Raw genomic sequence first — 121,539 nt, forward strand, 5'->3', positions numbered from 1 at the left:
CACATATATCCAGTTTAGGTCACAAAGGGGTATTATTGTTACACACCAGATTACACCATCATGCAAGTATATCCATAAGCAGTGTGAGTCAGCTCCCATAAAAGTAAGACACTCGGGTCATTCACGGAAGAAACTATTACCACATGGTATGTACAGAAGATCTGCATTTGTAATGGGCACAAGTCTGATATTTAGAGGTAGGTTAACCTGGTTTACGTAGTTGGGATGGGGAAGATTTGAATATAATAAAGCATAACCTCTAACCCTGAACTAACTGTTCGTCTACAACACTAGAGACAGATAATTAAATACTTAATATATTAACTGGATGGATTAAGAATTAGCTTGGCAATCAAAGATGAAGGGTGGTAATAAATATAAAATGGTCAGTCCAGGGAAAAGCAACTACTGAAGTTCCAGATGCCTGTGAAATGTACCACCCTTTGTGTAAAAAAGTTGCTCCTTGGGATCCCATTAATTCTTTCCCCTCTTAGCTTAAACCTATGCTCTCTAGTTCTTGATTCTCCAGCCCTGGATGAAAGACGGAGTGCATTCACCCTATCCTTGCCTCCTATGATATTATGCACTTCTATTGATCTTATGATCTAATGCACCTCTGTATCCCAATTTCTTAGGGCAATGTTTGATTATCATTTTACAGGGACAAAGGAGCAATTAATGCCTTTAGTGACAATAAATTCAATCTATTCTGGTATGCCTCAGGGGGGTCAATGCTGAATCCATTGCTCTTTATTATCTATATCAATGATTTGGATGAGAATGTACATGGCATGATAAATAAGTTTGCAGATGACACTAAAACAGGTAATATTATAGGCAGGTTATCAAAAATTGCAGCTGAATCTTGATCAGCCAAAGTGGGCCAAGAAATGGCAAATGGAGTTCAATAAAGAGATGTTGCATTTGGAAAGTCAAATCAAGGTAGGATTTTCACAGTGAATCCTAGGATCTTAGTGAGTGTCATGGAACAAAGGGACCTTGGAGTTCAGGTCCATGGTTCTCTAAAGATAGGGCAGTGAAAAAAGGCTTTTGGCATGCTGGCCCTCATCAGTCAGGGTACTGAGTATAAAAGTTGGGAAGTTATGTTGCAGTTGTACACGACATTGGTGAGGCCACACCTGGAGTAATGTATTCAGTCTTGGTTGCCCTGCTGTATGAAAAATGTTATTAATCTGGAGAGAGTGCAGAAGAGATTTACAAGGATGATGCCAGGACTCAAGGGGCAGAGTTATAAAGAGAGACTGGATAGGCTAGGACTTTTTTCTTTGGAGCGTAGGAGACAGGGGGGTGATCTTATAGAGGTGCATAAGATCATGGGAAATATGGATCAGGTGAATGCACTCAGTCTTTATCCCAGGGTTGTGGAATTGAGAACTAGAGACCACAGGTTTAAGTTAAGAGGGGAAAGAATTAATGGGAACCTGAGGAGCAACTTTTTTACAGCGAGGGTGAATCATATGTGGAATGAGCTGCTGAAAGAAACGGTTGAGGCAGGGACATTGACAACATTTAAAAGGCATTTGGACAGGCACATGGAAAGGAAAGGTTTAGGGGGATATGGGTCAAATGCAGGCAAATGGGGTTAGCTTAGATGGGCATTTTGCTTGGCATGGACCAGCTTGGGCCAAAGGACCTGTTTCCATGCCATAGGTTCTATGATTCTATGATATGATTCTATGATACTGAAGTCCATTAGATCTCTCCCTCTATCTCCTTCATCAAACAGATTACGTGCATGTTGGGAATTGTGAGAAAGTGAGTATTGAATATTATTGCTCCATAATTTGAAGGAATATCATGCTGAAAATGTGATAAGGTATATGCAAAAGCCAAAACAGAAGAGGATTTAGAAAACATTATTGAGCATAGCTTAAAAGTGTCTATATAAGCTTCTTATTAATTAAGCAAATCAGTTATGGCAATATGCCTATACAACATTGGATGCAACCAAATGTATGGCAATTCTGGAGTATTGCATGCTGTTTGCCTTCTTTGCCTCAAAGTGATATAAATGCATTAGAAAGCATTTAAAAAAATACCCAACATAAATCCAGCTCATGGGGTAAATGGGACGACTAAACTTATCTTCACTGGAGGAAAGAAAACTGAAGGAGAAACTGGTACAAATATCAAAATACTGAAAGGTATATATGCAGTAAAAGCAAGCAAGTCATTTGTCCAGAGCAATGAGCATAAGGCCGGAGAACGCAAGTATAAAACTCACAAGCCTTAAATAAGATTAAAGATTTTAAGAATCAATCTACTTTCATGATGGAGGAGATGTGGAATTGACAGTTAAAGAAATAGATGATTTGGAATAAGTTTGTTATTTTTTAGAAGTTGTTGCTTTATTTATCTATTAAGAGTTTATGGGATCTTTGTGATTACTTGATTTTTTTTCAGAGTAAAAAAAACTGATGTTGTCTCAGTCGCTCAGGGGTTAACAGGTATATAATGACAACCAATGGATCAGACATTAGGTCTTCAGTCTTACCACATCCAGCAGATTTCGGGTGGTTGATGCATCTCACCCTCCTTCTGAGCTACCCAGCATCACAGTTGCCAATCTTTAGCCAATTTGATTCACTCTATATGATATCAAGAGAGGGCTGAATGCACTGATACTGCAAAGGCTGTGGGTCCTGACAGCATTCTGACAATAGTACTGAAGACATTTGCTCCAGAACTAGCTGCAGCAAGCCATTCCAGTTCAGCTATAACACTGGCAACTTACCAGCTATGTGGAAGATTGTCCAGTAAGAAGTCTCACAAGACCAGTTAAAGAACTCTCCATTCACCTGACGAAGGGCAAACCCCGAAGGCTTGTGAGTTTACTATCAAATAAATTGGTTGGACTTAAACCTGGTCTTGTGAGACTTCTTACTGTGTTTACCCTAGTCCAACGCCAGCATCTCCACATCATAAAAATTGCCCAGGCAGATCCTATCCACAAAAATGCAACCCAGTCACGTATCGCACTTCAGTCCATTCTCAATCATCAGCAAAATGACGGAAGATGATGTTGTCGGTGCTATAAAGCAACTCAGCAATAACCTGCTCACTGACAGTTTGAGTTTTACCAGGGCCACTCAGCACCTAACCTCATTACTGCCTTGGTCAAAACAGGGACAAAAGGGCTGAATTTAAAAGGTGAGATAATAGTGACTGCCCTTAACATCAAAACAACACTTCACCCAATGTGGCATCAAGGAGCCTGCACAAACTAGTCAATGGGGATCAGTAGAAAACTCTCTGCTAGTTGGAGCCATACCTAGCACAAAGGAAGATGGCTGTGGTTGTTGGAGGTCAATCATCTCAGTCCTAGACATCACTGCAACAATTTCTCAGAGTCGTGTTCTGGGCCCAACTGTATGGAACAGATATCCATACAAAATTGACACCTCTGCAACAAGGACACCACATGAGTTTTGACAAGATTTGGAATACAGCTAACCATGGTGTCAGGCAGTATCAAACTAGTTGATGTATGTATGCTTGGCCGGTCCAATGAATGGGTTATTGTTGATATTTGCTTACAAAGTCGGTTACAGATGTACATATGCTGTGGAGAGGGATTGGCACTCATCCCCTAAAGGAGAAAGACACAGTGGGGAACTGCTGGGGAGAACCAGTTGTCAGTTGCCAAAATTGTTTGCCAGTAACATTGCTATAGGAACACACTCACAACGCAATGCCAGAGAAATGCCGCTCTACTGTACTAGCCCACATTGATTTGTACCATATGTCAACATCTGTCGTCCATTGATCATTTACTACAATCACTCATGAACTGCTTTGACAAGATGCCGGAGCCTGGAAGGGAGGTGGCTAGTCACCATATCTCAGTCAAAGGTCTGTAATATGGTGAAAGTAGCAGCACTATGGGGCAATTTATTGTTGACTAGAGAGCAACTATATTGTCTTGCATATTACAGATCAGAACTGAGAGCTGACCACTTGTTTGCTTTGGATCAGATTCTCTCTGGCCTGCCATCATCAGTAATTTTCAGAATTTGTTTGGTATTATAACACAATAAAAATGTTGTGTTTATCTGCAGAAATAATGTCATGTATTACAGCAGTTAAGGTTGATTTTGTAGTGGCTGTTCTAATGTTATTGCTGGCATTTACCTTAACTGATTCCGACGTGAATCACATAGAGGCTGAAGCCTAATATATGCATTGGAGTTGGATTTCAGGTTTACAGATCTGTTTTATTTATATACAGCCAGAGAAAATAGGAAGTGTTTTATTTGGAAAGACACCAAGGAAATCGGTGAGCTCAAAGTGTAGCTGGGTCTCATGTCACGCATCATCACTTTCCAGCTGTAGTCAGGCTCCCAAATATTCAAACAGCAGAAATGATGTGATGGTGAAAACATTCAGCAACACCTTCTGGCTTTGAACATGAGTTTGAACCCAGTGGAGAGCTCTGAGTTGAAAACAGAAAGCACTGGAAATACTCAGCATGTTGGGCAGCGTCTGCGGAGAAAGAGAGTTCAAGTTTCAGGTCGATGACCTTGTGTCAGGCATGGAGGCTGCATCATCATAGAAAACATCAGGAAGACAATGCCCAATGACTGGAGCAATGGTCTGGAGACAATGCGGATAAAACTGTGGATGGAAAAGTACATAAACCACTCTGCTGGATTCTGACTATCTCTCCAATTGAACTACTGGGGCGATTCTCTGAAAAAAAATTCTAAAAATTACAAATTTGCATAAAAACTGGAGTAAATCCCGCCTTTTTTTTCAATGGGAGTTTAAAAAAGAATCTTTCACACCCTGTGCATTGCAGAGTGCACTAGTGTGAATCACACTAAAATATTGGGGGCAGGACCTATTCCTGCTGGAGAATCCAGTGAGGTGGAACAGCAGGTTAGGTGTAAAGATTCGCATTCTAATCAGCAATCTGTAAACTGTTGTGCTTTATATGCTCTGTCCGAGGCCAGAACTCTCCATTCACCTGATGAAGAGGGAAACCCCGCGAAAGCTAGTGAGTTTACTATCAAATAAATCGGTTGGACTAAAACCTGGTGTTGTCAGACTTTTTACGGAGAATCCAGTAGCATGGCGCTGAGCGGGCCGTTGTGCATGTGCTACCTGTCAGTGCTGAGGTTCACGTATATGCAGAGGCCCCTATCTGCCAGCCTCCCGAATGCTGACCAGCCCCGTGACCCCCTACTGCTGCCACCCCCATGCTCCCCATGGCCCAATCATTGGCCTCCCCAAACATGACCCGACAGACCCCCTGCACAGCCCCAATCTCCCGATTCCCTCCCCTCTGTTGTTGTGATGCCTCTCCTCGCAATCCTGTCCCCCCAAGCAGGCTGCGTCCTACCCCAATGGCCAGCCCCAATCACTGGCCTCCCTCCCTCCGTCACTCAGCCCAAAATGCAGACTGGCAGGGGGACCCACCACTTCCACTGACTTTTGGCCAGAAGCTCCGCTCCCCCCCACCCCCCCAGCGGCCCTGCCCTCATCAGGCCCAGCCCCACTGGGCATTGGCGCTTATCCCTTGGGCAGTGCCAAGAAACCCAGGCTGGCACTGCCAAGCTGGCAATGCCCAGAGGGCTCCTCTGCCTGGCAGCCGACTCCCGGGGGGGAGGGAGAGCCTCGATTGCCCCCTTTACACCAGTGGGGTTGGGCTGCCAGCTCCTCACAAGTAGGCAGTAAACCCCGCAGGAGTGAGCCACTCTTGGCAGGGGGGCAAGGTGGGTGGGGAGGAGGAAAGGCTATAGCAGGCTCTGAGATTTCAGTCCCGGGCCCGCTAATGCTATTTAAAATATATTTAAATTACCTTTGGAATTCATTATGCAGCTCCACACTGGTTTCTGGCACTGGAAAATGCACAGAGGCTCAGACACCTAGAGCCTCCCAGCCCGCTGCGCTGAAAGATCAGAGCAGCGGGATGGGAGAATCGCCCCCTACATCTTTGTAAATTCCTGGAGCCTCACAAATTGTAAGAACAAGTGAGAAAGATCAAGAAGATTGGAGATTGCATCACTAATTTAAAGCGACTGACAGCTCGGGGAGAATGGTTTTGGAAAGTACCTTTTCAACATGCCCTGAGGAAAAGGACTAAGCTGACTACAGGGGTGAAGCCCAAAGTATTTAATAACCTTTTTTAAATAGTCTTGTGTGACTTGCTACAGAGAGATGAAAGATCTGGGCGTAAGATGTGACATATAATATTAACGAACTGCAAATAAACTGTTCAACATTGAAATCAATTCTGATGAAAGGCCATTGACCTAAAATGTTAAGTCAATTTACTTTTCCACAGATGGTGCTTGCCTTGCTGAGTATTTCCAGCATTTTCTGTTTATGTTTTGGATTTTCAGCATCCTCAGTACTTTGCTTTCATATGGGAGATCTTTCAGTTAGCTGTGACTGCTCTGGTGTATCTGATTCACACTTGCAGTAAGTCAATGAGGTTGGATGTTAAAACCCAGGTTGGGATATTATTAGCAGCGGCCAATTAAGAAGCTGCTGCTGGAACTGCAGTCCCAATACTCAGGGACCCAACAGTTTAAATTGTTCCCTTCTGGGTCTGAGAGATTAAATGGCATTGCAGATTGTGTTAAAAGGATATTTGCAGCATTAGTTATGAGTCCTGGCATTTTGTCATGAGTTTAGTGGGCAATGATGTGCAAATTCAGAAAGTGTGATTAAAAATAATGGGGAGGTTAAGGATGAGATGTTATTTGTGAATCAAAGGACCAAACTGTGTAAATTGACCAGCAAGTCTTGATAAATCACTCCTTCCCCTGAAATTGCTGGTCAATTTGCACATTAAAAACTGCATTATTTGGACTGCCATCTTGCATTTTTATTTCTTATTTTATGAGAAAGATTTGAATAGTTCATTGCATTTAGTAATAAATACCAAAACATGCAGGTATTTGTTTATATAGGGGTTGGCAAGGCAATACAGTTGTTAGCGCTGCTGACTCACAGTGCCAGGGACCTGAGTTGTGTTCTGGCCTTGGGTGACTATCTGTGTGAAGTTTGAACGTTCTCCTCATGTCTGTGTGAGTTTCTTTTGGGTGCTCTGGTTTCCTCCCACACTCTAAAGATGTACAGGTTAGATGCATTTGCCACACTAAATTGAATCTTAGTGCCCAATGGTGTGTAGTTTAGGCGGATTAGCCACAGGATGCTCTTTTGTAGAGTCAATGTGCACCCGACAGGCCAAATGGCTTCTTTCTGCGCTGTAGGAGTTCTATAGTTCTATATGGCAACTTGAGGAATTTAGGTGCTAATTTACCAATTTGTAGGGGAATGGGGAAATTGAGGGATGTGGAGAATTGACCAGACTTTGTCAATATATTTTTTTAATAGCTATTTACGATGGGGCTATCTATGTGACCACCAATTTCCTCTTAAGCCTGACAATGTTGCAATTCATTCTATCACAATTTTCAATTAATGTTCACTATTGTTCTCGCATTTCAGCTTCCCTGTTCAGTTTTAGTGGTGCTGACTCAATTGTCCTCGCAGAACCTCTAGGTAATGATTTGGTATGTTACATTTACTTGTCATTGGTTTTGGTTCTATGTGACTCAACTCCATCATACTAGACGTCTTTCTTTCTTTCTCTCTTTTTTTTCTCTCTTTCTCTCTCTCTTTCCTTTTTTCTTTCTCTCTCTTTTCTCTCTCTCTTGCTTTATCTCTCTCTTTCTTTCTCTCTCTCTTTTAAGTTCTTTCTCCCTTCTTCCATGACTCTGTTGTACTCCTAATCTTGCCAGCAGTGCTCATGCTAGAGTTCAAAGTGAAAATGAAATCATTGAATGGTATGTCTTGGCAGTAAAGCAGCTGGCAGAATCGTGTGAATTTGGACAGCTGGAAGATAATCTGATTAAAGATAGATCTGGGAGTGAGAGACCCTAGGGTGAGAGCAAGTCTACAGAAAGATGGGAAACTGACACTAAAGAAAGCAACAGACGTGTATTGAAATGCAGAAATTGTGAAATGTTAGCTTGAGCATATGTATGGCAGAGCAGATCAGGTGATATATTATGCTGAGAGACAGTGTAGGCCAAAAGATCTGAGCAATCACAGACAAAGGGTAGAATACAAATACCATAGTGGACAACATGTACAGAAGAGAGATTGTCCAGCATGGCGAAAGCTGTGTTCTAACCACAAGAAGCAACATCATTTTGCGCACCTGTGCTCGGCCAGAATAATGCAAACAAAAGCCTATACAGCTGGCCACTGGAGAAATTTCAGCAGACAACTCTGATGAAGGACTATACATGAATTCAACAGGTTGGTTCAATCAAGTGTATAAATGATTTGTGACCGTTACCCTATGACTGCAGATAAAGAATATCAAGCGCACGAGAACTTCAGACAGACAGTGATGTGTGAGACAAACAGTGCTGTGTGAGACAGACAGTGCTGCATCAGACAGACAGTAGTGTATCAGACAGACAACAGTGTGTAATGCATCCTGATACTTGAAATATAAATCACTTAAGTATTTTAATGAAGCCTAATTTCCAGCTCAATTTTGGGAGAAAATAATTTCCATCTTTTTAAGTGACAATTTTGGAGTGAGGGCACGAGGCAGTGAATTGGAGGAAAGCTTAACAGAAGGGTATGTGAGGGATAATGGTGTGGAAAGGCCGTGAGGGAACATAAAGTAATGGATTATTGTAGAGCAAATACTTGATCTCCTATGCCAGTACTCAAGGTGAGCAGGAGGATCTGGTAATACAAATGATGCCCAAATCTTGTCTAACATTACTCCATTGAAATAGTGCAATAGAAGAAGAGTAAGGCTTTAATATAAATTCAGTGTGCTCAATTTGAGTAAGTTTGCAAAGGATCTTGCATTACTATGAAAACAGAACTTTGTCATTGGATAAATAACTGATTACATTGGGCAAACATCTAAGACTGATCTATAGAAGAAAATGTCTTCTTAAATAATTCAGCCATGCATGCTGTGAGCACTTTTTGAGTGGTTAAAACTTGTATACCTTATTCAAATCCAGCAATGGGTCCTTTTTATGTGTTAATAAAACATGTTTTGTTTTAGTTTGATAGGGATTTTGTATAGTGAACAGCACCCCACTGGTTGAATTTAAAAGGAATGCAGCAAGATTTATTTATTCATTCAAGCTGGCATAAGAATGACTGATCTGAACTCAAGAATCTTGGCAGTAGTTCATCGTCATTAACAGGTTTTAAACACTATCATACTCGCTGGTGTTGTGAACTCGGGCTTTAATTCGTAAATGGCAATTAACTTTCCCACGAGAAAGTAAAATATAATTGTGAGTTCCATGGTGAGGGAGATTCTAACCTTTCCTTACTGACAGGTTAGAAACAATACAGTTTATTAGAGAGAATGATTTTTTTATATATATCATTTCTACTCCATGGCAGAAAGATTGCCCTTGATATTGTATTTATTTCAACCAGAGTTTGTTCCAAACCTTGTTGCTCAGACTTGCCCTTTTGCTAAGCTGCTACGTGGGAATGAATATTTCACATCAGTTGCTGCTCTTTCTGACTAATCCTGGAGTGCCATCGACAGCAGCAGCGGATAACAACATTGCCTGGACTGTTCAGCTCACTTGAAGAACATTTTCAATTTCACTCAGCCAGGCAACAGGACAGCGCGTGAAATAATAAAGGGGAATAAAAATCAGATCTAGAATGGCAGCATTATTTATCAGAGCTTTGATAAAAATGGGCTTATGAGGAATTTGGTACCTGTCTCCACCCAACCTCCCTGAGGTGACTTTGGACGTGAGATTACTGTTTAGTTGGGCAGGAACATCAGAGTAGAGACCCCTGTTAGCGCGAGTGGGCGAAACGACCACTACGGACTCAGGGTGAAGTTCAATAACGGCACAGCTTTATTTTCTTTTTACGTCGACGGAGAAACAAAGTCAGGATATACAATCAGACTGTCCCGAAACTGCTCTAAAGACTCCCCCACAATGGGCTACAGTTATACCTGAACTTCGCAATTCAAATGCTAATCCTTTATTTACAGTATTTGACTTCAGCCATCCTGTTTCAATGTTTCTCAGTGTTGGAGCAATTGTTTTAAGTGTGTGTTAATCGTTTTTGTCTGGTTGGTTATCAATGGCCTGGAATCTCTGGGGTTTGAACCATAGGTGTGTTATTGATCTCAAAAGAGTTTTGAGGGGCCAGGGCTCTGAGGATAACTTTAGTTTGCTTCCATTTTGTGTGCCCAATTTCATAAAATTTGTTGTCTGATAACACCCCCGTCAGCCTTCCTGACTCCTCCCAGTCATGCTTTGAGTTGGGGAGGATGAAGGGTGGTCTTCCCATATGAAGATCAAGTGAAGTCCTTCTGTTACTACTGGTATTCTGGCTACTGGTATACTGGTTTGCCTGAGGCCTAATGGGGGGATTGTGTGTGTGTGTGTGTGTGTGTGTGTGTGTGCATTACACGGCGGGTGGTCTTCATTCTCAGATACTCTGTGCCCAATCAAGAGACCAACGATTGTGAGCAGGGAGCCTGCAGAAAGCTAAGCCCTTATCCTCACCTTCATTCCTTCTCCCCGTCGCCAACGCACCCGCCTTCGTCAATGCTACTCCCATCTCATGCAAATAATCTCTCTCCACTGATCCAGTAATAATCCCTGGGTAAAACCTGGGTGTGGTACCAGCATAATTCACCACTCCTGCAGCCTGACCTCTCATGGGCCTCACCCAAAAACATCACAGTTGCCTCCAGCTCTGACCCAATGGATCCACCTGCTCCCACCTCCTTTCCTGTCACCCTGAAAGGGCAATTCCTGAGTATTCATATCACCATAAGCCAAACAAGGAGGTCACGAGAAGTGCTTGCTGCAAACAAGCCGCCAGGCCTCTTTAAACTGAGAGGCTTACAGCCATGAAGGGTGGGTAGATCTGCGAGTGACTCCACGCCCAAAGAAGCTGATACTGAGCCTCCTTCTCAGCCCCAAGTTGGACTTATCTGGACTCCCTGCATCCTCTCCATTGCCCCCTCTGTGATTGGCACCCTGAAAGGTAATGACCACCTGAGTACTCACCTCCAGCATCCTCTTCAGAGGTGAACTCGCTAGATTCTCACTTCTGACGAACTGTTGTAAATCGCCACCAGTGAATATTTAGTGGGAGTGGGGGGAGGGGGGGAATCTTATTGAGAGCGCTTACTAATGACATTATAAAGTATTAAATTCACGGGCTTCCGGGGTGGATTTCTCATTGAGCCACCGGCTGAGGGACCTGGAAAACTGGAAATCGCCGGAAAGAATTGCATTTTCTGAATCTCGATGGATCTTCCCCCAGTGTCGCCATTTCCAATGACAGCTATCGCAGGCTCAAAGTTGCTCCCTAATTCTGCTTTTCTGTACAGTAAGGAAATTTTGCGTCTTGCAAAATAACCATCCTAATCAAAAATGTAATTGTATGACCGCTATCAAAAAATTCAATGGCAGTTTGCACAATATCCTGCTACTTTTGCCATGTTTTCACCAAAGTTTTTGGCTATAAGCATCTTAAAGAATTTCTTTAAAGTAAAGTTTGTTTATTAGTGTCATAAGCAGGCTTACATTCACACTGTAATGAATTTACTGTGAAAATCCTCCAGCTGCCATACACCCGGCTCCTGTTTGGGAGAATTCAGCATGGCCAATGCGCCTATCCAGCACATGGGAGGAAACTAGAGCACCAGGAGAAAACCCATGTAAACACAAAGAGAATGTGCAGTCTCCACATAGAGAGTGACCCAAGCTGGGAATCGAACCCATGTCCCTGGCACTGTGAGGCAGCAGTGCTAACCACTGTGCCAAAGTGCCATCCTGGTGGCTACTCTTCTGCCTTGGATCTGCTGATAGGACACATCCTTGACTGCTGTTTTGGAGGGAAAGAAAATTCATTTCCTATAAGTCAAGAGAGCAAACACTTTTTTAAAACTGAAAATTGATTTAATATACTGTCAGCCAGAAGTCTGCCCTTATAAGTTTACCATGAATTGGTTATGGATTATGCTTTCTCTGCTTATTCAATTCCAGGTGCAGCTGCTTCCAGATACATCTCAAATGAAGGATATAAAATCCTCCTTAAAACAATTCATTTCTTCAGCTCGAGCTGGTCGTAGAGATGCCGTGCCTGACATAAAGGAGACAGGCGACACTTCAAAAGAGGCCGGCAGTACAAGCAAAGAAACCACGGGAAATGACGAGAACGTAATCAAGCCAAAAGGTTTTTATTTCCAGACTTAATGGGTAGAATCTTACTGGCTTTTCCCATTCACCGATGGCGGAGCGAGCCAGTAAAATCGCATGAGAGTCGAGAAATCAGGATGACGTCCAATTTCTCGGCTCTCCCAATTTTACGAGAGCCGGATTTTCGGCAATGTCAGCCTCTCACCAGAAATGAGTAAGAGGCTGAATAATTTATTTCAGTATATTGTAATGTTCACTTGCATGTCTTCAGCAAGCTCAGTCGTCCGGGCTCACTCGCCTTTATTGTCTCACCGGGAGAGGTTCCGTCTGGCGAGGAAAGCACCTGCTCCCGTCAAACTGGAAACAGTCATATTGGCCTCGCCGGTGGAACCGGAGATCATTGAGACCCCCTGGGGAAGCTGAGGGCAAGAGGTTATACCCAGTGGGCACCTGAAAACTGGCCCAAAAAAAGGTTCAGGCACTTTCCCATTTGCACACTAGCTGGACACTTAGAATCAATCTCATAAAATTCCGCCCAATGTGTTAATCTCTTTCAAGAGACTAAGCAGAAGAGTCGCTCTTTGACAGAGAATTATTTTTGGAAATTTGTATGGCCAATTTTCTTCAAATGAGCTTTATCTGCCAAAACTACCTAATGCAACTGTTTTAACAAAAAACATTGAGTGTTTCTGTGTTGAACCTTCATTAATAGGCAAGTCAAAAGCAGGGTGCGTAAATACATCTGTATGTATGTAAATTCAAGAAGAATTGGTATGGGAAAAGACCATTGGTTCAATCATCACATTCTTCTCCCTCCTTCTTTTATTCCCCCAAACCCACCCTTACACCCTTCCCTAATACGTCAACGCAGGACATTTTAGACTTGCCAACATGACTACAGGCACCATGAACATTGCCTTGGTTCTGTTGCTAGGGTGCATTTTGACTGTTGGTCGGAAAGAAAGAAAATGCTACTCCTCACAGTTTAAACTGAAAAAAACCAAGAACATATTTTTACAATAAGAAGTTGAATTAATGTTTCTTTTTGCAGCTGGTCTGTTTAAATTTAGAACCCATTTTAGTTTCATCTTACTTTAAAAATAGGGCCATTTTTAATATTTCAGTTTTGAATACACTGTTTGGTGTTCAATTCCTAGTGGCTTTTCGTATCACTAACACATCCTGCCAAAGGCCTGTGGCTTGTTCCAAAACATGGTGTTTGTTTTTCAGTAACTGCTCATTTCTGAAGGTGCTTTGCCCATTCTATTGGTATTTTATTTTAAATCCTTTAAGAGAGAAGTACAATTCCGTGCAAGAAGTTACGGAATCTATCAATGTTGTATTCATCCTTGTGCCTTGAAAAAAGTGACAACTGAGACAGTGGACGGGCTATTCCATGTGCAGCCCACCATTTGCCGGAAGTGGGATCTTCTTGCCTCTGTCAATGGGGTCTCCTGTTGTTTGCACCCCCTGCTTTTTTATTCATTCATGGGACATAGGCATGGCAGGCTGGCCAACATTTATTACCCATCCCTTGTTGCCCGAGGGTAGTTGAGAGTCAACCACATTGCTGTGGCGTCTGGAGGACGGCAGATTTCCTTCCCTAAAGAACATTAGTGAATCAGATGGGCTTTTCCGACAATCGACAATGGGTTTCATGTTCATCAGTAGATTCTTAGTTCAAGAAATTTTTTATTAAATGCAAATTCCACCATCTGATGTGGCAGGATTCAAGCACAGGTCTCAGTCGAGTTTCGGGATTAATAGACTCATGATAAAACCATTAGGCCATTGCCTCCCCTGCTGCTGGGGAAGATGCAGTGAGACGTTTCCCTTTAACAGGACCAAAAAATCCCACTGGTGGGGACAGCTGGGAAATTCTGTCCAGTGAAGCACTGGTTGTTATCTGACAAAATTCTTGAGGTTCTGGAATGGACTCAGTGGATCGTAAAACTTTATCTGCCAAACATTTCAGTTCAAGCATTTAGCCAAGCTGTTCATAAGATGGGGATATTCACAGGTGATCGCATGATGTTTAGCACAATTTATGACTCCACACATACAAGGCCATCCATATCCACATGCAGCAAGACGTGGATGAGATTCAAGTTTGGGCTGACAAGTGACAATCAACACTCTGATCTGTCACTCACACCTCATCACTTGAGTTCTGCTCTTTTGTCTGTATTTGGAGTAAGACTAGAATGAAGTATGGAGCTGAGTGACCCTTGCGGAACCCAAACTGAACACCAACGAACAGGTTATTACTGAGTGCCACTTGATAGTAGTGTCAGTGACATGTTCCATCACTTTGCTGATAATTGAGAATGGACTGATGGGGCTATACTTGGTTGGGTTAGATTTATCCTGCTTTTTGTGTACAGGACATACCTGGGCATTGCCAAGTAGATACCAGTGTTTTAACTGTACTGGAACAGCTTGGCTAAATGATTGCTTACACAATACGATTACTGGAATGTTGTCAGAGCCCATGGCCTTTAAGTATCCAGTGTCTTCCGCAGTTTCTTGATGTCATGTGGAGTGAATCAATTTGGCCAAAAACTGGCAACTGGAAACCTCAGGAGAAGGCTGAGATGGATCATTCTCTTGGTACTTCTGGTTAAAGATTGCCCTGTGAACTTTAGCCATATATTTTGCACTGATGTGCTGGGCTCCTCCATCTTTGAGGATAGGGATCTTTGTGGTGACTCCTCCCCCCCAAACATCCCGTTCACCACCATTCACGACTGGATGTGCAGAACTTAGGTCTGATCTGTTGGTTGTAGGATCACTTAGCTCTGAATATTTTTGATTTGATTTATTGTTGTCACATGTATTAGTATACATTGTTTCTTGCACGCTATACTGACAGTGTACTTCGCATAAGGAAGGAGAGAGTGCAGAATGTAGTGTTGCAGTCACAGCTAGAGTAAAGAGAAGGATCAACTTGAAATGAGGTAGGTAGAGAGTTTAAAAGAGTTAGAATGAAGTTTTAGAAGCATAGAATGAGAGTAAAAGATAGAATTAGTGGGTAGGTTGGGCACAGCTTGCAATAAGTCATCACAATCCAGTGCCACCTTGGCAGTGGGCCAAGGAATATGCATGCTGCTTCTGTTGTTTGGCATGCAAGTAGTCCTGTGTTGTTCCTTCACCAGGTAGACATTTCATTTTCAAGTATGCTTTATGCTGCTCCTGCATGTTTTCATTGAACCGCAATTGATTGCCTGAGTTGATGGTAATGTTAGAGTTGTGGGTTTTCTGCACCATGAGGTTGAGTACAATTCTACTGCTGCTAATGATGGCCCACCATGTCTCATTGGTGCTAGGTTCTGAGTCACTAAATCTATTTAAAATCTATTACATTTTGCATGGTGGTGGTGCCACACAACACGATAGATGGTATCCTCAGTGTGAAGATGGGACTTCATTTCCACAGGGACTGCGTGGTAGTCACTCCTACCATCATGGACAGTTGCATCTGTGATAGGTAGTTTGGGGAGGAAAAGCTCAAATAGGTTTTTTTTCTCTATTGTTGGTTGCCTCACCACCTGACAAAGACCAAGTCTAGCAGTTATGTCCTTTAGGACTTGGTCAGCTGAGTCAGTAGTAGTATTACCCAGCCACTCACATTGATGGACATTGATATTTCAGCGAACATTCTGTGCCACCCTCAGTGCTTTCTCCAGGTAGCGTTCAATATGGAAGAGTACCAATTCATCAGTAGAAGTGGGGCAGTGAGTGGTGACTAGCAGGAGGTTTCCTTGCCCATGTTTGACATAATGCCATGAAACTCCGCGAAGTTCAGAGTCAATATTAAGGACTGCCAGGTCAACAGCCTGCCAACTGTACACCACTGTGCTGCCATCTCTGATGGGTATGCCCTGTCCAGGTTGTCCAGGGTTGGTGATAGTGGGACCTGGGGCATTGTTGTAAGTTATGATTCCATGATTATAACCCCTTTAATCACATTTTAGTTTGATGTTTTAAGTTTCCTTTCTACTTTGTCCTTTGCCTTGGGCCCTTTCTTTCTTTCTGGGGACTGCTCCTTTTGATTTGTCCCTCAGTTAATTTGATTTAGTTTATTTGTTTTGCCAAAAAAAAATTGTCTATGCAAGGCTGTTGCTTGACACACGGAACAGCTCTCCCAATTTTAGCATAAGTTCCCAGATATTATGGAGAACTTTGCAGAGTCAATGTCGCTGGGTGTGCCATAGCCATTTCTGGTGCCTATATCGATTCTGGGTGGTCTGTCCAAATTCATTCTTTTTATTAGACTTCATAGCATATTGATACAACTGAGTGGCTTGCTTGGCCATTTCAGAAGGCATTTAAGAGTCAGCCACATTGCTGTGGATCTGCACGCACATGCAGGCCTGATCAGGTAAGGTCTGCAGATTTCCTTCTCTAAAGGAACCAGATGAGATTTTAAGAAAATTGTTTAATGGTCTCCACTACTTTTTAATTCCACTTTTATTAAATGACTTTAAGTTCCACCTCAGCTAACCTGGTGGGAATTGAATCCATGTCATTGCATTAGGTTGGACCTCTGCATTACTAGTCTGGTAACGTTATTGCTACATCACCAGCTCCTCCAAAAGTAAGGATTGGAACAAGGGTCTCCCACTTAAATCAGAAATAAGGAAGAATTTCTTCTTACAAAAGTCATTGATCTTTGAAATTCACTGCCTCAGAGAGCAATGGAGGCTGGGTCATTGATTGTTGAAGGCTGAGTTAGACAGATTTTTGATCAAGATGGGACTTAAATATTAGGGGGACAGGCAAGAAAGTGGAGTTAAAGTCGCAATCAGATCTGCCCATGATCTTATTGAATGGTGGTGAAGGCTTAAGGGACCAAATGTCCTCCTCCTGCTTATATTCATAATGGTCTAATGTTTTAAAAAGTAGGCAAGCCCAAAGGTCTGAAATTGCAGCTGTTGTTTATATTTCAAGATTTTTTTTTCCACAGAAGCATCCACAGAAGAACAAAATGCTTCAGAAAGTCAGGCTGATACTAGTCAACAGAAAAACAGTGAAGGAAAGTGAACACAGACTCTTCATAGATGGGTGAATGGATACCGAGAGCACATATGATAATATGAGTTTGATCATGTCCTGAGTAATACCTCTGATAATATGGCTCATTCCATTACTGAAGGAATATAAAGAACTATGTAACTGACAAATAACTGTGTACTGGATGGATTTAAGCTATCTGCGCCAATTACCGTTGTTGGTTTGTTTTGTTCTAAACGTCACAAAATAATTGATAGTAACTCACTATTAAAGTTCAGGTATTTGATGACTGGTATCTGGAGAACGTTAATAAAGTTAAAGTTTTGCACTAAATTTCTATAGGATAACATTTAATGCTTATAGTTTATCCACTGCCACTTGGATCTCTTGATACATTACAAGCAAATTATAGCAATGTGGTACGAAGAAGTGGGCCAAAGAAACTTCAAACCTTTGTCAATTGGACATTAAAACTTCAGCAACATATTGACTGCATATACTTCATTACAATTTAATTCCTTGCAATTTGGCCAGGTTTTATGATCAATTATGAAAGAGTGGCTTCAGTCATTCATTACATGTGCACTTGCCCACAGATTTTCTTGAAGCCATTTAGTTCATTCAATATTGAACCATGATTAAAGATCTCAAAAGAAAAAAGTGTTTTATTTTGCTGTCTCCAACAATAATTATAATCTGAAGAAGTGAGACTCCACACTTTTAAAAATTAATTTTCAGTGGTCAGGGCTGGGGAGTTGTTTGGCAGCCATTAAAGTTTACCATTCTGTAAAGTGTTCTGAGGCTGGAATGGACAAATTCTAATATTTTCTAGTGAGTTAAGTGGATACCAGTGGGTAAGCACAGTAACATCCCATTGTTCCATGTGCTTTAGTACTGAGTTTTGCAACAAGATGCTGTTAATTTGCTCCTGGAGAAACAGGGCAACTCAGACAACAGCTATCTGATTTCTGTATTAATTTGTGCCATGTGCACTCAATGGATGTTGTTGCCTGATTTAGACATTGATGACAATGAATCCTGAATGCCTCACTGCTATTCCTACAATACTATCTGAGTCATTCAAACTCTATCAGAGAACATGTAACCTAAAGCAAATGGGAAGCAATATTTACAGACATTTTAGTTGCTTACACAAAACATTTATGTTATGGATGCTGGAAAGATGGCAGACTCAACTTTGTACAGCTGTATGAAAATCAATAAATTGAATTTTCAATCACAAGATTTCCTCCAGTCTTAGTGACGCAAATGGTGTTTAATATTTCACTGAATCTAAATATATTCTACTGCACTACAAACTGAATATTAATGTAACATTTGTCTACTCAATTCAAGTCCACTCTTGAACAAAGTAACATGGGATATCTGAACCTTCCAAACCTAGCCAATTAATTGATTCTTCCGACTAAAGTCACATTTCAAATCTTATATTTCAGATTTAGAGGATAGAGTCATAAAAATCTTTGACCTTTAGTATGCCTCAGTGTGTTTCAATACATTAAGGGTGCTATAAATACAAGCGGTTGCTATATAAATAGGATTGTTGGATGAATTGCCCAGAGTATGAATCTTTGCCTAAATCTGCATTCGTTCAATAATTCAGGACTGGATTTTCATCTGTGAGTCGGGAGGGCAAGACTCTTAAACAAGGGTTTTGGTATCAATGACATGTAACAAACTAGGGATACAATTTCCACATCACATGGAAAATCATAGAATGGGTGAAATTTTCCTGTCCTGCCCTGTAGAGGGCGGGACACAGACCATGCAAAGGTCCATTGACCTTGAGTGAGATTTTCCAGTCGTGGGGTGAGCACGGCCAGAAACCCCCACCCTGTATATTTACAATCCCAGTTGCTTATTAAGGCGTTTGTGCAGGAGCTCATTCCTGGGTGGTCGGACCACTGAACAAATTATTCCACGTGACTGACCAAGTTCCACTTCCTAGCTGCAGTAGTAAGAGAGCTGTAGCTTTATACCCTTCCTGAACCTAGTCTGGCAGCATACAAAATACGTTTTAAATCAAGTCATCCAATTAGATTATCAGTTCCTCCCTGGCTATGCAAAGACAATGTAAATGTGGTCATTTCTTGCTCTAAGCAGATGGCATCTTCATGAACCTGCCTGCGATGGATGTGATTCGAAGTTAAGGCAGGGTGAGCCTGGAAGTAGCAAGAAGGATGCCAGTTGTAGACGTGGGCTGGGTAAAAGGCCTGCCTCAGGACTCTGGCACTGCGCCCAAATTTTAAAAATATGAAATATCCCTCCCCCTCACCCCTCACACCTGCCACACACACAGACACACACACACAACCCAGGTCCATCTTGTCTTGATTTTGACAGGTCTGTTTACAGTAGCAGTAAGCTTGATGGTTAGTGAGGTTATGCAAGTTTTAAGAATATTCATTCTTCCTTTCAACAATTCCAAAGGGCACGTGACCTCTCCAAAAAGATACTTTCTTACCACCCTGCCCGCCATGGGTATCGGAGCAGGCGAGGAGGGGACAATGAGAAGGTCCGTTATCCTCAAGTGGTATTTTATGGTTTCAGGAAGAGCAAGGCCATAAAATTTCACCCAATATCGCTTCCAAAAGGGCATCTGACTTCCCCCAAAGATGTCCTGGTACCTGATCCAAAGGGCTACTTAACCTTTCCAAAGAGGCAATCTGGCCATCCAAAGAAATGTTTTTATGGGCCCAGCCGATGTTAACACTGGAGAAGTCAGATCGGAAAATAAGAACATAAGAACATAAGAAATAGGAGCAGGAGTAGGCCATCTGGCCCTTCGAGCCTGCCCCGCCATTCAATAAGATCATGGCTGATCTGTCGTGGCTCAGTTCCACCTTCCGGCCCTCTCCCCATAACCCTTAATCTCCTCTCTTATCAAAAACCCATCAACCCGCTTCTTGAAAATATTTAGCGAGGCAGCCTCCACCACTTCAACGGGTAGAGAATTCCAGAGATTCACCACCCTTTGAGTGAAGAAGTCCCTCCTCAACTCCGTTCTAAAACGCCCCCCCTTTATCTTGAGGCTCTGCCCCCTAGTCCTACTGTCTTTTTTGAGCGGGAAGAGTCTCTCCACCTCTATCCTATCCATCCCATTCATCATCTTATACGTCTCAATGAGATCTCCCCTCATTCTTCTAAACTCCAACGAGTACAAGCCTAGTTTATTCAGCCTCTCCTCATAGCTCAACCCCCTCAACTCCGGTATCAGCCTAGTAAACCTCCTCTGCACTCCCTCCAAGGCCAAAATATCTTTGTGCAGGTGCGGCGCCCAAAACTGCACACAGTACTCCAGCTGCGGCCTCACCAATGCCCTATACAGCTGCAGCAAGACCTCCCTACTTTTATATTCAATCCCCTTCGCTATGAAGGCCAGCATCCCATTCGCCTTCCTGACCACCTGCTGCACCTGCAAGCTGGGTTTTTGCGACTCATGCACAAGGACCCCGAGGTCCCTCTGCACCGTCGCATGCTGCAGTTTTTCGCCAAGTAAGTAATAATCCTTCCTACCATTCTTCCTACCAAAGTGGACCACCTCACACGTGCCAACATTAAATTCCATTTGCCATTTCCTGGCCCATTCGCCCAGCCTATCTAGATCCTTCTGCAGACTCTCCACACCCTCCGCCCAATTTGCCGTTCCCCCAATCTTGGTGTCATCCGCAAATTTCGACACCCTACACTCGGTTCCCTCCTCCAGATCATCTATATAAATGGTAAAAAGCTGAGGCCCCAGCACCGACCCCTGGGGCACTCCACTAGTCACCATCCGCCAATCCGAATAGCACTCGTTGACCCCCACTCTCTGCCTCCTATTTGACAACCAATCCTCTATCCACGCTAACACCTTACCCCCAACTCCAAGTCCCCTGACCTTCTGCAATAACCTCTTATGAGGTACTTTGTCAAACGCCTTCTGAAAATCCAGAAAGACCACATCCACCGGCTCTCCTCTATCCACCGCCCTAGACACATCCTCATAGAACTCCAGTAAATTTGTCAGACACGGCTTCCCTTTAATGAAATCGTGCTGCGTCTGCTCTATCAAGCAATTCCCTTCAAGATGCCTTGCAATTTCCTCCTTAATGACGGATTCTAACATTTTACCTACCACAGACGTTAAACTAACCGGCCTATAATTCCCTGCCTTTTGCCTGGCACCCTTCTTAAACAACGGCGTAACATTAGCCATTTTCCAATCTTCCGGCACTTCCCCGGAATCCAGCGACGTCTGGAAAATAACCACCAAGGCATCCACTATAACCTCCGCCATTTCTTTCAGAACCCTCGGATGCATTCCATCCGGTCCTGGGGACTTGTCCACAATCAGCCCCTCCAGTCTGTCGAGCACCACCTCTCTAGTAACAGTAATGTCATTAAGACCCTCCAGTCCTACCACCTTTCCATCGCTAACACCCAGACTGAAAAATGAAACCTGGACTGATAGATCCTAACTTTGTTCCTGTTTTAGAAACCGTGGAGTGAAGTTAGTGAATAAATTCATAAGTGTTTACTTTTTTAATACTAAGAATAGAATGTTTATTAAACAAGAAAAAATGAATGATATTTCATCAGAGAAAAAGATTGAAAAGATCTCAGTATAAACACAATGAAATGATTCAAATTCACACTCTTCCTTTTATCCCAGCAATGCCCTTGTGGACCCAGAAACCCAGTGATGATTTGTCACTATCTTAACACAAACGCTGCTTGCTTGGATCGGCCCTGTTGCGAATGGTTTTCTTCCAGTAGATTTCTGAGCATTCATGAGATGTTTTTTCCCCAACTGGTACCTCTCGCTGAGACACCCAAAATTACACTCTAAACTCACTATACTTCAACCGCAGAGCAAACACTAGTTCCTTATACTAATTCTCCAGCAGTCTTGCTGTATTTCTTACTAGAGAGTTTAGATGTTCTGTCTTCACTCTCTGAAATATACATTCTGAGCTTCTTTTCTGTCTTTCCCTGTGTGCCTGAGCATCACTGGATCCCTGTCGCCAGGCAGCGAAACAGATTTTTTCTACTTTGGGTGGGATTCTCTGATCATGCATGTCCCAAGAGTGGAAATTCCCACCCAAGCTTAATGTACCTTTAAATCGTCCACCAAATTTTCTGTCACACTCTCTACAGCTTCCAGGTTAGGCAAGATGGGAGAATTTTGGCCCTTGTGCTTTCTTCCTCAAAATCACTAAATTACTGATCTCTTTGTAACTCATCTCTTCACTGTAGGAGTTGTAAAATCTCATTAAAAATGCATACAAATCTCGAAAACCTGAACATTTTATGCAGAGGCCATCCGGATTTCCCAACATCACAAAAAGGAATGAATTGAAACTGAAACCATGTCCCAACTTTCTTAACACACAAACATAAATATAAATTAAAGTCCTACACTGTTCCTAATAATGCATAAAGTTCAGACCGTCTCATGCAAGGTCGATTCTGTGACTCCCCACAGCAGGTTCCCTGGGGCTCGTTGGCCCCGCAAAACGCCGTCAACATCAGTGGGACTGGAAGATCCCACTGCCAGCTAATGATGAGTTGGCTCCACCTTCAGAAAACATGCCAAAGAGGGGTTGGAAATTCCAGCCACGGGCCTTTGGTTCATGGAGCACTGCAGGTCATGGATGATGTATTAGAAGTATTTAAAAATACAAAATGATGGGGCAGGTGTCAAGGTGCTGACCTTTTCCATTGAACGGTTCAGATTAATTGTTCATGGTTGCACAAGTATACAAGAGGTTTAGAACAGAGAGCAAGAGGAACTTCTTTACATAGACAGTTGTGAGGTTTTCCAATGTTAATGGATGAAATTAATTTCCTGTGTTAAGGCAGTAATTATTGGCAGGCACCTCCAAAGAGCTGATCCTCCTCCGCAGAGGCCACTTCAACAGAGACCTCACTTACACATATCACATATTCTTCCATCTCAGCAAAGTTAAGGGCAGCAGAGAAGGAAAAAGTCTGAGGAAGTTCCAGACCAAAGGCAGCATTTGAGACGAGACTGGAAGGGTAGATAAAAGACAAGGAATGAGGAGATGTGGGAAGATTGGGCTGTGGGGGGGGAGGGATGATGGTCTAGTAGTATTATCGCTAGACTATTAATCTAGAAACTCAGCTAATGCTCTGTGTCCTGGGTTCAAATCCAGCCAGGGCAGATGGTGGAATTTGAATTCAGTAAAAAATATCTGCAATTAAGAATCTACCCATGATGATGAAACCATTGTCAGAAAAACCCATTTTGTTCACTAATCCCTTTAGGGAAGGAAATCGGCCGTCCTTAACTGGTCTGGCCTACATGTGACTCCAGACCCACAGCAATGTGGTTGACTCTCAGTTGCCCTAGGTATGGGCAATAAATGCTGACCAGCCAGTGATGCCCATGTCTCACGAAGGAATCAAAAAAATGTAATTATGAACATTTTGTCGTGTAACGAGTAAACACCAACTTGCACTTAGTTGGGGCAAATGGACTGTGTCCATGTTGTAGGGATTTAGCAATTCTATAATGTTTGATGAATACTACAACAAAAAACGTATGCTCTCCATAATGCACAAACTCACCAATTTAACCCCATCTGCTGACATTTTGTTTCACTGATCTAAGAGGACAAATACCGCAAATATTGTTGTGCATCAGAATGTTGAAATGTTTTACTGGTGCTTGATATTGATATTGATATTGATAGTGTAAGCATTATTTTATTTTGCTGCAATGAAGTTACTGTATAAGTCGCACAATAGATTATTTTGCATGCTTTTTTTTAATGCAGAGATCCTGTATGCTTATTGATATTAAGCACATCTACAGAGGACTGCATGTCAGTGTACAAATTATCACCATTATTTTGCTGGTCTGAAGTGATTACTATAAATTTGTTTGCACTTTTTAATCCCCACTGCCTTGGAGACCTGCCAATCTTATGTACAGAGAAGGGCAATGTAGAATGTGCAGAACATTCTGTTCTAATCTGCTACAAAAATCGAGGTCAATCTTTTATTCACCACTCCATCAGTAGGTTAATTTATTACAATCTGAATGATAAAGCAAATATCAATTTTTTTTGTTTTTATTCCAATTCAATCCAATCAAGTCCAATTCAGAGTCTCAACAAGTTGAGACATTCCCGGTCCAAGCTGACAAGACAGGGTTCTCACCTCCTGTCCCGGGCTTGATCTACATGATCCAAGCTGATTGGAGCAAGCATAGCTCCTCCTCCAAGGTTTGGTCTCATTTGCATCTTAGCCAAAAGGCTGAGATGCCACTTTTAAAAATTGCTTCAAATGAAGCTGAAATGTAACCTAATGACTTCAACCAAGCGCAGCATGTCAATACTACACTTGATCTTAGCCAAAAGGCCAAGAAGCAATAGCTTTGATAAGAACAGAAGCGATATCAATATACTAAAATTTCATGTCATATAGTGTACAAAAAAATTCTATTGCTGTGTTAATCGGTTTTGCTTTGGCATATTAATCAATGCCTGTTTCAGTGTAGGTGCCCTTAAACTGAAAGACCAAATCCAGCTACAAAAATTACACTGATGCTCATTATCAATCCAAAGTCTTTGCATGCGGCACGGTAGCACAGCTGCTTCACAGCTCCAGGGACCTGAGTTCAATTCCCAGCTTGGGTCACTGTCTGTGTGGAGTTTACACATTCTCCTCGTATCTCTGCGTGTTTCCTTCTGGTGCTCCAGTTTCCTCTCACAGTCTAAAGATGTGCAGGTTAGGTTGATTGGTAATGCTAACAACTGCCCTTAGTGTCCTGAGATGAGTAGGTTAGAGGGATTAGTGGGTAAAATATGTAGGGATATGGGGGTAGGACTTGGGTGGGATTGTGATTGGTGCAGACTCGATGGACCAAATGGCCTCTTTCTGTACTGTAGGGATTCTATGGTTAAAATTATATCATAATGAGGAGAATAATTCTCCTGTGTATTCAAACCTCTTTGTAAGTGCAGTATAACAAATTGTAGAACCATTCAAGTACTGTAGTAATGATATAGAGAATGAAACATAAGAACATAAGAAAAAGGAACAGCAGGAGGCCTTTTCGTGGATAAAGAGGCCCGGGAGCGATGGCCTCCACAGACACTACCCCACCCTGACAACGTAACTTTTGCCTTTATTCACCCATTCCCCCCGCTATCCAGACCAATCATGACTCTCTGCCCCCTTTCTCCCCCCCACTGATTGCCTGCAGGGTGGCAGTGGACCTCCCAACTTGGCATTTCCAAGTTTAGAAGGTAATTTGGGAAATAGTAGTAAGATCATTTCTACTTCTTCTGGACTTGCTGGTGTAAGGGGGAGAAAACAAATTAAATATAGTCTAAGTAGCATTTCTAACAGGAATGATCAGAATTAAAAATGTGATGGGATAGAATTAATTCCCCCTCCCTCCACCAGACAATGTTCGGGCCTCCTCTTCCTCCTCCCCCCCACCCCCCAGCAAAAGATCAGTCCTCCTTTCTCCTGCCCCCCCCCCCCCTCCCCCCACCAGAGATATATCTGCTCCACCTCCTCTTCTCTCCCCTCCCCAACCAGAGAATGATTGGGCCTGCCTCCACTCTCCCACCCCTCCACCCCACCAGACAACAACTTGGCCTCTCTCTGCCCACCCTCCTCCACCAGAGAACGATCTGTCCTCCCTCCCCGCTGTCCCACCAGAGATACATCTGACCTGCCTCCACCTCCCCATCCCACGAGAAAATGATCGGGCCTCCCTTCTCCTGCCCCCCCACCACCCCCCCTGCCACATTCCCCCCCCCCCCGCACCAGAGAATGATCTGCCCTCCTTCCAATCCTCCCCGAACCATCACTACTGATCTGAGTCAGAGAGCCGTTGGAAGCTCTTCAGAAGCTGGAGCGCCCGAAACAGACTTTTTGCTGAGATATCTGTTTTGCATCGAATCTGGACGCGCGAACATGATGGTAAAGAGGGAAATGTTAATAAAGTTGGGCGGGCCGTTTCGGGTGCGACTCGGATCATGGCCAATCCCGGGCCTCAGTAAAGTGGCCATCTGTGCTGACGTGGGCACAGATCATGCTAATGGCCTCACACCAGATTTTACCACATTTTCACGCCCAAAAATGGGCACAACGCAATGGTAAAATCAGGCCCTCTGTTTTCAATTCCCCAGACAGGGAGAACCATTTCTTAGCATTTACCCCATTAATCTCATTCATGTTGTTGCATGTTTCAAATAGGTCACCTCTCTGTTATCTGAATTCTGGGAAATAAAGGCCTCGTCCATTCAGTCTCCCCTCATTGAACTATTCCTTCAACCCAGGAACTCCTCAAGCTAGGGCATGTTTGTTCTTAAATAAGGAGGACAACACTTCACAAAAAAGGTAGAATCTTTGACCTTTGAAAATAATCAAGGAGCAAAACCATTTCCAATGCTCGATTGTCAATAATGCCAATCACAATCTTCTGGGACTTTGCCTCCAAACTGATTCCCTTTGGATTCGCTGTTCAATTAAAGATGATGGGCACGTTCCTCAGGCCTTGGAAGGACAATAACCCTGCTGGCAGAGGTGGGTGTTGCCATGGCAAGATGGACACTGCGTGGGCACCACTATCTTGTAGCACCCCCGGAAGAGGTTGGATTAAAAAAAAATAAACTCAGGTCGCAGCTGCTGTGATCAGCGACCGCAGCTATAATCCGCTAATCAGTACAGCTACAGTGGAGGGCGGAATGGTGAGGGCAGGAGACCTTGATATCCTCCCCCATTCCAGCCAGCTGCCAGCACGCAACTTTCAGGTGGATTCTAGGCTTTGGCATCAGTGTGGGTCCCCTCTGCTGGAGGAGCATTCCCAGCAACATCTGCAATCAGCCCACACATGGGCAGTTAATTATTTCACAGCATCACAGAATACTACGGTGCAGAAGAGGCCCTTCGGCCCATCGATTCTGCACCGATGCATATTTAAATTCGATAACCGTCACTCCCAGTCTTGTATTAGCTGCTGGTGTTGATCTACCTCCGGCAAGAATGCTTAGAGGCAGGAACATGTCAATCTATCGACTTAATGCCCAGATATATGAATTTCCTCTCTGTCCTGCCCTGCTCTTAAGTTCACCTTTATGGGCCTGGAATATTCTGCTCAGTACTCCAGATGTAACTTCGCCAATACCCTTTATACTCTAGAATCTCTACAGTGCAGAAGGAGCCATTTGGCCCATTGAGTCTGCACCAATCACAATTCCTCACAGGCCCTATTCCCGTAACCCCACATATTTAACCTGCTAATCCCCCTGACACTAAGGTTAATATAGCATGGCCAATCAACCTTACCCGTGCATCTCTGGACTGAGGGAGGAAATCCATGCAGACACAGGGAGATTGCACAATCTCCAAACAGTGACCCAAGGCTGGAATTGAACCCAGGTCCATTGTGCTAACTACTCTGCCACCGTGCCAACCTGGCTTTACTTACTTTAGTCTCACTTTAGTAAGACTAAGTTCCTCTCATGCTTCAATCTCTTAGTAACAAGAGCTTACATCAGCCTTCCTAATGGTACGTGCAAGCCAACATGATGTGCAAGGATGTCCAGGTCCACCTGAATGTAATCATTGCTCAGTCTCTAAAATACTTCCAACCCTCGACCTCACTATTAAAAATTATTCTCTGAAACATCATAAACTACTTATTTTAATCTACTACTATCCTTAAACTCTTTAGCAAACCACAAATTGATCTTTCTTGTGGTTTTTGTGTCTAATGGAATGTATTCTTGTTGAAAATATATTTCTTTAATTTTTTTTCCAGCTGCTTATTTCCTGCTATATCTTTTAAGTCTGTTTCTCCCAATCAACTGTAGGTAGCCCTCCCCTCATTACAATGTAATTGCCTTTAAATTTAAAGAGTCTTGTTTGTAATTGGAGTATGTCTTTTTCAAAATTGTGAAATGCAGTTGTATTATGATCACTATTTCCCAGTGAATCCTTTATTATGGCATTGCTAATTAACTCTGCCTGATGTCACAATATTACTTCTAAAACAGTTTCGTACCTAATTGGTTCCATGACATTGCTCCAGGAAACTGTTATAAAAATATTCAATAATCTCATTTTACAGACAGCCTTTGTTAATTTGATTGCTCCAGGCTATTTGGGGCAGCACAGTGGCACTGCTGCCTCATAGCACCAGGGACTGAGGTTCAATTCTGGCCTAGGGTCCCTGTCTGTGTGGAACTTGTATATTCTCCTTGTGTCTGCATGGGTTTCCTTCAGGTGCTCTGGTTTTTTTCCCCATATTCCAGAGATATGCAGGTCAGGTTGATTGGCTATGCTAAATTGCCTGGGTGGGATTGTTGTCAATGCAGGCTTGATGGGCCAAATGGCCTCCATCTACTCTGTTGGATTCTATGATTCTATGACTATAAAAGACCACCACAAATATTATATTGCCTTTATTACAGGCTCCAATAATGTCTTGTTAAATGATCTGTACAATTGAATAAATAGTCTACAAACTACTTCCACCAGTGTTTTCTCACCTTTGCTATTCCTAATCTCCACCCATGTAAATTATCTTTCCTGGTTTTCTGAATCAAGATCCTTTCTCATTAATGTCCATCTGGCATCCTTTATTATTACCCCCTTGTCCATTCTGCTGGTCTTTTCAAAATGGTGTGTACCTAGGAATATACATTTGTCAATATCAGTCACAATATAATTAAATCTCTGGAGGTTAATGGAGAGTAAATCTAAACCATACCTCTATTTGTGCTAGTAGTTCATCAATCATATTGTGGATACTGCTCCATGCGCTCAGGGAGAGTGACTTCAATTTTTAGTTTTGTTTTCATTAATATAGAATGTAAACGAATGAGGCTCAAGTACTGATCCCTTTGGTATCCACTAGTAACAGGTTGCCCACCCAAAAATGACTTGGTTACTCCCATTGTATGTTTTCTGTCCTTTAACCAATCCTCTACCCAAGCTAACATATTACCCCTAAGTTTGAGGGAGGTGGGGGTATGGACATGGCTGGGATGGAGGGGGGGTGGGGGTGGGGGTGGGGGCAGTGGAGGAGGTCGGACATCGGGGGGAGGGGTCGGACATCAAGGGTGGTAAGTTGAAAACGAGGGGTGTTGAATATTCAGGGGCTGGGAGTTCAGACGTCCAAGGGGATCAGGTCAGGTCAGGTCAGGTCAGGTAGAAGTAGGGAGGCTGGGAGTCATGTCAGATTGTGTCGGATCGGCAGTGAGTCTCATCGGATCATGTTGAGAGGGGGGGAGTGGATGGGGGTTGAATTGGGTCACATCAAGACTTTAGCCACTGCTATTGTAACAGAACTTCTAAAAGCTCTATTTGACTGTGACAAAGGTAAATTATCCCCTCTTGTCCACCTTAACCTCATTGCAGCCTTAGTTAACCACACCATTCTCCTTCAGCATCTCTCCACCATTGTCCAGCTGGATGGAACTGTTCTTGCCTAGTGCCATTCTGATCTATCTAATTGGAAGCAGAGAATCACTTGCAATCATTCTCTTCTTGCATCATCACCTGCGGTTCCCCCAAGGATCTCAACATGACAACCCTGCCAACACCCCTCACTATTTCTCATCCACACCCTGCTTCTTTTTGACGTTATCTCAGACAGAGCATCAGTTTCCACCTATATGCAGATGGCATCAGCTGTACCACGCCACTATCTCTCTTGGCTCTAGCATCACCCAATTATGAGATTGCTAATCCGATCAACAGTATTAGAGGAGCAGACATTTCCTTCTCCTGAATTGCTTCATTGGGAAGACTGAAGCCATTGATTTCAGCCCCTGCTCCAAACTCTGTTCCTTAGCTACAGAATCCATTCCTCTGCCCACTAAAAGTCTGACACTAAACTTGTCTGCTTGCAACCTTAATATCACATTTGAACCTGAGGTGATCTTTCAACCACATATTTGAGGCTTCACTAAAACTGTATATTTTGCCTTGGTAACATCACCCAGCTTTACCCTGTTTTAGCTCATCTGCTGCTTGAACTCTCATTCATGTCTTTATTACTTCGGGACTTGAATATTCCAAAGCTTTCCTGCCCATGTTTAAACTTGCAACATATTTTGTCCTTTGTTCACTGACCTACCCTGACATTCAGCATAAGTAAGGACCCCACACAGCCCAGACGCTTTCTCTTCCACCTTCTTCTGTCGGGAAAAAGATACAAAAGTCTGAGGTCACATACCAAACAACTCAAGAACAGCTTTTTCCCTGCTGCTGTCAGACTTTTGAATGGATTTACCTGGCATTAAGTTGATCTTTTTCTACATCCTAGTTATGACTGCAACACTGCATTCTGCACTCTCATTTCCTTCTCTATGAATGGTATGTTTTGTCTGTGTAGCACACAAGAAACAATATTTTTCACTGTATTTTAATAGATGTGACAATAATAAATCAAAATCAAATAAGTTAAATCAAAACCCATTTAAAATTCTCTATCCTTATTTTCAAATCCCTCCACAGCCTCTCCCTATCTCAGTAATCTCCTCCAACTCCTGTTAGATATCTGCTCTCTTCTAATTCTGGACTCTTGAGAATCCCCAATTTGAATTGCTTCATCATTGCTGGATGCCTTCAGTTGCCCAGACCCTAGGCTCTCAAATTCTCTCACTACACTTCTCCACCTCTCAATATCATTTGTCTCCTTTAAGATATTCAATTGCTTTGTCGTTCTTCGCTGTGTCTAAAACTCTCCCAATCACTGGGTTTTCTAATCTTCTTGGAGATAATCATAAGCCTCTTTTATTATTAGAGGACGTTTGACCTCTTTACTTAGCTGCGCATGGATCTTTTGCTGTGCAACTTATTTCTCAATGAAATATAGATTCATCAAGAATTATGACACATTTCTTGACTGTTTGCTATTGCTCATCTACTCTTATATGTTTTAATCAAATTTTCCAACCTACCCTTGTTGACTCATCATACATATACAACTACCTTTTATTTAAATTTAAATAACCTAGATCAGACTTGCATCATTCTTAAATGCAAATGAAATTTTATTATAGTAGGAACACCCATCCCTAGAGGATCCCATATTAAGTGGCTACTAATTCAGTTACATTACACAATAGTGTGGAATGGGAGCTCTGCTCAAATGTAGGCTTTTGGTTCATTTTCTGTTAAAGATTCAACCTGAGCTGTTTTCTAGGTAGTTTCTGTCAGTGATGGTTTGCCAATGTTTTCCACTCTCAGTGGCAGGGTGAGAAGGCAGGTCCTAACTCTATCTCAACCGGAACGGAAATCAACCCAGTGCTGTTGCCATTACTCTGAACAACATACTAGACATCTGATCAACTGAATTAACCAGCCCCCTGGTCATGCAAAATTGGCCTTTGGTGTCAGAGGGATTAGTAGAGTAAATATTTGTGGTTATGGGGATAGGGCCTCAGTGAAGGCTCAATGGGCTGAATGGCTTCCTTCTGCACTAAAATGTATGGATATATGAAAGCTCATACGAAACCTCAGTTCCTTACACAATACAAGATCCAAATTAACTTATTTCCCATATTGGTTCTATAATGTGCTGTTCCATGAATTCATAATTCTACCTACTTTCTAGTCTACAGGAAGATTAAAATCTCCCACAATTATTGCATTACTTTGATACAAGCTCCTCTTATTTCTTCATTCTCTGTCCAAAATATAAATATAGGGAGACTATAAATTACTCCCACCAGTGCTTTTTGCCTCTTAATATTTCGCAAATGCAAACATACAAGGGGGCGATTCTCCCATCCTGCTGCACTCATTTATTAACGCAGTGGGTCAGGAGATTTCAGCAGGGCCGGATTAGCGCAATCTGCACTGGGTGTTCAGCCCCGAGCGTCTCTCCCAGCGCTGTCAGCTTCATGCTGGAAATAGGGACAGAGCTGCATTAGGTATGTGGGGGGGGGGAATTTTAATATACTTTAAATATGATTCAGGGGCCCAGGACAGAAGAGTCTCCATGCCTGCTAGCCACCTCTCCCCTGAACCAGGAGTGGTTCAATTCAGTAGGGTTTAAAGTAGCCCCTCATTTTCAGAGAGCTAGTGGCCAGATCCTGCTGGAGTGAAGGGGGGTGGGGGTTGTCTATCAGGGTCCCCCAGAGGATCATGCACCAGGGCGTGCCCCCTGGGCACTGTCACCTTGGCAGTGATAACTATATCCCCAGTGCAATCCAAGGGGCAAAGTGCCAATGCCCAGGGGGCATCTTGGCACTGCCAAGGATTTGATGAACATATTGGAAGCAAAAAGCACCATCTCAAACTTCCTCTACACTAAATTCCCAACTCCTATGCTTGGTTAGTAAGATTAGTCAATTTGCAGTTTCTTTTAATTTTTAAACTTGAATTTTTAAAGTTGAATTCTAATGAACTAAATCTCCGTTTGATGATAATTAACATTACTTAATATACAGTCCTACGCGCACCTAATTCCCAATATTTATACTCTGCTTGCAACACTGCCTTTTTGTATCAACCACACTCAATGCCTGAATTGTCATTCTGTGGATGAAGGGACTTTTGTTGAAAACTTTCCCATTCCCATTCTAATTAGCTCATTTGCACAAATATAAAATGCACTTTCAAAACAGATTGAGAGGTACATTAGCTGCACAGTACACTGCAAGCATGTTACCTGCAGTAAGGCCACGTATATAATGTTTTCCTTCCAGGTGTCCTAAGCTGTATTAAGGGACTGCTGCATTGTCCGAGCTAGAGATGCCCTCACTCCATGAATGAATAAAAATTAGGACCCAAGTAATCTTAATTTTCATTCCTCCTCCATTTTCAATCACCTCACAAACAGAAATAATGCACGTATTCATTAGAGAAACTATGTAAACTACACTCCCAAATGATACTTCATCTTTAAACAAGCCATTTCTAGCCTCTTCCTAAACATTTATAAAATTGTGTGACAGACTAAAATTTTCTCTTTCACTTTGAATAATCCAGTGACAGTAAGTAGACAAATGACACAGCATTCATTTTTTTTAAATCAAAAATTTGTTTTATTATCTTAAATTGTTTGTTCAATTTGACTTTATAAATCATCTTTACACATCGATGCAGTTTCTGATATCAGATAGCTACAGTCAAAATTCTAATGAAGTGCATTTTTAATGAAAGGAGTGCTATTTATGGAACTATTAGCTAAGCTCTATGAGACATTGATAAGTTGTAACTAACACAGTGATGGAAACTTGGACAAATAACAGTTGGAATTCAAGATTAGTTTGAAAAAGCCTCTAATTTGAAAAAAATTATCGAAAGTATTGAAACACAAATGGACCATATATAAAAAAATACAAGTGGATTCTGTATATGTACAATAGCTGCACTTCTCACAGGAGTTATAAAAGGCATGTGCCAGCACTTCCTTTCACATATTTAAAGGAGGGCATCAATTGTTCCCATTGTAAAGTTTTGAAAGGTTTTTTACATATTTTTGCCAACATGCAACTTGCGATGTACTGTGTCACTGTGACTTAAGGAGTTGAGTAAATGGTTGGTAGTGCTTTGCACAAACAAATGAATGAAACAGCTACGCAAAATGCCTACTAAGAAAGTGCTGTGCTGAAACAATGATCACTGTATCTTTGTTTTTATGTTAAACAAAGTGCAACTCTGTCATGCCAGAGCAAGGAAACACTGCTGTAATGTTCACAGTTGAACCTTCAGACTTTGCAGTCAAAAGTTACTCCTGAGTATTTACTAATGGAATTAGCACCTGGCGGAAGAGGTGCAGGCTGAAATTCGCTGGTAGTATAGTTTAAGGGATGAGCGGTAATGTATATGAGACACAATAATATATTGGAATGCTCCAACAGATTACCCTGTATAGTTATATACACTAACATCAGCAATAGGGAAAAAATTAAAATGTTGTTTTTAATAACTGAAGATAAACATATTGAACACACCAACACAATAAATTTCAAGCTCCCAATTATTTAAAAGTGAAAGATCCAAATCAGGGATATAACAAAACCACCGAATTGTATGGAGGGGCTACGTTCGTTTCTGAAAATTGGAGGACTTCACTTCTCATTCACAATAAACTAATTGTCCTGAAGTTCTAGATAGAACATCATTCCTGAAAGACCCAGTGAGCCCTTTGCCAGGTTAAGCCTCCCACCTATCTCTCTCCCCCATCATATTCCATAAGGCATTGATTCAGCAAACAATATCTCTTCATATGCATTAGATTAGGGTAATGATACAGTGCTCTTATTTAATGTTTATTGATGTGAAATCTGCAGTGCACAAGCTAGTATCCCCTATTCAGGGGTTTGCCCATAATTACTGGAACTAATCACTATAACTGAATGAATCAAAGAACAACACAATATAGCACAGGAACAGGCTCTTCAGCCCACCATTAGCTGCATTAAAAATCCTTTATTGACCATGGTTTAGTAATCCTTTGGAATACTTGTAATTGAGGTACCTGGCTATAAAATTATTTCACGTGGAACATAAAATTATGAAATAATATCTCATACCTCAAACAATTCTCTTAAAATCATTACCTAAAAATCATAAGAAACACTGAGTTAAATGCTGTCTATAGTCTTGATTGCAAAGAAGTTGAAAATTATTGAAAGATAGAAGACAATTTAGATCATATTTTGCTCCTCATAAATTCACAAAATGTCATATTATGCAATAGTCACAAATTGACCAGTTAACAAAACACTCAAATAATTTTGATTTTCAGTTCATAATTGGATGCATGAGGCAATCATTTTTGCATGGGTCATTTGCCAGTAGCTACTCAACACCTGGTGCTCTGTACCATCCCATAGGCCTCGAACAACGTGGATAGAAGTTCTTCTTTCTCTTTATTAGGGAGAAAGCAGGATCTAGCTGCATTAATATTCTGCAAGTTAGCATAAAAAAAGTTACTTTTATTAAAATATTTGCATAGCAAACATGACATTTCTTGGAGAGAAGCCTTAACTTTTGATTTCTCCTGCATCTTAGATAAGTTCTGTATTCAAAATTACTAGGAACTCTTTGCGAATCATCCTGTTGACACACTATTGGTTTTTTTCAGTACCTTAGCTAAGATCAGGAGCTTACTGTGTAAGGAAACAGAGGAACAAGCTTCCCTCCAATTGATCCAGCTAAGATCCATCTAATTTGTTATTAAAGAGTTTTCAGATGCTTAGATTTGTCAAAGAAATTGGTCCACACAGTAATTGGGGATCCTTAATGGGCCAAAAGTCTTTTTTCCTATTTGACTCTTTTTTTTTAAAGCTTCCTCTTCTTAAGCAAATAATAGGAATTACAAGTGTGTGATGATACTATACCTTTAAGAAATGTATTTTAATCATTTTTCTTTGCAGTTTTTTTTAAGCAGCTCCTAGCATTTTCCTGGCACCGTTTTGTCTGTAACTGGTGTCCTGTATTGTTACTGAGTAAGTATAAATGACATCAGGTTTATTTTTAATCTGGACTAATGCAGTGTCCTGGGGTTTTATGGTCCTTTTGGGATTGCTGGGTGGAGTCTGCTTTGGGATGTTTGACAAATCAGATGATGCCGAAGGACAGTTTTCCCCCCCAACAGAGAATTTCAAGTTTTTAGTTTTGGTTTAGTTGCTGTTAGAAGCTGGTGGAAGAAGGCAGTATGTGTCTGTCTCTCTTTTTCTCCAGAAGCTTTTTGTTAAGTTCTAGGACTGAGATGCTTCAATTTTAATCCAACATTCAAAGGATGTTTTCACAGCATGTATTAAAAAGTTGAAAACCAGCATCACGTGAGCATGCTTGCTTTTTGTGCCAAGTCTAGAAAGGTGTGTATGTTGGTGAGATGTTGGTTGACTTGGAACATCATAGATAGCTAGCTGTCAAGGTTTTATATTGCATCATGTTTGAATCTTGCAACTGGTAAAAGTTATGCTAATTATTTTAATTATCATGTATTTTAACTGTGTTCTTAAATGAACTTTATTTGATAGAAGTTTTAGTGTCTCACTTGAATCATACCTGGAGTGAAACACCTTATGCTCGCCCATGCCAAATTCAAATGTAAAAAACCTAGGATTTAGGCTATCTTTATAAAACACCTTGGAGTTTCTTGCCTGGGTCTTAACGAATGGATTTTAGTAGAATTCTGAAACTGCAAGTCTGTGACAATTCCTCCTTTGCATTAAATTAAGCATCCTGAGGCTTGTAATTACACCAGTCAATTTATCAGCAGATTAAATACTGGCCCAGCATATATTTGCTGCGGTTTTGTTTGCAGGAGATGGAGGCTAATCTTTGTAGCCCATGTAGGCACTTTGCTGCATATTACAAATTAAAAGATCGGCTAAGTCTTTACAAATGAGCCAGAATTAGAATGTCAGGTCTACAGTTTCATTTGGCTCCAGACATGGACCTCCCAGCTTCAAAAGCACAATTCTACTGGGCTTTTAAATTCCATGCAGCAACAACCCTTTCTCTAGGGCCAACATTTGTTTAGGGGCAACTGGAAACTGAACCAGCAGGTGAAGAGGAATTGTGAAGCAGCAGGGGTATACTGTGGTTAAATGGAACTGAGATTTGGGACTGATGGGGTAGATTGGAAAGGGGGGGTGCAGTCAGGAGATTGGGGATGGAGTTGGGGGAGAAGGGGCTTTGTGTGTCAATGACAAACAGGCAAATAGGAGTCAGCTTGCGTGGGAACCGTCATGTTGCATGCTGTGCAGCTTGTAGCAAACATTGAAAAAGGTAGTCAGTGCTCCCATATACACTATAATCTTCAATACATAACTAGGAGCAGGAGTAGGCCATCTGGTTCCTTGCGTCTGCTCCGCCATTCAATAAGATCATGGCAGATCTTCTTGTGGACTCAGCTCTATTTACCCACCCGCTCACCCTTAATTCCTTTACTGTTCAAAAATTTATCTATCCTTGCCTTAAAAACGTTCAATGAGGTAGCCTCAACTGCTTCACTGGACAGGGAATTCCACAGATTCACAATCCTTTGTGTGAAGAAGTTCCTCCTCAACTCAATCCTAAATCTGCTTCCCTTATTTTGAGGTTATGCCCCCTAGTTCTTGTTTCACCCACCAGTGGAAACAACTTCCCTGCTTCTATCTTATTTATTCCCTTTATAATCTTATATGTTTCTGTAAGATTTCCCCTCATTCTTCTGAATTCCAATGAATATAGCCCCAGTCTACTCAGTCACTCCTCAATCCAATCCTCTCAACTCTGGAATGAACCGAGTGAATCTCCTCTACACCCCCTCCAATGCCAGTATATCCTTTCTCAAGTAAAGTGACCAAAACTGTACACAGTACTCCAGGTGTGGCCTCACCAACACATTATACAGCTGCAAAATAATTCTGCTGTTTTTAAACTCCATCCCTATAACAATGAAGGACAAAATTCCATTTGCCTTCTTAATTACCTGCTGTACCTGCAAACCAACTCCTTGAGATTCCTGCACAAGGACTCCCAGGTTCCTCTGCACAGCAGCATGCCACAATTTTTTACTATTTAAATAGTAGTCCATTTTGCTGTTATTCCTACCAAAACAGATGACCTCACATTTATACATGGAAGGGTGAGATGGTCAAGTATGGGTCAGGAGTGACTTATAGTTGTGTGGTGCTGGGGGTAAACATTGCTTTTTTTTTCCACCAGGCTCCATTAAAGGGGAAGAAGCATAAGAACTTTCCATTTTTTTTAGTGGCTTCCAGTGGTTCCTCTATGGGATTCTGTTTAGGTTATTATAGAACTGGAAAAGCTATTCAGAAATCTCTAGCTCATGATCCACCAAGTTAGACACACATTTTGCAAAACGATCCTAAAATAGGTAGAAGTTTGAACTGATTCAATGCTGACATCAGGCAGTTGTCAATTATCTTCAAAAACAATCAATTCAGGATGCCAACCGTGATGTCAGTGTAAATCGGATACAGGACCCCCAAAAATTAGTGTACACATAGTATACATTAGTACACCCATTTTTTGGGCAAACGTACCAATTCCTTTTGGATTTGCTGAATAACTTTTGCTAAATTTGGCCCATACCAAGTGCCAGGATGCTGGGTCAGAATCACAATGTAAATTGAGTTCTACACCCCTGATCCAAATACTGCACTGTTTTCTTGTGTCCTTTCCATGTTACTGGTTTTCTTGTGTCCTTTCCATGTAACTACGATAGGTACAGGATTCAGAGGTCAGCGCCAATTTCTCCAGCATTAAACTACCAATTAATATAATGCATAAACCCACTACAATATTAATTCTAAGTATAAAGACAATCGTCATTTTCCAGAAAACCCCAACCTGTATGAACAAAGTTCACTGAATATGCAATACACCATTTTGTTTTAAAAAGCACATTTTCTGATTCACAGTTAGAAAAGAGGTTACAAAATACTCAATTTGTGGGCTAGAATTTCAATATCAACTTACCGCTTTTATGAAATCATTTTCTGTGAAACACATGTATTTTGATGCAACTTGATAATCTTTATCCAGCGTGGATTTGAATATCAATGGGTCATCACTATTCAGGGAATAGTTTGCACCATCCTCTCTAAACCTGTGAATATATAAATGTCAGGAGGATCAAAGAATTAACACTCACGGGAAGCCACGTGTATGATATCTTGGTACTGTATCGTACTCCAACACTGAATATTTCCTGTACTTATCAGTCCTGTCCCCTCTTCTGGCTTTTATACTGCCAAAGTCACCTTAAAAATAATCCATACATTTGTGTTACATTTCTTTAATCATAAGTAATAGGACCCAAGAATAGGCCATTTGCCCCATAGAGCCTAATCCACCATTCAATAAGATCACTGATGTTCTGATTGTTGCTTTAAATTCCATTTTCCTGCCTGTCCCTCTTATTTGATTTTGATTCACTATTGTCACATGTTAGCACAGAGTGAAAAGTATTGTTTTTTTCTGCGCTATACAAAGCATACCGTTCATAGAGAAGGAAGTGAGAGTGTGCAGAATGTAGTGTTACAGTCATAGCTAGGAGATAGAGAAAGATCAACTTAATGCAAACTAGGTCCATTCAAATTTCTGATGGCAGCAGGGAAGAAGTTGTTCTTGAGTCGATTGGTACATGACCTTAGACTTCTGTATCTTTTTCCAATGGAAGGTGGAGGAAGAGAGAATGTCCGGAGTGCGTAAGGTCCTTAAATTATGCTGGCTGCTTTGCCAAGGCAGCAGGAAGTGTAGAGAGTCCTTATAGATGACAAATCTGCCTTCAGCATATTAAATGACCCAGCCTCCAATGCTGTGTTGAAGAACCTCCAAGAGAAGAAATTCCTCCTCGTCTTCATTTTAAATGGAAGGCCCATTTTTTAAAAAACTGCATCCATAATTCTAGATTCCCACATAAGGGGTTAGAATCCTCTCACCGATTGCCCTGTAAAACTCCAAAGGCTAGTTGGTAACAAAGCAAGACACCAATAGAGGAATTTTCTTATTTCTTGGCAGAGTGACACAGCAAGTGAGAAAATGTGTGTGAAAGCTGCCAGCCTCGAGGGTGGTTTCCTCTGCCATATTGTTGGGGACTTGTTTTAAAAAAAAAATAATATGGGGCAAATCCCACAATGTCACACCAGCAATTTTGTTCTTAAAAAAATCAGGGCACTCTTTTTAAAAGGGCACCCCAATACAAAAACTAAAAATAGAACCTCACCCTCAAGTAATGTCAGAGGGCGGTGGCCAGGCATGATTTCTCCCTCTTGGTGGTGGGACAGATGGCCTCACCTGCACACCTTTGGTGGGTTATGCTTGCCAGGTACACTTTGCGGGGTCCTGTCATGAATTATATCAGCATGCCCTCATGTCAACAAGAATGGACAATCAAACAGGGCGGCAGGAGGGGCTAGCCTGATAACTAGATTTAAATGCATTCAAATAGGAACATCAGGAATTCCTATTACCTCATTGTTTGGGGACAGGGATAATCAGAATGGGAAATCCCGCTGCCGTAAATCACTTTTTGGGACTCCTGTGGGATTTGCCACTCCCGCTGCCAATTAAGCCCTTTTGAAAACAGGAGCAGAAAATCCCTTTCCCACGTCTTTACTTCTTCCAAACCCAGCTTTATTTCAACTCACATTAAGCTTCATCACAGATCCTTTATAAGCACCCAGTGATATTCTTAACTAATTCACCTCTAATTACTAACTGAATCACTTATTGACTATCAGCTATTTCCTATCCCAACATTACCCTGTCAAACTCCTTCAGAACCTTACATGCTTTAACAAGATCAGCTCTCATTCTTCTGAACTCCAATGAGCATAGGTTCAATCTCTCCTCATAAGAAAGTGTATTCCTCCCAGGGACCAGTCCAGTGAACATTTTCTGAACTTCTCCCAATGTAAATCTGTTATTTGCGCACGGTATTCCAGCCGCAGTTGCACCAATGCCCGTCCGGATGTAGCAACACTTCCCTACACTTACATTCCATCCCTCCTACATTAAAGGCTAACATTTGCCTTCGGAATTCCTTGCAGTACCTGCAACGACAACCCTTTGTGATTAATGTAAAAGGACACATGTATAATACCTCTTTGTATCACTCTGCAGTCTCTCATTTTAAATATTCTACTTTTTCCATTCTCCCTGCTAAAGTGGACAACCTTACATTTTCCCACTTTATATTCTATCTGCCAATTTTTGGCCCACTCACTTAACTCATCTATATCTTTTTGCAGATTCTCGCTTCCCTACCAATCTTCATATCATCAGCAAAATTGGCAAAACAGGCTGTCCCTTCATCCAAGTCATTATTTAGATTGTAAATAGTTGAGGCCCCAGCAGCTGATACCTGTGGCACTCCACTTGTTGCAGTTTGGCAACCTGAAAGTGACCCATCTATCCCAACTCTGTTTTCTGTTAGTTATCCAATCTTTTATCCATGCTAATATATTACCCCTGACTTTAATCTCCATGTCTAACAACTCATTTTACCACCACATTCTCAAATAATGTTGAATCTAAAAGTGTAAGCACATTCTGTTTTCAGACTATAATAAGAGGTTCCTACAACCACTCAGTCAGAACTCTTTTGCAGTCTTCCCATCTTGCTGCAGGTTGGACAATCACCATTCAGAGACTTTCCAACACGTTTGGGGTGCAACCCAAACCTGCATGTCTCTGCTCCATAGTGTTAGCATAAATTTCAGTGCTATATACCTGCTGTTCCTCGTGCAAATTTAACAAACAGTAAGAGGTTGATTGTAACAGTTTGAACATAGAGCTTAGAAGCAGCACCAGGTTATTCAGCCCTTCAAGTCTGCTCCATCATTCAGTAAGGTATGCATGACCGCAGTTCTGGTCTTAATTCCAGTTTGCTGTCCACCCTCCACAATCCTTGACTCCCTTGTCTATCAAAAATATGTCTGTGCCTTGAATAAATTCAATGACCCAGCGTCCACTGCCCTCTGTGGAAGAGAATTTCACACAGTAACGATCCTCGAGGGAAACAATTTCTCCTCCTCTCAGCATAAAAAGGGTGACTTTTTATTCTGAAGCTGTGTCCCCTGAGTGGAAACATCCCTCTCCTGGTATCCACCCCATTAAGTTCCCCAAAATCATCTCATTCTTCCAAACTCCAGTGGGTATAGGCCCAACTTGTTCAACCTTTCTTCATAAGATAAGCTTCTCATTCCAGTAAAGAGAGAAGTGAAACTTCTCTGTACTGCTTCTAAAGCAATTAAATCCTCTTTCAAATGAGGCCAAGACAGTATTTCAGACATGATCTCAGCAAGGTCCTACACAGCTGTAGTAAAACATCTCTACTTTTATATTCTATTCCCCTTACAATAAACACCAACATTTCATTCGCCTTCCTAATCACTTGTAATCTGAAGGTTTCCCTGTTTGCTACAGCGCGCTCTTTCATCAATAAACCAAATATCGGGACAGTAGCAGTTTGTTGAAGGAGAAATGACTCCTTCAGTACTCAGGCAGCACTTTCTTTCCTCAATGCTTCACGTAGGAAGACTTTAACCACATCTCATGTCCAGCAAATAATATGACTCACCTTACACTTGGATGCTTAGTTAAATCCGGATCACAGGCACCAGTGAGATAGCTAGACCAGGGGCACAACTGAAAAAAAGCAAAGAAATCAACTAAACCTCTCCACAACTTCACTGGACAGAAATGTACGTTCCATTGATAAGCATGTAGGATATCCTGGCCTTTAGAATGGAACAGAATTAAAATCATTCTGTCATGAACATGGAGTGAAAAGTAAATGGCAAATGTATCTCCAGGATCGGCTTACCTCAAAATGCATATTCATTTTTAATAACCGCTTGTAGAGACAAGGATCTTCAACAGTGTGATAGCCATGTCCAATTCGTTCAGCCTTCAAAACATCTACTGCCTAACAATATATAAATGTAAAATAATCATTTAAGATGACAGAAGCTAGCAGAGAAAAGAAATCACAACTTGCAGCTTTTCAGTCAATATTTTCACAGTAACTTCATTGCAGTGTAAGGCTACCTTGCGACACGAATAAATAAACCATAAATGTGTCGCACACCAGGACGACATTTCAAAGTCAATTGACGTGTGTCCAATATACGGAGTAAATCTATTCTCGTTTTTTTCTATATTTTCAAACTCCCCATCCCAAATTCCAACCTCCCTGTTGCCTTCCTTCAAAAAAAATAATAATTTAGCTTTAAACTCTATTGTTGCTCTCAAAGCCACTTTTTCTTGGGTTCACGTTGCATGCTCTTCATTGTCCTTTTCCAGTCCAAGAGGTGAGAGAGACACCACTGGAGCTGTAGTTATGGAAGCCGGAGGGAGACCCTTTGGCTGATTTGGCACACGGTTTACATACTTGGCATACACAAGCCCATTCAACATTTTGGCTCGTGGCTTATTACAAACATCTGTAATGCTGCAAGACTGACCCAGTATTCACATTTTTTGAATGAGCCAGACACCCAATTTACAACAAACATGATTTAAATCCAGTTTCTGTGATTGCAAAGTCTATGAAAGCGCAGTGGAGTGTCTTTGAGCATGTTGCAATGAGCAGCAGGGTTCGGCAAGATGCTGCAACTTCACAGGGAAGACGAGGCAGTTTGGTGACCTTTGGTCAAGGGTTGCAGCAGCTCTGGGGGCTAAACTCACGTCTCAGACAGGGAGATGCAATAGAAGCTATAAAGAGAGAAAGCATTAACACAACGCCCTCTGTAAAGGAGTGGCACAGTGGTGAGCATTGCTGCCTCAGTGCCAGGGACCCACATTGAATTCCGGCTTTGGGTGATTGTCTCCTGTCTGCGTGGGTGTCCTCTGGTTTCCTCCCACACTCCAACGATGTGCAGGTTAGGCGGATTGGCCATGCTAAATTGCCCCTTAATGTCCAAAGATGTGTAGGTTAGATGGATTAGTCATGGTAAATGCTCAGTGTTATAGGGATTGCAGAGCAAGGGTGCTAGAGGTCTGGGGAAGATCCTCTGTGGGAGGGTCAGTGCAGACTCAAATGGGCTGAATGGCCTCCTTCTGCACTGTAGGATTCAATGGTCCTATGGACTACAGGAGAAAAGGGAGTAGCAGCACTGTGGTAACTTGCTCTTGCACAAGTCAGTTCAGATAAAACAGGCCAAATAGCCTTCTGTGCTGTAATCGTTATATGGTTTCTCAGAGAGAAACTGATTTGGTGTCATTAAGGAATGTGACTCGATTCACACTGGGGTCAAAAAGTCATCACTGCTGTAAGATATTAAACAAACCAGGTACAAGTAAGTGCATAGCCCACCTCACCTCTTTGACCACTGAAGCAGGTCCAACTTCACCCGCATGTACAGTTCGATGGATGTCATTTTTAACAGCCTCCTGGCAAAGTAATAAAACAGGAAAAGAAATGTTGATATCTGCAAAAAAAACCAAACAGAACTGATCCTTCTTTTGACGGATGCTTGCACTCGCTTGATAAAAGTATCATTGCTGTAAGAACTTGCATTCAGATCATATCTCAGACATCAGAAGTGTTTTTTTTTTACAGTCAATGAAGTTTATTTTTAAAAAATGGTCAATATGCAGATGTGGGAAAATTGAAAAAAAAATCACAATTTGTACATTGCAAAATCACAAACAGCAGTTACATAAATGGTCAGATAATCTGTTTTCAGTGGTGCTGGCTGAAGGACAAATGTTACACAGGAAATTTGAGAATTCCTCTGCTCTTCTTCAAATGCACATTTGACCCGTAAAAGCAAATGCACTGTCAATTTAAGATTTTATCTGGGAGATAACACATCCAGCACACCCTTCATAATGCAATGATGTGTCCGCCTAACCATGGTTTCAAGTCTCTGTCACTGGCTTCAGACCAAATACTTATACTTCAGATACAAGAGTGGTACTACTGACTCATGTTTAGCACCTCATTAGCAACAAGGATCTGGACTTGGCACTTGTAGGACTCAATTTTCTTCCAGCTCAGATTTGATGGGATTAAAGTCTCTTTGCCTTACCTCTAAACATGTTCCATAAAACAAACTTGGGCGGTCTCAATTTAGATTGTATTTTCCTGTTGTTATTTTCACACTAAATTGGTGGTTCCATTGAGATAAGAGGGATGATAGGAATAATCATGGGGTTGTTTTGAGACTGAAGTGTGATAAAATTTAATCATGCAGTTGACTAATCCTTTATACCAGACTTTAAATTGCTCAGTGCAAACTTGGTATACTAAAAACAAGAAATGGTATATCGTATAACATTATGCTCAGTGCAACCTTGGGTCCATAAGTGTTCTCAAGAGTTGCAGACACTACTTCATGCAGCAGAAACATCACTTGCACGTCAAACACAGTTTCTGCCACAACTGAGCAAGTTCCTAGTCATTATACTAATGGGAAGTCTTGTGGTGCAGTGGGTACCTTTTGCGCCAGAGCCAGGAGATCTGGGTTCAAATCCCACTCCATAATTGCTGGCCAAGGAAAGTGCATTCATAACCAGCTGAGTGTCAACTTGTAAATCCGTCCAACATTCACCAATGGCAGATGGTGAGAACCAGAGGTTCCTGCGACAGGCAGGAAATTGCAGTCTCCACCATCATCATCCATCAGCACCAGATTACAGCATGCAAAGTCTATGGCCAGAATTGTACTGTCCCGCCCACCACAGGAATTAGAGTGGGTGAGGGGCAGGCCGTGGGAAGGTCCGTTGGCCTTGGGCAGGAATTTATGGTTCCAGAATGAACGAGGCCGTAAGATCCTGCCACAGTGATTTTGCGTCCTTGTGACTCTCGGGGGAAATGGGTTCATATCGCACCAAAGCAGCTGGTGGAATTTAAATTCAACGAATAAATCTGGATTTGAAAGTTAGCCTCGATGATGGCAACCATGGAACTACTATCATCAGGAAAACCCATTGGTTAACAAATGCCGTTTAGGTAAGGAAATCTGCCATTTTCACTTGGTCTGGCCAAAATGTGATTCCTGACCCACAGCAATGCAGTTGACCCTTAACTGTTGTGAAAGCCACTCAGGTCAAGAAGAACAACAAATGCCAGTCTTGTTAGCAATGCCCATATCCCATGAAAGAATGAAAAATAAGCTCAAGTCATGATATCAATTGACAAGCAGTGGGCTTTTGTACAATACAGTCATCTGCACATTTTGTATGTTAAACTTAATAGCAAGACAAAAATATGGAATACCTATTAAAGCAGAAGGGAATTGTGCAAACATCAATAAGAAGGGGAATAACACAATACACAAGCTCAGATAAACTAACTGGAGTTGTTGCACAAGATAAATTAACCTTTGATTCACCCCACACTGCTGTCTGCCCCCTTTCCCGATCACCCCACACACTGCTGTCCATCCCCTTCCCTAATCATCCCCAACACTGCTGTCCGCCCCCTTCCCTAATCATCCCCAACACTGCTGTCCGCCCCCTTTCCCAATCCCCCCCCACACACTGCTGACCGCCCCCTTTCCCAATCCCGCCCCACACACTGCTGTCCGCCCCCTTTCCCAATCCCCCCCCCCCCACACTGCTGTCCGCCCCCTTTCCCAATCCCCCCCACACACTGCTGTCCGCCCCCTTTCCCAATCCCCCCCAACACTGCTGTCCGCCCCCTTTCCCAATCCCCCCCACACACTGCTGTCCGCCCCCTTTCCCAATCCCCCCCAACACTGCTGTCCGCCCCCTTTCCCAATCCCCCCCACACACTGCTGTCCGCCCCCTTTCCCAATCCCCCCCACACACTGCTGTCCGCCCCCTTCCCCAATCCCCCCCCCACACACTGCTGTCCGCCCCCTTCCCCAATCCCCCCCCCACACACTGCTGTCCGCCCCCTTCCCCAATCCCCCCCCCCACACACTGCTGTCCGCCCCCTTCCCCAATCCCCCCCCCACACACTGCTGTCCGCCCCCTTCCCCAATCCCCCCCCCACACACTGCTGTCCGCCCCCTTCCCTAATCATCCCCAACATGGCTATCCGCCCCCTTCCCCAATCCCCCCCCCCACACTGCTGTCCGCCCCCTTCCCCAATCCCCCCCCCCCACACTGCTGTCCGCCCCCTTCCCCAATCCCCCCCCCCACACTGCTGTCCGCCCCCTTCCCCAATCCCCCCCCCACACTGCTGTCCGCCCCCTTCCCCAATCCCCCCCCCACACTGCTGTCCGCCCCCTTCCCCAATCCCCCCCCCCACACTGCTGACCGCCCCCTTCCCTAATCATCCCCAACATGGCTATCCGCCCCCTTCCCCAATCCCCCCCCCACACTGCTGTCCGCCCCCTTCCCCAATCCCCCCCCCACACTGCTGTCCGCCCCCTTCCCCAATCCCCCCCACACTGCTGACCGCCCCCTTTCCCAATCCCCCCACACTATTGTTTGCCCCCTTCCCCAATCCCCCCCCCACACTGCTGACCGCCCCCTTTCCCAATCCCCCCCACACTATTGTTTGCCCCCTTACCCAATCATCCCCTACACTACCGTCTGGCCCATTTCCCAATCTCCCTGCCCACAGTGCTGTGTGTCCCCTTTCCCAATCATCCTCACACTGCTGTCACCCCACTTTCTCTATCCTCCGCATCCCCCCCCCCCCCACAACATTCTATCCTCCCCTTTTCCAATCCCCCCGACCCTGCTTTCCCTTTCCCTGCATCCCTCCCCTTTTAAGGCCATATCACAACTTTGACCAATCATTTGGGCATTAATTTTAATATTTTGTCCTTTGGCATGATACCAGTGTTGATCTGATCATGCTGCTGTGCAATGCCTTGCAATGTTGCTCTCTCTCAGAAGTTGCTATTTTATTTCGTTGGCATTATCCTCCTAAAGTACGATCTTTACAAGTCTGTAAACTTGTGATTTATGACTAAAAGTCACAACAGAAGCCAGTTTTTAACCAGCCATTTTAAAAAAATATACTTTTTGGATAATACCATCTTATTTGCTAATTTTCATCATAATATTACTAAATGTACAGTTGCACTGAGCAATGAAGTTTCTGTTGAGCGCAAAAGTCTAGGCCGATAATCCAGCAGTGAGGGGTTGCTGCACACTCAGATGTATGCATAGGTCTCATTACCATGGTAACCCCAATTCTCAAATCAAATGATTGTTGCTTGGCAGAAAACAGCTACCAGCGTAACTGAAAAAAAAAGAGATTGCTATAAAAGGATACAGTACGTTTGATGTGTGACTTCTTACGGGACCTCCAAATACGTACACAAAAATGTGCACAGAACTTTTCTGTAGCCACTTGTTTTCTCATCGAGAAACGGAAGCTGCTTTCAAAGCTGCATTTATTTATTATTATTTCCCCTCAGCCCATTCACCACAAGCTATTGGCACCCAGTCTGTGCAAGCGGAAGAGGTGCCAATCCTGCCTTCCTTTCTCTACCCTGCCCACCATCCAGGGCCCCAAACACTTCCACCAGGTGAAACAGCAACTTGCTTGTACCTCTTCCAATTCAGTACACTGTACTCAACTGGTCACGATCCCAGTCGCTTTTCCATCAAGAGGCCAAACATAAACTGGACGAATGCCTTACTAAACATCTCCGCTCAGTCCGGAAGCATGGCACTCGACCTTCTGATTGTAATTTTAATTCCCCACTGTGCTCCCACTCTGATCTTTCTATCCTCAGCCTGCTGCAGAGTTCCAAAATACATTCAACTTGAGCTCAAGGAACGGCAATTCATCTTTCAACTTCACACTCGAGCTTTTTTGACTCACAACGTCAGGTCATAAGTACTGTCTTATGCAGAAGGCAGCTGATAATCCTACTACTACAATTTATAACTGCTTTAGGCCCATCTCTTGTTTCTTTCCTTGTCCCAATACCATCTCTTTTGGTCTTTTAATCTCTCTTGCCTGCCGTGCAATCACAAAATTTCCCTTTGGTTCTTCCCTTCTCTCACTGATCCTTGCCTTTGTATTGGTTTCAATCCTGTACCTCGCTAACTCTTTCTGGTTCTGATTAAATCCCATTAACTTGAAATGTTAACCTTGATTCTCTCTCCACAGGGTTTTATAACTTATGATCAATTCACTATCACTCCCTTTCCAGAAATACCCATCTTGAAGTTCTACTCTTCTCTCCAACAGGATCTCCATCTGTCAATTCTGCATTTGCTGCTCATTTGATAAGTTATTTATCAAAAAGGGCCTCCTAAAGAACTGCCCCTATCTCTGACTTATTCCACGTGGATTCCAACGTAACTTCCAGCTTAAGTTTCTGATTTGCCCATGATTACAGACTTTTCCAAGGTATTTATGTTCCTGGAAACATTGCCCTCACTATATCCTGAGATTCACGCTCTGTACCACCATATCCATGTTTAGCAATCCTGAATCTCAAAGCTGTCCTGGTCCCAGTTCTATTTCATCCTTCTCCTCATGCAGCATTTTAATAAAAGCCGCCTTTCTTCCTTTCAAACGTTAAGATTGCTACATTAAGGTAGTTATGTCAGAACATGGTGGCTACATCAGAGATCCTGTGGCAGGAGCAAGGATAACTGAGTTTGAACTTAAACTGCCTTTGTTTAAAGTCCTTGACGTCATTGCTTTAAAGGAACCCACAGCATTCTATATGGTGCCAGGTATTGACAGGATGGCACAAGGACTTTGCTGCATTGACTAGGGCAGCAAGGTGACACAGTAGTTAGCACCGCTGCCTCCAATGCCAAAGACCTGGGTTTGATTCCCAGATTGGATGACTATCTGTATGGAGTTTGCACTTTCTCCCCGTGTCTGCACAGGTTTCCTCCCACAGTCCAAAGATGTGAGTTAGGTTGATTGGCCACGGTACATTGCCCTTTAGCACCATGGGAACTAGCAGAGTAAATACGTGGGGCTACAGGGATTGTGGTCGGTGCAGACTCGATGGGCTAAATGGCCTCCTTCTACACTATAGGTCTTCTATGATCAATTCAGTTGTCGCTGATGAAAATATTGCAGATAGTTTTGAGTAGTTCCAGAAGGAGTGGCACATTTACTGTGATGCTGCACTCTTAGACAAACCAACAAAAGGTACAGGGTTTCACCTTATTAAACCACACAGGCTGTCAAAAAATTTGAGTCATTTGTCTCCCAGACAGAGGAGGAAAAAGAAGACCCCGAGATAATCTTAAAACAGTTTGAGAACTTCTGATAAAAAACCTTATCCCTGATAGACATGCATTCAATTCTATGAACCAGAAAGCAGATGAGCCAATACAATCCTACACTGCCACCCGAAAAAAAATATTGGCACGCCCTGCTCCAACTGCAGCAGCTGGCACGCACTGGACAGAACAGCTTGTACTGTACATGGTAAGAGATATAACAAATGCAGGAAATGGAACAACTTTGCTAAATGCTACAGAACTAAATTGCAACAGCCCTCCTCTGCTATCAGCAACATGACAGTGGCTCAATCCTCCAGGGGTGCAAGTGTTAGTAAGGTGAATGAATTCTAGTTCAACTGAAACAGAAAAGTTACAGATCCTAAACGATACTCGATTGCAACAGTGTTGACAACATCACAAGAAAGAGTAAGATCTTCACCACGTTTAACATAATTAACAACAACTCCAAACTTAAAGTCAAGGTTGATACTGGAATGAAGGACAATGTACTTTCCAACCAAAAGTTAGGGGAATTAGACCTGCATGCCACATCAGATCCCAGCATCCAGTCACACCTTGTGCCTTATGGCAGACAGAGAATCCACACTGAGGGTTGATGATTCATTACCACCGTGCTCTAAGAGTACCAGTAGCCATGAAGCAGAAAGTAGTTAATGAGCTGCATTGTATGACAGCACTAGGTGTCACAACTTCGACGAGGCCACAGAATAGGTTTCAGCAATGGTTAACCCAGTAATGAAAGTTGGCACAGTCCGGATTTGCACTGACCCAGTGCACTTGAACAAGGAGCTGCTCAGACTTCATCACCCTATGAAGACATGATGCAAAATGCAGCTTCTGGCAGAACCTGTTGGATGAGGAATCTTCGAAGCTAACCATGTTCATGTCTCCAGTAGGCAGATGGGATTTTCTTTGTCCTGTGAGATCTCCACTGGCAGCAAGGTTTTCCAGCAATGCATGGAGCAACTCTTTGCAGGCCAACCTTGCAAGATTATTGTTGATGACATCCTTGTTTGGGGTTGTACTACAGAAAAACATGATGCATGTCTTTGCCTCATCCTTGACAGAATCAGGACTTGCAGTTGAAGCCAAATGCAGATTCAGGTCAACTAAGTTCCTTACATGGGTCATCTATTCTCAGCCAATGATGTAAAGCCAAATCCAGACAAGAGACTAGTCAAACAACAGATGGCCATTCCTGTGGACCAGGACACCATTTCTGTTAATAAAATTATTCACCACTGTGAACCTCGCAGTTACGATTAGCCAGGTTTGTAACAGAAAATTGGGGACTCAAGTCCGGAATCCTAAGAAGCTCAAGTTCTTTGGGTGTAGGGGATTTTTGACTTTGAACCCAGTGAGAATGAGGACCATGTGCAATCAAGTGAGAACATGTTATTTAAAATAGGAAGGATGTACAAAGGCTCTGGAGGTAGCTTGATCTTATTTGGAAGTAGACAATGTAACTGTAGTAAGTTTTAAAAAAAATGTACTGAAATTGGCAAATAAATTGGAAGGAGCCGCATCTACAGAGGCTAAGAAAGCTGAAATCATTTAAAGCTGTGCAACATATTTAAATATACAAGAGGGGTTAGCCAGTCCCAATATTTCGAGACGTGAGAAAATCAAACTAGCGAAGATTCAATTAGAAAGAGACATAGCAATTAAGAAGTTAAAGACGCAGGAGGAGGGGATTAAGGGTTATGGGGAGAGGGCGGGAAAGTGGAACTGAGCCACAACAGATCAGCCATGATCTTATTGAATGGCGGGGCAGGCTCGAAGGGCTAGATGGCCTACTCCTGCTCCTATTTCTTATGTTCTTATGTTCTTATGAAATAGAGAGAGAGATAAAGAGGGGGAAAGGGAAGAAAGAGGCAAAAAGAGAGAACTTCAATTGGAAATGCAGAAGTTAGCAATGGAAAAAAAGATGAAGAGAGACAGCATCAAATTAAAATGCAACAAACGGCAGCAGGTACAGAGCTGAATGAGGAAGAAAGTGGTTCTAGACAGGAAACCTGTGGGGGAATATTTAAATATGTACAAGCTCTTCCAAAAAAGATGTGCACCGGCCATGCTAAACTCTCCCTCAGCGTACCCGAACAGGCACCAACTGTGGTGAATAGGGGATTTTCACAGTAACTTCACTGCACTGTTAACGTAAACCTACTTTACACAGTAAGAAGTCCCACAACACCAGGTTAAAGTACAACAGGATTATTTGGTAGCACGAGGTTTGGAGCACCACTCCATCATGTGACTACACTCACCTGATGAAGGAGCGGCTCTTCGAAAGCTCCTGCTACCAAATTAACCTGCTGGACTTTAACCTGGTGTCGTGAGACTACTTACTTTACCTACCCCACATCATGGCTATTTTGCACACTTATGCATAAACTTTAGAAAAGAATCGATGAAAAGGAGGCTGAGTCTTTTTGTGCTTTTGAGAAAACAGCTAGACAGACATCAGTACAGACTAAACTTGCAGGCAGAACTAGTGAAGTATATGCACCTCTGACTGAGAAAAGGTCTTGAGATAAGGCAGTGAGGAAAGCCATATTGGGTGCTTATGAGCTGATACCAGACTTTCACTGGATCAAAATCCTGGAACTCCCTCCCTAACAGTCATGTGGGTGTACCTACAGCACATAGACAGCAATGGCTCAAGGCAAGTCTTACCACAACATTCTCAAGGGTGATTAGGGATGAAAAATAGAAAAGCTGGCCAAGCCAGTGACTCCCACATCCCATGAATGAATTGCAAAAACAACGTAATCTACTCTTCTAGGTCCAAAGGGGATGACCTAACACTTGCCTATTTTAAAATCTATATGCCAAAGTTTTACCCAGTCAATTAATCTATCAGTATCTCTTCATAATTTTACTTATAGCATCACCTATCTTTGTATCATTGGCAACTTGTGCATGTGGCTGTCTGAGCCATCATCTAAGTCATTGAGGCTCCATAGGCCTCCCCAGAACACCATTATTCACATCTTGCCAATTATTCCTTTTGTCTCCTGCCATTCAACTGATCTGACAAGGACAATAATTTGCCTGAAGTTCCAGGAAACTCAATTTTAGTTAACAGCTTTTTTTTTTAAAAAAAGTGATTTTTATCAAATGCCTTTAGAAATCCATATAACTAACATCCGTAGGCATACCCCTGTCAATAATTTGGCCACCTCTTCAAAGAATTCACCTCTTCAAACAATTCAGATTGGCAGGTACGATCCACCCTTCACATTGGCATCAGGCAAGCAACATAACACATGGGACTCTTGATCCTAATAACAAAGGATGCTATCCATTTCCCCTACACATTACACTTCCTCTGTTCATCCCTTTGGACAGTCTCCTGCTCCAATATGTGGTGTTTCATTTATGGAATTTCACCCTCCTGTTGATCAGCTAATTGTCCATGATCCCAGAGTAAACTTGGACAAATTAAAGATTTTTTTGTGATCTGTTGTATTTATAACATTTATAAGTCTCCATATAGTAAGCAGCCTGGCTCTATGGTGCATGTAAGTAGCTTCATTAGGATGATGGCTCCTTTTAGAATATGGTCCTGATATGCCACTCTCCGGTTTCCAAAGAACAAATATTATTTTCCAAGGACGATAGTGATGCATGAGATGATACACAAGCGAACTGTTGGACTAAGAGGTGGTGATATATAATTCTGCTGCAGTTATAGTCCACATCATCTCATGGATGCTTAGTTGTATCCTACTAAGCACAGTGACAGCCCCAGCACAAAATGAAGAGTAGCCTCATTTTGACACTGAGCACTGTGTGGTGATCGCATCTATAAATCATGTGACATGTAGTCCGTGACAGAAGGTAAGCAAGACAACAAGTAATTGTGTTTGTCAGCTCGCCTTCTCCCAAGCCAATTCTGGCAGTAGTGTGGACATTGAAGACTTTGTACAGAGTATATTCTTTTCCTTGCTTTGGCTGTATTTCCTCCAAAAGGAGGAATACTAATTTATCAGTGGGGAAGGAAGAGATAGTATTGCGATGGTGAGGAGATGGCACAATAAAGTTCTTGCATTCTGCACCAATTTTTGGTGAGAAGGGCTTTGCAAGGTCGATTGGATTGGCATTGCCCAAGTCTGGTCACAGTCATCGGTTGGTCAGTATTGAGGCACTTGAAGTCTCAAGTGAGAGTCACGTGTCAGCAAACCAGGTAGATGTAGCATGTTACCATCTCCAACAAATGTTAGTGAATTAGCGGAACTTTTATGATAATCCAGTTAGTTCACAAATGTCGAGGTGTGTTGCATTTAAATTTCACAACTTGCTTCGCTGAAACTTGAACCTGCAACTTTTGATTTGTTAGTTCAAGTAGCATAACTATAAAGGTTACCAACATAAAGGTTACCTTACATTGCAACTCCTTTTGGCCTATGAACAGAATTATTTTAAGCTTTTTTTTGCTCATTGCTAATATCAGTGAATGATTGTATTATCTTCCACTGACTTGATGGCACTGCTATTTTTTGCTTATGGAATCTGTGTGGCTGGTATATTTTAGGGACTCGTTGAGTTACACCCTGGGCCTTGGCCCTTTCTCAGAACTAGTAGTACTTTGGAATTGAATCCCCAAACATTTCTTGCGAGTTTTGCTAAACTGGGCCAGGTTTTTCTAAGTTTAATTCTGTGTTTTCCTTTTCACCTATGCAAGGTCAGTAGGTGCTTGCAAAAGGCTCTGTTCCAAAAAATACAGAGTACTGGCCTTCTATCACCGCAAGAAGGTTGGACGCTTGGAATAAAACACACATCTGTTGAATTTAGGCTGGACACTAAGCAAATTCCAGGAAATAAACTTGATGACATAGTTTGATGATTTGACTAACAAGATCTGCTCAAATATGGATGGGGGTACTCTGTGCTAATGCATGAGGCAAGGGGAGGTATGCAAAGGAGTTGGGGCCTTCTCAAATGCATCTTCAAGGAATTTTATGTCCCACTGGCCCCAATAAGATGTGTGGAGGATGGGCAGGAAAATTGCTATAAAAACTTAAGATCCCAAACAAGATAGCCCTCCATCTATCAAACATTTGAGTAAATTAGATAATCTATTTTCAAATTTAAAATGCCATTTGCCCTTTTAATACAATATTAAAGAGCAAAATTATCTATTTCGGTCCTGTATCTGTACTTCATTTTAATTGTCCACTATTCAATTTCCACCGCACACAGGAGTGTCCGTTCAACAAATGACTCAGCTTCTTAATCACAGCCGCATTGTAATATGGGCTTACGGGAAATACAGATGACGTGCTGTTGATGAACATCATTCATTTATCTGCTTTGACAGAGCAGGAAAGCCATTACAGGCAGGGATGGGTTAGTATCATAAATAAATCTGTCACCCGTGGCATTGTAACTTGGAATTTTAAGCACAGTTGTAATGCTTTGATGCCAAGGATCAGCAGCATTCAACCTGCCCTACCCTTTTACGGTTACTGATCGAGTGTTACTGTGGGGCAAACACTGCGATCAGTTTGAGTCAGATTGCTGAAGTAAGTCACTGTTTATTGGATGCTGCTTATACATTCTTGCCTTCTGCCATTGGGGAGGTGCCAGATTATGAAGTGCAGAAAAAGCAGCATGTAAGAACTGGCTTGCTTCCTCTTTTATATCAGCTTTGGCAATGTGGTGGTCATGCACTATTTGACATGTATAAACAGATGTACTGTTTGCATTACCTTATGCATGAGTAAGGCACATAGCCTTTACCCATGCTTCAATGCAACGAATTTAAGGTCAAAAGTAATGCGTTGTTTTCTTTCTTCTTCAAACTAATGTGAAAATCATCAAAGGTACATTAAAAAAACAAAATCATTTATGCAAAACAGGAATTTAATATTAAAGCTCTAGGTCATTTAGTAAATTATATTGGCTTGACATTCAAAGAATGGACGTTTTATTCAGCTGAATAGTTGCCTATTTTCTCATTTATAAATCAAATTTAAATGAGAGAGAAAACTAGAGGGATTTAGATTTAACAATTTTTTTTGAAAACTTGGTTTGATTTCTTTGTTCATGATATTTTAGCTTGAAAATGCTGTCTTGCAGTCTGATGTACAAAAATAATACTTCTGTAACAGTGAGCAAAATTTTAAATAGTGAGCAAAAATTACTTATTGAACAACTTTTTGAGCAGTAAACTATTAGCAACATTTGACATTCAAATGGCTCTGAAAGGACATTTTAAAACATACTTATGATCAACAGCATATGAGCACATATGACTGATACCATCTGAGCAGTCAGATGCACAACATGCTTAACAAGTCAGATGGGGAACACAGCCAGTGAAGTATCCAAGTCTCCCATACATGGAAGGATATTCTATTTATAAACCATATCTTAAGAAGCTTAAATTAATGTATTAATGCAGCTCTAATACAAACGTGTACCCAAACTCATAATTTATAGATACACAATCTTCTCAAAGGTCCTCTCAATAGGCCAACTAAAATCAGCAGAAACCTTGTTCATGTGGTGCACCAAGGGTGCACCACTTTTAATCCATTGGTTAGGACAGCCTGAGGATGCTAGTGTTGAGATCCTCTACAAATCCCAGGAGGTATATAGAAATCATAGAAACCTTACAGTACAGAAACAGGCTATTTGGCCCAATGAGTCTGCACCGACCACAATCCCACCTCCATATCCCTACATATTTTACCCACTAATCCCTCTAACCTACACAGAGCAGGGCACTAAGGGGCAATTTTAGCATGGCCAATCAACCTAACCTGCACATTTTTGGACTACACTGAAGGCACTCTGATGAAGTGTAGCAGAGGATGTACAGAATGCATTCTGCAACAATCACTACCTTGCGCAAGCCTCAGGTTTCCAGAGCAGAAAACCAGAATCCGTCTTACTTCTGAATTTTGCTCCACTCCAGCATTCCCCAGTCAATTCATCTTGTTGAGGATAACCACCTACCTCATAGGCCATGCGATGGCCCGAGTTGAAGTTGCAGTTTAAAGATTCATCACCTGCCAAGTCAATGCCCACAACACCTTCATTGCGATATTTCTTACACAGGTTCACAACTTCAGCAGACCATTCTGAAAAGAGATCAATACCATCATTTTGTCTTTTTATGATTGCATTCTGCAAGGTCTATTATAATCTCAATATTACTTTTAATACTAATCCATCTCAGTGATTTAGCAGCAGTCTTTATCTTTACTTACATCAACAATTATTTATATTTATGTAGCTCCTTTAAATGAAATAAAGCACCCAAGCCACTTCACAGGAGCATTATAAAACAAAATTTGACATGGAACCATGGAGAGATATTGAGGCAGATGACAAAATCTTGGCCAAACGAAAAGATGCAGCATCTCAAAGAAGAGCAAGGGAAGAAGAGATTCAGCAGGCAGATGAGGGCAAGGCCACCAATGGTGTAGCCATTAAAGTCAAGGATGCTGGAGAGTCCAGAATTAGAAGAGCACAGATATCTCAAGAGAATTGTGGTTGGAGAAAATAACTGGAGTAGACAGGGATTGGGCCATGAAGATTCAAAAAGAAAAATGGGAATGTCTTTACTGGGAGCCAATGCAGGTCATTGACGAAGGAAGTGCAGTGGACGTGGTGTACATGGAATTCAGCAAGGCGTTTGATAAGGTCCCCCATGCAAGACTTCTTGAGAAGGTGAGAGGGCATAGGATCCAAGAGGCTATGGCCTTGTGGATCCAGAACTGGCTTGCCTGCAGAAGGCAGAGAGTGGTTGTGGATGGGTCTTTTTCAGCATGGAGGTCAGTCACCAGTGGAGTGCCCCAGGGATCTATTCTAGGACCCTTGCTGTTTGTCATTTTCATAAATGACCTAAATGAGGAAGTAGAGGGATGGGTAAGTAAGTTTGCTGATGACACGAAGGTCGGTGGTGTTGTGGATGGTCTGGAAGGATGTCAAAAGTTGCAGCAGGACATAAATAGGATGCAGGACTGGGCGGAGAAGTGGCAGATGGACTTCAACGCGGATAAATGTGTAGTCGTCCATTTTGGCGGAACCAACGGGATGAACGAGTACACTATCAAGGGCAGGAGTCTTAGTAGTGTTGAAGAGCAGAAGGACCTTGGGGTCCGGGTCCACAGGACTCTTAAATCGGCCTCGCAGATGGAGGATGTGGTCAAGAAGGCGTATGGTGTACTGGCCTTCATTAATCGAGGGATTGAGTTTAGGAATCGGGAGGTAATGCTGCAACTTTATAAGACCCTTGTCAAGCCTCATTTGGAGTACTGTGCGCAGTTCTGGTCGCCTCACTATAGGAAGGACGTAGAAGCTATTGAAAGGGTACAGAGGAGATTTACAAGGATGTTGCCTGGACTGGGAGGCATGCCTTATGAAGTTAGGTTGAGGGAGCTGGGACTCTTTTCCCTGGAGAGACGAAGGTTGAGAGGCGACCTGATAGAAGTTTATAAAATGTTGAGAGGAATAGATAGGGTGGATTCTCAGAGGCTATTTCCCCGGGTTGAAATGGTCGCTACAAGACGACACAGATTTAAGGTGCAGGGAGGAAAGTACAGAAGTGATGTTAGGGGTAAGTTTTTCACTCAGAGGGTGGTGAGTGAATGGAATCGGCTGCCGTCAGTGGTGGTGGAGGCGAACTCACTGGGGTCTTTTAAAAGACTTCTGGATGAGTATATGGGGTTTAATGGGATTGGGGGTTATAGATAGGTCTATAGATTGGTAGGTGTTGATGAGATCGGCGCAACTCGTGGGCCGAAGGGCCTGTTTGTGCTGTAGTGTTCTATGTTCTATGTCAGGAAGCACAGGATGGATGAGTGAATGGGACAGTGCGAGTTAGGACGTGGACAGAGTTTTGGGTTACTCATTTTACCGAGGTTAGAATATGGAAGGCTGGTCAGGAGCGCATTGGAACTTTCAATATATCCATGAGGATTTCAGCAGCAGATGGTTGAGACAGAGTTAGGCAACTTTACGGAGTTGGGAATAGTTGTTCGAGTTTAGCTCATATGAGAACTCTTCAGAGGAGAATTGGGATGAGACAAAAAGCAAAGGCTCCACGTGTATCTTTGTTGACCACAGTTGCTGAAAGATACAAGACCAAGAACAGAATTTTATTGTCCCATTACAGCAAGGGCACAAGACCAACAGCTTCAGGCCACAGTGTGCATTGTAATTGTGAGTAAGACAGAGGAATTGATGAAGCAAATGGCAAGAGTGACACAATTCAGAAAATAACTTTTGGACGTCCATATTTTACCACACATCTCCCTCTTGCCTGATTTGAGCAGAAATACCAATGAGTGCCACAAGCTCTACTGTGAATTTTAGCCCAATATGTTTTAAAATTGATAAAGGAACAAGCTGATGAGTAATAAACTAGAATCAGCTGACAATATATGACTGCAAAGGAGCATCTCCCAAACAGTGATGATTTTGAGATTGAGCTTGAGCTTGAAGGGGAGAATGGAGGCTCACTAACCAAAGTTTTAAATTTATGCAAAGCAAATCTCTATCAGATGAGAAATAAATTGACCACAGTAAATCAGATTGAACTGTTAATAGTTATACATACAGTGGGAACTCTTCAGAGGAGAATTGGTATGAGACTAAAAGCAAAGCTCCACTTGTATACTTCAGAACTGTGGACAAAGAGGTAAGACTAAGGGTGAAATTTTCCTGTCCTGTTACATCAGGGGTGGAGCTGTTCAAAGGTCTATTGACTTCGGCTGAACCATAAAGCTCCATTGGTGTAAAATTCCATCCCAAGAGTCAGGCCGAATGAAATGGTTCCCACGTAAGGAAAGCCATGTGGAAACAACATCATGGAAATGTGTGTTCAAATATGGATATCCAAAAGTTGTCTTCTGAATTGCGTCACTCTTGCTGTTATCTTGAAAATATTCCCTGCCTAGTTCACCATTGAAATGTACACTATGGCTTGAATTGTGCGGCAGATATGAACACAGCACAGTGGCACAGTGGTTAGTAATGCTGCCTCACAGTGCCAGGGACCCGGGTTCAATTCTGGCCTTAGCTCACTGTCTGTGCGGACTTAGCACATTCTCTGTGCTTGTGTGGGTTTCTCCGGGTGCTCTGGTTTCCTCCCACAGTCCAAAGACATGTAGGTTAGGTAGATTGGCCATGGTAAATTTCCCATTAATGCCCCAAGGTTAGGGCGATTAGCAGTAAATACGTGAGGTTACGGGGATAGGGCCTGGATAAGATGCTCCGTCGGAGAGTCAATTCAGGCTTGAAGAGCCAAATGGGTTCCTTCTGTACTATATGTATGTATAATACAAGTAATGAAAACAGTCATGGAGGCTAATGATACAAAAGATAAACAAATCTCCACAGTCTGATGGCATCCCACCCCAAAAGGTAACGAAATTGCTGATGCATATTATCACAATGTTCCCAATATTCTCTAGATCTTCGGATCTGAAAATTCTAAACTCATCTCCATTATTTAAGGAAGGAGATCGGAAGAATTCTGCTAACTGCAGTCCGGTCAGATTAACATCAACTGTTCTGATATCGATTCTCAGAAACAGATAGAGTGCTTGAGCATTTAGACAAGTATCAGTTAAAGTATATCTCCTTGAAAGTGAAGTTACAGGTGGACAGGGTGGAGAAGAAGGCATGCTTGGTTTCATTGGTCAGCACGTTGAATACAGGAGTTGGGATGTCTTGTTGAAGTTGTACAAGACAAGACATTAGTAAGGCCAGACCAGGAACACTGTGTACAGTTCAGCAATTACAGAATTATAGAAAGGATATTATTAAACCAGAAAGAGTGCAGAAATGATTTACTAGGATGCTACCGAGACTTGATGGTTTGAGTTATAAGGAGAGGCTGGATAGACTGGGACTTTTATCCATGGAGTGTAAGAGCCTTAGGGGAGAATCTTAGAGGCATATAAAGTAATGGAGGGCATGGCTTAAGTAGATAGTCAAAATCCTTTCCCAAAGTCTAAAACTAGAGGGCATAGATATAAGGTGAGAGGGGAGAGATATAAGGTCCAGAGGGGCATTTTTTTTTCCCTCACTCAGAAGGTGATGAATGTCTGGAACATGTCAGAGGCAGGAGTAGAAGTAGGTACAATTTTGTCTTTTAAAAGCAGTTAGACAGACAGAGGGGTAAGACTGGCAATAGAGGGATATGGGCCAAATGCAGATAATTGGGACTAGCTTAGCAGTAAAAACTGGGCAGCATGGACAACTTGGGCCAAAGCGCCTGTTTCCATGCTGTAAACCTCCATAACTCTATAGGCAAACCATGGGAACTCTTCAAAGGAGCATTTGGTATGAGACAAAAAGCAAAGGCTCCACTCACGCGCTGAAGCAACTATGGCCAACAAATGAGATAAGAACAAGGATCACCCACTTTCCATGCTACTTGACACCATGCAGAATATCTTTTACAAAAAAGGTCAGACATGCACATCATAAATCAATGCAGATTAATTGAAATAAAAACAGAAAATGCTGGATACACTTAGCAGGTCTGGCAGCATCTGTGGAGCTTTGTTTACCTTTAGTCCCATTAGTCTGCAGGAATATTTTTATTACTTGTATTAAACCTACTGTTTCCCTCCTTGATCCTATTCTCTCATACCACTAGTACATTATATCCATTTCACAATGCAAGAAGTGCACAAAGTACTCCAGTTATTTATCAAGCCTGTCAGTTAAAAAGAGTTCTGAAAAGGGGTCATATGGATACAAAATGTTAACTTGCTCTCCACAGATCCTGCCAGGCCTGCTGAGTTTATCCAACATATTTTGTTTTTATTTCAGTTAATCCTCTGATTTATAATGGGCAGGGCAGGTCTGACTAATGCTGACTTCTTACTTTGTAAGTAGAAAAGCAGCATTGGAAACTGGGCTATCTGGGGACTGGCACAATCTGGGACATCTTTGGGGTCATGGGAAACACATAACACAATGGCAAGAGCTTCCAGCATTGGGAATGTAGTCTTGTGTTTTGGCAGCACAGTGAGGAATTCAACCTCCAATCACAATGGGGTAATTAGGCTGAAAAATCAGTGCCCCTCTCTTTGTCCCAGTGGCTGTCATCTGTGCTCCCCCCCTCGTTGGGTCCTCACCACCTTACTCTTGAACTCGCCACCTGTATCATGATCATACCATTGGACAACACTGCCAGCTGCCAACTGAGTTGGCTGGCAGCCAGTGAGGAAATGGGAACAAAGTCCAAGGAAAATGAGTGTGGACCAAGATCCAATAGCAGCGAGTTGCTAAGGGAAATCAAAATCACTGGGAGCAACAAACCATTCTTTCAGCTCCAGATCCTTGCCTTCTAATCTCTTTCTTCATATTAAACTTGGAATTGAGCACTTAAAGCAAAATGCTTGGTGCAAATAATAACATGAGAACAGGAGTGGAGTGGGGGGCCCATTTGGCCTCTTGACTCTGCTCCACCATTCAATAAAATCACGGCTAATCTAATCTTGGATCAACTCCACTTTCTTGCCTACTCCATAACCATGTACTCCTACGCAAAATCAAAAATCTGTATAATTCAGCCTTGAACACATTCGACGACCTAACCTTCACTTCTCACCTGAGTAAAAAATTCCAAAGATTAATGATCCTCCAATAGTTGGGAAGACATGATGGCACAGTGGTTGGCACGGCTGCCTCACAGCGCCAGGGATTCAGGTACAATGCCAACCTTGGGTGGCTGTCTGTTCGGAGTTTGCATGTTCTCCCTGTGTCTGCACGGGTTTCTTCCGGGTGCTCCAGTTTCCTCCCACACTCCTAAGATTTGCAGGTTAAGGTTATTGGACATGCTAAATTACCCCTTAGTGTCAGAGGGACTAGGGCCAAGGTGGGATTGTTGTCGGAGAGGACTCGAATGACCTCCTTCTGCATTATAGGAACTCTATGATCTTAAGAGGAATTACTCAATTTCCATCTTAAATGGAAGATCTCTTATTGTGAAACTATATTCCCAGTTTTAGGTTCCTCAAGCACCCTCTCAGCATCTATCCTGTCCTTTCAGAAGCTTTTCTGTTTCAATAAGATAGCTTCTTATTCTTCCAAACTCCAATGAGTATAGGCCCAAGCTACTCTATTTTTCCTCCTAAAGCCGCCTCTCTATCCCGGGCATAAAATGTAATTCTCAGCATGGCAAATTAGTGTAAAGACCAGAAGATAATCACAACGCGGCCTTAGGGGGTTTCAGGTGGATAACCCTTATCAAGTGGGGTAGCAACATTGTGTTTGGAGATTCAGCTACTAGGCCTGAATCACAACTCAGTATAATAAGCAGAAAATTGAACAGTGACAGAAAATGGCCACGTGTTTCAGGGAGCAAGTCTGACAATTGCTGAACATCCTTCAGGTTAGAAATAAAATCAATAAACGGACAGATGAAAATATATTTATACCAACGACAATATTTTACCTGGCATATGACGCATGCAGCAAAGAATGGATCTCGCTTTGATTTTAAAATCCTTTTCTCCTTCCTTGAAACCCTGGTTGATAAGGTGAACTACTTCATCTGGAGATAGGTCCCCTCTGATTGCGAACATTAACACAAAACAAGTCAGACTCTAGATAACTCATTATCACATCAAATAAGAGACAGATTAATAAGACACATTTTGTGCATTTCTATAGTCAAGCCTGGGTAAAATGTCAAGCCTGCCCTAAAATGTCTATACTGGGACTAGTTCAGTTTGGTAGTCCCAGTATTTTATAAAAATACTGGTACGACCAAACTGTATTTCAGTATTTTATAAAAATACACTGAATGTATTTTTATAAAATACTGAAGATCTGTGTATATAATTCCACATGTCCATTAGATTCACTGTAGGTTGGTCAGCTTATTTCATACACCAATAAAGGTGAAACACTAGCAAATCAAGTGCCCTTATTTTTAGAAGTGACCATATGAAAGAATGGCTGAAAATTCAGCATAAATATTTCATTTTGTTTGTTAGTGTCACATGTAGGCTTACATTAACTCTGCAACGAGGTTACTATGAAAATCCCCTAGTCGTCTCACGCTGGCACCTGTTCGGGTACACTGAGGGAGAATTTAACATGGCCAATAGACCCTACCAGCAGGTCTTTCAGATTGTAGGAGGAAACCGGAGCACCCAGAGGAAACATCAAGAAATGTGAACACCACCCAGCAAATAAACTGACATAACACCAATTTTTAAAAAGGGGCACAGGCAGCAGTACAATTTTGAGTATCACACTATTATCTCTTGTTGGATTCAACGTCACTATTTCTGTAAAGTGGATATTGCATCCCTATGAGCTTGCACATTCCTTTACCTGACCAATAGTCAGGCAGACAATAGCAAGACTCAGGAACCAAAGGAAAAAAAATATTTTCCACTGAATCCATCATTTGCCATGAAAAAATTATAATTTGCAGTAGGGAAGCAGATTGATCGTACCTCGGGAGAGAGAAGATGGTTACTATAACAAATAAGGCTGAAAAATTCCTTTCAAAATGTCAGCAAGGCTAATAGTGCGCACGGTTATTTAGCTGCAAACGCCACACCAGCTAATAAAGACAGTTTGGCCCGGAGGGCTAGTAGAAGAAAGGGAAGCAGCAGAAATAGCTGATCAGATTGTCTCAAACTTAATGACAAAGAAGCAAGAGCGGACGCACAATTAAACAAAGAAACTAAGAGGCTACTTTTAATGATTCATCGATCACTCGTGGCTTCACAAAAAATAAAATTTCAATATTTAACTTTCTTACTGAGCAATGCAAAATTCCTGACCTCATATGATAGATTCAAAGTAAATTCAGCACAGGAATTCTTTTGTGTCCAAGTATCTGGAAGATTAATTACTGCCCATCAACCCGTGACACTTAAAATTAACCATTACAATGTGGTTTCTCATTCCTTCAGATTTTTATTGTTGTTGAGAGATTTTTTTCAAATTTAAGATTATTCTTTTCAAATAAAAAGCTTCTTTTGTTCTCCCCATCAAATCTCCCTCACTCTCTCTTTCGGTGTCCTTTTAGATGTCAGATGTTGGCTTAATCATTCAAGTTGACACTCCCTTAATCAGACCTTGTGCTGTTTGTTTCACAGTCTGACTGGTTAAGGAGATACTCAATTGCTTACTCTGTTCACATAGATCCAAGGTTCCCTGAAGTGATTTGCAACTCAAACATCCAATAACTCCCAACCCAAGCCCCATGGAGATTGAACAGGCAAAGTTCAAATCTGACTCACTATTGATACTATGCACTGTTCGATTACAGGAATTTTTGAGTTATTTAAACATAGAAAAATGTTCCAAGGCATTTCAGAGGTGTTGACATAAATTGTTCATTAGTGTAGCTATTAAAGATGAATCAGTTGAGCTTGTAAAGTGGCTCATTTACATATGCAGGGACTCATTCTCTGTAAATAAAGTAATAAGCTCAAACCTTGCCCCTTTTCTGCTGAATTACCAGGAGCTTGGGGAACCAAGAGTTCCCTGTTCCTTTCTCCATGGCATTGCCTTGGCCAGTCAACATGCCAAACAATGAGCACTGTGGTACAGTCACTGTGTGACTGAAATTTGGCACTCGTTTGGCCTGATGAGTGCAAGGTGAACAACATCAGCAACGCGTCTCCTTTCAGCAATATTCAAGCTCTGTGCTACCATGTAATTGTTTACTATTCAACAAGCCACCACCGCCCTTTCAGATACTGCAGGACAGATTGTCACTCGCTGCATACACCTCTTCCCATCCCCCACCTCATCAATTATTTTAAATCTGTTCCCTCTGGTCATTGGCCCTTCTGCCAGTGGAAACATAGAACATAGAAAAAACTACAGCACAAACAGGCCCTTCGGCCCACAAGTTGTGCCAATGATATCCACACCTACTAGGCTCACCTATAACCCTCAATTCTATCAAGTTCCATGTACTCATCCAGAAGTCTCCTGAAAGACCCTATCGAATTTGCCTCCACCGGCAGCCAATTCCACTCACCCACCACCCTCTGAGTGAAAAACTTACCCCTGATACCTCCTCTGTACCTACTCCCCAGCACCTTAAACCTGTGTCCTCTCATAGCAACCATTCCAGCCCTTGGGAAAATCCACCCGACCTATACCTCTCAACATCTTATACACTTCTATCAGGTCACCTCTCATTCTTCATCTCTTTAAGGAGCGAGGACCGAGCTCCCTCAACTTATCCTCATAAGGCATGCCACCCAATCCAGGCAACATCCCTGTAAATCCCCTCTGCACCCTTTCAATAGCTTCCACAGCTTCCTGTAATGAGGTGACCAGAACTGAGCACAGTACTCCAAGAGAGGTCTGACCAGGGTCTTATATAAAAAAAGTATTCCCCCCATCCACTCTTAAAGACACTCAATTTTCAACATTTCAATTAGAACTTGATTTAATCTTCGCTATTATAAAGGAGAATAACTCCAGCTTCTCTAGTCTCTCCACATAACTAAAGTGCCTCATGTCCACTGCAATTCTAGTGAATGTGCAACTTCTCCATGGCAATCACAAGATTGATCCAAGAAAGGAACTATTTGATAGTGAGTTTAATGTCAGCCGTGGGTAAATATTGCAAGGCAGAGGGACTACTGAAATACCTAGATTGACGTTATCTTAAGAGGGAGTCAATGTGAACCTATGGAGAAGTTTTGCTTAGCAAATTTATTGGATATCTTGAGGAAATAGTGAACAATAAAAGCTCCGTGGATTTGATTTATCTTGTTTGGGATTTGCAAGAGGGAATAGATGCATGCTGAAGAACCGCAAATGGAATTTACCAATCATAAATATGAAAGAGAGGGGAGAAAGGAACTAAATTAGAGGCAATATAGCTCTGAACTGTAGATCAAGGCGGCAGGAAGATCAGGGTTATTGGTGCCTCTTGGTTAAGTGGCCACTCCGCATTGTGGGCGACTTATTCCACTCTGGTCAATAAGACCAACGCACAAACTATAAACTCCACCACATGCAGGGCAAGTAGTGCTTTGAAAGATGAGTTGACTTGAGTTTTGTGCACTCCTTCCGATGCCTCAACTTTGCTTCTACACATTGAAGTCTCATGATCTGTTTAGTCTCTTTCCAGATGAGCCTTCTCCATTTTGGCTCATCACGAGCCAGGGAATCCCCTGATTTAGCAGAGATGCTTGAATTCTTCAATGATGCTTTGAAGACTCCTACAAAACGTTGCCAAAGCAAGAGTAGGGTGTGACTCTGCAATCTGGCAGGGAGTCATTGGTAGGCATGGAGCAGGCAAATGTAACAGTAACAGCTTACTCTTAATAAAAACCTGTGCACGCAACCTCCTCATCATCAACACAACCTTCCATCTGCTACCTGTAACAAGACCTCCTGGATGCACCCCTGCTCTAAGCACTGGCATCTTATTGACTATGTCATTGTCAGGAGAAAAGACAGGCAGGGTGTCAGAATAACAACCAAGGCCATGTGTGGTGCTGACTGGACAGATCACAGGCTCATTGTCTCCAAAATGAGGCTCTGCATCAAATCCAAGAGGCGACCACAAGGAAGCAAGGTTATGAAAAGAATCAATGTGGCCAAGCTGAAGAACCTCAGCATAGCTTCAGACAGGCTGAAGACTTAGAAATCAAGCTTGCTGACCTACACCTTGCAGGCAGCGCTGAGAATGACTGGGAACGCTTCAGGGATGCTGTCCATATGTCTGCATTGAAGATGCTCAGGCCCTCTACCCATAAGTAGCATGACTGCTTCGATGAGAATGATGAGGAGATACAGGCTCTACTTGTTGAAAAGCACTGTCTTCATCAGGCCTGTCAGATTGACTCTTCTTCAGCTGCCAAGAAAAATGCTTTTAACCAGTGCTCACAGGACAGTCCAGAATAAACTGCGTAAAATGCAGGATGCCTGGCTGAGCGCCAAGGTAGATGAAATACAGGGAAACGCTGACAGAAATGACTTGAAACGGTTCTATGAAGCCCTCAATCTCTCGGGAGCTCCCCCGTCCTGAATACAGATGGTACAACTCTCATTAGAGAGGGCTCAGATCCTGCCAAGATGGGTTGACCACTTTGAAGCCGTCCTCAAATCGACCGTCATCTATTAACGATGAGACAACAGACAGGATTCCCCAGGCTGATATCAACAGCACCATGGGTGACCCACCAGTAGTAGCCGAAGTCACGAAAGCTGTCAGCCAGCTATCCAGTGGCAAAGCCCCAGGGCAGATGCCATACACACAGTGATCTACAAAGCTGATGGTCCTGTACTTAACAAGAAGCTCACCGAGTTGTTCCAATCCTTTTGGAAGCAAGAATCCATTCCTCAGGAACGTAAAGATGCTTCCATCGTACACCTCTACAAGAGGAAGGGCAATCGGCAAATATGCGACAACTACCGAAGAATCTCGCTGCTCTCCTTCACAGGAAAAACCCTCGTGAGAGTCCTGCTAAATCGTCTGGTCACCCATCTGGAGCTGGGCCTGCTTCCAGAGTCACAGTGTGGCTTCCACAAAGATCATGGGACTATTGACATGATTTTTGCTGCACGCCAACTTCAGGAGAAGTGTCAGGAGCAGAATCGCGAGCTCTACACAACCTTCGTTGACCTCACGAAAGCTTTTGACACTGACAGCTGACAAGGCCTGTGGAGGATCATGTCGAAGTTCAGCTGCCTCCCCCACCCCCCCCGCCGCCGCCCCAAATTCATTCAGATGGTATGCCAGTTCCATGATGGCCAGAGTACTGGATGGTGGAGAATCCTGAGGCATTCCCAGTCACCAATGGCGTCAAACAGGGCTGTGCTCTCGCACCCACGCTGTTCAGCATGATGCCTTCCAGGACAGTGTTGCTGGAATCAGCCTCAAGTACAGAGTGGATGGGAAGCTCTTCAACCTGAGGAGACTTCAAGCTATTACCAAAGTGAAGGAGATTGTTCTGGGAGATTTCCTCTTTTCCAATGACTGCACCCTGTATACTGGCTCAGAGCCAGAGGTGCAAGTCAGTATGGACAAATTTTCCATGGTTTGTGACAACTTTGGACTCATCATCAACATTAAAAAGACCAAAGTCATGCACCAGCCTGCTCCTCATGCACCATACACAGAACCCATAATCACAATCAAAGGGCAGAAACTACAGGCAATGGACCAGTTCACTTATCTTGGCAGCATCCTTTCCCAAGCAGTGACTATTGATACAGAACTTAACTACAGAATAGCAAAGGCAAGTTCTGCTTTCGGTAGACTGCGCTCCACTGTATGGGAACATCGAGGAATCAGCCCAGCAACAAAACTGAAGGTCTACAGCGCCACGGTACTCACTACCCTCCTGTATGCCTGTGAAACGTGGACTGTGTATCGAAGGCATGCAAGACAGCTCAATCATTTCCACATGACTTGTCTTCACAGAATATTACGCACCTGATGGCAAGACAAAGTACCAGACACTGAAGTTCTCTCCACAGCAAGTCTACCATCAGTCCACACACTGCTGATGAGAGCGCAGACCCAGTGGGCAGGTCATGTTGTCCATATGTCAGATGAACGCATAACCAAGCAGCTCCTTTTTGGGGAAGTCTCTGCTGGAAAGCTCGCCCTACCTGGCGCTGCCTCATCCACAAAGGCTATCAAGCTCACAAAGCAAGGTGCATTGCTGAAGCACAACTTAAGTGCAAGCTGCACAAGTCCACAGCAACCAGTGCAACAACTACAGCGTCTACACAAGTCTGTCCGATATGTGCCAGGACGTTCCATGCCCCAGTTAACCTGATCAGTCATCTTCAGACACACCGCAACCAGCTTCAAAATGACTAACGGTATTGAGGTCCTCATTGATGACAATGGACGAACAACAACTTTATGCATAATATGGTGGAAGGACAGACTGACGAGAGAAGCATTATTAGCAGATACTGTGGAGAAAAATTCAGGGGAAACTGGGGTCTTTAAAAGAGTGGATAAATTTGAGGAATTTACTTTGAGGTCAACCATTTGGACCACTGAGTCCTTTCCAGCGGTACACTGTCCCATGCAAGTAAACTGTATATATACAGAGATATAGAAAGATATTCATCACAATCTTTGCTGAAAGCTTCCCTATCATGTTTCCCTGCATGAAACTCCTATAATAAAAAGGGATCATACCATATGAACTGTAGCAAAGTCAATGGCCGGAATTCTCTGGCCACTCATTCTGGCAGGATTCTCTGGTCCCACTGGCAGCACACCCCCGCCCGTGTGGAGTGACGTCAATAGGAATTCCCACTGAGGACCCGCCATAAGCAAATGTGCCACCGCCCTCCAGCAGGAAACACATGGCTGGGAGGCCGGAGAATCTCACCCAATATAAACATATTGGTATTCAATGCAGAAGACATAGTGCCTATCCTCAATCACATTCATAGTGTCCTTTTATCTGTACTGGGCTGGGGATATCATTAAGAGTGCTCTTCTTTCTAATCTCATCTTGGTACAGAAGATCGTAAGAGTTACAGAATAAATAAATTCTCTAAAAATTACTCTGATTTATGACCGTGTGAAAGAACCTTTTGCGGTTTCGCCAATAATAATAATAATTTGAAAATTGAATACTTAAAAATGTATCAAACTATTAAGCATTGCTGTCAAAATACTGAAATAAAATTGCCAAAAAATTCTCAGATGATGTGCTTTAATTACTTACGGGACTTGGTTCCAAGGAATGGGGGTAACATTGGAGTTGGCAAAGAGATGAGGACTATATCTTGCTTCAAAATATATTACACCTTCTCTTGCTTTCATTTGCACAAGCTCATAAGCTATTCTTTTCATAGCTTCTCGGTCTCCACTACATGCAACAGAAAAACAAAAAGAAATAGTTATTTTCAGACAGAGAAAGCACATATAAATCTTACTGGAGTTTTGGAGCATTGGGTTCATCTGGCACAGCAGCAGATTTGGACCAAAAAAAAGATCAACAATGCTTTCCTAGTGCATGAATCCAAAAGTATTTTACAAGCACATAAACAGTAAAAATGTAGCAAGAGGAGGTTGGGGGTCCTCTATGTATCAAAAAAGACATGGAAGCAGGAGACATAACCGTTAAATAAGTAATGTCCATCTCTCTGTATCTAGTAAGAAGTCTCACAACACCAGGTTGAAGTCCAACAGGTTTATTTGGAATCACGAGCTTTCAGAATGCTGCTACTTCACCCGGTGAGGAGCAGCGCTCAGAAATCTTGTCATTCCAAATAAACCTGGTGTTGTGAGACTTTTTACTGTGTCCATCCCAGTCCAACACTGGCATCTCCACGTCATCCCTATAACTAGGATGAGAATGCTGTCAAAGTCAGTGAAAATGTTGAGATTCTGGATGGAGAGAAATTGAGAAAGGGAGGGTATTAGAAAGGTTAGCTGCACTGAAAGCTGATAAGTCACTAGAATCAGATGGGTTGTATCCAAGGATATAGAGGGAATCAAGGATGGAAATTGCAGGGGTACTTGTCATAATCTTCCAATCCTCCTCAAGGTGGTTCTAGTAGGCTAGCAAATTTCAAATGTAACACCTTGTTCCAACCTCACTGGCACGAAAGCTTTTAGAACTGGTAAACCCATGACAGTCACTTAGACAAATGTGTAGATTAAATAAGGAAACCCATCTTTAATTACTAAAAGCAAATTGTGTTGAACCAACTTGACTGATTTTTTGAGGATGTAACAGAGTCAAGGAGGGTAATGCAGTGTTGTGATGTATATGGATTTCCAAAAAGGCATTTCATGAAGCACTATAGAATAATAGAATCCTATGGTGCATAAGGAGGCCATTCAGCCCATTGTGTCTGCACCAATTACAATCCCTATCCCCATAACCCCATGCATTTACTCTAGCTAGTCCGCCTGACACTAAGGGTCAATTTAACATGGCTGATTCACCTAACCCGCACATCTTTGGAGTGTGGGAGGAAACCAGAGCACCTGGAAGAAATCCATTCAGACATGGGGAGAACATGCAAACTTCACACAGACAGTGACCCAAGCCGGGAATCAAACCCAGGTTCCTGGCGCTGTGAGACAGTGCTAACCACTATGCCACCAAACCGCCCACCACTTTGTACGTTTGCCAGCTGAGTTGAAGAATTGGAATAAAAGATTGTGGCAGGATGGATGCAAGGTTGGCCAAGTGTCTGGAAACAAAGCCGGGATGTCCTTGCTTATGGTTATCCCATACAACACTTTCACCTTAACGTTGACCTCCAATTATCATCCTGCACTGTCACTCTGTTGCTGCTGGTTCACAGTAATGTTGATGCATGTTTGGGTATTCCTGCTTAATTCCCATGTCAAGGCTGGACCGCAGCAGGTAAATCCAGTGTTTTGGGTAGTTAGAGAGAGGGGGAGCGATGGGTTTACAGAAACAAGCGGATAGGAAGAAAGGGGATGGATTGTGTGACTGCCGCCCATAGGTCAATCAGCAAATGGCAGCCCCGAAGACTGTCATGCTTCCCCCCCCACTCCCTTCCTTCCCTATAAACATCTAAAGAAAAAGAGATTGGGCTTCATGCTCCTGTCCCACTGCCCACATTTCATTGCATGGGCAGCATATTATAGAGGTTAATTGGCCGATAGCAAACCTAATTGACTCTTAATTATTCATCTAAATTTGGCGGGCTGGCTGATTTTGGAGCCCTGCTTTCGCCCCATATTATAGGGGATTGTTTGGGAATGAATGGGAAGGTGGTGGATAAGCATCCACTTCACCTCCTACCCCACAAGAAACACACCAGGGGTTACATAAAATTCAGCCTAGGGAGTGCGCTATACCATTTTTTGAAATATGCAAAACAGCACATCCCTCACTTCACCATCTTAGTTCACTTGGTGTATCGTGACATTTTTCAATAAACCTCTATTTTTGTTAGTCCCCATTCTTGCAACCCAATACTTCTACACTTACAGTAACCAAGGTGCCAGCAGAAAATAAAAGAAAAAGAATCAAGAATTAGTTGGAATGTAGCATCATTATCTTTACATCTCTTATCATTCAGCATTCATATATCTTTGAAATTCTCCAGTTCGGAGAACAGTGGATGTCCAGCATACTCAAGATCGAGATTGACAGGTTTTTAGATACTAAAAGAACCGAGGAGTATAGAGAAGCTGGAGCCAAGGTAGACGATCTACCTGGACCCCACTATGTAGGGGAACATTCTCAAAGGGCTGGATGGCTTCACTGTGCTCCTTTATCTTATGTTCTCACATGCTTATCACAAACAAACAAACCTTCAAAGCCTAAATCTCGGGCATAATTAAGCATGGACATCAGTAAATGGTGTGCAGGATGTCCCTGACTCTGCATAAATTTCATTCATAATGAGCTATAAATAGAACCACTGATTAAGAAGTGCTTTCTGCTGAGAAAACACAGCAAAACAATATACACTTAAATATTATAAAGCACTCTGGAATAGGTCGGTGTGCAGTTGATATCACATGTGCTTTTGACTTACCAGCAGTAGCATAATTAACAAACTGATAAAATAAAAGACTTTGGTAAGCTAACAACACCTTTGGCTGCTATTAGATTACATAGCAATGATCAGTAGAATTATGATAAACATGGAGAGATTGCTAACCATGTGAACAGAACATCAAACTAAACAACACATACCTCAGTTTAACATTCATTCAAGATAAGGCTAGGAGTTTGTACCATGATCTTAAAGGCAAAGTGAAAGTTCAAACATTGGACTATTCAATGCTGTTTGTGAGTGGCTCTGAAGGTACAAAAAAACATGCAAAACCTACATAGCATTGTTGTAAGTGGAGTTGTTAGTGCCAATAACAATGCAACTGAATCTTTTATTAAAATATTCAATGAAATTATTAAGGAGAGTTGCTACACTTCTCAACAAGTGTTTAATTTTGGGGCGGCACAGTGGCAAGCACTGCTGCCTCACAGTGCCACGGCCCTGAGTTTGATTCCTGGCTTGGGTCACTGTCAGTACAGAGTCTGCATGTTCTCCCCGTGCCTGCGTGGGTTTCCTCTGGGCGCTCCAGTTTCCTCCCAGTCCAAAAGACATGCTGGTTAAGCACACTGAGGGAGAATTTAGCATGATCAGTGTACCCAGACAGGATCCAGAGTTTGACGATTAGGGGACTTTCACAATAACTTCAATGTTAATGTAAGTTTACTTGTGACACTAATAAATAAACCTTAAACTTGTTGGGACCAGTCTACTCTGGGAAAGGATGTCTCCAGGATATTCCCACTCCTGCTTCTACATTTCAAGAGGGGAAAAAAAGACAGTAAGTCAGATTTTAAAGTAGCAAAGGACTGTTTGACATTTCTAACACTCAGGGCAATCAAGGAAGGATTGTTCAAAGAACAAGTTATCTGTTGGTTTAGAGGGCAAACTAGGCAGCAAGGATAACCCCATTCTCTCAGGCGGTCATGGTCTTTGAAATTCTCTTCCATTGAGGGCAGTTGAAGCCGGGTCATTGAATACATTCAAGCTGAATTTGACAGATTTTTAATCAATAAGACAATAAATAGTTATAGGGACACATGCAGGAAAGCGGATACCAGGATCAGATAGCCCCATCATTTTATTGAATGGTGGAGTAGGTACATAGGGCCAAATGGTTTATCCCTGCTCCTGTTTATCATGTTCTGAGACTCCTCAAAGCTTAAGACTAATGGAAAAGAAATTATATATATCCTTTGTTACCTATTAGCGTTTCTAAGCACCCCCATTGCCATCTGAATCTATGTTAGTACAAGTATTGTAATGTTATTTGTCTCTAGATGGCCTCCAAAAGGTTGCATCCACATCCAATAATTAGTTACAACCAAGTACCTCACAGCTCTGTGCATCCCCACTCCTGCTTCTCCAAACACAATCACAAATAGGATTCTCTGCAACATGGGGGGGTGTGTGCATGCGTGCGAGCACGTTTCATACCTCAAGGCCCCTGCCCAAAAGTGTACGTTAGGAAATAAACATCCACAATCCATAGGAGTAACTCAAAAAAGTGATAAACAGTGTGCAGTTGGTGGGCCAATTCCCAAATCGACACAGGCGTACAGCTGCATGACCACCTAACCGAGATACACAACATGACTATTCCAGTGTCCTCTGCAGCAGCACTCCCTCCACCAAAGCAGGGAATTGCCCAAACTCTGAAGGGCAATTCAGGACAACCAACGTTGGTTTGCCGAGTGGTACTCACATCCCTTGAAACAATTTTCTTAAAATCACAATGCTTCAAAACTTACGTAAATATTGGGCTTCAACCTACAATCCTGCCTGGATGGGAAGTGTTCAAAAATCAGCTCCAGGGCCCCAGTGTCAGGCTTTAAGGATCTCATCTTTGTACAACACCAAGTTCTCACTCCGAAGTTGTGTAGTGTAGAAGAATTGCCTAGCTGCAGGGAAATAACAGGAGATACTACCTGACCACCAGTATTCCAGGCCTATAAACCCAGATAACCATTACATCACTTGTCAAAGCACTGCTAGTTTAATTTGGGAGTGCGTAAAGATGTTCATCGCTGACTTTTGATAGACCCTAATACAAGGGCTTGGATCTCCACACGGCAATATAAAGATGAACCTGAATGGAGGTTCCACAAAGCAAACACAGACATTTGGCCACCCTCCACTAATACTCCTTTTCCTAAATCTTCAAAACGAAAGATACGCCCAGAGAACACAGTGCTGCATTGCAAGTCTGCCCACCAGAAGCTTTAACTGTGAAAATAACTACAGGTAAACAATGTTTTGTAGTTTTAAAAAGCCTCCCAGGAAGGCTGTGTTTTTGTCCAACAAGACTATAAACTACCAGAGCAACAGTGAATTATTAAGCGATTCAGGAAAAAGAAAATTAATGTGTCTTTGACAACAAGAGTCCAGTTCAAAAGAACACTCCCTCTTTGGTACATATTTTACAATAAGCCATCGCTATCTTCACCATAGAAACTGCAACAGTTCATCTGGCAGCTCACCAACAATTACTCAAGAGCGATTACAAGTGGAATAATGTGTGATGACTTTGTCAACAGGTGAATAATAAGTGTTGACTTTGTCAATAATGGATAAATAAGAAAAAGAAATTGCTCAGATCATAAGGTCATTTTTTTTGGTGTTGTTATTAATTGACAGATCAGTCTTCGACATACCTTGTACAGATTACACTGACATGTAATATAGACAAATAGCCAAGAGGATGAAGCCACCTTACACCTAACATTGTGTGGAGATGCCAGCATTGGACTGGGGTGGGCACAGTAAAAAGTCTCACAACACTAGGCTGAAGTCCAACAGGTTTGTTTGGTATCATGAGCTTTTGGAGCACTGCTCCATCATCAGGTGAGTCATCTGGTTGTTACATGGAATATACGCATCAGATCTCCATGCAAATGCATTATTGGCATCTCATTATTAGTCCTATATAACGTTAGATACAGTAAGAAGTCTCACAATACCAGGCTAAAGTCCAACCAGATGACTCACCTGATGATGGAGCAGTGCTCCAAAAGCTCATGATACCAAACAAACCTGTTGGACTTTAGCCTGATGTCGTGAGACTTTTTACTGTGCCCACCCCAGTCCAATGCTGGCATCTTCACAATGTTAGGTGTAAGGCAGCTTCATCCTCTTGGCTATTTGTCTTTTTAGAGCTAGAAATTATTCTGCAATCCTGGGCTCCCACTGGGAAGCCATGATCACATTGAACATGCATTGGAGAATCAGAGGGAAAGTGCTGACTTCCTAGCACTGACCGTCTCTCTCGGCGGGTGCACAAGATGACAGAATTACCACGAACTAAGTACTTTTTATCTGTCTACTTTCCTCAAGAAATTACTAGCACAGTCCCACATGCAGCATCATCTCACTAAATGGTCATTATTTCCCAGTTCCTTAACAACAACTACTACTCTTAGGCTATTAAATCATGATGGTGATTTTAAAAAAAAGCCCAATTTTGTCCTATTCAGTGTCTGTGCACAGTACTTTCAAAGCATTTGTTATCGTGTTAAGGACCAGAAATATTGGCTCATCTCCTTTTGTAGCATGTTCTAAGCAGCGGCACAGTGACACAGTGAGCACTGCTGCCTCACAGCACCAGCGACTCGGGTTCGATTCCCGGCTTGGGTCTCTGTCTACGCTCCGGTTTCCTACCACTGTCCAAAGACGCACAGGTTAGGTGCACCGGCCATGCTAAATTCATCCTCTGTGTACCCAATCAGGTACTGGAGTGTGGCGACTAGGAAATTTTCACAGTAACTTGCTGTATGAATGTAAGCTTTTTACTGTCTTGCTGAGATCAATGGCAAACCCAAAGTATGAAAACTGGGACCCCTATTCCGAAATGTAAATATGGAGGTTATGATCATGTACCACTGGCAGGGCTTTGAAAATAAATATCTCATCAGATAATTGCTGCTGCACGGCCCAAATTAAAACAAATCAATGGTCTGAAAAAAATCACAAGTATCTGGTTATGTCCCAGCTGAGTACAAGGCAACAGGGTCTTGGGAAATTTCAGCCAGAGCCTTTACCTCTGAGCTTTTAGACAGTTATTAGCATCAAAGTGTATATTTAGCACTGAGAAGGTCATATTTTGCAACACGAGTGTGAATAGGAATGACTTGGCAACAACAACTGTGATTGGACTTTATCCGCTAAAATCAACCATGGTTAGAATTAAATGGAACCAAATTGAAAGTCTTCAGACTAAATGCAGAATGTGAAAAGCGCATTTTACATCCCTAATGAGCAGACAGTGGAATTTGAAGGAAGTGATTGAGATGCTGCTGATGGAGCAAACACTGAAAAAAAAATCTCCTTTCAGGGCTCATTATCAAGATACACAAAATGGATGGAACAAAATAGACCAGGAGGCTCCCAGGTTTGGAATCACAAGATGCCTCCAGTACAGAAGGAGGCCATTTGGCTCATCAAGTCTGTACTGACCACAATCCCACCCAGGCCTATTCCTGTATCCCTCGTTTACCCTGCTAATCCCCCCTTACACTAGGATCTATTTAGCATGGCCAATCAACCTAACCCGCACATCTTTGGAATGTGGGAGGAAGCCAGTGCGCCCGGAGGAAGCATGCAGACACAGGGAGAAAGTGCAAACTCCACACACTGACCCAAGGCCGGAACTGAACCTGGGTTCTGGCACTGTGAGGTAGCAGTGCTAAGCACCGTGCCACCCTCTCTGGTAAGCTAGCTAAGCTTAAATGGAATTGTGGTAGAGATTGTACAATTGTTCTCATCACCCTTTCATCACTGGAGGTGGGAGAAAAGAGCGGGGGGAAAAAGAAAAATCAGCTAGGCTCACTGCTCTGATTGATATGCTGTGATTTCTACAGGAAAGCAGAAAAGGGTGAATGCAAAGAGACGAGCCTACAGCTAAAAAAAATTACCAATACCAACCCTAGGGTCGTAAATGGAGAATTATCATTTGAGTACATTCTGGAGGCCAGCTAGCATCCATTCAACCACATCCAAACAATTTCAGGTGGAGGGGAAAGAAAAGTTAAGAGAAAAGTAGTCTACTATGAATATTTTATGCCTGAGGCACCAATATAGCAAACAATTGAAACATTAGCAATTAAATAATGAAACACAGATATACAACATGATTAATGGCACGATGAGGCCATGCATACAATGAGGTGCCGTGACACAGGGGAGGAGGAGAAGCAGCTAAACCCCTCAGATTATGCACTGAAACAACATGCCTTGCTATCCACTCAGCTGGATTCACGGTGCTTATTCTGGACAGAGGAAATGGTAAAATGGATCAAGGGACAAAAGCAGCTGCTGTATGAATTCAACTTTTGGAGCGTATAAATGGGTGTCTCAGCGAGAACCTTTTATAAGGTATATGCACAGGAGCACCAATGTTAGTGTCTTTATGGTTAACATAAATAACTGACCATGTTCTTTCAAAAAAGATTTAAAAAGTGTCCAAATACATTCATGGGTTTATTATTAGGTGTCAATATTGATCAGTTATTTTGTTAGCTCAACTGCAGAGTAGTAAGGGAATGAAACAGGTTTGGCCGATGTTTTGAACTTCAATTAAACAATGTTGCTTCAGTAACAATACCCAATTACATATGGTTAAAAAAATTAATCTTCATTTTACACAAAATCCCTATTACTATTATTCCTTTCTTGCGATGGCCTCTCATAGCACTTGCCAAACACATTTTCCAGTCACAGGGCACCAGTCACAAGAAAACGACATGACCTTCCTTTTGAAAGTAACAGTGGTGTTGATAGCTCGACAACTGGCACGAAATATTAGCTTGGCTCAATTGGTAGGGTCTCGCCTCTAGGCCAGATGCAGAGTCGGAGTTCCATTCCAGGAGTTAAGAATTTAAACTAGGTTGTCGTGGCACAGTAGTAAAGGAGGGCTGCTTTGGGATTAATTGCTTAACATCCATCAATTACCCTGGACCTTATTAGAATTTTCTTTTATTATTCATTCGTGGGACTTGGGCATCTCTGGCTGGCCAGCATTAATTGCCTATCCCTAGTTGCCTGAGGGCAGTTGAGTCAACCATAGGTTCCTTCCTATCATCAAAACCCCAAGTCCTCTTCCCAGGATCCCAGTCTTCCCCCGTAATTCTGCCTCCACTATCCAGCCTTTGCTGTACCCTTTCATCCTATCCCTCCACCGTTTCCAGCCTTCGCCTGCCTCCCTTGTCCAGTCTTTACACAGCTTTTACTAATGGCACTCAAGTGAAGTTATGTGAGGTGCCCAAGGAGAAAGCGACATCCATGGAGCTCAGAGCCACGGAAGTGAAGCTTGCCACTTGTATCGTAAAACAGACCGTTCTAATTATCTGCTGGGAGGGCACATCATTCCAGTCAGTTAGCTTTTTAGTGAGCATTTATGAAGTGTAAGTGATTGCAATATAGTTCTCGAAATAATCAGCGGTAAACCTCAGCTAAAGTAGGGAGAACAAATGCTACTGCCAGAATAAATGTCTGGTTGTTCAGAGTACTTTCTCCCGAGTTAGGTTTTGTGGCATTAGAAGTGAAAATTCACTTTGGCTACATGTCCATAAGTTTTTTTTTAATTAAAAACTTACATTTGTATAGCACCTATCACTGGGTGCCTCCCCCATTGGCATTTTTTTTTCAGTTCTCATTTTACAAATGAATAAAACTTGTAAGCCAAATACTGGAATAAACAATGTACTGTTTATCCAGTATACAGACTCTACTGATTAAACTGCGTGCACTCTGGTGCTGAGTTAAAAATACAGTGAGTTTCTCATCAATAATAATTTTTTAATACAGCACCCTTATCAGCTTGGGTTCAAATTTACAAACTGCATAACAGCTGGTTAAATAAGGCAGTAACTCAAAGGAAGCATTTCAAAAATCAATAGTAAGATTTGACATTTACAAAATCGATCTTCAGCACAGCATTACCAGTGTAATTTTATTGCCTCAATACATTATTTGTTGTATTATGTACCAATATGGCAGGGGTACCAGTGTGAAGTCAATGACAAAAAAATAGTGAACATTTATTTAAAGTTACATGGCCTTGTGCCCTGTTCAATATTAATATCAGCAAAACACTGAGAAATAGCTAATACACTGCCATTGTTTAAGAACCAAGGCATCAGTTGCCTTCATACAGAGTATACAACCATCTTTTTGCATACAAGAAAGTGTTTAAAATCTTTCACCATCTCTTCAATTCTTAGCTGACCTGTTGTAGCTTTCATTAGTATTAAGTTTTCCTTTCCATGATAAAGTCTACAAACCTTTGTCCTGCAGTCATCAGTCAAGTCCTCAAAAAGTCAAACCTGCTCATCTCCACACTCGGTCAACCTCACGTTTCACTCCAAGGTTGCTGTCCAATGCAGCACACATTTTTCCATAAGTCGCTGCTTTAATTACGTTATTTCTGTTCTGCTCACAGGATACCCTCAAAGAGCACCCTCCAAGTCACCAATGATTTCTTATGAACATTGCTTTTCCTGCTCACACTTTTTGAAGCTTTAAACACAAAGTCAACCACCTCAGCTTCTTCCTCCCCTTTCTTCTCCCAGGTCTGCTTGGTAACATATATAGTGCTACAAAGATTTCTCCTCGGATCCCTCTTGTTATTTAAAAAAGGTGTTGCCATCAGCCTCCATTGGGCTCTGCAGTCCAACATCAAGCCACTGACAAGGAAAATCCAGATCTTGGTTTTGGGCAATTTGTGTATTAAAAGCCACAAATTAAGTCTACCTTCCCAGGTACCTTTTGAAGAGGACCACAGTTAGAGCTAGAAAGGCTATCTGACTTTGACTGAAGCTTCAATTTTCTCCCATGATGTGTTACCATAGTTTTGTTTGATTATTAGCTGACTCATTACTGTCTGCATTCCAACAACTGAAACAGTGTCACCTCTGGGCTTGAATTCTCTTTCTTCTGTCCAACACAAACTCAACCTCATTCTGAACTCCAATAGCCACCACCTATCTTGGGCGAAATCTCATTCATTTTACTTGCAATCTCCTGATGCAAAGATTTTGTAATTTTCACATACAAATCCTGTATGGGCTTGTCTCCCTAACTTCCATCATTGTCTACAGCCAAATACCCAACCTTTATTTTTATTTAAATTCTTTCACAGGACGTGGCATCTCTTTGCTTGCCCATCTCTAACTGAGAAGGTAGTGGTGAGCTGCCTTTTTAAATTGTTGCAGTCCATGTAAACTAGCTGCTGTTAGGGAGGGAGTTCTGCAATTTTGACCCAGTGACAATGAAAGAACAGCAATATCATTCCAAGTTATGATGGCACGTGGCTTGGTGGGGAACTTGTACCGAGTGCCGTCCCATGCATTTTGTTGTTTTTTTTAAAGTAAAGGCTGCAAGTTTGGAAGGTGCTGTCAAAGGAGCCTTGGTGAGTTGCTTCAGTGCATCTTGAAGATGGTACGTATTGCTGCCCCTATGTAACTGTCGTGGAGGTAGTCAATGTTTAAGCTGGTGAATGGGATGCCAATCAAGCAGGCTGCTTTGTCCTGGACGGTGTCAAGTTTCTTGACCGTTGCTGGAGCTGCACTCATCCAGGCAAGTGGAGGATATTCCATCACACTCCTGACTAGAGTACGGTAGATTGTGGACAGACTTGGGGAGTCAGGAAGTGCTTTACTTGCTGGAACATTAGACATAGACACCTACAGTGCAGAAGGAGGCCATTTGGCCCATCAAGTCTGCACTGACCACAATCCCACCCAGGCCCCATCCCCATAATCCCATATACTTACCCTAGCTATTCTCCCTGACACTAAGGACCTGATTTTACCATTGCATCGCGCCCACTTTTGGGCACAAAAACTTGGTAAAGTTGGACATGAGGCCATTAACACGATCCGTGTCCGCGTCCATGCGGATGCCCATTTTAACGAGGCCCGAAAATGGCCATGATCCAATTTGGCAATTTAAATACATTTGTATGCATTTAAATTTAATTAATGGACTGTCCGTCCCCCTTTACCATCGCGTTCACATGGCCAATTTGGCGCGAAACAGACTTGCTCGGCAAAGCTCTGTTTCAGGCGCTCCAGCTGCTGAAGAATGAGTTCAGAGCTTCCAACGGCTCTCTAACTCAGATTGGTGGTGCGGAGGAGGAGGGGGAGGTGGGCCAGATCATTCTCTGGTGGGGGTTGGGAGGGTGGCAGGAGGGAGGGAGGCCCGGTCATTTTCTGATGGCGGGGGGAGAAAGGGACGTGGAGGAAAAGGCAGGTCAGATGTATCCCTGGTTTCAGATTGTTTTCTGGTGGATGGCAGGTAGGTGGGGAGGGAATAAGGCCAGGTTGTTGTCTGGTGGGGAGGAGGGGGGGTAGGGTGGGCCACTGCCACTATGCAGGTGATCGATGGGGGCAGAGGGTCACAAATCAGTCTGGGTAGTGGCGGGGGGTGTGGATAAGGGGGACAGTTGTATTGTGTTGGTGGGATGATGTCTTTGGGGGGCCATTGCTCCCGCTTTTTGCTCCCAACAGGGGTGCATTTTTCACATTTTTTTTTCTCACTGCGCATGCACAGTTCAAAGCTCCAATCGTTTCGGGCACAATAAGCCCTGCCCACAATGCAGTTCAGACTTGTGATTTTTTTTTCAGGCTAAGTATGTAGTGGGGGGCCTGAAAGCAGATTTCCAAGTCGGGTCTGAATTGCGCCCAAATCCAGCACTTCAAATGAAAATGGTAAAAATCGGGCCCTGAGGGCAATTTAGCATGGCAAATCCACCTAACCTGCACATCTTTGTTCTGTGGGAGGAAACCGGAGCACCTGGAGGAAACCCACGCAGACACAGGGAGAATGTGCAAACTCCCCACAGACAGTGACCCAAGCTGGGAATTGAACCCCCGAGTCCCTGGCACTGTAAGGCAGCAGTGCTAACTACTGTGAAAAGCAAACAACCCTTGTAGCATCCAGTGCCTTCAACCATTTCTTGAAATCACATGAAATGAACCAAATTGGCTGAAGACTGGCATCTGTGATGCTGGTGACCTCCGGAGGAGTCCAGGTGGATCACGCATTCAGCATTTCTGGCTGCAGATGCTTCAGCCTTACCTGATGCAATTCCAGCCTATATTGTATCTTTTGCTCCGCTATCAATAATGAACCTTAGTTCATCTCTTCCGTGTGCTGGAAATTTCTTTCCAAAGCTTGTCTTCCAATTTTCAAATGCCGAAGTTAGCAACCAAATACTTGGTCACCTACCCTTTCAAACCCAAATGCAGATTACTCAAACAGGCTAAAACAGCAGTATGATTCAACCTATTGCCTTCCCATGAATTTGGATTTGAACCTCCTCCTCAGTAGGTGAGAAGGCCCCCAGCGGAAGGCATTGCGGCCTTTCATCAGGCTCCATCATTTGTGACCAAGTGCAATTTTAACCACAGCCATTCAGTGGGAAGCCAAGTTGGCTTTCACACCAGACCAGTCTGGTGGCAGAAGAAATCTGGGCTAGGAAGTGACCCAGAAAAGGTTTTTATTTTCTTGTGACAAAGGAATCTTGCTTCTCGTGCCCAAGCCTCCATCCCCTTTCCCCAACCTTCATGCTCTCCTGAATCCTAACCACATAGTGGGGACTAATGGCAGTCTGTTTTTAATCACATTTCCACCTTCCAGGTCTTAACAGGAGACTTAAAGACTCTAAATACGAGGCCTGCAGGTTAAAATAATGGGGAAGTAGTCATGGAAAAGAACTGGATTCTTTGTCAGCCTGGTAATAGAACTGGGGCTTTTGTCTTCAGCTCCCTCTACTAAAAGCACTTGTGATGCATCAATGGTAAATGCAACGGTAGCAGTATCTTTTGTAAAGTAACATAACATAGTTATTCTGGTCAAACCCAATATTTGCCTTGCAAATTCAGAGTCAAAAACAAACCCTGGTTTCAGTAAAAGCAACTGAAAATGCAAAATGTCAATTTCACTTACGCAATGGCGGGCATGTAGTAGTTAAATTTTTCAAGAAACTGAGTGAGATTACAGGGTTCGTCATATCCAATGTGGCTCATAAGCTCTTCCACGGAGTCCCCTGGTAATTTGATGCCACGTTTTCTAAACATGAGGAAAAAATTCAATTTAGATAAGTTTCCCCAAGTGATTACAGAGCGTTCCATTATGGTCATAATCATTATGAATGGTACAGATTCACGTGAAGCATGTTATTTGTGGCATACCTTAGAGGGAAAAAAAATGTCCAACAGATTACACAACGGACTTAAACTAATAAAATAAACTAATAAAACAGTTACACAGGATATCTAAATCAGCATGGAAACTGCTCCTCTGGTGAAATCTCTCTTTACAAAAAAATAATGAGGAAATGCTGCGTCAAGAGGTTTGTTTTCTTTGATGGGTGGGTGGGAGAGAAAGTGAATATTCTAGTTAAACATACAATAACATAGTACAATCGCGACAAAAACAGAAAAAGCTGAAGAAGCCCGGCAGGTCAGACAGCGTCTGTGGAGAGAGAATAGAACCGACGTTGAGTCGGGAAGGGTCATCAGAGCTCTGATGGAGGGCCGATAGATTTTCCCAAGTCGGATGACCCTTCCAAATTCGAAGCATTGGTTCTATTCCTTCTGTTTGACCTGCTGAGCTTCTCCAGCATTTTCTGTTTTTGTTTCAAATGACAGCATCCACAGTATTTTGCCCTTATGGTACAGTTGCTATTGTATGGGACTGTGATTAATAAAGTTGGGAAAAAAGTTGGGAAAATTATAACCACATTCTACAAAAATGTAGAAAGGTAAATCAATAGCTATTTCAATTTATATCACCTACCTTAGAAAATTACCCAAAATGTTTCACAGAGGGAGGGGTGACCAGAATAAAATAGGCTCTGATCCAAAATTAGGAAGGACGTGCAAAAGCTTGGTCGAAGGAAAGAGGGAGAGGTGGACAGGCAGAGAATGGTTAAGGGAAGAAACTCACTGTAGAATCTAAATGTAGGGGTTTGGATGTGTTGATGTCCAAAGGGACCTGGCTGCCTTTGTTCACAAGGCACTAAAAGAACAAAAGAAATAGGAGCAGGAGTAGGCCATCTAGCCCTTCGAGCCTGCCCCGCCATTCAATGAGATCATGGCTGATCTGAAGTGAATCAGTTCCACTTTCCCGCTTTCTCCTCATAATCCTTAATTCCCTTGTCTGTCAAAAACCTATCTAACCGTGACTTAAATATATTCAATGAGGTAGCCGCCACCACTTCAATGGGCAGAGAATTCGAGATTCACAACCCTTTGAGTGAAGAAGTTCCTCCTCAACTCCGTTCTAAACTGCCCACCCCTTATTTTGAGGCGGTGTCCTCTAGTTCTGTTATCCTTTCTAAGCGGGAAGAATCTCTCTACCTCTACCCTATCTAGCCCCTTCATTATCTTGTAAGTCTCTATAAGATCCCCCCTCAGCCTTCTAAACTCTAACAAGTACAGACCCAGTCTGTTCAATCTCTCTTCATAAGCTATAATAAGCTATATACGCAGGTGCAGCAAACAATTAGGAAGGCAAATGGCACACTGGCCTTTCTTGCAAATGGCTTTAACTACAAACACACAGAAGATATCTTGCTTTTGATTATGTAGAGCTTTGGCGAGACCACACCTGGAGTATTGCATACAGTTTTGATTTCTTTATCCAAGAAAGGACATACTTGCTACACAGAGTGTGCAAGAGAGGTTCACTAAAATAATGACAGCGGATGAATGAACACCGCTCGACAATCACCAGGCAGGACTGTTCTCTTCCTGTTGGGGAAGACTTCAGCAGTCATGGGCATTCGGCCTCTGATCGTCGGGTAAGCGTTTTCCCAGGCAGCCTTCACGGCACGTGACAACGCAGAATCACTGAACAGAAACTGATAGTCACGTTCCGCACAAGGACGACCTCAACTAGGATCTTGGGTTCATGTCACACTATCTGTAACACCCACGACTTGCCTGGGCTTGCAAAATCTCACTAACTGTCCGGTCTAAAAACAATATACACCTCTTTAACTGGTGCTTAATGCTCTCTCCATTCACATTATCTGTACCTTTGAGACTTGATTACCTGTAAAGACTCACATTCCAACCATTATTTTGTAAATTGAGTTTGTGTCTTTATATGCCCTGTTTGTGGACAGAACTCCACTCACCTGACGAAGGAGTAGCAAGCACTCCAAAAGCTAGTGGCTTTTGCTACCAAATAAACCTGTTGGACTTTAACCGGGTGTGTCTAGAACCAGGGGATAGTCAATCTGCTAACATCAAATGTTATTGCTAACATCAAATGTTATTGTGGAAACTAAAAGGTCATGGTGTAAGGGGACATATATTGGCATGATTGACTAGCTAACAGGAAATAGAGGGTAGCCATAAATAGGTCTTTTCTGACTGGAAGATTGTACCAAATCATGTGCTAGGGCTAAATGTTTTACAATTTATATAAATGACTTGGATAAGTAGCCAGAAGTATGGTTGTTAAATGCGCTGATGCTACCAAGATAGGTTAAAAAGAAGTTATGAAGAGGACAGAAGACAGAAGGAGGCTGCAAGGGATCATAGGTTAAGCAAGTGGACAAAGATGTGGCAAATTGTGAAATTGGCCATTTTGGTAGAAAGAATAAAAAAAAGCATATTATCCGAGTGGTGAGAGACTGCAGAGCTCCGGGATACAGGGGGATCTGAGTATTCACAAAAGCCTAGTGTGCAGTTACAGTAAGTAATTAGGAAAGCTAATAGAAAGGCTATTATTTTCATGAGGGAAGTTATGCTTCAGTTGCCAGGACACTGGTGAGACCATGTTTGTAGTACTGGGTACAATATTACTCTCCTTATTTAAGTAAGGATGTAAATACATTCAAAGCAGTTCAGAGAAGGTTTACAAAACTAATATAAGGAATGGGCGGAATGTCTCATGAGGAAAGATTGGTCAGGCTAGAGATGACTTGATTTAAACATACAAAGATCCTGAAGGGTCTTGACAGAATGGATGTGAAAAGGATATTTTCTCTTGTGGGAGAATCTAGAACTAGGGGTCACCCATTTAAAACAGAGATGGGGAGATTTTTTTTCCCACTGGAGGATCTTTGGAACTTCCTTCCTCAAAAGATGGCAGAGGTAGAGTCTTAGGTGTGTTTAAGACAGAGGTAGGTAGATTCTTGATAAACAAAGGGATGAAAGGTTATTGGGAGTAGGCAGAGTAAGAAGTCTCATAACATCGGGTTAAAGTCCAACAGGTTAATTTGGAATCACGAGCTTTTGGACTTCTGCTCCTGCCTCAGGTGTGTAGAGAGTTGGGTTCATAAACATGGCAAATATTCACAAAGACACAATTGAAAGATAATAGTTGGAATGCAATTAACTGTAAAGGCTCACATTCCAACCATTATCTTGCAATTGCATCTCTGCCTATATATGCCGTGGTTATGAACCCAACTCTCCACTCACCTGACGTAGGAGCAGAAGTCCAAAAGTTCCTGATCCCAAATAAACCTGTTGGACTTTAACATGGTGTTTTAAGACTTCTTACTGTGTCCACCCCAGTCCAATGCCAGCATCTCCACGTTATGGAGTTCTGGAGATGAGTCATATGGACTCAACATTAATTCTGTTTCTTTCTCTACAGGTGCTGAGAGACCCAAGTCTTTCCAAAATTCTCTATTTTAATTTCAGTTTTCCAGCATCTGCAGTACTTTACTTTCATTCAACTATTCAGGAACTCATCAAGACCACGCCTTCCTACCACATGACCACTACTATTGGACAGACAAGGGCATCACCACTTGGAAGTTCATCTCCAAGCCACACAACACTGGAACTTGTAAATATGTTGCTATTCCTTCACAGTCACTGTAACTCCCTTCTTAACAACATTGATGCTATTTAGGCTATTAAAATCAACAGTACTACATGTCCAATCTAGTTTGCAGTAGTCATGTGACCTTTGACATGCACGCTCTGTAGGCAGACATTTTTACAGTTTAATAAAGATCCCACACTTAAGAAAGATACTAAGAAGCATTGCCGTCTTTGAACTCAAAACACAGAGTGGGAAACAACATAGCGTTTTGAAAACCTGGAAATGCTGCAAAGAAGCCACAACGCAGAACAATATACAGAAATGTTCAAATCTACTAAAAATCTGAAAAAGCACAAGAGAAAGCAACACAATCAAAAACTGCAAGTAAAATACTGAGCGGGTTAACATGGGATAAGATGGCTGTTAACCCTCCCCCTCCCTACTTCGGCAGAAACGAAAGGTGACAGAACTAGGTAGAGACTGGGGTGTCAGTGTGATGACAGTGAGGCAGGCCTTGGAGCAACCATAATGCAGCCAGGATAACCAGTCGCAATTGCATCCCAGGGCACTAACACACACAGAATGATGGCAAGCTCACTATAGTTAAGAAAACCCACCAAAGCCTCTACTTTCTCAGAGATTAAGGAAATTCGGTATGTCCGCTACAACTCACACCAACTACTACAGATGCATCACAGAAAGCATTCTTCCTGGTTGTATCACAGCTTTGTATGGCTTCTGCTCTATCCAAGACCCCAAGAAATTACAAGAGGCCATGAACGAAGCCCAGTCCAAAACGTAAACCAGCCTCCCAACCATTGACTGTCTACACTTCCCATTGCTTTGGCAAAGCATAACTAAGGACCCCACGCACTCCAAACATTCTCTCTTTCACCTTCTTCCATCGGGAAGAAGATATAAAAGTCTAAGGACACGTTCCAACCGACTCAAGAACAGCTTCTTCCCTGCTGCCCTCAGACTTTCGAATGGACTTACCTTGCATTAAGCTGATCTTTCTCGACACCCTAACCATAACTACAACACAACATTCCGCACTCTCTCCTTTCCTTCTCTGTGAATGGTATGCTTTATCTGTATAGCGTGCAAGAAACAATACTTTTCACTGTATACCAAAACATTTGACAATAATAAATCAGATCAAATCAAAGCTCAGATCGAGTGCGAGTGCCTAGCTATTGTTTTTGCTTGTGATCATTCTTATCAATGTCTGCTTGGCAGAGACAAGGTAACACTGGAATCCAACCACAAACCTCTTCAAAGCATTTTTCTCACATCACTACCATCTGTCCAAAGCGTCTGCAAAGAATGTTTTTCATTTGCAGAGATGTCATCTGGACATGACAGACAACCAAGGAAAACTACGTGCATCACAGATATACTGTTGAGAGCAGCACCCCCCACAAGGAAAATTGAGGATGCAGCAGCAGAATGTGAAGTTCACAGATTCCCAGGAAGCAGCAGCAGCTCAACATGATCTGGAAGTCAACCCAGCAGAGACTTTGAATCTGGCAAGCACAGCAAGACGCAACTCTCCAAGTGATACAAGAATTAACCATGGAAAGATGGCCTGAGAGTTTCAAGGACGCACCTATGATCACAAGAGTATATTGGGCATAACCAGGATGAATTGACATTGTAAAATAGCATCCTGTACACGGAAAACAGCCACTCGCCTGAGGAAGGAACAGCATTCCGAAAGCGCCAAATAAACCCGTTGGACTTTAACCTGATGTTGTGAGACTTCCTCCAAGGAAAATAGAATCATCACTGAGAAGATGAGGAGAGATGCTGAAACACATCTCTGCAAGCCATCAAGGAATTCAATTGAGTCTGAGAAAGGATATGGAAGTGCTCAACTGGCCAAACATAAGCAATTAAATTAAAGACCACATCAGCCATTAGGTTGTAAGAAGTAATAAGCCAAACAAGCTTGAGTGCTGTTAACAATACACGAGGTCCCAGACAGACCATGGATGAAGCCAGAAGTAGACCTCTTCACTGTAACAGCAATTGGGTATCTTGTCACTATAAGATAGGATTCTAACTACTGGGAGTTAGACAAGAGAAATAGTAGAGTGCCTAAAATCACACTTCAGTCATTCTAATGAATGACAATGCTCCTTAGTTCATGAGTAAAGAATTTGTCCGCTTCACAAAGAGTTGAGAAGCTCAACACAATACATCATCTCCACACTATCCCCAGTCAAATGGAAAGGCTGGGGTGGCAGCAAAAAAAAATCACCAAAAGAACAATTGAGAGGTCTGGCAAATCAAGCACAAGTGTTTACAATACATTCTCAAGAGAAGAAACACACCAACTGAAGGCATGGAGAGTAGTCCAGTCCAAAAACTAAATGTCACACTGCACTCAAACTATTCTTACAACAGAAAGAAAAAGCTACTAAAACCAGAAGTAGTGACAGACGTGTGTGAAAAAAATTTAAGGTGAAATAGCAGAAAGCCAAGTTTCATTTGGACAAGACTGCTAAACCATTGCCAGGGCTAATCATTGGAGAGCTAGACAGGATGAAAATCGTCAACGATCTCAACAGAAGTCAGCCCACGAGCTAACTTGGGATGTACATAGAGAAATGCTCACCTCAATCATACTTGATAGATACGAACAACGAAATACCCTTCTTCTCAGGCAGTATCTTGGAATTAAGGATGCAACTGCAGGAATACATGAACAACTAGTGCAGCTGTTCCTTCACCATAGTCAGCCAGTCAGGGGGAAGGTATCTCACTAGCTGGACTGAGTGCAGAACTACCATCAATTGCAGAGATCCACTGGTCCCCAACAATGGCAATGGACAAACAACAGTTACCATGGCAAGAAGTGCCATGGAAACAACAGTCTCTGGACAAGGAACATCACCACGACAATCAATGACAGTACCACTAAGAAACCTGCACAATTTAATGTGGGCCATGCTGGTACAGAGACTGGCTAGTAAAGCAAACAGCTGTTAATAAGGACATAAGAAATAAGAGCAGGAGTAGGCCTGCCCCGCCATTCAATAAGATCATGGCTGATCTGAAAGTGGTTCAGTTCCACTTACCCGCCTGCTTCCCATAATCCTTAATTCCCTTATCGAGCAGAAATCTACCTACCCATGACTTAAACATATTCAACGAGGTAGCTCCCACCGCTTCCACGGGCAGAGAATTCCAGAGATTCACTACCCTCCGAGAGAAGCAGTTCCTCAACTCTGTTCTAAACTGACACCCCCTTATTTTGAGGCTATGTCCTCTAGTTCTTGTTTCCTTTCTAAGTGGAAAGAATCTCTCTGCCTCTACCCTATCTAGCCCCTTCATTATCTTATATGTCTATAAGATCACTCCTCAGCCTTCTAAACTCCAATGAGTACAGGCCCAATCTACTCAATCTCTCCTCATAAGCTAACCCCCTCATCTCTGGTATCAACCTGGTGAACCTTCTCTGTATTCCCTCCAAGGCCTCATCAGTACCTTGTACAATTGCTTGTTTTTATCGTCCATTCCCCTCGCGATAAAGGCCAACATTCCATTTGCCTTCTTGATCACCTGCTGCACCTGCAGACTGATTTTTTGCAATTCATGCACAAGGACCCCCAGGTCCCTCTGCACAGTAGCATGTTGTAATTTTTCATTGTTCAAATAATAGTCCATTTTACTATTATTCCTTCCAAAGTGAATAACCTCACACTTGCCCACTGTTCTTGCCAATGCACAAGAACAGTGGGTGCATGGTGAGTAACTTGGGTAATTCACAGTTACACATGATCATGCATGCAAATTTGTCATTTATTCATCAAGAAAAAGGGGATGTTTGTATATTTTGTCAGTTATGGAAATGGGAATATTTGGATTTTGAAACGTAACAGCACGTGTCCTACCTGGCTTGCCATAGTCATGTGACCACCACCAGGCAGAACTTCTTCTGTAAACTGACATTTTACATTAGCTCAATAAAGGCTTGCACTGCAGTCTTTAAACGTGAAATAGTGGGTGCGCTATACCTCAAAGCACATCATCACCTTTTCAAGGGCAAGTAGAGATCAGCAATAAATACTGATCTAGCCAATGATATCCACATCCCAGGAATGAAAATAGAAATTCGCAAGAACATTTTAAAATCTTGTTTCAAGAGGCAAACCCCTTGTCTGTCAAGATGAGGGGAATAAAGAATCACTGTTTAAAATACCAGCCTCAGCCAATATCAACACAAAACCTAATCACTGGATTTAACTGACCATAAAACACTCCACCCATTTAGTGTTACATAATGCTTCCTGAAATTTGACCTCCACACGCCTTGGCTCATATATCCACCCGTATAAAATAGGCAGTCAGAGTTATGGAGAGCTGGGACGTTGCCAAAATGCTGTTAGAAAGCCCACTTTTAACTTGTCAGATGAAGTTGCTTTTCCTCTGCTTGCACTTGGTGGCCATTATTCAGCTATAAACAAACAGTTCTGTCTACATTTTCCCCACACATTCTACCTACAGTTTTCTGGAATCTGCCATAGAATTCCTATACCATTTATCTGGTGACACTTGCTCCCAATCCTTTAGAAAAGCATGTTCAGCATACAATTTCAAAGCAACAAAATCTCTTGTTCTGTTGGAACTCTGTTTGATCTTGCTTGCTCCATTCTCTAGAACGGTAATGTTGCTGTTTATTAAACTGATTGCCCTTTGTGAAAACTGGAGCTTAACATGCTTTCTCAGAGTCGAATGGGATTGTGGTCGTTGCAGACTCAAAGGGCCATGTGGCCTCTTTCCGCACTGCAGGGTTTCTATGATCCCCCTGATGCCCAAGGCCAGTCCCAGTGCCTTGGTCGCTCCAGCTAATCATAAAAGGAAAACTTTTCTTTAAAAATTCACAAAGCTATAGCTGGAAGTTATTTAAATAGAGATTCTGATCTGCAATCGAGGTAAGGACATTTTGAAATGTTATTTCATCTTTACGTTTCAGTATCATAGAATCCTACAGAGCAGAAGGAGGCCAAGTGGCTCATTGAGTCTGCACCAACCCTGCACAATCCCACCCTGCCCTATCCTCATAACCTCATGTATTTACCTTAGCTAGTACCCCTGACACTAAGGGGCAATTTAGCATGGCAAATCCAAATAACCCGCACATCTTTGGACTGTGGGAGGAAACCCGAGCAGTTACAGAGAGAATGTGCAAACTCCACACAGACAGTGTCCCAAGCCAGGAATTGAACCCATGTCCCTGGTGCCGTAAGACAGCAGTGCTAACAACTGTGCCACCTTTGCCACACCCTGCTGTATCTTTTGCGTACTGCCATTATCCAGGCACGGGCACAAATACATGCTTATTTACACGTGTGTGAACAACATATCTACCACAACAGCAAATCTGTCTCCAGGAAGCTGGATACTGCGTGTAATAAAAACAGAAAATGCTGGATAGACTCAGCAGGCCCAGTGACATTTGTGGAGAGAAACAGAATTAACATTTTGATCTAAAAATGGTTTTTCTAAAGAACTGGCTGTGGAAGCAAATTTTGGTAAGCATCTTGTTTAACGACAAAAGTGAGATGGAAAGCAATGAAGGTGAACGCAGTAAAAGAGAAATCCCGTCAGACAGGAGTAGTTCTTCTTCAAGGAATGCATTCCTGGAAGAGAAATAGTGGTGAATTAAATACGCAGATGAAAGTAAAATTCTGAGGATGCTATAGATCTGAAATAAAAACAGAAAACATTGATAAACTCAGCAGGCCTGGCAGCATCTGGGGAGAAAAACAGTTAACATTTGGAATTCTCCCACAGCACCCGCCATGGGAATTGTAGTGGTGGGGGGGGGCGGGGTGGAGGCGCGGTGCAGACCACGCAAAGGTCCATTGACCTCTGGTGGACTCTGCGGCTTTGAGGCGAACTCGGACGGACAATCTCGCCCAACATTTCAGACCTACATGATCCATCATAACTGTGTTCTTCACTATCCTTCTACAGGACTACAAATTTGGCATGGTGCACAAGTGAAGCATATAAGAAACAGATCATCATCAACACACCTACCACCGCAGTTTGCTTTGAATTTAGTCTGAAGTCATGAGACTTCATGGAATTGTGTGGTTACTGTACACTTTGACTACATGTTCAGTCTTGGTTGCATCATTCTGTGTAACCTTTCATCCATCCATGATGACATGCACAGCTGACAGAATCCAGGATTTATAGTTTTGCCTGTAACCTGGCAGGTTGCTATTTTTAAGAATGAAATGTTTCAAATTTATACTTGTTCATGGGATGTGGGCATTGCTGGCTGGGCCAACATTTATTGCCCATTCCTCAGGGCGTTTAGCAACCACATTGCTGTGGACCTGGAGTCACGTGTAGGCCAGCCCAAGCAAAGACAGCAAATTTCCTTCCTTGAAGGACATTAACAAACTGGATGATTTTTTTTTTTAAAAACAATCAACAATGGCTTCATGGTCACTTCGAATTCTAAATTTTTACTGAATTCAAATTTCGCCATCTGCCATGGTGGGATACGAACCCTAGCCCCCCGAGCATTACCCAGAGTTTCTGGATTAATAGCTCAGCGACAATACCACTATGCCACTGTTTCCCCTGAAATAGGGAGAATGGAATAATTTCACACACAAAGGAAAGAATGAATAATGGCACATTATACATTCTGCCTGTCAGCAGCGATCATATGATCTCCTAATTCTCCAAGGTAATGATTTGTCCTTCCTCTATTTATATATTGATTTCATACAAATGCACAGCATTTAAACAACTGAACAAGCAATAAAACCTGGCTGTATGCATTTAAATGAAACACTGTACACTCATCAAGTTAGAAAATCGACTATTACATTTCTGCAAATGAGCAATGTCCATTCAGAAAATTTACAATCACCATCGACTGTAGTGGTAGTACAATTATGATAATTAACTATTCAGTACCACTTTGCTATTTCTACAGCCAATGCAGTCAGTGTCGGGAAACTAGTGTAGCATAAGTAATTGCATAAACTAAGGGAATGAACATGACAGATTTAATATGAAAATGGTAGTAGAGAAAATAATGGGACTTATGGTGTGCAAATCCCTATGACCAGATTATCTTCATTCTAGAGTATTGCAAGTAATGAGAGAAAATTGCAGGCATATTGTCATAATTAGCCAAAGTTCTCTCGATTCAGAAATTGCATATTTCATTTAAAAAACATCATGTCACTTCATGATTGAAGGAGGAAAGAGTGTAGAACATACATAACTACAGATTTTCAAGTATGGGGAAGTTACTGCAATACATCAGAGACAAGGTGCGTGTTTGATCATGCATTAGCCAATCAAAACAAATCAGCATAGATTCGTGAATGGTCAGTCATGTTTGACTAATTTGATAAAGTTTTCTTAGCGTGGTGAATCCGGGAGTGTCTACTGATATCGTCTATTTCATTTTTATTATTCATTAGTGTTACAAGTAGGCTTAAGTTAACACTGCAATGAAGTTACTGTGAAAATCCCCTAGTTGCCACACACCAGCACCTGTTCGGGTACACAGAGTGAATTTAGCATGGCAAATGCACCTAACCAGCATGTCTTTCAGACTGTGGAAGCAAATCAGAGCACCCAGTAGAAATCCACACAGACACAGGGAGAGCGTGCAGACTCCACACAGACAGTGATTCAAACCGGGCATCAAACCCAGGTCCCTGGTCCTGTGAGGCAGCAGTGCTCACTGCTGTACTATCGTGCCGCCTCCTATATGATCTTTCAGAAGTCATTTGATCTGGCTTTATAAGAGAAATTATTGGGAAAAAATAAAAAGATGCAGAGACCCACAGATAACATGATTACCTGAGTCAGTAATTGGTTGAGATGTACGACAGAGATTGGAGTCAAAGGAAATGTATTCTCATTGGTATGTTGTGACAAGTGGTGCTCCCCAGGGATCTATGACTATTACTTCACTTTAAATATTGACTTGGATGAATGAAAAGTTGTGTATCCAAAATTGCAAGTTGCACTGTTAAGAGCCACATTAAATGAATAGATAAAAAGGAGGAAGTTACAAAATGACAGACAGACAATGAATATCAGGAAAATGAAGGAAAATAGTGTTCCAACTTGAATCCGTGAAAGGCAAATTGGAATATTTTCTTAGCAAGAGACTCAAATTCATGGAAAAGCAATGGAAATGTCCATGTCGACATTACTAAAAGCCGGTGTACAGGTTCTATAGATGGAGGGGGAAGAGCCTCGGGGCAAACAAATTGAGAACCCCTTCTCAATTGAGTTAAACAAGAATCCACCACTCCTAAACTTATTTCAACCCATGTGACAAATACGAAAAAGTTGCTTTGATTTACAATGTGTAAACAACTTACTTGCCAAAATATAAAATTGTCTCAGGTTTTATAGCCCCATCAAGATGAAGATGAAGTTCCACCTGTAATGAAAAACAAATGATAATTTGGTTAGATATATAGTTCCTACAAATATGGAACAGGATAACTCTGGTTATCACTGAGTTTAAGCCAGTAATACATTTAAAAAAGTGTGCTTCTCTACTCATCTCACTCGTTAAGTTTTCACATGGTCTTTAAAATTTTTGATAGCTTCTGAGCACAGTGATGCTCAGAGCATCTTCTGATCATGAATAAAAATGCAAAGATAATGTACTTTAATCCTAAAACAATAAGGTTAATTCTTCCTACTGCTCTGCAATTATTTGCTCATTGAATTGGCAAATCATAATTGCATTCTACGCTTTCTACAGGAACATTTATTTTAACTATTGAGCAATATGAGCAATTTATCGCATTTACACAAGTTGGTTGTGTAAATTTAGCATTATACTAAACGACAAGAGGTTCCATGTGGCAGCACGGTGGCACAGTGGTTAGCGCTGCTGCCTCACAATGCCAGGGACCCCAGGTTCGATTCTTGACTTAGGTCACTATCTGTGCACTGTCTGCAAATTCTCCCTGTGTCTGCGCGGGTTTCCTCCAGGCGCTCCAGTTTCCTTCCAAAATACAAAAGACATGATTGTTAGATGCATCAGCCTTGCTAAATTCTCCCTCAGTGTATCTAAACAGGCAGACTGTGGTGACTAGGGGACTGTCACAGTAACTTCATTGTAGCCTACTTGTGACACTAATAAATAAACTCAAAAATTTATAGGTCAGGAGAATTTATAGGCTTGAGAGGGCTGAGATCATAGATGGTGCAATACTTAGCAGAAAATAACAGACAGGAGCAGCCTAACTTACTAACCTATCATGATTGGAAGGAGGAATATGTAGACATTATTGTGCATCACCCTAGCTACTTTATACAATTATATGTTAAATGCACTGATGACATGATAGCGGTTTTGGACGTTTCTGACAGTTCAAAAACAGACAAAGTTCAACACTCCTTGCATGTATAAACATTCCAGCCAAGCCAACACAAAGGATGGTGGACAAGACATTTACACTAACCAGTTAAGGACAAAGGCAGTGCTATCTGTGACTCTATCTCCAACATTTTACGAGTGGTTTGCACAAAACACAATAGGGTTTAACCAGGGGCCTCTTTGGTTGAATAGCTCGACCTGAAACCACCCTATCACATGATCGAGACTTATCCTGTTTGAATTATTTTAATTATGCAGCTTTTGAATTCTATAGTCAGTTGCAACTTAACCTCTTAGAGAAAGCCAGACTTTAGGTTTGCAGCCTGCCCCTCTTGAAGTCTGATCTTCAGGAAGAACCCTGTATTTTGCCTACAAAGTGAACTAATTTCCAAGATACAAGAATACTTTGCTACATCTTCAACAGAATCAACCTGCAGACAAGTTCTTAGGCCCAAGACGAGAAATTCTATCAGAAGCCACCTGAAATGACCTTCCTTGGACATCGACTTGCTGGACGCTGGGCTCTGGCAAAACCATAATTCTTATTTTTATCATGGTCTTTGCCCTGAAGCCTTTAAAGTTAAAATGTTATTTATTTATTCGTCACAAGTAAGGCTTATATTAACACTGCAATGAAGTTACTGTGAAATTCCCCTAGTCACCACATTCCAGCGCCTAACCAGACTGAAAGGAAACCGGAACACCCGAAGAAAACCCACGCAGACACGGGGAGAATGTGCAAACTCCACACAGTGACCCAAGCCCAGAATTGAATCCAGGTCTCTGGCAGCTGAGGGGCAGCAATGCTGACCACTATGCCACGCCCAAGTGCTTGGAACAGCTGAAATGCAGGCTGCTTTTAAACTAATCAGGAAGGGAGCATGACCCTGTACAAATTACCTTCTACAAACAAATCCAGTTAGCACCACGGCTCGTTCTCGCTCTCTCTCTCTGGCTCACGTGTTCGGCTGCTAAAAGCAACAGCTGCACGCAAAATCCCGCTGTAAATCCGGCTTAGACAAATTTCACATCACCATTCTAAAGACGAGTTGAAAATTGCGCGAAAATAAACGCATGCAACAGGATATGCCCAGATTAAACAAAATGCAATGGCAGAATTCTGTGATTTTTTTGCAATGCTAATGATTTAATACAATCGATTGTCACCCTCATCTCGGAAGGAAAGGACGCTGTTCAAGGATTTATAATCTTGTTTAAGTGAACCTGAAAATTAATTCACCCCAATAAATAAAACAATTTCAATTTTAGCTGTGGGAAGAGAAAAAGTATTGTTTTAACTGCTGGGAAGGTAGGGAGAGATTTGGGATTAGAATTAAATATGCTGACTTCCGATTTAAAACCAGCATTTGCAATTATCACTCACACTTGATTGCAGATAGTCTCTTAAACAACGATTATTGAACGGAAACTTGATCTGTTCTAGGATATGAAAGTTCTTGACATTTCACTGGCACCCCGCCGCGTTACTTCCCGTTGCAATTACTGACGAGATCTTCGTTCACTGTTAACATATCCATTAGACAAGGACTACAAGCCGAGAACCAAAATTTTTAAAAAATGCCCCTATTCCTGCCTTGCTCAACTCAAGCCACCCAAAATTAACAAAGGTTGAGCGAGCGACTGGCAGTGGTTCACTGCGAGTGATAGACTCCCATTGTAATCAAAGCAATTCCTGCTGTGAAATTACCAAACGCGAAGGACAACATTATTCAGGGCACAAGCGAACCAAATATTAATTTCAGGCAAAAAACGGCCACCATGATTTTACTTTATGTTTGCAACGAGAGCCGGCGGGGAAGGGGGTTGGATTTATAACATTACGATGAAAAACAGTGAAGCTTTTCTCTGCCTGCTCGCGATTTCTTACCCTGGCTTTGTTGAATGTCTGTATATTGTTTGTTGAGTTTTGTGCCATGTTGGAGATTACTTTTGTTTTCTTCCCCCACCCCAAGTGAGTTTGACAGCTTCACATATAGAAACAGAGAGAGATAGAGACTCGCAATCCCCGTTTTTTTCCGGGCAACCAATAACCCGAATTCCTGCGGCCCCTGCACATTTTATAGACTTCTAGTCCCGCCTTGGCTCCGCCTGCAAAAACTAGCACTCCTCTCTTATCTGTCACTAATCCCGCACTGCCTTCCGCAGACACATACGCTGCCTCGTACCACACTCTGGCTCATTCACAAACGCCGGGGGCGCTTTTCTCACACCAGTTCCACCACAAACAAAAAGTCAGGTCATCACCGGAATGCAAGGGCATTCTCTCAAACGTATCCCTGACGTCCACTACTGCGAGGATAAAGGGCTAGAGTGAAGCAGTTTGGACTGAGTTACTGCCGGGAGACATCCAGGGTTTAAGACTCAGAACCGAGCCCTCAATAGCTACCCTCATCAATGCGTGGCTCTTTCTTCCAACTATGTCCCTCCCCCTGAGCCGCTCGCCTGGCTCCTCAACATATGCATCTCTTAATCTGGCAATGAGGGAAACAAAGGGTGATTTTAACCAACCCCCACCCAATAAAACAATCAACTTCAAGGCTGCTGTGTTTCTGCATGCTATAGTTTGAACCTGATCTTTCAGGTACACAAGCAGGACACCTTGGGGTGGAAGCAATGAGGCTCTTTAAACATGATGTGCAGATGCAGGTGCTGGACTGGGGTAAACAGAGTAAGATGTCTCACAACGCCAGGTCAAAGTCCAACAGGTTTATTTGATAGCAAAAGCCACTAGCTTTCGGAGAGCTGCTCCTTTGTCAGGTAAGCGTTCACAAACAGGGCATATTAAGACACAAACTCAATTTACAAAATAGTGTTTGGAATGCGAGTCTTTATAGGTAATCAAGTTTTAAAGGTACAAACAGTGTGAGTGGAGAGAGCATTAAGCACAGGTTAAAGAGATGTGTATTGTCTCCAGACAAGACAGTTTGTGAGATTTTACAAGCCCAGGCAAGTTTTGGGGGTTACAGATAGTGTGACATGAACCCAAGATCCCAGTTGAGGCCATCCTCATGTGTGTGGAACTTGGTTGTCAATCTCTGCTCAGCAACTCTGCATTGTCGTGTGTCATGAAGGTCACCTTGGAGAATACTTACCCGAAGATCAGAGGCCAAGTGCCCGTGACTGCTGAAGTGTTCCCCAACAGGAAGAGAACAGTCTTGCCTGGTGATTGTCGAGCAGTGTTCATTCATCCGTTGTCATAGCATCTGCATGTCTCCCCAATGTACCATGCCTCGGAACATACTTTCCCGCTATTTATCAGGTAGACAACGTTGGCCAAGTTGCAAGAGTATGTACAGTGTACCTGGTGGATGGTGTTCTCACGTGAGATGATGGCATCCATGTTGGTGATCCGGCACATCTTCCAGAGATTGCTGTGTCAGAGTTGTGTGGTGTTGTGGTCACTGCTGTCCTGAAGACTGGGTAGTTTGCTCTGGACAAAGATCTTTTTGAGGTTGTGCGGTTGTTTGAAGGCAAGAAGTGGGGGTGTGGAGATGGCCTTGGCGAGATGTTTGTCTTCTTCAATGACATGTTGAAGGCTCCGGAGAAGATGTCGTAGCTCCTCCGCTCCGGGGAAGTACTGGATGATGAAGGGTACTCTGTCCGCCGTGTCTCGTGTTCGTCTTCTGAGGAGGTCAGTGTGGTTTTTCGCTGTGGCACGTCAGAATTGTCGATCGATGAGTCGAGCACCATATCCCATTCTAATGAGGGCATCTTTCAGTGTCTGGGAGTGTTTGTTGTGATTCTCCTCATCTGAGCAAATCCTGTATATACAGAGGGCTTGTCCATAGGGTGTTTTTTTTAATGTGTTTAGGGTGGAAGCTGGAGAAGTGAGATTATCAGTGGGCTTGCGGTACAGTGAAGTGCTGAGGTGACCATCCTTAATGGAGATGCGTGTGTCCAAGAATGCCAAGAGTAGTTCCTGGTGAGTCTGATGGTGGGATGGAACTTGTTGATGTCATCATATAGTTGTTTCAGTGATTATTCACCATGAGTCCAAAGGAAGAAAATGTCAGTGCTGTATCTAGTGTATAGCATCAGTTGAAGATCCTGTGCAGTGAAGAGGTCTTGTTCAAACCTGTGCATGAAGATGTTGGCATACTGAGGTACGAATTTGGTCCCCATGGCACCTCCAGACACTGAAAAATGCCCTCATGAGAACAGGATATGGCGCTCGACTCAGCGATCAACAATTCCAGTGCAAAAAAATGCACCAACCTCCTCAGAAGACAAACACAGGACACAGCGGACAGAGTAGCCTTCTTCGTCCAGTACTTCCCTGGAGCAAAGAAGCTACGACATCTTCTCCGGAGCCTTCAACATGTCATAGATGAAGGCGAACATCTCGCCAAGGCCATCCACACACCCCCACTTATCCACACATCCACACACCCTACCTTCAAACAACTGCACAACCTCAAAAAGACTTTTGTCCACAGCAAACTACCCAGCCTTCAGGAGAACAGTGACCACGACACCACACAACTCTGTCACAGTAACCTCTGCAAGATGTGCCGGATCATCGACACGGATGCCATCATCTCGTATGAGAACACCATCCACCAGGTACACGATACATATTCTTGCAACTTGGCCAATGTTGTCTACCTGATACATAAGAACATAAGAACATAAGAAATAGGAGCAGGAGTAGGCCATCTAGCCCTTCGAGCCCGCCCCGCCATTCAATAAGATCATGGCTGATCTGTTGTGACTCAGTTCCACATTCCCGCCCTCTCCCCATAACCCTTAATCCCCTCGCTTATCAAAAACCCATCAACCCGCGTCTTAAAAATATTTAGCGAGGCAGCCTCCACCACTTCAACGGGCAGAGAATTCCAGAGATTCACCACCCTTTGAGTGAAGAAGTTCCTCCTCAACTCCGTTCTAAACCGCACCCCCCCCCCTTTATCTTGACGCTGTGCCCCCTAGTCCTACTGTCCTTTCTGAGCGGGAAGAGTCTCTCCACCTCTATCCTATCCATCCCATTCATCATCTTATATGTCTCAATGAGATCTCCCCTCATTCTTCTAAACTCTAACGAGATACGTAGCAGGAAAGGATGTCCCAAGGCATGGTACATTGGGGAGAACATGCAGATGCTATGACAACAGATGAATGAACACTGCTCGACAATCACCAGGCAAGACTGTTCCCTTCCTGTTGGGGAACACTTCAGCGGTCACGGGCCTTCGGCCTCTGATCTTCGGTTAAGCATTCTCTAAGGCAGCCTTCATGACACACGACAATGCAGAGTCACTGAGCAGAGGCTGATAGCCAAGTTCCGCACACATGAGGACAGCCTCAACCAGGATCTTGGGTTCATGTCACACTATCTGTAACCCACATCACTTGACTGGGCTTGCGAAATCTCACTAACTGTCCTGTCCAGAGACAATGCACATCTCTTTAACTGTACTTAACACTCGCTCCACTCACATTGTCTGTACTTTTAAGACTTGATTACCTATAAAGATGTACATCCCAACCATTATTTTGTAAATTGAGTTTGTGTCTTTATATGCCCTGTTGTGAACAGAACTCCCACTTACCCGACAAAGGAGCAGCGCTCCGAAAGCAAGTGGCTTTTGCTACCAAATGAACCTGTTAGACATTAATCTCGTGTTGTGAGACTTCTTACGATCTTTAAACATGAAGTTTGGGTTCCACAGTCCTTGTTGGGACCTGGGTACTGTTTTATTGTAAACTTTTTTTAAAAAATTAATAGTGTCACAAGTAGGGGTTACATTAACAGTGCAATGAATTTACTGTGAAAATCCCCTAGTCACCACACTCCGGTGCCTGTTCAACTACACCGAGGGAGAATTTAGCAGGGCCATATTCCTAACTTGCACATCTTTTGGACTGTGGGAGGAAACTGGAGCACCCAGGAGAAACCAATGCAGACTCAGGAAGAACATGCAGACTACACACAGACAGTGGCCCATCAGAAGAGGGAAGTTAAACATTACTTATTAGTCACAAGTAGGTTTGCATTAATACTGCAATGAAGTTACTGTGAAAATCTCCCAGTCGCCACACTCCAGCATTGTATACACTAAGGGAGAATTTATCATGTCCAATGCACCTAACCTGCATATCTTTGGACTGTGGGAGGAAACCAGAGCACCTGGAGGAAGCCCATGCAGATACAGAGAGAATGTGCAAACTCTGCACAGTGATCCAAGTCCGGTATTTAACCCGGGTCCCTGTCACTGTGAGGCAGCAGTGCTAACCACTATGCCTGCCCACTTTTTCATACCAGACCAACCTGTCTGTAAGCAAATCTGGGGATGGAGGGACTCAAGACATTATTTTGTTTCCTTGTGGGTCAGGATGTACTCTGGCTAGGGGACTTCAAGATCAACCACGCAGAGTGACTCAGTAGTACAACCACTGGCCAAGTCCCAATTGTTGTGCCAGACTGGACTTCGTAGAGAAACCGATCAAGAGGGAAAAAAACCCACTTGACTTGTCCTCACCAATCTAGTTGTCCTAGATGTATCTGCCAATGATGATATCAATTGGCATAACGACTGCACAGTTCTTTTGCTGACCAAGCCCTGCCTTTACACTGAGAATACTCTACTATGTGTTGTATGACGCTATGACAATGCTACATGGGATAGATAAACAAACAGATCTTGAGGCATTATGATTCTTCAGCAGCAGCATAACCAAAAATGAGATGCCAAACTGGTGAAGCTGCGGCGCAGGTTTAAGGAGAAGAAGTAGCATATGATGGATAGAGTTAACTGATTCAACATCCAACAGAACCAGCTGTGAGTAGCAGTGGACATTGAAAAAATATACAAGGGCAGGAGGCTCCACAAACCATCTCATCCTCAATGATGGAGGAGCCCTGAACACCTGTGCAAAGGACAAGGCTGAGGCTTTTGCAACTATCTTCAATCAGAAATACCGAATGGATCATCCATTTTATCCTCTTCCTGATGTCCTCAGCATCATGCATGCCAGTCTCCAGCCAATTCGAATCACTCCTTGTGATATCAAGGAATGATTGAAGGTGCTGCTTACAGCAACACTGTTCCAATACATCTACAGCATTGGCATGAGCCCAATAATGTGGAGTTTTGTCCATGTATATCAAAAAAGTAAAGTTTATTTATTCGTTACAAGTAGGCTTACATTAACACAGCAATGAAGTTACTGTGAAAATCCCCTAGTCCCCACACTCCGGCACCAGTGTAAGTATACCGAAGGAGAATTTATCATGGCCAATGCACCTAACCTGCACATCTTTGGACTATGGGAGGAAACCGGAGCACCCAGAGGAAACCCACGCAAACACAGGGAGAACGTGCCAACAGACAGTGACTCAAGCCGGGAATCAAACTCAGATCTCTGGCACTGTGATGCATTGCATTGTGCTACCGTGCCATCCTGTAAGATGATATGAGGGCCACTGTCTCTCATTCATCTGCTGGTCCATTGGTTTTGTTGGTGCATGCTGTCAAGACCTAAGGTTGCTATCTTCCTCTGCTGGACCTCCAGAATCCACAGCCACCAGTTCAAAATGGATTTTCTGTGATTCGCTGACCACAGAAAACCTCAACTAGAACCTCATTTGACACCCAGCCTTTGAATGCCTCTCAACAACCATTTTCTCCTTTAAGACTTTTCCTGAAACCTAAACTTTATGAATCTTTTGGTCACCCATTGTTGTATTTCATGTGACTATGGTGAGGTAAATAAGTTTGAAATAAATAAATGGTAAAGCTGCTTTTCTTACTTTAATCTTGGTGTAACAATGACATTGTAGCAACATCCATTGCGTTCCTATTTTTTCCTTGCTATCTCGCCTTGGCACATTTTTTACCCCACAAGTGGTTTACAAATGTAACTAGCTGCTGTTTTTATTGTTGGAAACATTAAAGGGAGTAAATTACATTTAAAAATATTCAGGACTTTAAAATGCTGGCACGCATTGATAGTGCTGACACAGGCAGAATTGTACTGTGCAAAAGCACTGGAAAACATGGGTAACATTAACAAAACTCGATTGAGACTGGAGATAAGAAGATTTCTCCCCAAATAAGTAGTGATAGCACCATTTATAGAACATATTACAGGGACTCATAGTCAATGCTGTGTCAGTTAACTTGTCTGGAAAATAACTGGATAAATTTTGGTTTTGAAGTTGGAATATAGGAATGAGGTAAAGCTGATTTTTAAAACAAATATTTTTATGGGACGTGAGTGTCGCTGGCTGGGCCAGCATTTATTGCCTATCCCTAACTGCCCTCCATTTCAGAAGGCATTTAAGAATCAACCATACTGCTGTGGACCTGGAGTCACATGTAGGCAAGACCAAGTAAGGACAGCAGATTTTCTAAGACAGTTGACAACAGTTTCGTGTTCATCATTGGACTTCTAATTCCAGAATTTTATTGAATTCAAATTTCACACCCTTCATGATGGGATTCAAATCCAGGTCTCACCATGGGTTTGCTGGATTATAGTTCAGTGGCAATACCAATGTGTCACCGCGTCACTTAGAAATGATCAAAATCTTACTGTGTTGCTCGACTCTGAGAAGAAAGGGTGGATATTGCTTGTAAAAGCAACTCAAGAGAAGTTTGAGCAATGGCTGGATGGTCTGGAGTTTTGTTAATACAAAATCTTCTTTCAGATGATTTTGACTTGGGATAATTTCGGCATTAAGCAGGGTGTATGAATTTTATAAATTCTTGGATAAGGGATTTTCCAGTCTGGAAATTTCCAATTTGTGAATAACAGTTTAACTTTATTTTGTGAATTAGGAAATATCCATTCTATTTTCCCCATTCCCTCAAGCGATTAAACAGTTGAAATGAAGGGCATGATAGATTCAATTGTGTATTACTTGTGACAGGCCAGATGGTTTTTTTCTTACATACTTCCTTGTATTTTTCTACAATGAAGTTATTTATTCTTATAGTAAAGAATGTGTCAGTTACGAAATGTGAGAATAGGTTCAGTTTACGGTCATAACTGGGTGAGATTTTCCAGCCAATCCTGCCAGCGGGATCCTCAGATCCTGCCAACAGTACACCCTGCCACAAATTCCACGACAGCACGGGGTGCAAGCAGCAGGAAGCCACATTGACAGCGGCAGGGCCAGAAGATATCGCCACCAGTCAATGGTGGGCCACCTCCACCACTGCAAAACATGGTCTGGTGGATAGTAATCTCTGCCTCTCAGAACCAAACCTGCATCTGGGCGCGGAGAAATGTTTTGATGTGCAAATGGTCACACCAATTTTGTTTTGAAGCACTTTTCCAATGAGAACAGTATTCTATTTGGGCTTTGAATTAATTGGACTAAAATCTGCCTGTCTTAAGAAAAATTTTGCTTCTGAAGGTAGAAAGACGGCCTGCATGATCTTCCCTCACATTGATGGACAGGTGGGTTTCCTCCAGATGCTCCATTTTCCTCCCACAGTCCAAAGATGTGAAGGTTAGATGGATTGGCCATGCTAAATTTCTCCTTAGTGTCAGGGGGATTAGCAGGGTAAATATGTGGGGTTATGGGGATAGGGCCTGACTGGGATTGCTGTCGGTGCAGGCTCCATGGGCCAATTGGCTTTCTTCTGCAATGACACTCTTGAAATGGAAATGACTATTGGTTCTGCCAGTGGAGTTGGAAGTTTTTGTTATGACAGCTGTTCCATTATGAATGCTTGTCTGGGTTTCAAAATCTTCAGATCATCGGGTAGTGATGTTGTTCCAAGGACTATTGAAAGTTTTACAATCTTATGATAATGGAATATGTCCCTGTGGTAGGATTATAATTGGACCTTTTAGTCCTGTATTAATGATAATCAGTTTGAATTCAAAGTTTTATTTGATTGTTCAAGGTTTAATGCTTTTCCAAAGATATGAAAATTATTCCTATTGCTATGCATGGCTCCTTAAAACTGCACATATTGTATACTGGGTGAGTAGCAATGGAAGGCATAGGGGAGATACAGATGGCATGAGGGCATGTGGGGTGGCACGGGTAGTGTGAAGTGGTATGGGTGGCAGGAGGGATCTGAGACGGCAGCAGAGATGTGGTGGTATGGGAGATGGGAGTGAAAGTTGAAGGATGAGGTTTGCAGGGCATTTAAATGATATTGGCAGCCGGATGCCATATCAGAGAAGTGAAGCATGAGTTCTAATCACCTTGTGTCTGTACCCTCATGCACTCCACTGCGGCCTGCAAAATGCATGATAAACCCAGCCCCTGTATGAAAAGACAAAAATATCCCAACATAAATTGGTTGTGCATTTTTAAAAGCTGCAAAAGTACACAGGTCAGGTTTTCCCGAGCCTAGATGAAAATTCAACCCTCACTCTCAGGGCCAGTCCAGTTAACAGGTGAGTGCAAAATTGGGAAATACGCCTTCGTGCTTACAACACTGGCTGTCTTTATACTTGGCTTAGGAAAGATAGATTTAATAACCCAATTGGTGGCAAAAGTTGTGTTTTTAACATAAACAAACATGACAGAAGCTTCCTTTTATCATTTTATATTAATACGGTATCCTGTTTCCCTTAAACTATAGAGGCCAGAAACAAAAACCGAAACACACTCAATAGGCCTGTCAGCATTTGAGGATAGAATGGAGAATTTTAACTTTTCAGGTGTGGGTTAATCCTTTGGCAACTTGCTGCTTCCGGAATTTCCTGTTTTTGCTTCTGATTTCCAGAATTTGCAGTTTTGGATTTTTTTTTTGTTTTTGTTGAAGTTCATGTGGACAGAGGCTCACTCTTAATTGTCCTGTGCTGAAAGGTGCAGAGAGGAAAACAATATAGATACAAAGGTAAAAGTGTGTTTTTTAAAATTTTTTTCTTGGAATGTGAGCATTGCTGGCAAGGCCAATATTTACTGATCATTCTTAATTGCCTTTGAATAGGTGATGATCAGCCATCTTCTTGAAGCAACACACCAATAGTTTCCAATCAGACAGCCACGGTATATTGGTGTGCTGCCCCCAGTATGCCACAAAAATATGATCAAAAATTCATGTAATTAAACTGAAATTAACCTTAGTCTTCAGCTCTGTTGTTGGCATGGGTTTCCTCTGGGTGCTCCAGTTTCCTCCCACATTCCAAAGGTGTGTGGGTTAGGTTAATTGGCCATGCTAACTTGACCCTAGCATCAGGGGGATTAGCAGAATAAATACATGGGGCTACGGGAATAGGCATGATGTGGATATGCCGGCGTTGGACTGGGGTAAACACAGTCTGTCTGTCCGTCTGTGCTTTATATGCTCTGTCTGGGGCCAGAACTCTCCATTCACCTGACGAAGGGGCTAACCCGAAAGCTTGTGAATTTACTATCAAATAAATCGGTTGGACTGAAACCTGGTGTTGTCAGACTTTTTACTACGGGAATAGGGCCAGGGTGGGATTATGGTCAGTATAGACTCGATGGGCCAAACAGCCCCCTTCTGCACTGTAGGGATTCTATGATGATCTCCAAGACCTGATGAACCTCAGGCCTCCTGTCAGTCCATGCACATGCACTTGACCAATACATGGGGCATGGAGCTGAAGTTCCCTTTGTACATTTTACATTTATATTATATCGTTTACATTTCTCCAAATTAATGGTCCAGGTTTTGCCTCATGAGCCTGGTCAAAAAGTGAAAACTCAAAGGGTGCAAAAACCTCTAGGAGAAAAGAGAGAGAGAGAGAGAGAGAGTAAAAAATGGCATATACTGTTCTGAAAATCACTGTATTGAAAATACGCCAAAAACTTTATCTACGTGTTTAGCTAATGCCTAGATATGAGACTAGCATTATGCTGAGACTTCTGTTTTGCACTTCAGCTCTCTTTCTTTTTAATTATGTTACTGTTTTTTCCCCATACTTCATTTTTCTATCTGAAGTAAATAACACTCAAAATATTGTTAGCGCGAGTGGGCAAAACGACCACTATGGACTCAGGGTGAAGTTCAATAATGGCACAGCTTTATTTTCTTTTATGTCGACGGAGAAGCACAGTCAGGACATACAATCAGACTGTCCCGAAAGTGCTGTAAAGACTCCCCCACAACGGGCTACAGTTATACCTGAACTTTGCGATTCAAATGCTAATCCTTTATTTACAGTATTGGACTTCAGCCATCCTGTCTAGATGTTTTCAAGTGTTGGAGCAATTGTTCTAAGTGTGTGTTAATCATTTTTGTCTGATTGGTTATTAATGGTCTGGAATCTCTGGGGGGTTTGAACCATAGGTGTGTCATTGATCTCAAAAGAGTTTTGAGGGACCAGGGACGTTTCCTTAACTATGCTAATTTTAGGTGTCTCCATGGGTTGTTTGACTGGTTTAGAAGTGCTGATTTTGATGGGGTGGGGATGTGATCTTTAATTTAGTTCCTGTAGGTGCCATCCTGTCCAATTTCCCTTATGTGCTAGCCCTCATTTGCATTCTAAAAGCATGCTCTTGCCTACTGATCGGTGTCTGTTACTTTGTGATTTTTAGTGGAGGGCTCTGAGGGTAGCTTTAGTTTGCTTCCATTTTGTGTGCCCCATTTCATAAAATTTGTTGTCCGATAACAATATGAATACAAAAGCAAAATTCTGGAAATCTGTGCTGGAAAAACTCATAACCAGAGAGTATCTGCGGAGAGAAAGAGTAAACATTTATGTTGATGACCGTTTCAAAATATTAAATCTTATATGAACTGGATAAATTATTTGTGAACTGTGTTTTTAAGGAAATCAAGGCCCCCTTCATACGGTTGACATTTATATTGTATTGTTTACATTTTGCCAAGTTAATGGCCCGGGTTTTGTGATAGCTGGAACTGAAGCTATCAGTGTTCAGCATTATTATGGTGGAAATCAGACTTTTGGCATCCACACATACACAATAAAACATGGAAAGCCCTGTTTCCCGATTCTCTCCAGATTTTCCCCCATGTCACCGATCTCCCTGTCGATGAAAATTGCCCCATAAATGCTAGAGGGAAGCTCAGAGAAAATTGTAAGTGTATAGAAGGTGTAATATTTTTTAAATAGAGGTGTGCCATGATATATAGAAGTTGGGAACCACTGAATTACACCTACACCTATAGTGCTGTTTGGGACAGTGTTCCCAAGATTTTAGCCCAATGACAATGAAGGAATAGCAACATAATACCAAGTCAGGCTGGTATGTGACTTGGAAAGAACATGGCAGCTCCTGGTACTCCCATTATTCAGCTGCACTTGTCTTTCTAAAAGCTTGAGGTTGCATTTTTGGAAGATGCTGCCGAAGAAGGTATGACAGCTTGCTGCAATGCATGTTGCCCTGCGTTGTGGCGGAGATTTGATTTGATTTTGATTTATTATTGTCACATGTATTAACATACAATGAAAAATATTGTTTCTTGCGTGCTATGCAGACAAAACACACTGTTCATAGAGAAGGAAACAAGAGAGTGCAGAATGCAGTGTTATATTCATAGCTAGGGTGTAGGGAAAGATCAACTTAATGCAAAAGTCTGACAGCAGCAGGGAAGAAGCTGTTCTTGAGTCGATTGGTACATGACCTCAGCCTTTGTATCTATTTCCCGAAAGAAGAGGGTGGAGCAGAAAATGTCTAGGGTGCGTGGAGTCCTTAATTACGCAGGCTGCTTTGCTGAGGCAATGGGAAGTGTAGACAGAGTCAATGGATGGGAGGCAGATTTGTGTGATGAATCGGGCTACATTCACGACCTTTTGTGGATCCTTGCGGTCTTGAGCAGAGCAGGAGCCATACAACCTGAAAGAATGCTTCCTATGGTGCATTTGTAAAAGTTGGTGGGAGTGGTAGCTCACATGCCGGATTTCCTTAGTCTTCTGAGAAATAGAAGCATTGGTAGCTTTCTTAACTATAGTGTTGGCGTGGGGGACCAGGACAGGTTGTTGGTGATCCGGACACCTAAAAACTTGAAGCTCTCGGCCCTTTTTACTTCATCCCCTTTGATGTAGACAGGGGCATATTCTCCTTTACACTTCCTGAAGTCGATGACAATCTCCTTTGTTTTGTTGACATTCAGGGAGAGATGATTGTTGCCGCACCAGTTCACCAGATTCTCTATCTCATTCCAGGCTTCTTCAGGTGGTGGTTGAAGGCCGAACAGATGGACTGTTTTGTCCTGGATGGTGTTGAGTTTGCTGCAGGCAAGTGAAGAGTATTTTATCATATGACTGACTCATGCCTTATAAATGGTATACGGTTTTTATGGAGTCAGGAGGTGAATTACTCACCACAGAATTCCTAGCCTTTGACCTGCTCTTGTAGCCAAAGTATTGACATGACTGGTTCAGTTAACTTCTGGTCAATGGTTACCTCCAAGATGTTGAGATGGCGAATTGAATAAAATTAATACTGTTGAATGTCGTGGGGAGATGGTTAGATTCTGTCTGGTTGGAGATGGTCATTGCCTTACATTTGTGTGCTGCATGTGTTACTTACCATTTATCAGCCCAAGCCTGAATACTACCTGAGTCTTCCTGCATATGGACACAGACTGCTTCAGTATCTGAAGAGTTGTGAATGGTGCTGAACACTGTGCAATGGTCGGGAAACACTTCCATTTTTGACTTCCTAGTCCATCACACAAATCAGCCTCCCATCCGCTGACTCTGTCTACACTTCCCACTGCCTCGGAAAAGCAGCTGGCATAATCAAGGATCCCAAGCACCCTGGACATGCTCATCGGAATTCTACTGCTCCATCTGCCTCGGAATTGGAGTGGGTGAGGGACAGAATGGAAATGTCTGTCGACCTCGGGCAGGATTTTTCGGTCTCAGGTTGAGCGAGGCCATAAAATCCCACCTACTCACTTCCACCTTCTTCCATTGGGAAAAAGGTATAAATTTTGAGATCCATGTACCAACTGACTCAAGAACAGCTTCTTTCCTGCCGCTACAGACTTTTGAATGGACCTATCTCATATTAAGCTGATCTTTCTCTTCACCCTAACTATGACTGTAATATTGCATTCTTCACCCTTTCCTTTCCTTCTCCCCAGTATCCTCTATGAATGGTATGTTTTGTCTGTACAGCGCGCAAGAAACAATACTTTTCACTGTATCCCAATACACTTGCCAATAATAAATCAAATCAAATCATGATGGAAGAATGTTCATTGGTCTAGGCCTCTGGATTATTATTCGAGTGAAATGACCACAATTTCACCAGCCAAATGCTGCCTTGATGTTAAGGGCAATCATTCTCACCTACTTCTAAAATTCCTTAAATTTGTATTTTCTTAATAGTCCCTCAGGGTTGAGGATGACTTGCGTCCACTCCATGGGGAGGTATTCTGTTATGGCTGAATAGCCCAACCCTGGGGCCGCACACTGTGCCACAGGTGAGGCTGTTAGTGGTTGATGAGGCAGTTGAGTGGGATACTCTAGGTTAGAAGCCCAGAGAATTATTTATATTATCCTACATCTGTATAGCTCAAATAAAGAAGTAAATGATGTATTGCACATTGTTAAGATATTCATTTCTAATTTGTTTTGTTTACTGGGGGCTTTATCTATTATAAATGTAGTCATGGATGACATAATGAATGTATGACCTAAAAATTCCAATGTTTTAGCAGGCCATAAACGTGATGAACTTGAATCAGAATATGGGACTTTGACCACTCCACATTTAAATCCAGACCTAAACTGGGCTGAAAGTGAAGGAGAATATAAGATAAACCCATCCTTGTTTTGTAGATTTCTTTGGAATAAGGCCTTACTTCTTTAGGGAAACACAAAATACTTTTCCCTTTGAGATTCCCACTACAAATTATTTATTTATCAGAGGAAGAAGATGAGGGAAACCTGGCTTCTCAAGAAGCACCACAGAAGATCCAAAACCAACTTGGGATACTTGTGTCACCAGCATTTACAACTCCAGATCATTCTTCAATGCACCTATAGACCTATGTGTCAGGAGGCCTCTCAGTGCTGAAGTCTGCACGTAAGTGTTTTGGGAGTTGTTGCTCACTTTCTTCCAGTGCAACGATGACCAATTATTAACTCCAGTCATGCAACTGACACGATGCTCCACTGTGTAAGATAACTTTGTATTGTATGTACTCAGGCACTGATAGTAATGGATCTATAAAGCTATAAATGTTTGCATTAACATTATGCCCAATGAATCAGTCATGAACCTGAGCTTCCTTCCAAAGTTCGTAATATAAATGCAATGAAGCCTCTAAGGAGGAAAACTTTTTAATAATCATTCCGTTATAAGTGTGAGGTTTATAAAATTATTATTTTTTGGTTTATAATATTATCTTAGCTTGGGCTGTATCTTTCAGTGTAGGTTAAACAAAAGGAGTCATGTAACTTATGCTGGAGCCTATGTGACAGAAAACCTGGGCGGTTTAACTGTTGAAGATCCAATGGGAGATTCAGATTGTTCTACTGAAAGGGAAGTGAGAAATACTTATACCGTAGAACCATAGAGAATTACAGCTCAGAAACAGGCCTTTTGGCCCTTCTTGTCTGTGCCCAACCATTTTTTGCCCAGTGCCACTGACCTGCACTTGAACCATATCCCTCCACACCCCTCTCATTCATGAGCCCGTCCAAGTTTTTCTTAAATGTTAAAAGTGACCCCACATTTACCAGTTTATCCAGCAGCTCATTCCACACTCCCACCACTCTCTGTGAAGAAGCCCCCCCTAATATTCCCTTTAAACTTTTCTCCTTTCACCCTTAACCCATGCCCTCTGGTTTTTTTTCTCCCCTAGCCTCAGTGGAAAAAGCCTACTTACATTCATTCTATCTATACTCATCAAAATCTTATACACCTCTATAAAATCTCCCCTCATTCTTCTACGCTCCGGGGAATAAAGTCCTAACCTATTCTATCTCTGTCAGTAACTCAGCTTCTCAAGTCCTGGCAACATCCTTGTGAACCTTCTTTGCACTCTTTCAACCTTATTTACATCCTTCCTGTAACTAGGTGACCAAAACTGTACACAATACTCTAAATTCAGCCCCACCAATGCCTTATATAACCTTACCATAACACTCCAACTTTTATACTCGATACTCCGATTTATAAAGGCCAATGTACCAAAAGCACTCTTTACGACCCTATCCACCTGTGACGTCACTTTTAGGGAATTCTGTACCTGTATTCCCAGATCCCTCTGTTCGACTTCACTCTTCAGAGTCCTACCATTTAGCCTGTACATTCTACTTTGGTTTGTCCTTCCAAAGTGCAATACCTCACACTTGTCCGCGTTAAATTCCATTTGCCATTTTTCTAGTTGGTCCAAGTCCCTCTGCAAGCTTTGAAAACCTACCTTACTGTCCACTACACCTTCAATCTTTGTATCATCAGCAAATTTGCTGATCCAATTTACCACACTGTCATCCAGATCATTGATATAGATGACAAATAACAATGGGCCTAACACCGACCCCTGTGGCACTCCACTAGTCACAGGTCTCCACTCAGAGAAGCAATCCTCCACAACCACTCTCTGGCTTCTTTCATTGAGCTAGTGTCTAATCCAATTTACAACCTCCCCATCTATACCTAGCGACTGAACCTTCCTAACTAACCTGCCATGAGGGACCTTGTCAAAGGCCTTGTTGAAATCCAGGTAGACAACATCCACTGCCTTCCCTTCATCCACTTTCCTGGTGACCACCTCTAAAAACTCTAATAGATTGGTCAAACATGACCTACCAGGCACAAAGCCATGTTGACTCTCCCTAATAAGTCCCTGTCTATCCAAATATTTGTAGATCCTATCCCTTATCACACCTTTCAATAACTTGCCAACCACCAACGTCAAACTTACTGGCTTGTAATTTCCCAGATTTCTTTTGGAACATTTTTTAAACAGCGGAACAACATGAGCCACCCTCCAATCATCAGGCACCTCCCCTATGAATATTGACACTTTAAATATGTCTGCCAGGGCCCCTGCAAGTTCAACACTAGCCTTCATCAAATTCCATGGGAATACCCTGTCCTGGGGATTTATCCACTCTGATTTGCCTCAAGACAGCCAGCACTTCCTCCTCTTTAATCTGTAAACGTTCCATGACCTCCCTACCTGTTTGCCCCATTTCTGTAGACTCCATGCCCGTTTTCTCAGTAAATACGGATGCAAAAAACCCATTTAGTATCTCCCCCATCTCTTTTGGTTCCATACACAGTCTGCCACTCTGGTCTTCAAGAGGACCAATTTTATCCCTCACTATCCTTTTGCTCCTAACATAACTATAAAAGCTCTTTGGATTTTCCTTCACTCTGTCTGCCAAAGCAATCTCATGCTTTCTTTTAGCCTCTTAAGTAGCTCCTTGCATTTTTGATACTCCTCGAGCATCTGATTTGTTCCTTGCTGCCTGTACATTTCATACAACTCTGTCTTCCTCTTAATCAGCGTTACAATCTCCTTCGAGAACCAAGGTTCCTTATCCCTATTTACTTATACCTGATGACAATTTCAGCTGTTTCTAGGTCTACAACAAGAAGACCCTAAATCTTCTAACACCCAAAAAGTTGTTAATGATTTCACATTGTAAATAGAAGCAAAATACTGCGGATGCTGTAATCTGAAACAAAAACAGAATATGCTGGAAAGTGTCAGTGGTTCTGACAGCATCTGTGGACAGAGAATAGAGTGAGAAGTCTCACAACACCAGGTTAAAGTTCAACAGGTTTATTGGGTAGTAAACGCCACTAGCTTTCGGAATGCTGTTCCTTCATCAGGTCACGCACCTGTTGGACTTTAACCTGGTGTTGTGAGACTTCTTACCCTAGTCCAACACTGGCATCTCCACATCGAGAGAGAATAGAGCCAATGTTTAAAGTCTGGATGGCCCTTTGTCAGAGCTAAGTGCAAAGAAAATCAGGACAGATTTATACTATGTGGAGTGTGGGGAGGGGGAGGGGCTGTAATGGGACAAAGGGAATGTAAATGAGGGTGAAGAAGGCTGAGAGAGGTGCTTAAAAGTGTCCATTAAGTGATCAGAATGTGTGAATGGCAAAACAGAGTTACAGAAGGTTAAAACATTGTTTTGAAGGGCAGGGAGTGGTGGGGGGAGGGGGGCTGGGCAAGGACAGCAGGAATAGAGAAGTGGAAAAATGGAAGGATGATAAAAATGGATGAATGAGATGAAAAGAAGAAACAGAATGAAACAAAATAAATGGAAATGGGGTGGAGGTGGAGGAGAGCTTGGAGGTTCCGAGAGTGGCCTAGTACTTCGTGTCGTTGTGTATGCTTAATCCTGGACCAGCAGACGGGCACCACAACAGCTCAGTGACTATCACTGCTAGCTGTGCAGATACATGGATTTGGGCCTGTGTCTGTGGGAGTTTGTGCATTCTCCCTGTGGTTGCATGGGTTTCCTCCGGGCGCTCCGGTTTCCTTGCACACCCCAAAGATGTGCTCTTAGGCTGATTGGTGTAACAAGTTGACACTATTCTCCCCTGAATCTGGCTGCATTAAGGGTTCCATTCACATACACACAGGGCAGGGTAGGTGTAGGAGAATGCGGCGGCATGGGCTCGTTGGGCCGAAGGGCCTGTTTCCCATGCTGGGTTGCTCTTTGTTCTTTGAGAGAGTTCATGCTTTGAAATTGTCGAACTCAGTGTTCAGTCCGGAAGACTGTCATGTGCCCAATTGGAAAATGAGGTGCTGTTATGCTTTGCTGAATACTTTCAGTCCGTCCGCGAGCAGGACCCAGACCTTTCTGTTACTTGTCACTTCAACACACCACGCTGCCCTCCAGTCCACATGTCCATCCTTGGTCTTTTGCAATGTTTTAGTGAATCTCAACGCAAACTGGAGGAACAGTACCTCATCTTCCTGGAGCCAGGCCTGCTCCCTAAGGAGAGAAATTGCTGATTCTATCATTCACCATGTGGAATGCGGGCGGGAGCTCACTGTCAGTTTGAAAACCAAGTTTTTGAAGAGTTTAAAACAAGGCTGGAGGATTCGCCAGCAAGGGGACAAATTCTCACAGTCAAAATTGGTATTTGGAAAGGGGAAGAATAGATTAAAATCCTTGGAAACAGCAAAATACTTGGGATTGGTCCCAGGAGAAGTTGATGTCAGCTTAAGAGACTGAGTAATGTAACAAAATTGGGGTTTTCAGTAAATGTAGAAAAGGGCAAATGCTGTTCTGATTTTTAAAGTATGAGTTGTCTACTATAAAAAATGCTTTGTTAAAATGTTCTTTTTGAGGCCTTCACAGTAAATGTTTAAAACACAAAAATCTGTTGTGTGTCCTTCTTTCGTTAAATTGGAAGTTCACACTTCTCTGTACCTGTTATCAGTCTTTACAGAGATCATAAAAATTTTTGTTATGAAAGATATTAAAAGTTCACTTACTGATCCTGACTAAAGGTGACATGTCTTATCACTGCCTGAAAATTAATACCATTAAACCATCAGCAAATTAGTGTCATTAACCCTACAGTGCAAAAAGAGGCCCTTCAGCCCATCAAGTATGCACCAAACACAATCCCACCCAGGCCCCACCCCCATATCCCTACATATTATACCCACTAATCCCTCTAATTTACACATCCTGGACACTAAGGGGCAATTTCTTAGCATGGCCAATCAACCTAACCTGCACATCTTTGGACTGTGGGAGGAAAGCAGAGTACCTGGAAGGAAACCCACGTGGACATGAGGAGAATGTGCAAACTCCACACAGACAGTGACCCAAGCCAGGCATCGAACCCAGGACCCTGGAACTGTGAAGCAACAGTGCTAGCCACTGTGCTACCGTGCCGCCCCAAGAACTAGTACTTCTAATACCAGTCTGTCTAATGTCAAAACAGTTGAGCTAATTCTGCAAAATCATGTTCATTAGACTTTGCTTTTATTAAGTAATAATAAAATACAGCATTCATGTCTTTTAATTCAATGGGCAGGATTTTCAGCCTGAGCTCTCCGTCCACAAGACCATCAGCAAGGGATCGAGAGTCCGGCGAAACCCTGGAAGTCGTGACTCTCTCTGGGAAGATTGTAATCTCTGATTTTCACCGCACAGTGAATTAGCAGTGTAAAACTACTAAAGATTATCTGATTATTACTAAATTACTAAATATTATCTGATTATTAGCACAAAATAAGATTCATGCCCAATAATTTTCCTCCAAAAAAGTCTAAGTGAGGAAGTGTGCCCTGTGAGAGGTGCCATTTTTCAGATGAGTTATATGAGGCTGACTCTTGGGATGGCAAATCTGTCATTTGAGGAGAGATTAAGTCAGTTAGGATTATATTCACTGGAATTTAGAAGCGTGAGAGGGAATTTCACAGAAACTTATAAAATTCTAAAAGGGTAGATTCAGAATGAATGTTCCCAATGGTGGGGGAGTCCAGAAACTAGGGGTCATAGTTTGAGGATAAGGGATAAAGCTTTCAGAACTGAGATAAGGAGAAATTTCTTCACCCAGAGTGTGGTGAATATGTGGAATTCACTACCACAAAATGTAGTTAAGGCCAAAACGTTGTCTAATTTCAAGAAGAAATTAGATACAGCTCATGGGGCTAAAGGGATCATGGGAGAGGGGAGAAAGGGAGGGATCAGGGTATTGAATTTGATAATCAGCCATGATCAAGATGAACGGCGGAAACAAGCTCGAGGAGCCGAATGGCCTACTCCTACTTCCAGTTTCTATGTTTCTGTATTAAAGGTGGGCCCTGTCTTCCTTCTTAGGTGAATGTAAAATATACAGTGGGATTATTTTGAGAAAGTGCTGAGGATACCCAGTGTCTGGGCCAATATTTCTCCTTCATTAAAATTATTAAAGATTATCTGGTTATTAGCACAGCACGGGAGCTTACTGGGCACAAATGAGCTTCTGTGTTTCCTATGCTACAATGGTGACTACACTTGAAAAGTACTTCATTCGGTGTAAAGTACTTGGGACATCTTACATTTGTGAAAGGTGCTATATAAAGGCCACGATATCTTCCCTGAAGTTTGGTGCTCGAAGCTGAATGTAGTACTCCACATAATATCTGAGCAAAACCCTGTGCAATGGTTTCATCATTTCCTTGCTTCTGTTTTTAAACTCCTTTGAGATAAAGGTCGACATTCCTCCACAGGGATCTCATTTCCTGTTCCTCCATACAAACATCCAAGGAATCCTCAGAAAAGTTTAATAAAAATGCTAAACGTGGCCAGTTCTGACCACAATGTTATCTCCTGGCATGTCTAGCTGTGTTCCACATTCAAGTTGTGTAGTGCTGTTGGATGACATTATCGTGAGGTATTCATAACAATCCAAATTTTTGTTCTTAGTTACAAGATTCATGGTGAAGTTCTTTTTTTTTAAAAATTCTTGTTTTAGGATTCTTTAATTTTGAATAAAAAGGAATAACTTCATTTTTATAAAAAACCAACCTACTTCCTCTACTCATTCTTCACAGTCCGGATCATAGAATCCCTACTTTGCAGAAGTAGTCTGCACCAGCTCTCCCACAGAACATCTTACCCAGGCACTATACTCATAACCACAAATTTACCCCACTAATCCCACTAACCTACATATCTTGGGACAGTAGGGGACAATTTAGCATGGCCAATCAACCTAATCTGCACACCTTTGGATTGTGGGAGGAAACTGGAGCACTCAGAGGAAACCCATATAGACACGAGGCGAACTTGCAAACTCAATGCAGTCATCCAAGGCCAGAATTAAACCCAGGTCCCAGGAGCTGTGAGATGCAGCGCTAACCACTGTGCCACCTGTTCTTCTGCTTCATATGTTTATTTACTTTTTCCTTAAAAGATTCAATGACTTTTTCCTCAATCACTCCCAGTGACAAAGCATTCTTTAAAAAATGTGTTCTAACATGTATCACGCTCTGACTAAAATTAAAATTGCCCTCTTCCTTCACATTTAATTTTTTTAAAACCTCCATACATTTCTTATTAAGAATTCGTGGGGTGTAATTTCAGTTTTGATTTGTGCTGCAAAATCAGCAAACTATACCATCCATTACACACTCCACCTCACTTCCACTGAAGACAAAAGATGGTTAAATTGTTTATGGTGTGTAATGGGAAGTCAATTCAACATCACCCATTTCACACTATGAAGCAAAGTTAAAATTACACCCCTAATGTAGTTGCTGAGAGTTCAAAGTCAGGTCAGTTACCAGGAAGGCATTTTGGCCCAGTCACTGGCAAATGAACAGCCTTCACCGCACTTAACACTTGTCCACCGAGATTTTGTAGGCTTTTTGCACCTTGACTTATAATTAGAATCAAAGCAGTGTGTGGTGACCTCTACAGGAGATTTGGGCCCAATGGAAACATTGTGGGCAATTGTATATACCTGTAGCCAATCATTTTGAAGAATCTTTACTGAGACTTTTCAGTGCCAGCAATTAGATTAATCAGGTTGTTAAAAAAAAAGCCTCTCATTTAAATGGACAAACCATACATTTCTCCAGTTTAGTGACTATCCATTGCATAAGTTTCTCAACTTTATGTCTTCGTATATTTCAATGCCCAATCTATCAGGTTAGAGCATGACTTGTCGACAAGCAGAGCAACCCAGATAGCAATTATGTTTAACTTTGTAAAGCCTACAAAATCTCAGTGGACAAGTGTTAAGTGCGGTGAAGGCTGTTCATTTGCCAGTGACTGGGCCAAAATGCCTTCCTGGTAATTGACCTGTCTTTGAATTCTCAGCAACTACATTAGGGATGTAATTTTGACTTTGCTTCATAGTGTGAAATGGGTGATGTTGAATTGACTTCCCATTACACACTGTAAACAATTTAACCATCTTTTGTCTTCAGTGGAAGTGAGGTGGGGTGTATAATGGATGGTATAGTTTGCTGATTTTGCAGCACAAATCAAAACTGAAATTACGCCCCACGAATCCTTAATAAGAAATGTATGGAGTTTGAAAAAAATTAAATGTGAAGGAAGAGGGCAATTTTAATTGTAGTCAGAGTGCGATACGTGTTAGAACACATTTTTTAAAAAATGCTTTGTCATTGGGAGTGATTGAGGGAAAAGTCATCGAACCTTTTAAGGGAAAAATAAATA

General features: G+C 42.4%; 1 protein-coding gene and 1 pseudogene across 1 annotated transcript; both read right to left on the bottom strand.

The window, feature by feature from the left end:
• Positions 1-24,465: 24,465 nt before the first annotated feature.
• Positions 24,466-24,617, bottom strand: LOC145354114 (U2 spliceosomal RNA; annotated as a pseudogene).
• An 8,617-nt stretch (positions 24,618-33,234) lies between these two features.
• On the bottom strand, positions 33,235-99,579 carry ada (adenosine deaminase). The gene is made up of 11 exons (XM_080204947.1): positions 99,395-99,579; positions 96,494-96,555; positions 84,273-84,395; positions 70,508-70,651; positions 63,271-63,386; positions 56,808-56,932; positions 44,013-44,084; positions 42,517-42,618; positions 42,271-42,338; positions 38,664-38,793; positions 33,235-35,133 (listed from the first exon to the last, which is right to left on the bottom strand). The coding sequence occupies exons 1-11, from the start codon at positions 99,440-99,442 to the stop codon at positions 35,029-35,031; spliced, it is 1,095 nt and encodes a 364-aa protein (XP_080061073.1). The 5' UTR covers positions 99,443-99,579; the 3' UTR covers positions 33,235-35,028.
• Between the last annotated feature and the right edge of the window lie 21,960 nt (positions 99,580-121,539).

The sequence above is a fragment of the Carcharhinus amblyrhynchos genome, chromosome 16 (genome assembly GCF_965287045.1).
Source record: "Carcharhinus amblyrhynchos chromosome 16, sCarAmb.v2.hapA, whole genome shotgun sequence".
In the NCBI taxonomy this organism is placed as follows: Eukaryota; Metazoa; Chordata; class Chondrichthyes; order Carcharhiniformes; family Carcharhinidae; genus Carcharhinus; species Carcharhinus amblyrhynchos.

What these genes read in the sequence shown, in the direction of transcription:
- ada (XM_080204947.1), bottom strand. Translation starts at nt 99,442, where the DNA reads ATGGCACAAAACTCAACAAACAATATACAGACATTCAACAAAGCCAGG. An exon ending in ACAATTTTATATTTTGGCAA is followed by an intron (nt 84,396 to 96,493) that starts GTAAGTTGTTTA and finishes CCTCATGTTTAG; the next exon opens with AAAACGTGGCATCAAATTAC. An exon ending in AAAATGATTTCATAAAAGCG is followed by an intron (nt 35,134 to 38,663) that starts GTAAGTTGATAT and finishes GCTAACTTGCAG; the next exon opens with AATATTAATGCAGCTAGATC.